Genomic DNA, 141,780 nt, shown 5'->3' on the forward strand with positions numbered 1-141,780 from the left:
AGGTCCATACATTAAGGGTCCAATAGTTTCTAATGAACGAAAAAAAAATAGATCTCCATATTTTGCAAAGTTTCCTGGCGCCTCCCAAGGGCTCATTCTACAGCTGCAATAAAATCTTTGATTCCTTCACCTGCAAAGGCATACAATGGCATATGTGATGTTAACATAGAGTTCCAAATTAATAACTGCTGATCCAATTATTTTTGCAAAATAAACAGGGCCTTTTATTCCCTGGCTTCTTAACGTTTTCAGTTCAAAGGTAATCAGTAAAAGAAGGAACACAGAGCAACAAAGCCAATGATATTATCCAAATGTACGAGTATAAACAATGACATCAACATCTGCTCAATCATCAACTAAATGGTAGAAAAATAAATAGCCATTGCAAATCCAATAACTAACCGTATCGAGTAACTAACCATTTCCGTAAATGGTAGCAAAATGACTGCACTAACACAACCAGGAAGAATAACATTGAATAGGCTAAACAAAACATACATTGGAAGCACCACCAAACAACGGGCGCACAACAACCGCAAATCCTCCATACTACTGACACTATTATTGGCCAATCATCAGCTCTACAAAACTAGTTTTAAAGACTTCAATGATAAAACGTCTCATCACTAGCTTTCACCTCAACATAATTATGTCGCATGCATCTCAGATAGACCATAAAGCTCATGAGGCAAAAGAGCGACAGTGTCGCGGGTGAATTTGATTTCGGTATAAGTTGATTTTTTACATGTCTATTCACCACCCTCTAGGTGTACTAAAGATCCTACAGGAGGAGCCTATGCCCTCGGGGTTGGACATGACAGTGCTCTCGCTCGAGGGGTCGGGCGTGATGGGGCTTTCGTCCTTGGGGTCGGGTGACCCGGATCTCATATTCTTGAGGTCGGGCGAGACGGAGCCCATGCCCACGGGGCCAGACGAGTCCAAGATACGCTCTTGACCATCCGAGGGTGTTAGCGTTCGCGGCCATTAGCTTCCTTCTTCCGGATATCCCTGATACTGATACCCGATAGTAGCCCCCAAGCCCGTGGAGGAGTAGGGTACTCCTTCGAAGTCTTTTTCAGACAGAAGGATTGTAACACCCTGGTGTTACATTGTAATGCTTTGCTAAAACATTTCACGAGCATCATAAGTATGTGCATGTGTGTATAGCATGAATTATAAATCAAAGTTCGGTTCTTGAAACAGTCATGCGAAACATGAGTCCGTGGTTACGTTTCATATAATACTATTTAGTATTCTGATCGAATGGTTGTCGAAATCAAAGTGCTATACAACGTTTGGCTAACGACGATGAAATGTGTGCGGTCACGGACCAGGATAGCTGGTTAGAACATCGAGTAGGCCGGATTTGGGGTTCGACGCGAAACCGTTCGGAACGACGTCCATTCGCATAGACTTGAAAGAAGGTCGACGAAGCTAACTTTGGCCAGTTTTGTAGACCGATCGGCTTAGGAGATCGCGCAATGTCACTCCTTCGATTGATAGCTGGATGTACCCTCTTGCGCATCGAGCGATTAGTTTGGCGTTTGGAGCACGGCGTACACGTTTTCTACGTGCTTCAGAAAGCGTGCACAGCATGTAGCTGTGCCTGGGCGCGGTCACCACCCACTGGCTTGCTGGCGCCCACAGCCACGCAAGCCGCGCCCACGGCCGCGCAGGCCACGCTCACCGTCGCGCCGGCTGCGTCCCGCCGCAGTGCCGATGCTTGCGCACGGTCCGGCGCTGCGCGCCAGGTTTGCCTGCCACCGCTGCTGCTCGTCGGCCATCACTGCTGACCCGCACTACGCGCCGAGGCACAGTCCTCGTCCTCATGCCATCGTGACGCTGACGCGCGCTGACCCTGTGTTTTCGCCTTGGACGTTGCTGCCCTGCTGGCATGCGCCACCTTGCCAGCTGTTGCGCTGCGCCTAGGCCGCCGACCAACCTTGCCGCGCCATACCCTGCTCTGCACTACCTTGGCTGGGAGCACACCGGGCCCGCGCTACATGCCGCCCGTCACCCCGCCGGTCCTGTGTCCATTGACATCTTGTTGGCTGCTCGTGTGCTGGGCGACAGCCTGCCCTGCCGTCACCTTGGCATCGATTTCGCGCTGCCTCTTTTGTCTGGCGCTGCCCGACGCGATGGCGCCATACCGCGCTCGTCGCCTTGCCGCAGTGGCCATGTAGACGACCGTCTGGGGTACGTCCCGCCTGTCCCGCTGTCCCGTAGTGGTGATGTTGGCCCGTGTGTTGATGCCGCAGATGAACCAAGCCAAGCCATGACCTCCCCTGCCCCGCTGTCTCCATGGCCACCGAGATGATTCTTCTCAATTTGCCGTGACCGTAGTATTAGACTCCAATTCGGCTTAGGCTCAGCTTCGTTAGGTATCTGGCCGTGTCCCGTCCCCACCTTGCTGTGTATGCCATTGCATAGGGCCGCAATTTCGTAATCCCGCGCCACCGGGTCCATAAGACCGCACGGACGCTTCCCGACGGCAAGCCAGCCACTCCGTGCACCTTGTAGCGATTCAGTGCACCCACAACTTCGCCGTACCCTCCTGAGCACCCCGCGCACCTCAGCCGTAGCTTCGCAGCAGGCTAGCCCCCACCGCCGTGGACGTGCCACCGTCGGGCACCACCGCACCGCCGCGAGTGCACGTGGCCAGCTCTGCTCAGACCACCTCCGACTAAACCATAAACACGAAGGTATCCGTGAGCACTCCCTAGTGCTCGCTTGCTCGTGTGCTGGCCTTGCCTTCGTTGTTGCTTACGGAAACGCGCCCGCCTTTGCAGGTCAAGGGCCACCACCGGGGAGGGAGTTCAGAACGCCGTCCCTGTCCACTGTAGCACTTTCGACCACCATGTGTTGTCTCCGAGGTAATCATCGGCCTCTTAGTTAAGTAGTGGGAGGTCGGGTGGCGCCAGCGTGGCTGTCCTGTGCCCACGCCGTCACGCCTGTGCGCGCCTTGGGGCCAAGGACTCCGCCGTGGTAAAGAAGGAGGAAGGGGAGGACGTAACCGTAAAATCGTAGACTGGGTAAATAGTGTCATAGCGCTCTCAGTAAATGTCAAGTAGTTCGGGGGTGCCCGTGCATAATTGCCGTTGCGCGCAGGCCTCCCCTGTCGTGGGCTGTTGGCCGGCTGGGCCGCGCCTCCGCGTGGGCCGCACGGTGACCTGCTGACGCGCGCGGGCGGGATGGCGCGCTGTGCCGAGCCGCGCGATGTGGGCCGAAGTAGAGAATTCGGTTTTCTTATTTTTCCGGAGGATAGAAATGCTTATTTATTTTTGTTATGAATCCAACTTCGATAAATCGTAGTAAATTGCGTGGTTGTCCAAAAATAGTGAAACTAATTTTGTTAGGTTTACAAAAATACCATCTATCTGTTAGTGTAGTTAGTTCATAGTTAGCTATTATGATTATAGGCTCATAAATTCTAATTAGAAAACTTAACATTATATAGATTAATGTTTGTAGGAATTCTTGTGGCAAATCGGTAATAGTTTTAGCTTTAGAAATTTTACAGTATGTTCACTAGGATATTATGTGCTTGCTGTAAATTTTGTAGCCTTAGAACGAGTTGTTAGATAGAGTGGCTATTACCTTTGCTTTATCGCATATAGTGTAAATTAGCGTTCGGAGTAGGAACATTGGTAATTGCTATAAGAATGGATGCCATGCTTAATACTTGTTGGTGGTGACAATACGTAGCTTAGCCTTTAGTGGGTAGATCTTATTTAGTAGTTTAATAGTTGTACTTTTGAATTTAGAGTTGCTGTTGCCGTAGTGTTAATCATTGCATCATCATTTTATGTAGATCACGAGCAGGTAGACTTCGTACCCGTCTGCGAGCCGGAGTACGATGAGGTGATCGAGGAGTACAAGGAGGAGCTCTTCACACAGGAGGGAGCCCAGGAGCATATTAGTACTGACCTTGCTGACCCGGCACCTGCCCAAGGCAAGCCCCGGTGCATAACCCTTATTTTTTTAAAGGATCACTGAATATATTTATATGATATGCATTTACGTTATAGGCATTTTATGGAAACTACGTGCATAAATATATCTACCCATGAGTCCTACTAGTTCAGGTCGAGTAGTTGCTATGCTCAGGATGTCGGTAGCCTGAGTAACCTGCCGTTATTCGTAAATAGGTGATTAAACTATGATATCATGATGAAATAATGGAAAGGAAAATGGTGACCGGGTAGGGATGTGGATTTGGTACTGGTGGGTGTGAGGGGTTGTGTCCTGCAGCCAACAGGGCATAGCCCGGTTACACTTTTCCCCGTCTGTGTCGATTAAGGACCGGTCGTTGCATATGACTCTAGGCAAGTCACATATTATTGTCCCGAGCACATACTTGGGTATGGGCGTAGGGAAGACTTGATGCTCTCTTGTTGCGGATTCGGCTCTTTTCGGACCGACTGATGGGAAGAGGAGGTGGAGGAGGTTCTTGCACCGCACTGAGTCTGGGACTTAGGGGCGGGGGCTTGGAGTCCAAGTTTGGACGGGGACCTAGACACCCGAGACAGGAGAGTGGTGGGTTAGTCCTGCTTGTGCCTAGGGTACAAGTGGGGTGTGTGTCTTTAGGGCACCTAGCTGGGCACATTGATTCATGAATCGCTGGGCTATCCGGTACGGCTTGTCTGCGGTTTAGCACCGTAGTAAGAACTGGAAGTGGAAAAGGAGAAGGAACAACATCGATTGCTCAACTCTTGCTTGAAAGTAGAACAGGTGCTTATATAGATTGACTAAATAAAAACTTAATACGGCTGATAATAATAAAGCATCAATAAGGACTCGCTATTAGTATTGCTTTCTGCTAAAGAAAACCAGCAACCATAAAGCCTAGCATATTCTTTGGAGTCGAAAAAGTATTCCCACTGGTCGGATAAGTTTTGCGAGTACATTGTGTACTCAGGGTTTATTTACCCCTGTTGCAGGTGATGCTTGATGAGTACCTTGTGTGGAGGATCCTTCTGGTGGGCTCAGACAGAATCCTCATTATCTTATCGCTAGATGTTATCTTTTAATATTCCGCTGTTTATCATTCCGCACTCTGTATCTGGTATTGTAATAATGTACTTTTTAAGAAACTCTAATGTATGAAATGGACTTGTGTTATAACTTGTTCTCATTATTGGATCCTTGGAAAAAATGTGGATCTTTTGGGTTCTCCCTCGGGGTGTGCCCGACGGACACCGCTCGCTGTAGTTGCTTTCAGGGTGCTTAGTGTCTGGTGGAAGACGAGCGCCTCCGTAAGTACGCTATTTCGGGTGGTTCTGCCACAAGGATTCTAAGATCTTGATCTCCCTTTGCGGGCCACGGGATGTCTCGGTATGGTCGAGATTCCTTTACGTCATGTTCGGACTCCTCAGAAGCATGTAGCTACGCGATTCGGGGGATTAGAGAAGATCTCTCTTTATTCAGATTCCTCCCTAGGATCTGACCGATCCGCCATTGTTATGCGACCATGTATTTAGTCTCCTTGCAAGTCCAACTCTCAAGCCCCCACGCGCAGCAAGGGTTCGATTGAGGGGTCGGCTCGTCTTAAGGTTGTCCTCCCTCAAGCATTTTTTCAATAAAATGGAGGGGCTAAGTTGTGCCATGTTTTTTCTCAATGGATGAACCATGGTGCTTGGTGAGCTATTAACGAGCAAGTTTGAGGGGGGCCGACTTCCCATTCATGGGGGTCTAGCATGGGTCAGCTAGTGACTGACTCTAGGTTCCTGATGGCTAGTCCATATAGTTCTCGGGTCCGTTCGATCGGTCCTGAGGGCTTGTTGCCTTTCTTCGAGGAAAAACCATGGACCACGCTCTGTCAAGACTCAAACATGGGATAGGATGCCTGCGGCGCTCATGCACCTGGGTACTATTCACTAGCGGGCCCATCATGTTCCACCCCTCACTCTAAAGGTGCCCTAGAGCGGTTGTGAACCCATCGGTGGGCCAACCTTCGAACTCCTAGGCCATGGGAGCGTCTTCAGCTCCATATCCCTACTTACCTACGGCGGTCTTTAGCCCATCGAGGGGGCGAACTGATATCCAGCATGCCCTTTGAGGAGCGTCCGAGGGTGGCGTGTGCATGATTCCTGGAGAGGCGAAGTGACGGGGCGTGGCGGGCGCGTCGATCTAGGCGGACGGTTCGGCTCTCGTCTTACCCCGCCTTATAAATAGTGAGCTCCGCCTTTATGTTTTGGCATGCCAAACTGTAATCTTGCCTTCTCCTACTTTCTGCCTCCATCGTTCGGATCTGCTGTCTCTGCTAGTTTGTCGCTAGCGCCCTAGATCTGTAGCTTTTGCTTCTCCACCATCGCCAAAAAGTCCTCTGATGAGGACATGACACCCATGCATATGACCATGTTTGGCATATGGTATAGAGGGGTAGGAGGCCAGCAAGGGTGTCCAAGTCAAGAAGGAGGCCCGAGGCTAATTTGGTTCGAGTCCCCGAGGTGGAGGCCCAAAGCCACTCAAGTTCGAGTCTGCCTCGGCCTCCAGGACCAGTCTACCTTAAACTGGTCACCTAGGATGCATCCGGACTCCGTTTTCAACGATCCACATATGGATGGAAAGCTAAATTGATAAAGAAGCCAATCCAAGTGGTTTCACATCAAAAGCTCTTCAGAATCAACGGTAATCATTAAAACAAGTCAGCATCCAAAATCTACCAGGGTGCTGCGACACCATCTTTTGGTCCATTGGACCATGTATCATGTTTGGGCCCATTAGGGGGCACGTCTAGGGTAGGTGATGACCCTAAGACCTTTATAATCATACGCCACCGCCATCATTAGGTTTTGAGTTTTGCTTAGATTATTCTATCAAGAACAGTTTCGCTGTTTATCGGTTTGTGAGACCCCAACTTCGTGAGATTAATCATTCATCTGCAATTTGGTTGTGTTTTTTCTTGTTCTTGCTTGTGTTCTTCGTTGCGTAGGCAGGGATTAGCCTTCTTGGTGAGGTCAACTTGCTCCATGACTTGGTTGATAACCAGAGGAGCTGTGGTGCTAAGATTGCAGGGTTTGATCTTTCGATCTGAAGCCGAATCGGTGTGTCATTGTCCACCACAACGATAATTACCTCTACCTGACGAAAGATTGGGATCCCCGTTCCCATTATCCTCGCTCCTCCATCTTCGCTTTCCATGGAGTCGTGGTACCGCTTCGACGTCACCCACGCACGCATGGAGGGCCTCGTCAAGCGTGGTCTTCTTTGTGGGAGGACTGACGTGATGGAGTGGCTGGTTCCCGACCACGAGGAGGTGCCAATGCTGCCCGATGGTTACATCATCTCCTTCGCACCCTTCCATGAGTGTGGGCTCATGATCCCCCCTCATCTGTTCTTCCGAGGGTTGCTGCACCACTACCAGGTTGAGCAACAACACCTCAATCCCAATGAGATCCAGCACATCATGGCCTTCATCGTGATGTGCAAGGGGTACCTAGGGATAGAGCCACACTTCGAGTTATGGATGTACTTCTTCGCCATCTCCTTGTACAGGAAGGACAGAGGCGGGGAGATCTTGGTGTCGATGGGATGTGTGGGCATCCATCTCTAGGGGCAGTGGTCGGCCGAGTACATGCCCTGCCAGTTGTCTAGATCCAATAAGGGGTGGCACGCGTAGTGGTTCTACTTAAAGAATGACCCCGCCGCCCCCACCGGGCACTTGATCAAAGAGGCACCACCGATGTGGTCGTGGGGGCCACCTGACAAGGAGAAGAGGAGGATGCACAACATCCTTGAGGCCATCGTGTTGCTGAGGAGCCACGGCCTTTGCGGGGCTAGCGTCATTGGAGCATATCACTTGAGGAGTGTGGTGCCACTGATGGCGCGTGCCCTCCAGTTGATTAGGGTGGTGCCCATCGTGGAACTTAGCGGGACGGTGATCGCTCAGGGGCCGCTTTGCAACAGCGAGATTGCACAGTGCATCAAGAAGGCAATGGACAAGTCCAACGCTGTGTTCCTAATCCCGGGACATCCCATGATGTGGCTAGAGCCGGGCTCCATCAAGCTACCAGCGAATTCTGGCTTTTGGGCCTCTGTCGTGCCGCAGCCGGAGCATATGGCTGTGAGGGCGGTGAACCATGCCGCAGATGAGTAGAGGAAGAAGGAGAAGCATGGCAAGGATAAGAAACGGCGGGCGAGGGAGTAGATGAAGCTGCAGCGGGGGGAAGCGGTGCCAAGGCTCATTGGAGGAGGAAGATGAGGAAGAAGAGGAGGAGGGGGCAATGGCTCTGGGTCACCCATCCCGTGGGACGATCTGGCCGATGGGGACGAGGACCTGCCTTTGCTGCAGATAGGGCCCCTCTTGTGGCATCTCCTAGAGCAAGAGGGGGAGGACTCACCTCAGAGATGGCAGGAGCGAGTTGACCCGCTACACCCGGGCCTTCTACGTCGCCCCTGGAGCCGAGGAGAGCTAGTGGCTCCGCCTCGTCTAGGCCTCCCGAACAAAGGGATGGCTCAAAATGGCAGTGTGATGAGGAGTTGCAGCCGGGGATGGGTGGGCCAGCCCTGAAATGTTAGCGCCCGACGATGTCAAGATAAGCCGAGAGTTTTTTTGTTCTTTTGTTTTTTTGATAAATTTTTTGCCGTGGACTAACTATCGTACCTTCCGTAGCATTAGGGGTGCAGAACCCTACTGAAGCTGGCACCGAAGAAGATTCTCGCCCTTCAGCGGGTGCGCCAGGACCCATTTGGCGTCGCACCGGAGGCTGATGGGAGAGTGGCCGGGGTGACCACGGGGTCGACCAGGACGACGTAGCCATTGGCCGTGTCTATGGGATGGCAGCCAATGAAAAGCGTGTCTGAGGCTCCCGTGGTAGGCACGATGTGGCCGGGCATGGCCACGACACCGCAGGCGAAGATGGCATGGCCAAAGTCGTCGTCCACACTGGTGGGCGCATCGGTGACGGAGCAACCAGGGCTGTTGTCCGGGTAGACGGCGACACCCGTGGTGGGATGGACAAAGGAGGCCGCGCCGGGTGCACCCTCGGTAGGCATGACATTAGGGTAGGCTTCCTCGCCCACGTCACCTGCCCCTCTACTGTTGGGGGCCTGGTCTAAAGGAGTTGCAGTGTAAGAGGGGTCGGCGTTGCCTGGGGTCAGCACTAAGGCATCTTGGCCTCTGGTCTAGGTCAGCAACGACCCTCACACCTAGGGAGGACCCCAGATCAGGTGGGCTGACTATCAGGACCTAGGGGCAACACTCTTCACCCTCGACAACACTGTAGAGAAGAGGGAGTGGGGGAGCGTCCATGCAGAGGTGCGGATCACGGTCCGTGCCCTAACCACCACGTTGAGTTCGTTGCAAGATGTCATCGCTTCGGTTGGCCAGGTATAGTGCATCAGCGTTTTTTACCTTCATCTTCCTTTTTCTTGCCTTTTAACTCATACCCTTTTCATAGGTTCTCATGGACCGTAGCCAAAAGAAGTCTATGTTCCTTCACCGCAAGAAGGGCATTTGGGATCACCTCTTGGTGGAGGAGCAGCTACGAGCTATGGGGGAGCAGCTACGTGACGAACTGGCTGCCTAGCTCGCCGACGCTCGTTAAGAAGTGGCCGAACTTGCCCCCGTTCACTAGGAGTTGGCCGACCTCCAAATCAAGTACGTGGAGGCTCGTGACGACGCCCGTGAAGCTGGGGATAAGCTTTTGGACCTGGTCGAGAGTATGTGCATGGATGCTGTGGAGATAGAGGGTGAGCTCTGGGGCAGAAGGATCTAAAGGCCATGACAGAGGCGGTGACCACCAGACTCGTCGTGGAGGTTAGTAGGCCTAGAACTTGGAGGCCAAGGTGGCCTGGTGGTGTGACGAGGCGCGCAAGCTTCAGGCGGACGTGGACAGTAAGCCCCTGGTCTTCCTTTGCTGTCCTTCTCTCTAGGATCCACGACAGTCTTTTTGACATGGTTGGTACATGTTTTGGGTAGGTCTTGATCACAAGCTTGGGGTAGAGGTGATGAAGAGCCGCAGCCTAAAGAAGGGGCTCAGCGAGGTGAAGATCACCCTCCAAAAGGAGAGCGATGAGCACGACGCCCTACGCGTCACTGTCCAGCTGGTCTACAATTGCCTTGAGCTGGCCCCGGCGTAGGAGATGAGCTTGCTCATGATCCGCGCCATCTGGATCATGGATCAGGCGCGTGAGATGGCAAGGGACGCACTCCGCTTCAGCATTCATCGGTCGTTCGCAATCGCTCGTTCTCATTATGAGAACATCGATCTAGAGACGATGAGCTAGGGCTTCGTGCCCGGTTACTCCAATACCGAGCTAGAGGACATCGAGAAGGAGGTGGCCCATCTGGTGCAGGACTTATCTACCAAGATAGAGGGTGAGATCATCCTCCCAAAAAATTAGTTAGTTAGGCCAAATAGTGACCTTGTAATAATTGGATAGATTTTAAATTTCTACTATGGTTGAACAATTTTTTTGGTTCGTCGTCCTTTTTTTATAAAAAGGTTAATATGTTCTGACCCTTTTCATGGTTAAGGTTGTAAATCTTGGGATGCGGGTGAAACAACTCCGATCATGCTAGTGAGCAAAAATGTCATAGCCGTTGGGGCGTAGGTTTCTTGTAGTCCGATTAGTTTTACTCAGGGTTTGTTTCCGCAGCTCTTACTTTGAGATCTTAATGTAAGGGAGGGTCGAGCAAAGAGAATATCTCTGAGTAGATATACTCTTATCAGCCCTCGAGTGATGCTCGACTCCCTGTCGTTGCCGAGGTCGGGTGTCACTAAAGATAGGGAACGATAGCGAAATTGATAAGAGAAAAAGTTTTCGTATTTCAGAAATATCATTCCTAAGTACATGCATAGGCTAGGGGTAAGAGCAACGTAGCTGCTCGATGTTTCATGCATTGGTGAAGACCTTGTCTTCGATGGTCTTGAGCTTGTAGGTGCCTGATCGGAGCACCTCCACGACGGCGTACGGTCCCTCCCACGGCGAGGAGAGCTTGTGATGGTTTTTGTTGCTCTGGACGAGGCGGAGTAATAGGTTCCCAACATTGAAGACATGACCCCGCACCTGACGGCTATGGTATCGACGCAGCGCCGCCTGGTACTTGGCCGAGCAGAGGAGGGCAACATCGCGCGTCTCATCTAGCTAATCCATGGCGTCCTCGAGGGACGCCTTGGCTCCTTGCTCGTTGTACGCCCTAACCCTCGGTGCCCCATAGTCGATGTCGGTCGAGAGGATAGCCTTGGAACCATTGACCATGGAGAAAGGTGTGTAGCTAGTGGCCCGGCTAGGTGTCATCCTCAAGCTCTAGAGCACCACGGGAAGCTCCGTGACCCAACGCCCACCAAACTTGTTCAACCGGTTGAAAATCCTAGACTGGAGACCTTGTAGGACCATGCCTTTCACATGCTCAACATGCCCATTCATGCGGGGGTGCACCATGGTGGCCCAATCAACGCGGATGTGGTATTCATCCTAGAATTGAAGGAACTTCTTCCCAATGAACTATGTGTCATTGTCCGTGATAATGGAGTTTGAGACTCTAAAGTGATGGACGATGTCGAGGAAGAATAACACGGCCTGCTTGGACTTGATCACGGAGATCGGTCGAGCCTGTATCCACTTTGTAAACTTGTCTATGGCGACAAGCAAGTGCATGTAGCCCTCGGGCGCTCTTTTGAGTGGTCCGGCCATATCGAGCCCCAGACCATGAATGGCTACTTGATGGAGATTGTTTGGAGTGCTTGGGCTAGCAGGTGGGTCTATCAGGCGTAGTATTGACACCCTTTGTAGGTGCGCACAATTTGCTCAACATCGGCCACCGCGGTCGGCCAGTAGAAGCCCTATCAAAATGTGTTTCTGACTAGGGTTCTGGGTATGGCATGATGTCCACAGACCCCATCGTGAATGTCCTTCAGTAGTTGCCTCCCTTGTTTTCGACGGGAATGCAACGTTGTAGGATCCCGGTATGGCTTCGCTTGTAGAGCTCCTCCTCGACAATGATGAAAGACTTGGCTCGACATGCGATCCGCTGAGCCTCTGTCTTGTCGGTCAGGAGCACTTCACAGAGAAGCCAATCGAGGTGCGGGATCCTCCTATTAGCTAGAGGGTTGGGCTCTGCCACTAGATCTTCATCAAGCTCCATGACTTCAGGGTCAGAGGGGGTAGGCGATCGATTAGCCCCCGAGCCTAGAGCAAGCAGCTTGTCCTTGGTCTACCCCCGTTCCTCATAGCGGACCGAAAGTTTGTGTTGATCGCTGGTGAAGATGCCCGTCGGCACCGGCTCTTGGCTGGACACCATCTTCGCTAGTGTGTCGGTCACCTCATTGAGCCACCTCGAGATGTGATTGAGTTCAAGGCCATCGAACTTGTCCTCCAGCTGGCGGACTTCTCGGTAGTAAGTAGCCATCTTGGTGTCATGGTAGCTTGACTCCTTCAGGATTTGACCGATGACTAGCAGTGAGTCGCCTCAAACGTCAAACCGTCGGATGCCCAACTCAATGGCAATGTGTAGGCCATTGATGAGCGCCTTGTATTCGTCCACATTGTTGGAGGTGGGGAAATGGAGGCGGACCGCGTACTTCATGTGTATCCCGAGGAGCAAAACAAAGACCAGCCCCACGCCGGCGCCTCTCTTCATCAGCGACCCATCGAAGTACATCATCCAGTATTCTTGGTCGATGGTTGCTGGCGACATCTGGACCTCGGTCCATTCTGTAACAAAATTGGCCAGTGCTTGGGACTTGATGGTCATTTGAGGGGCATATGAAATGCTCTGACCCATCAGCTCGAGTGCCCACTTGGCGATTCTTCCTCCTGCTCTACCACCAGGGCAGCGCTGACCACTTGTGTGGTGGCCACGATGTAGAGTAGGAGCAGCTCTCCATCGGTCGGGGGGACCAAGATCAGGGCTTTCATCAGGATTTCCTTGACTTGGTCAAGTGCCTCCTGAGCCTCTGGAGTCCACGCAAACCAATCGAGCTTCTTTAGAAATTGATACAACGGGAGGCCTCGTTCGTCGAGGCATGAGATGAAATGGCTAAGTGTGGTGAGGCACCCCGTGACTCACTGCACTCCCTTTAGATTCTGGATTGGACCCATCCTCATGATGGCCGAGATCTTTTTTGGGTTGGCTTTGATGCCACGCTCAGAGATGATGAACCCAAGCAGCATGCCCCTCGAGACCCTGAAAATGTATTTTTTAGGGTTGAGTTTGATGCCGTTTGCTCATAGTTTTGTGAAGGTCTGCTCTAGGTCATCCATGAGCTGGTCGGTCTGTTTGAACTTGACTATGATGTCATCTACGTAGGCCTTAATGGTCCACCCGATGATGTCTCCAAAACACTTGAGCATACATCGCTGGTATGTAGCTCCCGCATTTTTTAGATCAAAAGGCATCATGACATAGCAGAACGATCCAAACGGGGTGATGAAAGAAGTCACGAGTTGGTCGGACTCTTTCACGGTGATCTGATGGTGCCCGGAGTATGCATCAAAGAAGCAGAGGGTTTTGCACCCCGAGGTCGAGTCGACTACTTGATCTATATGTGGGAAAGGAAATAGATCCTTTGGACACACCTTATTGAGACTCGTGTAGTCAACACACATTCTCCATTTTTCATTCTTTTTTTCGTACAAAGATGGGATTGGCTAACCACTTGAGATGATACACTTCCTTGATGAATCCAGCTACCAAAAGCTTTGTGATCTCTTCGTCGAAGGCCCTGTGCTTCTCCTCATCGAAGCGGCATAGGCACTGCTTCACTAGTTTGGAGCCTGGCCTGATCTTCGAGGTGTGCTCGGTGACTTCCCTCAGGATGTTCGGCATGTTCGAGGGTTTCCACGCGAAGATATCTCTGTTGGTGTAGAGAAAGTCAATGAGCGCGCTTTCCTATTTGGAGGAAAGCATGGTGCCAATGTGCACTACTTTGCCCTTGGAGCTACTGGGGTCTATGAGGACCTCCTTGATGCCCTCCATGGGCTCAAAAGATCCGACCAACAGCTTGGAGCTGGGTGCCTCCTTGGTAGTCCCTTCCTTGATGACCGTGAGCTCCTCGAAGGCGATGATTGCCGAGGCATGCTCGCAGCACTCAACCTCGCACTCATAAGCACGCTGGAAGGTGGTGCCGACAGTGATGACCCCACGCGGTCCTAACATCTTGAGCTTTAGGTAGGTGTAGTTGGGGACGGCCATGAACTTCATGTAGCATGGTCGTCCCAGGATGGCATGGTAGGTCCTGTGGAATCCAACCACCTCAAAGGTGAGGGTCTCTATCCTGTAGTTAGTCGGATCCCCAAAGGTGATGGGCAAGTTGATCTGCCCGAGCGATACGGCTTGCTTCCCTAGCACGATGCCATGGAAAGGCGCCCTGATCGGTTGAACGCGCAACCGGTCGATGCCCATGGCATTAAGTGTCTCAGCGTACATGATGTTGAGGCCACTGCCTCCATCCATCAGCACCTTGGTGAGGTGCTTCATGTCGACGATTGAGTCAACCATGAGTGGATACCTCCCTGGCTATGGGATGCTATTCGAGTGGTCGGATCGGTCGAAGGTGATGGCAGACTCTGACCACCGAAAGAAAGACGGCGTGGCTAGTTTGGCTATGTAGACCTCACGATGTGTGATCTTTTGGCGGTGCTAGGAGTCATAGGCTACCGTCCCATCGAAGATCATGAGGCAGCCATCTGGGGTCGAAAAGCCGCCATCCTTCCCCTTGGTGTTGTCTATCACCGACTCAGGCTTCTTTCTCTGGTTCCCCTTGTCAGAGCTACCAGATAGTAACCACTTGATAAGGGCATAGTCCTTGTACAGATGCTTGGTGGGGAAGGCGTGGTTTAGGCACGCGCCCTTGAGCAGCTTCTTGAAGTGGTTAGGAGCATTCTTGGTGGGCGCCCGGCCTCCTTTCCGCTCGGCAGCGACCACGAGCAAGCCCCCATGCTGCTGCTTGTTCTTCTTCTTGTTTGGATGATTAGAGGGGCCCTTGTCAGCATCCTCGTCCCGCCTTGCATTGCCTTTGGAGCGATCAAAAATCGCTTTGACTGCCTCCTCACCTGAGGCATGGCTAGTCATGATGTCGAGGAACTCCTTGGTGGTCCGAGGGCCCTTACATCCTAGCTTGTGGACCAAGGACTCACAGGTGGTCCTGGATAGGAAGGCTCCGATGACGTCAGTGTCGGCGACATCAAGCAACTCATTGCATTGCCTGGAGAAGCGTCGGATGTACTCATGGAGAGTCTCTTCGAACTTCTGTTGGTAATTTTTCAGATCCCAGGGGTTCCCAGGGCGTGTGTAGGTGCTCTAAAAGTTTCCCACAAAGATCTTCTTCAAGTCCGCCCAACTTTGAATCCGGTTGGGCGGAAGGTGCTCCAGCCATATTCGCACCGAATCAGCCAGGAACAAGGGGAGGTTGCGGTTAATGAAGTAATCACTATCCGCGCCATCAGCTTAACAAGCAAGCTGGTAGTCTTTGAGCCACAAGCTAGGGTTCGTCTCCCCAGAGTACTTCAAGACATTGGTCAGCGGTCAATACCGTGGCGAGAAAGCCGCATTGAGGATGTGCCGGCCAAAAGCCTGGGGCCCCAGCAAGTTGGGGCTTGGGCTCTAGTTTTCGCCATTGTCGTAGTGTCCGCCACGATGAGGATGGTAGCCACAGCCGGCCTCCTCTCTCGTCACCCCTTCCATGCCTATGGGTGTCTAGGGTGTTGCGTGCATCACGGTTGGGGCCAAGACACTCATGCACCGGTGAAAGCTCCAGTTTGGTTTTGGTAAATTGATGAAACCCTAAGTGCTAACCTAGTTTGTCAAGTGATCATGAGATAGGTAGCACATTCTAAGTGGTGAAGCAAATGAAGATCATGATATGATGATGGTGATGCCATGGTGATGATCAAGTGCTTGGACTTGAAAAGAAGAAAGAGAAAAACAAAAGGCTCAAGGCAAAGGTATAAATGGTAGGAGCTATTTTTGTTTTGGTGATCAAGACACTTAGAGAGTGTGATCACATTTAGGTTCGATAGCCGTACTATTAAGAGGGGTGAAACTCGTATCGAAATGTGGTTATCAAAGTACCACTAGATGCTCTAACTCATTGCATATGCATTTAGGATCTAGTGGAGTGCTAACACCCTTGAAAATGTTTGTGAAAATATGCTAACACATGTGCACAAAGTGATACACTTGGTGGTTGGCACATTTGAGCAAGGGTTAGGAACTTCACCGGCAGAGTGTCCGCCTATAGAGTGCGGACAGTCTGACGATGCCACCGGTGCCCTAGACAGAAAAGACGGAGGTCACTGTAAGTGATCAGACGTTGGTCTCGGTTGGACCAGCGTGTTTGGTCAGTGGCAGCAGAGGGCGTGCAGCGTCGGTCTCTGACCAGACGCTGGGTCACTTAGTGACCGGATGTTGACAGGGTGCGTCCGGTCCTACTAACATGGTAGCACACAGGGGAGTCGCCGTGTGACTGGACACTGGGTGTGTCCGGTATGAGAAATCATTTCTGGATGCTTACTGGAAACGACCGGACGCTGAGGTCCAGCGTCCGGTCACTTCGCAGCAGCGCGTCTGGTCATCAATTAACCGTTGGGATCAGGCGCTCAGTATTTAAAGAGAAGGGACACGTGGCGTGCATCACACGACCGAACGCTGGGGTCCTGCGTCCGGTCAATATGACTAGAGCGTCCGGTCACCCCGTGTTTAGTACAGTGAGTAGCCCAACGGCTCTATTTCATGGGGACTTCTATTTAAGCCCTATGGCTGGCTCAAGCTCACTTCTTGGCCATTTGCATTGACATAGCAACCTTGTGAGCTTAGCCAAAGTTCTCCCACTCATCTCCATCATTGATTCGTCATCTTTGTGAGATTGGGAGAGAATCCAAGTGTATTGCTTGAGTGATTGCATCTAGAGGCACTTGGTGTTCGTGTTTTCACTGCGGGATTCACTTGTTGCTCTTGGTGGTTGCCACCACCTAGACAGCTTAGAGCAGTGGAGGAGGATTGGCATGAGTTGGTGATTGTTCGTGTCCATCTCCGGTGATTGTGAGGGGATTTGTACCTTCCCTGGTAGAGCTCCGAAAGGTAACTCTAGTGGATTGCTCGTGTCATTGAGTTACCTCACTTGTGGGTAGGTTCTTGCGGTGTCCAATTATGTGGATGAGGTTCGTGCAACACCTCTTAGCCGCCAAACCACTAGGTGTTGGACAACACAACGGGGACGTAGCGTGTTGGCAAGCACGTGAACCTTGGGAGAAAATTAGTTGTCTCTTACCCTTTGGTATTCTTCCAGTGGTTGATAAAGTATTCATCTCGTGATTGGTTCACTCCTCTACACGGCGGTATTATCACCTCACTTACTCATTTACATTCCCGCAAACTAGCTATATCAAGCTCTTTAGTGTAGCTAGATTTGAGAGCTTACTTTGTGAATTAAGTTCATCTAGTGGAGCTCTTTAGTGTAGCTATTGTAAGAGCTCTTAGTGAGTAGTGACCTAGTGGATTGTGTGCCTAGTGATCATAACAACTAAAATTATTGGATAGGTGGCTTGCAACCCTTGTAGAGCTAGAGCAAGTTTACATTTCGCTATTTGTTATACTAATCAAATTGCTCTAGTTGATTTATAGATTTTAAATAGGCTATTCACCCCCCTCTAGCCATATTAAGACCTTTCAACCGGGACCATGGCAAGTCCCCCGCTGTCGCATGGCGCCTGGTGGACGGACACGTCTTGGCCATGTTGTCCCGAAGACATGCGTTGACTGGCATCGAGCTCGCATCGCCAAGACAGCGAGCTTTCCGCCTGTTGCATTGCTGCTCGCTCGAGCAGCGTGTGAATCTCACGGTTGGCCTGACAGTCTTCGGGTGGCGCGGGCTCTAGGAGCCTTCGGAGTAGGGCTGCCATGGCAGCTATGTTTTGACTTGCTCGAACGAAGTGTGGGAGGCCTTCGTCGTCCTCGACAATCCTCTAGTTTACGTCGCGGGCGATGGTGCGGGCGCGGCCACCATCCCCGCGACGCTTGATCTCGTGTTCGAGCTCCGCGCGCTCCTGCTCCAACTAGAGGCGTGCATCCTCGAGCTCCTAATGTCGCACCCTTAGCTGCTCCACCTGCATGAGGGGAAGGGCCCCCATATCTTCTTCGACTTCGTCGTCGAAGTCGTTCGGTGGGGTAGCCCCTCCCTCATGGACGCTTTCGACACGTCCTTCTGGGGGACTTTCCATAAAACATTCTCACGAGGGGTGATGGCTCCCCCTACTAGAGTCAGAGTTGGAGATTGACTCTGAATCTCCCACGAGAAGGTCGTGGAAAGACTCCACGACGTAATTGTCCATTCCCACGAATTCATCATCCGTGGGAGGCGGGCACATGCGCTGTACCACAACGTGACCAACGGTCCTCACGGCATTGCGCAGACCGAACAGGAACGCTGTTAGGGCGTCCTAGGTGAGATATTCCGAGGAGAGCGGCTCTCCTCTGGCAAGCTGCGTCATGACGTTGGCGAAGGAGAAGGTGAGGCATCGCACATCCTTCTGGAACGGTCGGGGTCCTAGGAAGGCGTTGAGCTGACGCTCCAGCCTCCCATAATCGAAGCCGAGGAGTTGATCGCTTCTAGGGACACGGGCCTCCAGTGTGCGTAGCTGTAGCTCCTCGAAGGCTTCGACAGTTGCGTCGAGGTCGGTGGACCAAGGAAGTTGGACGGGGGCAGGAGCCCGCGGCAGCTCTCCCTCTGTGGTGACGATGAAGTCTAGGTTCCTGAAGCGCACATGCGCGCTCGGGACCCAGCTAACGCCGTGGCTAGCCTTCTATGGCCTGTTGTGGATGGCGAGACACGCAAAAGGCCCCTACCTGACATGCCAACTGTCGATGTTTCGAATCACCGGCCAGTAAATTTCTAGTTTGCATGTCTGACCCGGATGGCTGTGCTCAGAGGACACAAGGATTTATACTGGTTTGGGCAGACGGAACGTCCCTACGTCCAGTGTGCTGCTGCTCGTGTTACCAGCACTTGGTTTGTAGTATGGGTTACAAACAGGAGAGAAAGAGAGAAGGTCCCAAGTCTCTGAAGAAAAGAGTGAGTCTGGTTGAGCTCTCTATCTAGTGTTGGGTGCCTAAGCCTTCAGCCACTCAGACGTGTTAGATGTCTCTAAAGCCCCCCCCCCCACCCGTGGGATGCCCTGCTTCCCCTTTTATAGATGAAGGGGAAGATGCAGGTTACATCGGAGAGAGAGAGAGACGAGGAGAGGAAGGTTTCCGGGATTGCAACGTCTTCCATCTCCTTTATACGGGTCCCACCGGCCCTGTAGATGACGACAGGGACGGCTCCACGTCGCGGCCTTGTTTGTCACTGGCACCATACGCGGGCGTCGTTAGTCGGTCGTGGCGCTCCATGCGTCCCAACGAACGGTATGGCTCGCTGACGCCTCCGCTGGAGGCCGTACGGGGAGTAGGTAGCACAGCACCAGCACGCCCGATGCTGCTGGCGACGTGCGTCCTTAGACGAGGTCCATCGTGGCCGCGGGTCCCATCAAGACGCGCCTTCTCCCCTTCTAGCGTCATAAGTTTGCCCCTGGACTCGTACTTTTAGTCCCGTAGTGGTTGAGGGCGGTACGGACATCCATTGGGTGAGGGGGAGCCCGCGCCCTCGGGGTCGTGTGAGGCGGAGCCCGTGCCCTCAGGGTCGGGCGAGGCGAAATCTGCGCCCTCGGGGTCGGACGAGGTGGAGCCCAAGCCCTCGGGGTCGGACGTGACGGGGCTCTTGCCCGAGCGGTCGTTCGTGATGGGGCTCTCGCCCGAGGGGCCGGGCGAGACGGAGCCCGTGCCCTCGGGGCCGGGCGAGTCCAAGATACGCTCTTGACCATCCGATGGTGTTAGCGTTCGCGGCCATTAGCTTACTTCTTCCGGGTATCCCTGATACTGATACCCGACACAAGTATTTTTTTTTGTCTAATGATCTATTTTCGACTATATGTCCTCCTAATTGTAGGATATTCAGCCTCCTCACTATAGCCAACAAAGCACCTCTGTCATGCACAAATTTCTGAGCGGGGTATGAAAATAGGCCAGCCTTGCCACGAACTTTTCCTTACCTAATAAATTTGGCAATTTAATGCTTTTTTGTCAGGCTGCCAGTAGCCAACAAGATCGAGCTGGACGACCATCTCCAGAATTGCCAGAATGTGTTTTCATTGCTACACTTAGGAGAGATGGTTTGCAGCCTCCTTTGACTACAGCAACAAGGGAGGGAAGAGCAACAATGAGGACGAAGAAGGCAGCACCAAAAAAGAAAAATGTCAAGAAGTATCACCATGCAGATTCCCAGTTCTTGCAATATATATAGCTGGACAAGTATCACCTGCAGACATCATCATTCTCACCCAGGTACAAACTAGCCCCTCTCCCCTCCCCTTGTTCACAACCCCCATAGACCATGGAAGATGCATGGCTTGAGCATCTACATGGTTCTTGAGAGTTAAAGCTGCATGAGGATGGATAGTGGAAACTGAGCTCCTCAAGAAGCATTCAGCTTCATGGTGCCTTTCCTGACCTCCCTGGTGGTCAGCTGAGGTACGCACATACCGGCAAGTCACAATACGGCAATGGCGGATTCCATTAGGAGTCCTCCCTTTTTTTCTCTTTTACCGCCTAGTTGTGTCAGGCGGAAGACAAATAACCTAAGTATTCATGTGTGATGATCTGTGTATACATTGATGAGACAATGTTTGTCTCATGTGTACTCCAGAAACATTCTACTATAAATGAATTGATGCTTGTTATATCATTTGCTTGCCTTTGCCCCCGCGACTGTCTACAGATTATTTTCTCATGCTAGGGGCTGAAAATGAGCATGTATTGTTGATGGTGTATTTGTATTGCTGTTATTATGTTGTTTCAAATTATTTTAACACTTGCTGTTGTTGCTTGTAAATTGTAAGTCATAGTTGAGCTGTACATCACTACAAGGGAGAATATTTTTGGTTGATTGTATATCAGTACAAGGGAGAATATTTTTGGTTGATATAAAGAAAACTGTTATCTGAAATATGATGCTGATGAGAAGAAATGGAAAGAGGAGTGAGAAAAGGAGACACTTCCCTTTGGCCTGTCTTAGAGAGTAGGACATATCTTGTGCATGTTGGCAAGCAACAAAGTATTTCTGGACTGGTAGAAATGACCTATCATACCTGTATTTTAATTTTTTATTGCCTTCTGAAAGTAGGAACCTTAGACCTTGCCCTTAGGGCTTTGTTATACTGTTTTTTTTTTGGCACTCAGGTTACAAAAGGTATGTCAATAATTCTTCTTTGACGTATTGATCTTCTAAAAATTTGAAACGATCCTTATCAAAAAAAAAATGAAACGATGTACTGCTCTGCTATGTTTCGGTTTTATCTGAATTGACAATGTTCTTCATCCCTTCTGAAACCAGCTGCTCTAATCAAATAACTGGAAGAGCTTGACGTAAAAAAATAGCTGGAAAACCTTATATTCTGCTAATTAAATTCATGCAAAGAATCTATTTGAAGATAATCCTGCGGTATGAGTTCCCAACGTCCAGTATCCATTTGACATGTTACATCTGTTATTGAGTCCCTAAAAAAATATCTGCTATTGAGGTCTCATATGTACATCAGTACATGAACTACAGGGGAACAAAATCTAAAAGGTTATCCTTGTGCTAATTATTTTGTGCTAGGAATGGGCCTACAGGAAACACTGGATTTGCAATTATATCCAATTATAACTACAGACCAGAGCTTCATGAATCATCTGTAATAGATGTCTCTGCTTTGGCATATGAATAGACGATCCGTAATGTTTTGTTTGTAACCATCCTCCAACAATTTCCAGGAGCCTTTGCCTGCCTGAAGCAGCGAAGCATACAGCAGTTCATTCCACGTATCTGGCACGCCAGGCAAGCACCAGTGACTACAGTCCTGCCTTTTCACCATTGCCATCCGTTCCTCCTCTGTATCATAACGTATCCGGTAGACTGATGGATGGCCATCTTTTCGGTAATCGGTGAGTGTGCTGATGTTGAGGTATATGACGGGAGTTTTCATCTGCCTCAATACCTGCTCCAGGATTACCATCTTCTCAGGGTACTCAGTAAGATATGTCTGGTTGAATATCGGCTCCGTCTCCCTGTGGAATCTCCCTCCTGAATTCCACTGCCCTCCTCTGTTGCAAAATTTATCATTGTCAGGTGAAGAAAATATGGTACCAACAATCACCCAGCGTAGTGGCCATGTCTTACCTGAAATGTGAGAGTGAATATCCTCTGAATACAACCTGAGTCCTTCTCGGATCTATGTTCTTGTCCACCCATCTAGCCCAGGTGACTAGAGCTCTCGTATGCATCCAAAACCTCAAGGCTGGGATACACATGGTTGCCCTCTTGGTAATAGTTCAGCCTGTGGACTAGCAAGTACTTCAGCAATGTTTGAATTATGGAAAGCAATTGATGATACTCGGTCCAGAAAGTACAATGTACCCTCTTGATGTTTTGTAGTGAGTCCACCAGTGACCGGTGTTGAAGACGACGATGTCTGCGGTCCGGTATGCTGGAGTCGTTGCATCTAGCTCATCCAGTTTCAGATTTGCATCTTCAGTACCGTTTCTGCCTTCGCGGATCATCTGCTTGACGAGGAATATTGATCTGATGAAATCAACCGAGCAATTGTACTCCTGCAATGAAGTAACAACACTGAGAAGAACAAAGTTGATGAAATTCAAGAGTTCTCATCTCATGTAGTGGGCAAACGTCTGTACCCTGAATTTGAAGGAGTAGTATCCTCTGGTCTTGAACTGGTTCTTCCCCGATGCCTCTTACACGTTCCTCTTGTCCCTGACGCCGTGGTAAGATTGTGAGGATATCGCATCAAGTTCAGTTTCAGAAATGTCACAGGAGAGTACCTGGGAATGTCACAGCCGTGCGGCTGCCACCGCCACCTGAGGAAGTCACTGTCCGGCCGGCCGTTCTTGTGGCAGTTGAAGTCGTCGTCGATGAGTGCGCACGACTTGGGCGGGTAGAACCCGTAGTTCTCGTCCCTCACCCACCTCCCGCTGAACACGTCGCACTTGGCGAAGGAAACCAGGTCCTGCACGCCGGACGTCCATACGACACGGTTGTTGCCGGCCCCGACCACGCCCTTGCTGGCGTTCACGCCTGCGGCCAGGTCGTTCCCTGGCCCGACGGCCATGCCGCCATGCTGATGTTCACGCCAACCACGTCATTGCCTGGCCCGACGGCGAAGCTGGTTTTGACGCCAGCCATCTCCTCGTGGCTCCGCTCGGCAGCGACAGCGAGATCTTGCGCCGAGAGTATGATCTCCTTCCGTCGCCTCGGGTGCCTGCGCCTCACGGCTCTCCTGCGCCTTTCCACCTTCCGCTCCGGTCGTGATGGCAGAGCCGCTCGCTGTGCCAGGCTCCGGACGTAGCCATCGGCGGCGTTCTTGGCTGTTTCTTCTCTGCTCGATGTCCCTGTGTATCTGGAGTTGCCGCCGATGGCGACGTCGTCAGTGCTCGTCGCTTGCTGACCGGCAGCAGCACCGACGACGACGGCGTCGTGGGAAGGACGACTGGCTCCGTCTGTCCTTCGCCACTGCAGCATCGCCGTCGCGGTTTCCACTTGCGGTTCATCTTCTCTGGTGTGGTTACTGTTACTGCTGGGTTCGGCGTCGGAACCCACGGTGGTGTTCCCGGCGTCCGACAGGGGCGACACCACGGTGGCGTTGCGGTTGCGCGCGTCGGTCGCGGCAGGAGGAACGGGAGGAGGGTGGGTAGGAAGCGATTTCTTCGGCGACGTCGACGATGAGTTCGACGACAGCCACGGCAAGAGAAGCAGCGAGGAGGAGGAAGCGGCGGCCGGGGAAGGGAAGGAGCCGTCGTCGGCGGGCCTGCTGGTGACCGAGGCGTAGAAGAAGGCGAGCGCGAGCGCGACGGCGAAGCAGGCCGCCACCGCCTTGCCGCTCACGTGGCCGTTCCCGTACTTACCGCCCCGCTTGTAGTTGGCGAGGAAGGACGGGAAGTGGAGGAGGAAGCCCTGAAGGTGCGCCTGCAGTGAGCCGGCGCCGCCGCCGGCGGCGGCAGCCCGGTCCAGCACCGACAGCCACGCCTTTCTCCACCCGGCCATTTGCTTACTACAAGGCGCGCAGCAGTGCAGCCGCTCACAGCACTGAAGAAGAGATGGATTGCGGCGGTACGAACGAGACGAGCAGTCTGTCCAAGTCCAAGCAACCACTTGTAACTAACAGAAGAAGCGATCAACTGATCTGAGCCCGGATGGATCGGGTGTCCACTCCAGAGCATGGCGGTGTCCAGTCCAGGTGTCGAATAGGACCAGGACGCCGGCGGGAGCTTGAAGGGACATGTATAAATGTTCATATAGCCCGAGGCCCAACGGCCCGGCAAGAAGCACACAATTTTGGTCCGGACCAAGCACGGCATGGCCTGATGGTCAGCGGGCCAGGGCTGACCCGGCTCAAGGGAGTAGGCCGTGCCTGGGCCGCTGCTCAGGGCCGTGGGCTGGCACGGCATGACCCGGCCTTCAACGGTCGGCCCGGCAGCGGCCCGGCCTCCCCCCTCCCCCTCCTCACTCCTCCTCCCCTCCCCAAGGCCGGCCTGCTCCCTTAGCCGGCCCGCCCCCACCCCCTGATCCCTACCTCCCTTCCCATCCCCCCCCCCCTTCCGTAGGCTCCCGCAGGTGCGACGCCGTAGCTCCCTCTGCATCCCTTCCGCAGGCGCGACGCCACAGCCTCTCCCCCTCTGCATCCCTCCCGGCTCCCGTAGGCGCGACGCCGCAGCCTCTCCCCCTCAGGCATCACTCGCGCAGCGCCGCAGGCCGTAGCTTCTCCCCACCACATCCCTCGCGCACGGTCCTGGATCTAGGCCCCGGACGCGCTGCCGGTGCCGCGCGGGAGGGACGCCCCTCCCTCCCTCCCTCAGCCCTCGCGCACGGGCGCCGATGCCGCGCCCCCACGCGGACGCCCCCTCCCCACCTCCACTCCGGCGATCGTGACAGCGGGGGGTTTCGCGGGCTACAGAGACCCGGCGGGCGTGTTCGGGCGGAGATCCGGAGCACCGCGCTCCTAACTCCCTTCCCCTCCCACCTCTGCGCCACGGACGCCGACGCCCCTCTATTTCCTCGCCGGTGTCAAGGGCCCCAAGGGCAAGGTCGCCGGCGGCCACTGCATCTCCGGTTGCTCGCGCTTCCTCCCCTTCCCCCCTCTCTCTGGCCGCTCGCGCTTCATCGTGGGCCCAGGCTGGCCCGGCACGTTGGACTGGTCGTGCTTCTCGAGCCGGCTCGGCCCGATAAACGGCCTAGCAGGCCGTGCCTGGGCCGTAGGTCAGGCACGGTGCCCGCCTCAGCACGGCCCGATAGGCACGACGCGAACCCCATCGGGCTATGCCTGGCACGGGCTCGTGCCATGCCGGGCCGGGCCGGCCCGTTGGACATCTATAGGGATATGCGAGGTGTAGTTGCGGTCAAGGACGCGCAGATCCGGATCCAGGTCTGTTCGGCGCATGCAGAGGGCGGTTTGCGATTGCAAGTACGAAATGCCTTGCAAAGTACTCCCTTGTCCAACAAAACATGCAACTACGGGTCGCGTGTCAGCAAAAATAATTTATGTTTGACCAAATTTCTAGTGAATATTATTCATATTTATGACTCTAAATTAATTTATTAAGAAAATACATTTTGTAATTAATCGAATAGTATCTATTTGATATCATAAATATTGATATTTTTATTTGTAATTAATCAAACTTGAGATACTAAACCATGACACTGTGCTAGAATTGTATGTTTTTCTAAACGGATGGAGTACTAGCATGTGTCAAGTCACGTGTGCCAAAAACAAGTACTGTTGCTCCACCTCGTCTATAGGTCCCGTTCGGTTTACCTTATAATCTGACTTATTTGGCTTCTTTTTTTTAGCCGGAACAATATTTTTCTCTCACAACAATTCAGCCGGAACAGTGTTTTTAGCCAATTTCAGCCAAGCAAACGGGGCCCACCACGTAATGTTTGCATAGCTTTTCATGTGAATTTGGTGTTTTCAACTCAATCCGGAAATTTGACGACTGCTCGAAGAAAACTTCACGAGTCAGTTTGATGATCTAGAATTCCGAGCCAACATTTTTTGAACTGATAAAAAGAGCATGCCCAACTTATCTCGGCACTTCGAACTTAAGAACATAGGGTAACCTCAACTTTGATTCAGACTATTTAAATGCAAGCTGAAAAAACTCATAGCTTTAAAATGTTCGTTTTTTGAAAACCCAATTCTAATAGACCACTAGAGATGCGCCTACAACTCAATGGCAACGAGAGCACCAGCACTGTCAAATATCTTTGCTCCAGCAGACTTCCACATGAGAGGTTCATCATGTATTTGAGAGAGGATGTATTCTGTCGCCTTCTCTCTTTTCTGAAAAATTCTCTAATTCTGTTGCTTCCAAACGGTCCAGATGGTTAGGATAGCGGAGAATGTGCTCTCTCTTTTTACAGATTTGATGTTTCAGTCCAGTTATCAGGGTGCAGATTGGGACAGTCGCTCCAGATACTGATCCTTCTCCAAAAACTTCTTGAGTAGGGGCACTCAGCTACAAGATGCAAATTGGTTTCTAGATTTCTGTAGTACAAGGGGCGGAAGTAGTTATTTGGCCATTCTCAGCCGTGCATGAGTAGCCTGAGATACAAGAATTTGCATTTTGCTGGATCCCAACTGCTCCACACGAGGTCTGACTTCTGAGAGAGCAGAGTGATGCTGGGCACGGCAAAAACAAGTGTTGCTCCCCTCGCCTATATGACCGTAATGTTGCATAGCTTTTCACGTGAATTTGATATTTTCAACTCGAATAACACAGTCTGGAAATATGCGAGTGACGGAGTGAGTTTGATGATCTAGAATTCCAAGCCATCTTTTTTAACTGATAAAAGAGCACGTCCAACTTATTTCGCCACTTCGAAATTAAAAATAGAGGGTGGTAACCTCAACTTTGATTCAGACTATTTAAATGCAAGCTGAAGAAAAACTCATAGCTTTAAAATGTTGTTTTTTAAACTAAATGTTTAAAAATTGTTTTCAGTGAAAGATCATTATTTTGAAAGCCATCTACGCGATCTCGGCCATTGGTAAAGGCCCACTCATGAAACTGATGTAAATTTTCGGCCCTTAAGCCCAATCTCGCATCAAGCTGCCGCATCTCCTCATCAGAAGGCAGAAGCCCAAATCTATCTCTAGGGTTCTCCTCAAAAAAACAAAAAACCCAGAAAAAGCCCACATTACCTCCTCAATTTTCGCGAAACTCCGCTTTTCCTCTTGAACTCCAAAACCGGGCAAAACACCTCCCTCAACTTTTTAAACCGTTCATCTTATCTCTCTGGCCCGGTTATAAGCGGTTTTGAAGGCGGTTTTATCTTTTTATCTTTTTATTTATTTCGCCTGAATCTTTGAAAAATCATAGTAAATCACAGAAAAATCATAAAATAGAAAATCCAATTTTGTTGGACTCCACATGAGTAGATCTATACAGTGAACATATAATATGGTATGCTTTAGCACAAAGTTTTAGTTGTAGCTTTAGATCTATGCTTTTTTGTAATTAAATAGAATAATTCATAGTTGCAGTTTCTATGGTCTAATTGTGGTAAAATTTTTATGGTGGACTAATTGTTATATGCTTAAACATTAATAAAAATTTCATACTCATTGAATCATGTATAACTTAGTTATAGATTTTATTTAGGTTTATCCTTGTTAAATTAAATATAAATAAATCTATAACTAAGCTATACATGATCCAATGAGGAAGAAATTTTTACTACAGTTCAATCATACAATAATTAGCCCACCATAAAAATTTCATCACAATTAGATCATAGAAACTGCAGCTATGAATTATTTCATTTAATTACAGAAAAGCACAGATCTAAAGCTACAACAAAAACTTTGTGCTAAAGCATATCATATTATATATTCACTGTGTAGATCTACTCATATGGAGTCCAATAAAATTGAATTTTCTATTTTATGATTTTCTATGATTTATTATGATTTTTTAAAGATTCAGCCGAAATAAATAAAAATAAAGACAAAACTGCCTTCAAAACTGTTTATAATAGGGTCAGAGAGGTGAGATGAACGGTTTTAAAAGTTGAAGGAGTTGTTTTTCCTGATTTTAGAGTTGAGAGAAAAAGCGGACTTTTACGAAAATTAAGGCCCTGTTTAGTTCCACTTCGTTTTGCCAAATTTTTCAAGATTCTCCGTCACATCGAATCTTTGGACGCATGCATGAAGCATTAAATATAAATAAAAAATAAAACTAATTACACAGTTTAGACGAAATCCACGAGACGAATCTTTTAAGCCTAATTAGACTATGATTGGACACTAATTACCAAATAAGAACGAAAATACTACGGTGTTTATTTTGCAAAAAACTTTGCATCTAAACTGGGCCTAAGTAAGATAATAGGAACTTTAAAAAAAAATCTATCTCTAGGGTTCTGACCATTCTTCTATATAATGTGTTGGCCCATCTAACAGCTACCATTGACCCGCCGCCTCTAGCCGTCCACGCCCCTTCCCGTCTCCGGAAGCTTCCTCCTCCTCCCCTCCGACCTCCGTCATGGCCGGCGGCAACCTGTTCGGCCGGGCGCTAAGCTACGTTGTCAACGAGTTCCTCGTGGAGGGCCTCGCCAACAAGTAAGCACACCTCCTTTCAGCCCTCCCCTTTTCGTGCCCTATCCCTAGATCCGTTTACCCGCGCCTCGCGGCCTCGAGCTAGTACGACATCGATATTTGTTTGATTAGATTTGATGCGATTCGTTGCGCTTCGTCATCTGGTCGTTGGGAGGATTGGTTTTTCCGATCGGTTCCCAATGGACTCGTTCCCTTGAAGCTACAGAATCCCGTTGTATCTTGGGCCGGCTCTATCGTGTGCCTTCGGATATTCCCCATGAACAGAGGCACCGCACGGCTCTTACATTACATACATGGTTTTGTTAGAAAAGTTTTGTCTTTCATGGATTGCTTTCGAGTTGTGTCCACCACGGTGATGAGCCCTAACACATCTGTAGTGATTCTTGGGGTCATGATGGCTTGAGACGAAAAAACAACTAAGCGACTGAGTCGCAGTTTTGTTACTGAACAGCTTATTCATTCATTTGCCTTTAGTTTATCAACTGTAATAGAATGAAGTTTGGGCCCGATGCCACAGGTGGCCACAAGCATTGACTGATGATCTGGTTGAAACGTTTATCAACTGTAATAGAATGAAGTTTGGGCCTGATGCCACAGGTGGCCACAAGCATTGACTGATGATCTGGTTGAAACGTTGTTTTTTTCCAGCTTTTCACATGTTAGGAACTTGGGGACTGCTTCTCTATGTTCAGAGAGCTGTTTATATTTGAAATGATGTTTGTGATAACATTGATGAGTCCTTGCACAGTTACAGACCTATGATGATTGTTGCGGTAACGATCGCATCATTCAAAGAACATCTAAGGGTCTGAGTTGTCATGATTTCATCGTTCCAGATATTTTTTTCTGATAGGTTTACTGGCTTGTGACATTCTCTTGTTTCTAATGCTTAGGTTTGAAGTGATGTGTCTTTGGTAACAGTGATGAGTCCTTGCACAGTTACAGACCTGTGATGATTCTTGTGGAAATGATCGCATGATTCAAAGAACATCTAAGGGACTGAGTTGTCAATTGTCATGAACCTTATGCTCTAAATTTTTGTATGATAGGTTTATTTGCTGGTACCACTTTTGGTTCAGTTTCCATAGTATGGTTTTAGTTTGTGCCGCTTCTCTTGGTTCATGCCCATGAGCTGTTTTTGGTTCATGAGCTTTGGAAAGGTGAAGCAAAAGTCTCAGTGGTTCCTCTCGCTATCCAGCTCAGATTTTTGTTTGATGCTGCTGGACGTCGAGGAACTATATTCAATTAGCTTATATATCATGGTGCAAGCGGTAGAGTCTTACCGCCTGTGACTGGAAGGTCCCGGGTTCGAGTCGCGGTCTCCTCGCATTGCATAGGCGAGGGTAAGGCTTGCCACTGACACCCTTCCCCAGACCCCGCACAGAGCGGGAGCTCTCTGCACTGGGTACGCCCTTTTTTTTATCCTAGTAAATGACCTTGTTGTGCTAGTCTAGTTTTTGGGTTGGAGCTTGCTTTGGTGAAGTGATTGTTTGGTTACTGATTGTCGCATGATATTTTGCAGCCGTGCATTCCAGAGGTTTGCTGTGAAGACCAACAGGACTCTTGAGAACCTATCGTCTAAAGGTAGGGTTCTGATCAAATTGCTGCAAATTCTACCATTTGTGTTTTACTGAGACATAAGTACTGCTGAACATCAATAGAGTATTTGCGTACCTATTTTATTACTATGCTAGTGTTGGCTGCTTATGTCAGTTGTGTAATATATCTAATCTAATGACGATCGACTTTCATTTTCAGCTAAGGAAGTGAGGGAGGAGTTATCGGAGCAATTGAAGGAAGCTCGTGGTGAGAAAGATGTAAGTTCTAGAAATAATTTTGCATTGTTGCTTATTCTTTTGTAGCATACTTCCATTACTTTTTGGTTGGTTGGTAGTTTCCAGTGCTATATATGATATCTGATCAGAGATCTGTTTGCAGCACTTCAAGCAGTGAAGCTCGTTCACACATCGATTCAACAAGATGATACTGACAATCTTGCAACGAATTTTTCTAGTCCTCGTCTCGGTCCCTATTTATGAATATGACATTTGAAGGAATTTCTGGATGTCATTCAATTGATGGAACCGTTGTATAGTCTTCAGTTTCTCTGCACTTAGTAGACGCGGAGCACTTGATCTCCTGTCCCATGTATAATGTATTTTTTAATAATATGTAGCTATGTTCATTTTTTTTTGTTAAAGTGTGAAATGTAGAACTGAACAACAATTGGTAGAACTATCTTAATGCGTGCGTTGATCTCTTGAATACATGCAAGTGAAGTGCATCCAACATTGCGTGCGTTCTATTGATATATATGCAAGTGAAGTGCATTCAACAGGCATCCTTTCAGAAGGCAACTGTTGGTAATTAGTAATTACTCAATTGACATGTACCATCGGTGCCATAGGACATACTCAATCGGTCCTATTCGTTTCAACTTATCGGTTAGAATCTACAGTATTTTTCTCTCACGATAAAACAGCTTCAGCCGGCTTTAATACCAGTCGAACAGACCTGTTATTAGCATTAGGAGAAAATGATATATAGCATATATTGTTATTGTCTCATTATAAGTTCATATGAGCAAACTTGATGAGGAAAATTTCATAAATAAGTTTAGAGAGAAAAATAGTATGAACCAGAAATCGTAGTGACCTCTCCTAAAATCTAATGGAGAAAATATAGGCGGTTGGCACTCGATCCATCCATCACAGAATCCTCCAAAACTAATATACTCCCTCGAGACGTTTTAGGTTTTTTAATATATAATTTTAATTATATATCTAGATATTATGCTATGTCTAGAATCCAGATACGTACATAACAAAAATGACTAGAAAAGCTAAAACTACTCATAATTTGAAATGGGGGATCTTTCCCCAACTGCTCGTCGAGCCGTCGGAACTCAGAAGAAGGTGACCTCGAGCCGAACTGCAGTCGCTCCCGCACCAGGTTTTAGCAGGCAACGGTCGGTAACGCGACGCTCGACGCCTGCCTGAACTGTAGGGTCGGGCACGTTTTCTCCCTTCCGGTTCCGGCTCAAGCAGCGCTGCCAATCGCCACGCCCACGCTCCTCTCGCCCGCGCCGGCCCCCGCCTGGCCTCCTCGCCCCCTCCCCTTCACCGGCGCGCATACGCGCGTGTGCTCCTTCACGCGCTCGGCACGTGGGATGCGCAATCTGCTGTTGCCCCGCCGCCTCCTCTCCGCTCCCACCATGGCTCGCGCTTCCATCTCCGGTTCCGCGGCGGCGGCCAAAGCACTGGTGCCCTTAAACCCCACCCACGGCGGCCGCCTCCCTTCCCTGCTTCCAGCGCGCCTCCCTGTCCCCCAGAGCGGCCGCGTGCTGTGCGGCGCCTCGCTCCGCCGCCGCCGCCGCCGTGACTGAGCAGAGCCGCATCAGGGTGCAGAACCCAATCGTCGAGATGGACGGTACGTCGGCCTCCCGCCCCTCTTCCCTTTCGTTTGCGTAGGCGTGTAGATGAGCTTATGGGTTGTTTTGTTTCCAGGGGATGAGATGACGCGGGTGATCTGGAAGATGATTAAGAACAAGGTATGTGGAACTCCTATATTGTTTTGTGCTGTTCTCGATCGATAGTAACCTATAATTTGATCAATTGATGGTTCGCTGATGTGTAGCTCATCTTCCCGTACCTGGAGCTGGATGTGAAGTACTATGATCTTGGAATTCTCAATCGCGATGCCACCAATGATGAGGTCACTGTCGAGAGTGCCGAGGCTACATTGAAGTAAGTGTTAATTCTGTTTTATCCCCTCGGGGTCCCGATTAGGCTGATGTTAAGCCAATTATTGTTCTTGTCGGTAACTTTGTCACCAAAGCATCTAGGAACAAGGTTCGAGGGCTTTTCATGGGGCATAATCATCTAACTGACTTGACAATCGTTATTACTTATTTCTTCATTCATATTGCTTAATCATGAATAATTGTTCAGAGCATGTAAATACTGTGCACGCATGGCAATTACCCTCACTTATTAGAAGGTTATAAGCACTAGCACTAAGGTGTTGGGTTTAAAGTTCCTGGATTCCTTTTTCCTGAAAGGTTTCCATGAAGAGTCTATCAAATATCTACAGTGGTGTGCATTTTCTCAATCGCAGGATAAGTCCTTGCTTTTTGGCAATACTAAAGAGACTTAAATGTTTGCAGTTCCCAGTTTATTCTGTAATAACATAGGATTTCTGTAGCTGTACTCGTTTCTAGTAATACATTCTGATGTAATGGTGCTATCCAGCACCCAATCACTAGAAATTTTGGTTGGCTCTCTAAATATTAAACTATCCGCTCTTCTACTATTGTTCTGGTGATCATGATTTACAATCTTAGTGTCCTGAGGTTAATTATTAATTATAGTTCGTCTCAGAATCATGCTGCACCTTCTGTGAACTTCATTTGCTTTGAAGCAACAATTACGCCTGGTAAGTCCCTTCAACTTTGGTTTCCCATATTTGATTATGTTATATATTTGGGAATTAAGGTGCATTTATTTATATGAAGATGAGACTAGAGTAAAAGAGTTTAAACTCAAGTCTATGTGGCAGAGTCCAAATGGCACAATAAGGAATATTCTAAATGGTTCACTCTCTGCTCTTTCTTATTTCTTGAAATATAAGGTTTAACATACTGGAAAATTATATGAATTGTCCTAGATCTTTGATAGCTAAATTTTAGCATCCATCCCTTGGCAGGGACTGTTTTTCGTGAGCCCATCTTGTGTAAAAACATCCCAAGAATTCTTTCTGGTAAGTAAATTGTACAGTATAGTATGCTCAATGCAACAAATAATAAAGTTGCCAGATTAATGAAATTTCATTTTTTAGGTTGGAAGAAACCTATTTGCATAGGAAGGCACGCTTTTGGTGACCAGTATCGAGCTACTGATATGATTATTAATGGTCCAGGAAAGCTCAAGATGGTATTTGGTGAGCTCCAGTTGACAACTATGTCTTGTCCTGTTAAAGGTCTGCTATGGTAATTTTCTAATATGTTCTTTGTTGCTACTGAAAAAAATCAGTGCCTGATGGAGCTGACCCCATGGAGCTGGATGTTTATGATTTTAAAGGACCTGGTGTGGCATTATCAATGTACAATGTCGATGAGGTATGGTAGAACATCAATAGGACTTGTTGCTAACTGCTATCTTCTCTTGACGGGTATTCTAACTTCCTATCTCTATTTAGTCTATTAGGGCTTTCGCTGAGTCCTCCATGGCTATGGCTCTTTCAAAAAAGTGGCACTCTATCTCAGCACCAAGAATACAATCCTCAAAAAGTATGACGGCAGGTAGGAATCATCATCCTTTGATCTTTAAACATTCTTTTGTCGGCTCAAAGACTACAAAGGACCCTTCTCTATGATGGTTCTGTGATACATACTTACATAGTTTCATCTTGCTCCCTGAAATCTGAAGCATTTTGTCTGACATAACTGACAAGTAACTGTGTGTCTTCACTGTTATGATACCACGAAGGATTATTTGTAGGAAAACCTATACCTTTGTGAATTTTCTTCAGTTTACAGTTACTATTGCATTTTTATCATTATGATCGTCCCCTTAAATTGTTCTTTAGTAGATTCTTTGCAATCTAAAAAACTACCAAGTCTCAGTGGGGAGGGTTCAGATGGGGGCTAGGGTGTCTTTCCATGATCCCCGTTCGATGGCACTTTCCAAAAATGGTGATGTGCACATGTTGCTGCTGAAAGTTTAATGTCAATGACACTTTATAAATAGTTCCCCTTTAACCCTTTATCTCAGTACGAAGAATACATATTAGAAAAATATGATGCAAGGTTCTGCTCATTGTAGTATGTTTTTCCCCTCATATTGCTGTTATAGTGTTATATCATGCTTTGTTACTGCCTCAAGGACCCTTCCCTCTATTGTTTGTGGAAATGTATACAGAGTTTGATCTTATTCTCTGAAGTCTGGACTGTAAATGAGCTTACTGTCTGACGTAGCTGACCAGCTATTTCCCTCAGTGTCAAGTTACTACTGAATATTTATCATTACAAATCTATCAGTGAACTTGGTCTTTCTCTGTTTTTATACTAAACCAGTCCAATCTTGACATATGCAAATTTGAAATGAATTATATAGGTTCAAAGACATCTTCCAGGAGGTATATGAAGAGCAATGGAAGGACAAGTTTGAAGAAAACTCAATATGGTCTGTGCTAATTTATCCAGATTTTGATTATGATAGCTTTTCTCAAAGTACAAACAATCTTTACATGTCATATGCAGGTATGAGCACAGGTTGATTGATGACATGGTGGCCTATGCTGTGAAAAGTGATGGCGGGTATGTTTGGGCTTGCAAAAACGATTTTCTTGCCCAAGGTTTGCTCAAGTTCCCTTCCTGTTATTGCAAATTTGAATGCAAAACAATTTTTGTGCCTCCTATCTGGACCGTCGTTCTGTCGTCTAGATCAACCTCAGATGGAGACAAACGGCAACTGACGATCCAATTGTTCAGTAAAAAGTTCCACCCAGGGGAGACCCTCACGGGCTCCTGCGCTGCCTGTGTCTGACCCTCTGTGAGCGTCTCGCTAGGCTTGAGGCCAGCGTTGCTGTGGCCGCCGCTCCAGGCCACAAGTCCACCTCCACTAGCTGCTTGCTCTTCTCCCAGCCGTTCGCTGCTGACGCTGGTGGGGGCCACTCAAGTTCCGGCGCCACCACGCTGCCGGACCTCTGCTGCTGCAAATCCTTCTCCTGCAGTGCAGGCACGGGGTGACACACTGGCCGCCATCGTTGTGGGCGCTGCCGGGGTGTATGAGCCACACCGGCGGTCCTGTGACGTGCGCAGAGCACTCTATCTACTCATCATCAAAAGCAAAATAAGTGGAGAGAGGGACATCACAGGTGTGGTGTGGTGTGGAAGAAGTGAGGAGAGAGAAGTGACGGCCTCCGTGATTCCCTGCAACTTTCGCATTCCCCTCTTCTCTCTCTGGGTACTGTTCCACTAGCACTCTGTGCGGTAGAAAATTTTCACCATACCGGCATGAAAATAACTTCCGTTAAAACAAATCATAGCAATCACAGGCAACTGGATAAGGAGGATGCCATACAATTATTGGTTTGAATATACTTCCCTTTATTGAGATAACACGATTTACCTTTCATGAAACTGCATGGTGATAATAGGCAGCATCCTTGGTTACAATATGGTTATTTTTCCATTTTTCCTTTTTCCTAATAATTTGCTTTTCTTAATGAATGCTTGTTTCAGGTTTTGGTTCTCTGGGTTTGATGACGTCTGTGCTGGTACGTTGTGTTATGTTTTGCACCAATGCAGAGCCCATAGCATAAAAAACAAAGGCACACACTAGGATAAGATGTGCATTTTTTATTAAAGAAATGGGAATTTGGACTCGAACTCATGGCCTCAAATGGCACATCCTTGTTATCTAGACCACTAGGCTGCATAGACGTTATCTAGACCACTAGGCTGCATAGATGGTTTGGACATGTGCAACGGAGACCTCCAGATGCACCGGTGCGTAGTGGAATCCTAAGTCAGGATAGTAACGTGAAGAGAGGCAGAGGAAGACCGAAGTTGACTTGGGTAGAGGCAATAAAAGGAGACTTGAAAGGATGTAATATACCCAAAGACTTAGCCTTAGATAGGAGTGCTTGGAAGATAGCTATTCACGTGCCTGAACCTTGATTGCTTCTGTTGGGTTTCAACTCTAGCCTACCCCAACTTGTTTGGGACTTAAAGGCTTTGTTGTTGTTGTTGTATTAGATTGTTCACTACCAGTTTCTTTCTATAGTTGTCTTCTGATGGGAAAACATTAGAGGCTGAGGCTGCTCATGGGACTGTCACTAGACACTTCAGGCTACATCAGAAAGGACAGGAGACAAGTACCAACAGTATTGCTTCCATATTCGCTTGGACCCGTGGACTTGAGCACAGGTGATTACTCTTGTTGGAGTAAACGATGAGCTTTCCACACGACCTGTGAAACCGTGGACATGAACAAACAGAATCATGCTATGTTTGTGTTTGTTCATCTACTTGTGTACCTGCTAATGCAATAATGCTATCTTTGTCTGTTTAGGGCAAAGCTGGACAAAAATGATAGTCTGCTGGATTTCACACACAAACTTGAATCTGCATGTGTTGAAACGGTGGAATCTGGGAAAATGACTAAGGACCTTGCACTTCTTATCCATGGCCCCAAGTAAGCTGATTTATGTATATGTCTTCAGTATTTTTCTTGTTATTCAGAAACTTAATGTTCAATTGCTGATGCCATTTTGAATGGAAGCTTATTGATATGGCAGCAAAACGATAGTATCACATTAAGGAACATACATCACCTTCGATGCTGAAAAGCAAGACAGATAGAATATAGCTTTGCATGGATTTTAATAATATTAGTGTTAACATAAGGCAAACATCAAGTTTGTGTTATTGCAATTGCATTAAGGACCAAACAGTTACATTAGAAAGGATCCGTATTTTTACTGTTCCTCAGCGTGATTATAGACCAACAAAATCTTCTGCATAATTGCGTTTTTTACTAGCTTGTGATATTTCTTAACATGGTAATTTCCGTGCTTACGGATACCTCTTTCTGAATTTGTAAGCAATGGACACAAGCTTAATGAATTTTAAGCTATTATGTAAATAGCCAATAGCTAACCATGTGGTGATTAAGTCACTGGATTAAGATCCTACTATTTTCCCTGGCTTGAGACACAAGAATCTTATTTGTTTAAAGCAGTGTGTTATGTGGCTTGTTTCCTCTGCGGTGCTATTTTTTACATCACCAGCTATTTACATGAACCTGAATTTTTTGCTGTTGCTAGGGTAACAAGGGAGTTCTACCTGAGCACCGAGGAGTTCATCGATGCAGTGGCACTGCAACTGCGAGGAAAGTTCAACTACCAGCTACTGTGTAATCTTGAACCTGAATCTTGAAACAGAATGAACTGGTTCATTGTGCATTCGGCACACTTTTTGATAGGGATGGTGAGATGGATCAGATCTCAAAACATTTGTTTTTTTTTGTTTCAGCCAAGCATTTCATGGTTGGGTATATAATGGCCCGTTGATCAACGGATTCAGAGCGATATTGAGTTAATACATTACTAGTCAGACTAACGTCGCGTTATTTTTCATTTTCCATAACTTTATCTGAAGACTGATATACATATAATCATATATAACATGCCTGAGCTTGGTGAGTCTGTGTCCATGTCGCTCTTCGGGAATTTTCCTACTTGCCTGTGTGGGGCCGACATTACCAGCACAGCTCCGGGGCTCGAGATGCTGCCAGGGGCACGCCCTAGGAGGTGCATGGCTGCATGCTGAGACAACTGTAATCAATGACAGTTAAGCTGTTGGTTAGGAGTTAAAACCTAGGGAGGTGCATGCGCAGCCAGCTACAATCAATAGGAATTAGTGTGCTAGTTGAGGGATTAGAGTTAATGAGAGTGAGAGAAACGAGGAGTCTAGGAGCTAAGAAATATCCCGTAACCAGTTATGAATAAGTGAATAAGTGAACCAAGAAATATCAAACCTATTCCTAATCTCCCTATGCTTCTCTCAATCTCAACCCCTTCACAATTGGGCGTACAGGGATCAACCCCACGCTGTTATCTCTTCAGGCTACGAACTACGTAGCCGAGGTCCCCCTGTCCTGGGCACCAACGCCCTTGACAACCTGGTATCAGGTTTCCGGCGATCCTTATCCACTCCTGCGTCGCCTCCTCCAGCAGCCACCTCCGCGCCAGCCATTGCGCCACCATCTTCACCCTCCTCCTCCTCTGCCTTTGTCTCCTTGCCCATGGATGAACCCACCATGACCGATTTGGCCAAGCTCATCCAAACCCTCATGGCCTCCGTCAGTGCCTTTCAAGGGCAGGTTGCCGCCCTACAGTAGGAGCGGCCTGCGACAGCCTCCTTCTCTGGTTCCAGGGGATCGGGCAAGGGCGAACAACATGACGATCCCCCTCCCCGCTTCCAGAAGCTTGAATTCCCCAAGTTCGATGGCAAATCGGATCCGCTCGCGTTCCTCAATTGCTACGATTCCTATTTTCATCAGCAGCGCATCGCCGCGGAGGAACAAGTGTGGATGGCCTCCTACAATCTGGAAGGTGACGCCCAGATGTGGTTCATCCAAGTCCAGCAGGACGAAGGCACACCTTCATGGCGCCGCTTCTCCGAGCTCTTGAACCTCATGTTCGGGCCGTCAATCCGCTCCAATCCGCTCGGGGAACTGATGGCCTGCAAGCCAACTGGCACTTTGCTGAATACCAGGACTGGTTCGAGGCTCCGCTCCCATGCGCGGGCCACTCTCGGAGGCGCAGTGCGTCCAAGCCTTCACGGCCGGGCTGCAGCCGCCTCTTAGTCTCGACATCGAGCTCCACAATCCCCAGTCCCTCATCATCGCCATGAGCCTTGCTCGCAAGTTGGAGCTCCGCGAGCAGTATGCAGCTGTGGCTGTTCCACCTCCCGCACCACCAAGCGACCAGCAGCAGGGCATCCTTCCGGCACCTCCACCACGTCTCGCTCTTCCGGCTCTGCCACCTGCCGCGACTGCCGCAGCCGCCACCGTCACGGCGGAGGGTCGCCCCGTCAAGCGCCTGTATACCTGAGCAAAATGAGCCCGACCCGACCCAGCCCGCGGGCTCGGCCCGAGCCCGATGGGCTTTAGCCCGCCCACGAAGCTTACTGGACAGGTCTGGACAGAGATCCCGTTGCCCAGAAAAATATTTCTTAGCCCGAGCCCGAGGCCGAAATACTGTTTTTGCTATTTTAAACTATGAAATGTGCGGGCGGCCCACCCTGGCCAGGGTCCAGCCCAAAAAATTAGGCCTGACCTGCCTAGTGGGACGGTCATGGGCATGACTTTTTTGGCCCGAAGTAATAGGGCTTTTTTTCGACCCGACCACAAAATGCTCAGGTCTAAGTGACTGTCAATGTCCGAGATGGAAGAACACCGCCGGCTCGGCCTTTGATTCAATTGCAACGAAAAGTTCAAACATGGTCACAACCAAGTGTGCCAGCGCCTGTTCTTGTTGGACCTCGCGGCGACGGATGATGACAATGACACTGCCCCCGACGACTCCGACACTATAGCACCGCAGCTATTGCTCCACGTGATCAACGACGTCCACACCAGCAACACCATGCAGGTGTGCCTCTGGCTGGTGTCCACGCCCTTATCAACTTGGGCTCGACGCACAACCTCATCGGCGAGGAGGTGGCTAGCCGCACCGGACTCCCCATGGTCTGCTGCAGCTTTGCGTACATCACGATGGCCAATGGCGAGCACGTGCTCAGGCATGTATCGGCGGGTGTTGTTCTCCATCGATGGCGACGTCTTCACTATCAACTTTTTCATGCTGCCGCTAGCTCGGCTACGACGTCGTCCTTGGCACCCAGTTGGCTTCCCTAGGACCGGTTCTCTGGGACTTCGCGACCTTCACCATGCCCTTTTAGCACAAGGACCATCCAGACTGCTGGCTCTTGAAGAAGTTGGTTGGCACCCCTCCGGCTGCACCACCGGCGCTGGCGCCTACCCACCGTGATGATATGATGTTCAAACCATGCTGCCCCCACGCGTCTCCGGAAAGACAAACCAGTTGCACTGACCACCTGGGAAGATGTCGACGACTTCCTCGACCGCTATCCATCCTTCTAGCTCGAGGACGAGCTGCTCGTCGAGGGAGGGAGAGATGTTATGTGGGGTCGACATTACCAGCACAGCTCCAGGGCTCGAGATGCTGCTAGGGGCACGCCCAAGGAGGTGCATGGCTATATTCTAAGACAGCTGTAATCAATGGCAGTTAAGCTGCCGGTTAGGGGTTAAAACCTAGGGAGGTGCATGCGCAGCCAGCTGCAATCAATGAGAATTAGTGTGTTGGTTGAGGGATTAGAGTTAACGAGAGGGAGAGAAACGAGGAGTCGATGAGCTAAGAGGCTGGGCGCCTCTACTTATACCATGTAACCAGTTATGAATAAGTGAAGTATTCCTAATCTCCCTCTGCTTCTCTCAATCTCACCCCCTTCACAATTGGACGTCCAGGGGATCAACCCCACGTCGTTATCTCCTAAGTCTACGAACTACGCAGTCGAGGTCCCCTTGTCCTGGGCACCAATGCCCTTGACAACATTAATTTAAAATTATAAGACATTTTGACTTTTCTAGCATATATCTTTTGCTCCGTATTATACATTTAGGTATATAGTATGTCTAGATACATAGTTAAAATGTTTTATAATTTGGAGTAGGAGTAATTGTGAACACTTTGTAATTTAAGCTCAAATCGATACTTTATGTTCTGTTAATGAGATATTAGGATACGATTCGGAAGTGGTTTGGTGCTCTAGGGGGTGATTATTACTAGTAGCCGGTATCGACTCGTAAGATGATTTGGACGTTTGGTGCTCTGGACGAGTATCTCTGTTTTGACAACAGTTAGCTGTTAAAAAATAGCTATGATCATATTTGAATTCTTAACTAATAAACTAGTTAATGTTTTAACTACTATTCAACTACAATTAGTTACCAACCAGCTAATGGACGTGTTTGATAGATACGAGTAGTTACTATTTGGGGCTAAAAATTAGCTTAAATTAGTTATGGTTGGCTAGCTAGCTAGTTAGCTCTCATGTTTGGACACACTAGGATTTGAGCTAAAAATTAGCTAGCTAACGATTAATCCATGATATCCAACTTGTCCAATAATTAGTTACCAACCAACTAATCATTGGTTAACAACTAGCTAGCTAACAAGAATTCTTTGCTAACATAGCTAATAGTCATTTCAATTTTTTTGGAGATTCAAAACATCTCAAGTTTAATCAAGATTATAAAAAAAATTATAAAGATTTATGATATTAAATAAATATACTATGAAAATATAATTAACGAAGAATCTAATGATACTTATTTAGTATCATAAATATTATTATTTTATTATATAAATTTAGCTAAACTTAAAATATTTTGACTCTATAAGAAAATTAGAATACCTTAAAATTTAGGATGAAAGGAGTATCTATTAGTCAGTTTCTTCCATCTAACATAGGACGTGTTTGCTTCCTGCCACCGAATGCCACGCCTCAGCTGCGGCAGCGCTGGCGCTCCGCTGCAACTACAGCACGTTTTGGTATCGAAAATAAACTAGCGTGCGATGGCGTGACCGTGGCACGCCGCAATTGCAGGAGCGAACCAAACGCATGCTCAAACTAGGGCGTGTGTGCGGCGCGGTTTGGTAACCAAGCAAACGCGCCTTCTTCCCTTCTTCCATCTAACACTGTTAGCTAAGTGGACCTAAACGATGACTGGTGCACACCGTGGGGATGCGTGCCAAGGCGGTCATCGGATGCGGACTCGGCGACTCGCATCGTCGGCTGTCGCATACGGATACGGGCATACGGCACACTTCGGCCTCGCCCGCGTAGTTGACTCCCTACTCCCTGCTTCCTAGTCGGCTAGTCCCTACCCAGCGACCACCACCGCCCTTCTTCGCCCCCTACCTACCTTATAAATACGAGACGGGCGGAAAGCGGCAGAGATGGGAATCGCCGCCTCCTCCTCCTCCTCCAACACGGAATCGAGAGCTATGGCGCTCGCCAAGGCCAAGGAGATCGTCGCCTCCGCTCCCGTCGTCGTCTTCAGGTCTTTCTCTCCCTTCCTACCTCTCCCTCTCACGCGCACCATGAACCAGTGCTACTAGACAAGGTAGGCTTCGAGAATATAATAATCCTAAACAAATGAAAAGGGGAGAGGTGAAGCTGGGGGAATTTTTTCAGTCGTCCTTTCCCCTCCATATGAGTTAAAGCGCATTCTTCTGTTCCCCTTCCGCGAGAATATTCTTTGTTCATCTCTTAGATTAATTCGACTATTCGAGTCTTAGAGACTTAGTGATGCGAGAAAGTTACACGAAGGAATTTATAATGATTTTTTAGAGATGTCAATTTCATTACAGATGTTCTAACCCGCGATTCCTGGTGGATTTGCTCCAACCAATGTGGAAAATGCAGAATTAGGGTCGCACCCGTCTTATTTGGATAGATAGAATAATTCACGTTTGTAACTCTGAAATATTCTTCTGCTAAGGGATTAGAAAAAATGATACAGGAGGATCCTTTTCTAGGTTAACTGGCACTAAGGCACTAAGGGCTTGTTTGGATATGAACCCATTCCCCACGTGGATTGTAGTGGATTGGGAGGGGATTTAGAGGGAAATTAGTTCATTCCCTCTTCAGTCCACATGTATTGGGAGGGAATGGGTTTATCCAAAGCCCTAATGGTGTCCAAATCTCAATGGGCTGCAGATTTGCTTGATGAAGTCGTCTAGCTATGCTGTTTCTTTTTATAGTTTGTTTGTAGCCAGAGTAACTTTCTGGTGGAACCCTTTATGGTTGTATTGCTAGCATGGCTACCTTGTCACTCCTTATCTCCTTCCTATCAATGATAAATCTCAGGCAGATCTATCACTATGGGAGTATGGGTTGTAAAAGATATCAGAGGCGCAGATGGTGGAAGCACCGAGCCCGATCTTGGGTCCTTGGTGAATGCGTGTTTCTCATTAGATGGAAAAGTCCCATCCGTGGCACTTTACATAAATAGCCAGCTAACAACCTTTTCGTGATCACGCAGTATTCTTTACATGGACAATAATCAATCGTACTCCTATAATGCGTGATCGCTTCTAACACATGATCTAGTCTACCGCATGATCTGGTCATAACACACATGCACACACACATGATCTAGTCTACCGCATGATCTGGTCATAACACACATGCACACGCATGATCTAGTCTACCATGGTGGTTGCCGAATGTTAAGGTTATCCTTTAACACTCCCCCTCAATCACAACTTTACCAGGTTGAGATTGTATTTAAAGTTCTCCAGGAGTCGACTTGACAGTGGCTTTGTAAAGCCATCTGCTACTTGATCACCTGAAGAGATAAATTCAATATCCAATAATTTTCGTGATACTCTTTCTCTGACGAAGTGATAATCAACTTCTATATGTTTAGTTCTAGCATGAAACACTAGATTAGCTGACAAATACTTCGCTCCAATATTATCACACCATAACTTAGCTGGCCTCGGGCTGTTGATATGCAATTCTTGAAGAAGAGTTTGAATCCACATCACCTCAGCAGTTGCATCAGCTACAGATTTGTACTCAGACTCAGTGCTGGATCTTGACACTGTGTGTTGCTTGCGAGCACTCCAGGATACAAGATTAGAACCCAGAAAAACTGCAAAGCCTCCTGTAGACCTCCTGTCATCTGTGCTACCTGCCCAGTGTGCATCTGAAAAAGCAGTCACCAGCGTGGAAGAAGACTTGTGAATCTTGAGACCCAGCTTGGTACATTGTTTCAGGTATCTCAAAATTCTTTTCACAGCTGCCCAATGCACAGTAGTTGGAGCATGAAGAAACTGACACACCTTATTTACTGAATAGGCTATGTCAGGTCTAGTGAGTGATAGATATTGTAATGCTCCAACAATACTTCTATAATGAGTAGCATCATTCAGGCCTAACAAGGACCCTTCATGCAGCGACAATTTTTCACTTGTGCTTAGTGGAGCAGCTACAGGTTTGCAATCAGACATGCCTACTTTCTTAAGGAGATCAGAGCCATACTTATCTTGCATTAGGACAATACCATCATGTACCTTATACACCTCAATGCCTAAGAAATAGTGAAGCTGTCCAAGATCTTTCAGTGCAAACTCTTTTTGAAGATCTTGAAGCAGGGCATCAGTAGCCTTTCCTATGGAACTAGCTACTATGATGTCATCAACATACACAAGAACAAACATGGTTACAACTCCTTTGTTGTAAAAGAACTGTGAAGTATCTGCTTTTGATGCATGAAAACCAAGTGAAAGGAGTTTTCTACTTAGCCGAGAGTACCAAGCTCTAGGTGCCTGCTTTAGTCCATATAATGCTTTATCGAGTTTGCAAACATAGCCCAGTTTGGAGGTGTCTTCAAAACCTGGTGATTGTTACATGTAAACTTCTTGAAGATGACCATGAAGAAATGCATTTTGTACATCAAGTTGGCGAAGGCGATGCGAATGTTCACGGTGTGTGCACGCGTCTGAGACGCATACATCTGCTCGATGGCCTTCCAGACCGCCGCCGCAGTCTCACATGTGGAGACTTGGATCTTCACCTCCTTGGTGAGCGATGACAGAAGAAACCTGTTGGTCCTTGGCTTCCCATTCCTCAAAGGCCGGGTTCGGCCTCTTCCCTTGTTTTCCATCAACGGTGGCGACGAGCTCCTCTTCTGGTGCCTTGGTGTCGCCGGTAATGTGCGCTTGGAGACGAGCGCCGCGTATGGCTGAATGAACTTCGGCTTTCCATAGCGCATGATTCAGCTTTCCCAATTTCTCCGAGACAGCTTGGCCAGAGAGAAAATTGGTTGATGAGTTGGAGCTAGACATGGCGCTAGATTTGGTGGATTGAATTTTGTGGAGATTTGGCTCTAATTACCATGTAAAAGACATCAGAGGCGCAGATGGTGGAAGCACCAGGCCCGATCTTTGGTCCTTGGTGAATGCGTGTTTCTCATTAGATGGAAAAGCCCCATCTGTGGCACTTCACATAAATAGCCAGCTAACAACCTTTTGGAGATCACGCAGTATTCTTTACATGGACAATAATCAATCGTACTCCTATTCATGCATGATCTCTTCTAACACATGATCTAGTCTACCGCATGATCTGGTCATAACACACATGCACACACACATGATCTAGTCTACCGCATGATCTGGTCATAACACACATGCACACACATGATCCAGTCTACCATGGTTTTTGCCAAATGTTAAAGTTATCCTTTAACATGGGTATCACTATGGGGAAGGGATATGGAGATCTATCACTATGGGGGAAGGGATAGGGAGTTCCTGGATTCTTGTCTCCGTCTCTGTTAAACTTGGTACCTGTTGTATTTATGTTACATGTTAATGGAAATGGGGATGGCCTCGACTCGAAAAAATCACAATAGGCAATTTGAAAAGGGGGAGATGTGACCCAAATCATCCTTAGGATTTGATTCAGTTTGGATTCTACCATAAAAGTTCCTGAGGTGTACCACTTGGTGGACTGGTGGCCCATAAGCAGAATGTGCATCCGGGGTGATCTGCGCAAGGGCTTTGACTCCATGGGCTCCTGATTACCTGGATGATTTGGAAGGAACGCAACCATCGTGTCTTCGACAACAGTTGCACGCTCCCACCAGGTTTGGTCACTGTGGTGGTAGAGAAACAGTTGGATTGAGGCAGGTTTTGTCGACCTGGTGAGCTGATAGCGCTGGTGGTTGGATAGGCGCTTAGTGTCATTTTAAAACGTTCCAATGTAATAGAACTTCTTGTGCCTTTGCTGGGTTAGCTGCAGCCTATACATGTCTCTCGCATGCTTGTCTGACTCACTAACTCGTTGTAATCTGCTCACCCCTCTTAACGAAATGCATGCTAAGCATGTTCGAGGGAAAAAGGTGATTACCACTTCCAAATTTGCCTAAGTTGGTGGCCCTGCTATCCTAAAAGTTTGCTATCTGTGTACTGTTCTAGCGTTCGACATCCTGCCATCAATTGATTTTTGTTTTACCGCTTCTCAAGTTAATGTAGTACTATGTTTGGTGCTTGACTCTCATTATTTAATCAGTTATTCTACCATTTCTTTTTGGTTTTGATCCATTTTCCCATTCTGTGTCTGATTTGTATTTTGGGTAACCTGCAGCAAAACTTCCTGCCCTTTCTGCGTCCGTGTGAAGCAGTTGTTCGAGAAGCTGGCAGCTAGCTACAAGGCCATTGAGTTGGATGTGGAAAGTGAGTGCACTTAAATTTGTTTATTCTTTTCAGTTGTGCAATTCATAGTTTTGACTGTACACATCATAGGTATTACCATTATAGCTGAAAACTTGGGATGTTTCTGTTGTACTGTTTTGCTGAAATATGGTTATATTTGCTTATAGGTGACGTATTTAGTACAGCAGTACCGTTATGGACTGTGGCACGATTGAATTTCTATGCAAGTTCATGATTTGGTTGCTCTTTATGACATGAGATTAAATCACTTGGTTAGGTGCTGGAGAAACACTTATTGTGGCACAAGTAACAAGAACAAATCATTGGTTTCTTTCTTGCTTCTTCTTTTGCAAATATTTTTGTACAGCTTTGCTCTTTATATAAATAAATTTCCACTCCTGTTTTGTCCATAGAAAAAAAAAACTAAGAACAAATGACCTGACAAATAAAGTGCCAAATGCTAAGGTGTATGTTGCTAACCTGCAGTGTCTTATATGTTTCATATTGTTTCAGTTACTGGATCATATCATATTCTTTTAAGCTGAAATATTGTGGTTCCAATCACAATTTACTACGCCTGCTGAGTGCTGAGTGTACACTCATGGCAAACATTTAGCGGGTGTCTCTGTGCTTCCTATCTTAGGACTTCGCATAGTGATTAGCATCATGGGATTTCAGGGAAACTCTTATTGAACCAACCTGTTCTGTTTAGGTGATGGGCCTGAGCTCCAGAATGCCCTCAAGGAGTGGACTGGACAGAGGACTGTCCCAAATGTCTTCATCAATGGGAAGCATATTGGTGGCTGCGATGGTGAGCCTCCTTCTACAATTGTACACCAATGCATATAATCTACGCTTTTGTGAATCCTTGTCTACGATTACCAAATTACTGACAATGCATAAATTGATATGTGCAAGACTTTGCAACATGTAAACTTGCTAGGTCATCTCTCTGAAGTTACCTTGACATGTTAATCTGTTCTATGGCAGATACTATGGCACTGAACAATGATGGGAAGCTGGTGCCTCTGCTGACTGAGGCTGGAGCCATCGCCGGTTCTACCTCAAAGGCAACCATCACTGCTTGACATGTGTGTTGCCGTTCCCGTGCTTAAAATAAAGATGCTTTGCAAGTGCTGAACTTGCAGCTGTCAGATGCTATCTGGGAGTGTGACTGTTCGATCCCTGTATACTGCCTAGACATCAGTCGAGTCGTATTCCCGTGCTAAGTTGTGAACTATATTGTCGTTGCTCTGTTTGTCTTTCTTCTAGAAATACTCCGTTCGTGCATTTCTGTCTCAGGCTCGTAGCACCCACATGACACGACGCTCGCTGGTGCGCGCCAGCCCGAATGGAGTGTGTCCTACCGCCGGTCCATTCTGAGGTACACCTTGCACACCACCAGCTCCTCGTCGTTGCTGTTCTCGTCATACGGGAAGTCCGGCCTGAAGCCGTATTCTTCCATCCACCACTCCGCCCGCGCCAATCTCCGCGACGCCTCGTCGTCCTCCCGATACTGGAACACGCGCCGGTATCCCACGTCCCGGCCTTCTCCGTCCCTGACGCCCCAGTAGCGCCCCGCCGGCACGTACTGCCCCGGCCCTGCTCTTCGCGGGCGCGCAATAATGCCATCGTCGCCGCCGCCGTGCTCCGTTGTTCGCGGGCGCCGCACGGCGAAGAACCACTCGAACCTGTCGTTCGCCGCCGGGAGCACGCCCGTGAGCACCGCGGGGTGCGCCGCGCAGACGTAGGTGGCGTGGTGCATGCGGCACCGCAGCGGGTCCCCGACGCTGCGGCTGGCGAGGTACAGTTGCACGAGCACCTGCGGCTTCACGTCCGCGCCCGCGAGTTTCGCCGCGGGCGTCGTCGTGCTGCATGGGCGGATACAGAGGGTATTCCCCGTATTCTCAGGAATACCCAACTATTTTAGCACACTTCTATGTATATACTTGTATATGTATATGTATATGTATAATACCATATTTTATAGTATTTTTACTCATTGAAGTTCAAAACAGTAAAAAACTGCCTCTCAAATTGGCTCATATTTTGTAGTATTTCACTCATTGCAGTTAAAAACAATTGATTTTTTTTATTGACGTGGAAGTAGGAATACCCAAATTCAGAATCTGGGCTCCGCCACTGTCGTGCTGTGCTGCTGCTGGACGAGTCTCTTGTGGAGCACCCCTCCGCGAGCCGGGTACACCTTGCATACGACCATGTCGAACGCCCCGCCGGCGCCGGAGTCGTCGCCGCCGCGGTCGCCGTACTCGTCCATGCGCCACTCGGTCTCCCTGGACGCGCTGGCCCCCGCCGCGTCCTCGTGGTAGCGGAAGGAGTGGCAGTACCACGCGCCGCCGCCGCGGGAGTTGGCCTCGCCCCGCCCTCCGCTTGCCGCCGAGGCCCCGCCCGCGGCAGACGAAGAAGAGCCACTCGACCCGGTCGCCTTCGCCGCCGCCGCCGTTGGCGCTGGCGAGCGGGTGGACCTTGGCGAGGAACGCCGGGTGCGCGCCGTAGACGTCGGCGTCGTGGATCTGCGGCGGCAGCTCGCCGCACCGCAGGGCGCGGCGCGCCGGCAGGTACCGCCCGACGAGATCGTCCGGGGCGGGGTCGAACGGCGGCTGACCCTGGCCGCCCGCCGAAGGCCTGGTGGTGCCGCGCCGCGGCGGTGGCCTCGGCGTCCTGCCCCCGCCGCCGCCGCCGCCGAGGAGGACCCAGCCGTCGTCGGTCTCCTCCTCGCGGAGGCTGGCGGACGCGGTCGGATCAGTGGCTCCCGGCGCCGGTTTCTTCGGTGGCATTGGGGGCTTAACGGTGGTATCCTTCTACGCCTTCCAACGGTCCAAAGGATGTGATCGGTCGCCTCGGTTTTATTGAGCGCGCAAGTACGTACGAGGCTGGTATCCGAGGCAATGTTAGTTAGGGCACGTACAGCAGGGCGATTCAACCCGTCTCTGTCTTACTTTTTTTTTTTTTTTTTTTTTTTTTTTTTTGCAGAAAACAGCCTCGGGACCGAGAAGACAGGCGAGTCCGCCTCGCGAGACGACGACGCCGGCTCGTGCTCCCTGACTAAGTCGCCAGACGAGGACGCGCTGTACAACATCGTCGCTTCCGAGCGACGACGCGCGGATCAGGCCGTGCTCATGGGAGAATCCCCCACCCGCGCGGGTGGCCGTTGTGCTTGGCGCGAGGTGAGGCTGCGCCCATGCTCGACGGCCTCGTTGCCACGGTGGCCGTGCGGGAGCGGTGTCAAGTGGCTCTGGTGGAGGCGGAGACGATGGACAGGGGCAAGAAGTGGCGGATCGAGGGGCGCGCGTGGAAATCGGAGTCGGAGGGGGAGACGGTTGTGGTGCTCGTCTTCGTCCACACAGTCCTCTGACGGGAGGCTGCCCTCGCCGGCGCCGTCAGGTGGTGGCGGCCCAGGGTCTCCAGCTGCGCTTCACCAGCCCCACGTCCACTAGTTCAAATGCTCCTGTTCCTGTATAGATTAAGGCTAGCATGCAATCCAGAGGTAGCTACTAATCCACAATCTAGAGGCAAGCCCGCTATTCAGGGTATTGGCCGCCACCAGGTCATGGCGAGCTGCTCGTCCCCTCTGTTTATGCATCTATGCTTGTTATTTTTCTTGCTTTGAATTTGTGCATGGAGGAGCAGATTAGGCAATGTGTCAATATAAGGAACCGAGAGGCAATGGATTGTTCAAAGAATCTCTGTTTGAAGAATTTGTCCTCAGTTTCATAGTCTTATTTATTCTTGATACATTTTCTATGAAATAACCACACTAATGGTATACAAAAAATTATTTATAGTTGATCCTAGCTACATACAAAGCATTAAATAGCTTAGAGAGAGAACCCTGTCTATGGGTTGTATGACCTGTCTTTATACTTATCTGTGTGATAGATTCAAGGTGCTTAGAGACGGATCCCCGTCTGTGAGTTGTACATGCCCTTATTCGATTGGACTTCAGGGCAGCGGAGCCATGATTCGGAGTAGGCAAGCCAACAGAGACCGAGTAGACAGGCAATTATCATGCAGACCTTTCGTTGTCACTTTGAATTGGGCCAGATTCTATCTAGTATTGGGCTTTATTAAAGGCGGAAAAGTGCGGGTTTCCTCAGTCAAGGAACTGAGACCTTTGGGCTCTCTGAGGTGGGCTTCCGCAGCACAACCGGACAAAGTATATAAACCGAGCCCTAATGCTTACTTTGCTGCTGCCATCTCCTCTGAAATCAGAGTCTCAGATGCATTATATTCGTACTGCTGAAACAAAATGCAGATGTACTAGTTTCAAAAAAATAAAATGCAGATGTACTAGTTTCAAAAAAAAAATGCAGATGTACTGACTGATTAGTGATGACTGGACTGAAATTTGTTCATACAAGTAAATACACTTCAGTACTTTACACTCGGTGTAAGCATGCATGCATATGCATATGCATATGATGCGTGGTTGCAAATAATCAATATCGAATTGGGTAATTGTATGCCACCCTCATATCCCCTTAGTTTTTTCAGGTACGGATTGCTAGCTATCGGAAAAAACTTGTTTGTTTTCCATGCATAAAGAAGTTCCCCGGCCGGAGCTTTAACGTGTCACCGCTGAGGCGGCGGTAGCGCTGCTGCTGATGCTCCTGCAAAGTGGACGTACGGTAGCAGTTGTTCCGTTCCGTCCTTATCCACAACCACACCACGGCTACACGACGACGATCAGCTGTCTCTCCCCTCAGGTAGAAAGGCATATGCTGCTGCAGGCGGCAGGTTAGCGAATCGATCGATCTCGATCTCTCTACCACAGCGTGCACACCTCCCCGGCGCCGTCGAGGTTCCACAGGCTGCCCCACGTGGCGCCGTCCTCCTCGCTGGACCCGTACTCGTCGCTGGCCGTGGAGCCGCAGCAGCTGCCGGCGGTGCCGCCGCCCTGCCCGCCGCCGGCGCCGTGGAGGAGGAGGAGGTCGTCGCAGGACATGGGGCACATGATGAAGCAGTCCATGGCGTCGACGTGCATGATCAGGTCCCCGGCCGCATCGGTGGCTACCGCCGTCGTCGGCGCCGCGCACGCGTCACCGGCGGTTGCGCTGCCACGGTCGTCGTCGTCGGCCGTGGCGCCGGTGCAGCACGTGCCGCGGCGCTGGTCCCCGTCCTCGTCAAGCTGACCAATTAGAGACTGCTGCTGCTGGCGCTGCTTGAGAAACCGGGCTCTCGCGCGCTCGATGCTCTTGGACGGCTTGCCCTTCTTGAAGTGCGTCCTCCAGTAGTTCTTGATCTCGTTGTCCGTCCTGCCAGGGAGGCTGCGAGCGATCGTCGACCACCTGCTTACAGTATAATACAGATGCCAAAGAGTTTTAGTGCATCAGGTACAGCTTTGTTTATTTCATGTTCAGTACAGAATAACACAATAAAAAGTTCACATGATGGGTGCGCTAATTAATTAATCTACAGTACCTGTTTCCCCACAAAGCATGGAGCTGGACTATGATGCTCTCCTCTTGGGGTGTGATCTTACCCCGTTTCAGATCTGGTCTCAGGTAGTTGACCCACCGCAGCCTGCAGCTCTTGCCACTTCTCTTGAGCCCTGAGTCAAGCATAAAAGGCCAAAATGAGAATGGAGGGATCTTATTAGATGAATAGCTCAATCTATATATCACGCATGTGCGCCAACAAGTGATGGTAAATCACTAACTTTATTAAGTGGTAAGTAAGGGATGGCTGTCATGATATAACCAACTAACTAAAAGGAACAAAAAGGTTTTGATAAAAAAGACTGGCAACTCTAGCTCTATTTTTTCTTGAAAATTGATTGATAGGTACACCTGTACTCATCAGCATATGGAGATGTATAGGCATCCAATGATAGTATTAACGAGGAGCTTGGGCTGTGAACCGGTTAAACTAAGTCGCATATCAGTGCTGGAGATATACTCACTCTCACATCATGATTCACTCTGGACCTGTTTGTGCGAGTGCATGGCCTTCCGCGGCTTCTGCTCAGCTAGTGAACTCCATAGTACAAGCACGCATCAATAGAAGGGAACTGTGGGAGAAGTTTGCTTTTGAGAAGTTCATTTAAAAAACCGTCTGTTTGTGATTTGTAAAAGTGATGGTTTTTGAAACGGTCTCAGTCTTATCATCAAAAGTAGGCTTCTCCATTTGCCTCAGGTTGCATGCTTGCATTAGAATTTGAGGAACGAATGGGATCTAGCTAGTACACCCACGAGACGATACTAGCTAATCCTGAAGATGGATATCCTGTTTTACTCTCTGTATCCACCAGTCTACAGTCATGTCTATGGCACTCGCGGCAACGGTGGCAGCAGCAAGTTGGCAAGCAAAGGGAAGGGAGTCGATCGTGCATGGTAGAATCCTGGGACACATGAAGATCCTCTGCAAGTTGCTCCACCTGAAGATATCTTGGAAAATCACAAGCCTCAAGTAGGTGCATACCGCACACCACCGTCAGGTTTTTTTTACGGCCGTGCAACTTGCAGAGACTGAATAATTTACAAGTTGTGCAGCAAACCTGCTGTTTGGTGAAAAGAGCTCGGTCGTAATTGGCGAGGTATTATTAAGAGCAGGCAGTATTGGACAGATACAGTACCTGCAAGCTTGGAGACGTTGTTCCACCTCCCTTCGCCGTGCTGCGTGACATGGTCGACGAGCAGCTTGTCCTCCTGGCTGGTCCAGGGGCCCTTCCTCCACCCGTCCACCTCCTCCTGCCGTCCCCAGCCGAGCGGGCACTCCATTGCCTTGCCTCCAACGGCCGGCTGCTGGTTTCCTGGAGATTTTTGTGCTGCTGCCCTTTAATTTGGCAGCTAGTAGCTAGCTCGTATCTACACTAGAGCTGGCCGGCCGGCGCGGGGGAGCACAGCACAGGAGAGCAAGCAGCTAGCCTTTCTTTGCCGTGATATGATGCTGCCTGTCCCGCAATGAGTGAGGCGAGGTCGGGCACGGAGGAGCGAGTGAGCCGCTACCGCGTATATATCGGCACCGGTGCGGCCCGGCGGGTTCTCGAGCTATTCCCTCTGTCGCTCGCCTCGCCCATCGGCCATCGCGAAAGGCCGCGTCGCTGTCGGTGGAATTCCATACTCCACTAGCTACCTCTACTGTCGAGTTGGATTTCCCGAAATGCCCCTGCCTTCACGCACGGTAATGTAAATCTTCGATCGCTGTGGTGCGCCGAAGTTACCGCGTGTTTGTCGCCGCGAAAGCGCCATGGAGCCGGCCGGACGCCGAAACAAGTTTTTGCCCGGTGGTGCAACAACGTAACATGAGCTTCAATTTTGCCCGTAAATCTCTCACATACATGCTGCAACGATAGTATAACGACTTTATTTTTAAGAACAACGCGACGATCGAGTATTTTGCTTCTAGTTTTGTAAGTAGTGAAGAATATTAAGAAAAAATGTTTATTCCATTTAGACATGAAATAAAAAAAACTGCTAACTTTGCTACTTAAGCGATGAACACGACATCACGCGTGCCCCGTACCTAGCTGCTGATGATCTCTCGGCCGGTTCATCAGCATGTTGTGAGCTGGCACGCGGTAACAAATTAATGGTTAATTATATAGCTAGCTAGATGCATGTATGTGTGATCATGGCCCCTTACTTTGGAACAAAGAAAAAGGAAATGTTACTCTGATCAGATCACCTGATCGATCTCTGTCACCATCAGGTAAATAAAGGACAGTGTACACATGAGCCTAGAGTAGCTTTGTCCAGATATGTGCGAGATAGTATACCTTTCCCCTTCGTTTGTAGGAGTACTCCGTATACTTAGGGCACGTACAACGCTTGTGTTTGCAGCCGTCTGTACGCAGCTACCGAGGCAAAAACATCAGAGTTAACGCGGAGAGAGAGTGCTGCCGCCGCCTCAAGAGACGACGGCCACTACGTAAAAAATGATTTTTAGTAATGATTTTTTTTAGGAGCGGCTGGTGATGGAGCCGTCCCTACAGTGACGTGCTCGGATGCCCAAACACCAGCTGCCTTTACAAATAGAATAGCATGGGCGACTGGTGATACGAGCCGCCTCTATAAATAGGGTTTGATCTGTAGAGGCGGCTCAATCACCAGCTACCTCTGGAGTTGTTATTTGTAGGGGCAGCCGTTGATTGAGCCGCCCCTACAAATGCCCCGTATATATAGCTCCGATTTGTAGGGTCGGCTCAATCACCAGCCGTCTCTACAAATGACCCACATATAATACCGATGTAGCACCTTCTTTCTCCTCGGGTCACTCACTCCAACCCGTGAAAGAAAGGTGGGGAGGCCTTGGACACCTCACAAAAATTGCTCTACTAAGGGGGAAAGGTTTTGGTCTCAAATCCTTTGGTGGAGAGGTTGCAGAAGGTAAGAAAATGTTATTCCATATTTTTTTTGAAGTTTTAATGGTTGGTTAGTGAGTAATTAGAGTTTTATTTTTCTCTCTCTTCTATGGTGCTTGAGCTACTTATGAAGCAAATTAGACCCAGGTTTTAAATGTACTAGGATAAATTAGGGAGGGGAACAAGATCATACCTTTATTTGGTCCATGTTTCTTGATTTTAGTGAATAATTAGTTAGTTTTATGGATGTTTCATGTGCATGTGGATCTAGATCTAGGGTTTGATTTTCTTATTAATTTTGTTTTTATAAATTTATGTTTGATGAAATTGGACTAGGGTTTGTATGAAAGATATTGGGTAAAGTATAATTATTGCTAATTATTGTCTTTGAAATTGTTTATTATAATCAATAAATATGTATTTTAATTATTTATGGATAAATGGGTCATTAATTAATTTTCCTCTACCATGGTGTGTTTGTATGCTTCATGTAATTATATTAGATTTATATTTATATATATCTGAAGTATATACAATTATTCTCAAGTAATTATTAATTTGATTCATTTATATATATATCTGAATAAGTAGGCCTTTAATGTTTGTTTTGTTGTTGTTGTAAAAGATGGAGTACAGGAATTCTTGGATGTATGGTTCGTTAAGGTTCAAGGCAGGTTTCCATGAAGAGGTGGATAAATTTATTGAAGCCGCAAAGAAGCATGCAACGATATTGGAAGAGAATAAGGATACAATTATTTGCCCCTGTAAAGATCGCAAGAACCGTATGCCATGGACAGATGTGACTATCATCAGATCACATTTGATTATGCAAGGATTTGTTTAGGACTACACAGTGTGGATTCATCATGGTGAAACGGTTATTGTTAACGACGAGGATGAGGAGGAATACGACGACGAAACCATAGAATCCTTGTCCCAATATTCAACAGAGCTTGATGCACGAATGGATTTCGAGTTTGGCAATGAACAAGGTGGTGATGCTAGTGGTTGGGACGGTAACGACGGAGGTGGTGCTAATAATGATGGTAGAGCACGTGTCGGGGATGAAGACGATTTGGAGGATATGATTCGAGCCCTTGGACCAGAGATTTTACTAAATAGCCTGAAAGATCTAGAAAATTTGGAAAGGGTGACAAAAGCATTGAAGGAGACTGTGTATGGTGTTGAAAAGGGTTGTCCGACACATTGGACATTGCTACGTTTTGTGCTTGAGCTGCTCATCCTGAAGGCTAAGTACGGCTGATCACACTGTAGTTTCAATGATCTATTGCATCTCCTGCCATGGGTGCTGCCATAACCAAACTCAGTTCCCACCAACACATACCAAGCGAAGAAGGTCATAAGTCCATTGACAATGGGGGTTGAAAAAATACATGCATGCCCCAACCACTGTATACTTTTTCGTGGCGAAACGTTCAAGTCACTGGATAAATGTCCCCGGTGTGGAGCCAGCCGATACAAGAACAATGACCTTGGAATTAGTATAAGTTCTAAGCTTATACATAACAGTTCTAAGCCTTACAAATAGTATAAATTTTAACTTACCACATAATATACAAACACATGATAGTAAATTCAAAGCTAGTCACAATATATAGTTGGAGCCTTGGAATTAGTTAACCACGGCTAATTGTCTCATGTGGTGCAAGCAAAAGAAGCATTGAATTCCCTATTTCACTGTCCTGGGAACCTTGCAAGCAAAAGAACCATTGAAGCCCCTATTTCACTGTCCTGGGAACCTCTCAGAGACAAACATAGCCACCCACATCAACTTGTGGTCAAAAGGAAGGTTGTAGAATGCGCGTCCCATGTCTTTGTTGGCCACCAAATACTGGTAGTACAGATTTAACTGGGCGGCATTGAAACCTAGAAGGTTAATCAACATGTTGAATAGATCATCTGGTAAATCATTGGTGGGCTGTGGTGGGGTGTAGCACAGGCCTTCTCTATAGCTTCAACAAGTCTGTCACCAACACGACTGATTACAGCAATCAGTCCATCCTCTTCATCCCCACCAATCCTAGCTTTCTTTGGCTTGCTTGCTGATGAGGTAGCCCCTTATATTAGGAGAGGGAGTGGCCTCACTCTCACCATTTGCATTCAACTCACTCACAATATTTGCATCCAGGTCTTCATTTCCAGTGTTAGCTTCTTCAGTACCTAATGCAGAATTTAAGTCCTTGGTAAACTTTTCTGTTGCCATACTATTTCCAAAGATTGTCCGCATCTCACCATAGTTTGGGCGGCGCCTGTTCAAGAATTCAGCATCAACCTTGTGATCCTACAATGGATAAATGGAAGTTTAGTTAGAAGCAAACAAATAGAACTTAACATACTGGTTAAGTTTTTTGCAATTATACCTTAACATAGTCATTGTAGTGCTCCTCATCAAGAGTGATAATGAAGTTGTCCTCATCCCAACCAGTAGCACTCACTTTCCTAAGCTTGGTCATCTTTGCAAACTTCCTTTGTTGTGTCTTCAAATGATTTTTAACTTGCTCTCCAGTCTTCATGGTCCTAAACTTTTCATTGACAGCTTTAGCACAAGTGTTCAAATGGACTTTCTTAAAGCCAGAACATGTCTTTGTGCCACTAGCCACCAGATTGGCTAGGTGAGTCAGCATAAAAGCGGTCTCTGGTGCTGTCCATACAACATATCCATTTGTTCCCCTAACTTACTCGTTCAGGTCTATCATAACCTATCATATACAAAACCAGGAAACACAAATGCATGGATCAAAAACGAATATGCCCATCAATTTCAGCAAGACATATGTCCCTAAATTTCAGCAAGGCATATGCCATACAAATTCCAGCGAGCTGTACATACATTTCAGCAAGCCATATGTCCATACAAATTAAATTCAGCACAGCTGATCCACAATTGTTTGTCTAAATACATAAAAATACATAGAGATACTATATATTAATTTGCATAATGGTTTTGACGGTCTACCCACATCTGATCCGCAATTGTTTGTCTAAATTGAACGGTTGCAGCATGCTCACTTGCTTGTCCAGTATACGATGTAGCATGGGTTTGCATTGGCCAATTCGAATCTTGAATGATGAACTCATCAATCCCATCTGCTATGACAAAATCATGGACTATGCAGAAAGCTACAACAATATCTACTTGAGTTTGGAAAGGGAAGAATGGAGTTGCATCATCAAGAATTTTGAATCTCCTCTTAAGTGAATCAAATGCACGCTCTACAGTCACATGAAGAGACGAGTGCCTAAGGTTGAATAAGTCCTTCTCATTTTGGACCAAATTATTCCCCCACTCATTCAAATGGTACCTAACTCCACGGAAAGGAGGCAAGAATCCCGGTTTGGCTCCATAACCGGCATCAACAAGATAAAATTTGCCTAGCATATTGTAGAAAAGGAGATCACATTTCAAGTTATCAAAAATTGGCATAACGAAATTAAATTAGTGATTTTTTTGTTACCTTGTGGAACACGAAGGCCATTAGGGCGTTCTAAAGCATCTCGCAAAACTAAAGCATCATGTGTTGTGCCTTCCCAACCAGCCAAGATATAAGTAAAATGTAGATCAAAATCTATGGCTGCCATTACATTTTGAGTTGCAAAGGACTTTCTACCACGAAATGAATGCTCCAAATCTTTAGGAACATATGCTCTTACATGTGTACCATCAATAGCTCCAATACAATCCTAGTTTATGTTCATCAAAGTAAAAATTAATTAGGGGCCAACACAAGGTTACATAATTTAAATGTGAAACAAAGGTAGGGATAAACCTCACACCTTAAAATAAGGATCCCACCGATAGTTTTCGGCAATTTTGGACAGAGTTTGCAATGATGGGGGCCTAATAAATTCTGTTCGTAGCTCTCCAATGGCATGAAGGACATTGTTGAAATAGCGGCTTACTGTTTCTCCTGACCTTTGATAATTAGTGCCAACTAACCTATTTCTAAGGTTGTGCCCTGCTGTATTTAGAAATATAGCCACCTATTGCTCAACACACATATGAGTGGTATCTTGAAGCAACCCTCGATCTCTAAAAAGGTTACAAAATCGATAGAAACATGCTCTATTAAGTCTAAGTATGTTTACACAAGTTGTATCATCCTTCCAAATGCAAGTGTCTAGGTATTCTTGTCTAATTCTATCCCTTTCCTCAATTGGTGCATAAGTAATACCAACTCTACTGGCACGTCTTTTTCTTTTTCTAGACTGAATAACCGTGGCCACCATGAACAAGAACATATATGCAGCAGCTGAACAAATTAGAACCTTGGTTCTCTGATCCATCTACAATGCAACAATCAAAGAAAGAAAAACAATATTGTCATGTCATGCTCAAACACAGATCAGAAACATGAGGCAACCTACTAGCGCTACAGCGTAGGGATTTTTTTCCCATTGGACTTTGTTGATTTTTTACCATATGCAGAAGCAAACATGTCTCAAGCATAAATCACATCATACTTGTTGAGCTACTGGAGGCACATTTAACAAAAAAATTAAATCCATTGTGTTAGGGTTTGTATACCTTGGGCAAATCACAAATCTGCTAATGGAGAAGGAGGACGAAGCTGCTGGCCGCCGCCGCCGCTGACCACAGGCAGCGCCGCCGCTGCCGACCATAGCCCATGCCGCCGCTACGAGGGCCCGTGCCGTGCCACCGCCATGGGGGCCGATGCCACGCCGCCGCCAAACACTATGGCCCCATGTCCCGTGCATGGTGATGGATGCGTCCTTTTATCCGAGAAAGAACCGAGTGAGGCTATCGGTGAGAGGTGAGAACAAATGAGAAGAAAGCAGAGACCGCCCCCGTCCGTGTAAAAAAATGGGATGGGGAGTCAAGGAATCTGAGGGGAATATGCTAGGTGGGATGTCTCTGTCTTTGGGATGACTCCCATCCAAACAGCCCAAATCCTAGGTCCATCCCATCCCGCCCCTACAAATCCCTCCAACCAAACACACGGTCAATCTCAACCCCTTCACAATTGGGCATACAGGGGATCAACCCCATGTCGTTATCTCTTCAGGCTATGAACTACGTAGCTAAGGCCCCCTATCCTGGGCACCAACGCCCTTGACAACCTGGAATTGGGTTTTCGATGATCCTCATCCACTCCTGTGCCACCGCCTCCTGCAACCACCTCCGCACCAGCCATCACGCCACCATATTCACCCTCCTCCTCTCCCTCTGTCTCCTTGCCCATGGCTGAACCCACCGCGACCGATTTGGCCAAGCTCATCCAAACCCTCATGGCCTCCGTTAGTGCCTTTCAAGGGCAGGTTGCCACCCTATAGTAGGAGCGGCCTGCGATAGCCTCCTTCTCCTGTTCCAGGGGATCGGGCAAGGGCGAACAACATGACGATCACCGTCCTTGCTTCTAGAAGCTTGACTCCCCCAAGTTCGATGGCAAATCAGATCCACTGGCATTCCTCAATCGCTACGAATCCTATTTTCATCAGCAGCGCATCGCCACGGAGGAAAAAGTGTGGATGGCCTCCTACAATCTATAAGGTGGCGCCCAGATGTGGTTCATCCAAGTCTAGCAGGACGAAGGCACACCTTCATGGCGCTGCTTCTCTAAGCTCTTGAACCTCAGGTTTGGGCCGCCAATCCGCTCCAATCCGCTCGGGGAACTGATGGCCTACAAGTGAACCGGCACTTTGCTGAATACCATGACCGGTTCGAGGCTCTACTCCCATGCGCGGGCACACTCTCGGAGGTGCAGCGCGTCCAAGCCTTCATGGTCGGACTGCAGCCGCCTCTTAGTCTCAACGTCGATCCCCACAATCCCCAGTCCCTCATCGTCGCCATGAGCCTTGCTTGCAAGTTGGAGCTACGGGAGCAGTATGCAGTTGTGGCTGTTCGGCCTCCCGTACCACCAAGTGACTAGCAGCAGGGCATCCTTCCGGCACCTCCACCACATCTCGCTCTTCTGGCTCCGCCACCTGCCGTGACTGCCACAGCCACCACTGTCACGGCGAAGGGTCGCCTCGTCAGGAGTCTGTATACCTAAGCAAAATGAGCCCGACCTGACCCAGCCCGTGGGCTTGGCTTGAGCCCGATGGCATTTAGCTCACCCACAAACCTTACTAGACAGGCCTGGACAGAGATCCCGCTGCCTAGAAAAAAATTTCTTGGCCCGAGCCTAGGTCGAAATACTATTTTTTCTATTTTACACTATGAAATGTGCGGGCGGCCCGCCCTGGCCCGGGTCCAGCCCAAAAAAATGAGGCCCAACCTGCCCAGTGGGATGGTCATGGGTGGGACCTTTTTGGCCCAAACTAACCGGGTTTTTTTTACCCGGCCCGCAAAATGCTTAGGTCTAAGTGTCTGTCAATGTCTGAGATGGAAGAACGTTGCAGGCTCAGCCTTTGCTTCAATTGCAATGAAAAGTTCAAACGTGGTCACAACTAAGTGTGCCAACGCCTGTTCTTGTTGGACCTCACGGCGGCGGATGATGACAATGACACCACCCCCGATGACTTCGACACTATAGCACCGTAGCTATTGCTTAACGCGATCAACGACGTCCACACTAGCAACACCATGCAGGTGTGCCTCTGGCTGGGCGACGTCAATGTCCACGCCCTTATCGACTTGGGCTCGACGCACAACCTCATCGCCGAGGAGGTGGCTAGCCGCACCGGACTCCCCATGGTCTACTACAGCTCTGCGTACGTACGATGGCCAATGGCAAGCATGTGTCATGCTCAGGCATGTATCGGCGGGCGTTGTTCTCCATCGATGACGTCGTCTTCACTACCAACTTTTTTGCACTGCCGCTAGCCGGCTACGACGTCGTCCTCGGCACCCAGTGGCTGGCTTCCCTAGGACCAGTTCTCTAGGACTTTGTGGCCTTCACCATGTGTCGACAGAATATGCTCGGCAGTCCACCGAGGGGTATCCCACGATGGTAGATTTGTCAGTGGGGATGTGCGTAATCAGGAACCAGATGGTGACACAAGGCACAGAGAACGATTTAGACAGGTTCGGGTCGTCTGATCGACGTAATACCCTACATCCTATGTCTTTGGTGTATTGTATTAAATACATGATGTCGAGTAGAGGACCCCTGCCTCTCCTTATATACTCTGGAGGGGCAGGGTTACACGTAAAGTATCCTATTTGGTACTATACAATGTCTTGCGGTGCACGCCGAGCAGCGCCGTGCACGCCTTGATCTTGTGGGCCGGGCCACCTCCGACGGTGCGGCCCACATCTTGGGGGCCATACCCCCATAGTAGTCCTCGAGCCTGACAGTAGGTGACGCAGTCACATGGTGCTAGGGTCATAAAGTAGAAGACCAGCTGAGCAGGCAGCCAGTCCCCGGGCGTAGCCTCGAGATGAGAATAAGCACATTCACCGCAAGGTAAAGTGTGCCCACTTAGTCCCCAAGTCTGCCGGAAGATGAAGAATGAATCTTGTAGCAGGGTCAAAGAAGTTCGAAAGCTTGTCGACGTCGTCTGACATACGCGTATCAAGACCCCAGATGTGCTGCCCAAGATCAGCACCCTGATTTGAACAGCATGGAGCAGCTTGATAGCATACCGATGAGACGTAGCAAGATCCGAGCAGCAAGGGAGTCCCCGGCGCCACTGGCGATGACCGAGCACCGAGGAGCGAGGAGTCCCCGGCGTCGCTGTCGATGACCGAGCACCGAGGAGCGAGGAGTCTCCGACGTAGGCGGCGATGTCCGAGCACCAAGGAGCGTGGAGTCCCCGACGTCGCTGGCGATGTCCGAGCACCGAGGAGCGAGGAGTCCCTGGCGTCGCTGGCGATGACCGAGCACCGAGGAGCGAGGAGTCCCCGGCATCGCTGGCGATGACTGAGCACCGAGGAGCGAGGAGTCCCTGGCGTCGCTGTCGATGACCGAGCACTGAGGAGCGAGGAGTCCCCAGCGTAGCTGGCGATGACCGAGCACCGAGGAGCAAGGAGTCCCCGGTGTCGCTGGCGATGACCGAGCACCGAGGAGCGAGGAGTCTCCGACGCCGCTGTCGATGACCGAGCACCGAGGAGTCCCCGGCGTCGCTGGCGATGACGAGCACCAAGAAGCGAGGAGTCCCCGGCGTTGCTGTCGATGACCGAGCACCGAGGAGCGAGGAGTCCCCGGCATAGGCGGCGAGGTCCAAGCACCGAGGAGTCCCCGGTGTAGGCGGCGATGTCCGAGCACTGAGGAGTCCTTGGCGTATGCGGCGAGGTCCGAGCACCGAGGAGTGCCCGGCGTAGGCGGCGAGGTCTGAGCACCGACGTAGCTGACGACGTCCGTGCGGTGAAGTGTGCCCACTTAGTCCTCAAGCATGAATAATCCGAGGGCCGAGGAGTAACCGGCGTAGCTAGCGATGAAGCACGAGCGGCGAACAGTCCGATCAACTGGTCGGTGATGGAGTCCATGAACCAAGCGGTCCGACCAGTTGATCGGTGGAGAAGTCCGACCACCAGGTGGTCTGATCACCTGGACAATGATCCTGCAATACAAACATGTAGAACGGGTAGTACATGATGTAAAAATAAATAAACTCCGGAGAAAAATCAGTCCACCGAGGGGTATCCCTCCGGCTCTTGAAGAAGTTGGTTGGCACCCCTCCGGCTGCACCACCGGTGCTGCCACCTACCCACCATGATGATACGATGTTCAAACCGTGCTGCCCCCACGCGCCTCCGGAAAGACAAACCAGCTGCACCGACCACCTGGGAAGATGTCGACGACTTCCTCGACCGCTATCCATCCTTCCAGCTCGAGGACGAGCTGCTCATCGAGGGAGGGAGAGATGTTATGTGGGGCTGACATTACCGGCACAACTCCCGGGCTCGAGATGCCTCCAGAGGCATGCCCAAGGAGGTGCATGGCTGCATTCTGAGACAACTGTAATCAATGGCAGTTAAGCTGCCAGTTAGGGGTTAAAACCTAGGGAGGTGCATTCGCAGCCAGCTGCAATCAATGAGAATTAGTGTGTTGGTTGAGGGATTAGAGTTAACGAGGAGAGAAGGCTAGGCGCCTCTACTTATACCCTGTAACCAGTTATGAATAAGTGAAGTATTTCTAATCTCCCTCTGCTTCTCTCAATCTCACTCCCTTTATAATTGGGCGTCCATGGGATCAACCCCACGCCGTTATCTCCTCAGGCTAGGAACTACGCAGTCAAGGTCCCCTTGTCCTAGGCACCAACACCCTTGACAACATCAATTTAAAATTATAAGACATTTTGACTTTTCTAGCATATATATATTACTCCGTATTATACATTTAGGTATATAGTATGTCTAGATACATAGTCAAAATGTTTTATAATTTGGAGTAGGAGTAATTGCGAACACTTTGTAATTTTAGCTCAAATCGATACTTTATATTCTGTTAATGAGAGATTAGGATACGATTCGAAAGTGGTTTGGTGCTCTAGGGGGTGATTATTACTAGTAGCCGGTATCGACTCGTAAGATGATTTGGACGTTTGGTGCTCTGGACGAGTATCTCTGTTTTGACAACAGTTAGCTGTTAAAACATAGCTATGATCATATTTGAATTCTTAACTAATAAACTAGTTAATGTTTTAACTACTATTCAACTACAATTAGTTACCAACCAGCTAATGGGCATGTTTGATACATATGCGTAGTTACTATTTGGGGCAAAAAATTAGCTTAAATTAGTTATGGTTGGCTAGCTAGCTAGTTAGCTCTCATGTTTGGATACACTAGGATTTGAGCTAAAAATTAGCTAGCTAATGATTAACCCATGATATCCAACATGTCCAATAATTAGTTACCAACCAATTAATAATTGGTTACCAACTAGCTAACAAGAATTCTTTGCTAACATAGCTAATAGTCATTTCAACTTTTTGGGAAATTCAAAACATCTCAAGTTTAATCAAGATTATAAAAAAGAATTATAAAGATTTATGACATTAAATAAATATACTATGAAAATATAATTAACGAAGAATCTAATGATACTTATTTAGTATCATAAATATTATTATTTTATTATATAAATTTAGCTAAACTTAAGATGTTTTGACTCTATAAGAAAGTTGGAATGCCTTAAAATTTAGGATGAAAGGAGTACCTATTAGTCAGTTTCTTCCATCTAACATAGGAGGTGTTTGGTTCCTGCGGCCGAATGCCACGCCTCAGCTGCGGCAGCGCTGGCGCCGAATTCGTCCGCTGCAACTACAGCATGTTTTGGTATCGAAAACGAACTAGCGTGCGATGGCGTGACCATGGCATGCCGCAATTGTAGGAGCGAACCAAACACATGCTCAAACTACGGCGTGTGCGGCACGGTTTGGTAACCAACCAAACGCGCCTTCTTCCCTTCTTGCATCTAACACTGTTAGCTAAGTGGACCTAAACGATGACCGGTGCACACCGTGGGGATGCGTGCCAATGCGGTCATCGGATGCGACTCGCATCGTCGGCTGTCGCATACGGATACGACACACTTCGGCCTCGCCCGCGTAGTTGACTCCCTACTCCCCGCTACCTAGTCGGCTAGTCCCTACCCAGCGACCATGGGATTTTTAACTTTTTGTCATCCTTACCGATGGCACTCCTCCGTTTGCCATCTTTATACGCGCCCCTACATATTTGCCATCGCAAACAGTAACCCTATGTTTTTGTTATTTTTGCTGAGGTGGCACGCCAGATGAGCACGTCAGCGTGGCAGGGAGCCTGAGAAGGCCTACAAAGCATGTGAAATGACCTATGTACCCCTGCTGCTTCTCTCCCTTCAATCGCTAACGCGTGGGCCCCATATGTCAGCTTCGTCTTCAACCTCCCGCCATCACCCGCTCAGCATCGGCGGCGGCACGTACAACGCCATCCCGTCCTCAACGGTGGCCCCGTCGGGCACCGCGTAGCTGGCCACGTCCGTCTCCATCATCAGGCGGCGGCCCGCGATGCCGGGGGGCATGCTAGCAGGGATGCCCGCCGGCGACCTTGCCCAGAGCATGTACGTGAACCGCGGGCCGGCCTCAGCGGCGACGCTTGTCCTAACGCATGACACCGAGACGACGGCGCAACTGGCCGCGCCGGCGCCGCACGGGCACACGGACAGCGCGAACAGGCTGTGCTCGTCGCCCTCCTTGACCAGGAGGCGGTGGTGGTGCTGCTGCGGTTGCGGCTGCGACGACGCCGACGCCAAGACCGGGACGCGGAGCGGGAGCGCCTTCCTGTAGGCCGGGAGCGTGTCCAGGGGCCAGGCGTGGTCGACGGCGAGGTGGTCGCGGAGCCTCGGCGGGGTAGCGGTGAAGGGGCACCCGGGCACCGCACAGTGGTAGGGCGCGCAGGCGCATGCGTCCTGGTGCGCGGCGGCCGTGTGGTACGCCAAGGAGGCACCACAGCCGTAGGACTTGAACGGGCACGACACCTTGGCGTCGCCGACGAACAGGTCGAGCTCTGGCCCGCAGTGCGCGAAGGCGGTGGCGCGGTCGCACTTGCGGGGCGCCGCACAATAGGTGCCCGACCTCGCACTGCAGCCAGAAGTACGAAGACAAATCCATCAATCCATGGTGCAAAGGAATAAAAAAAGCGTGACCTAGACTGCATGAGTTCCCCCTTCCCTCTCTACATGGTGATGGTGGGAGGTTTAAGACGAAGCTGACACGTGGGACCCATGCGTCAGCGATTGGAGGGAGAGAAGCAGCAATGGTACATAGGTCATTTCGCATGCTCTTTAGCTCTTCTTAAGCTTTCTGCCACGCTGGCGTGCCCATCTAACGTGTCACCTCAGAAAAAAAAAAAAACATAGAAGTAATGACAAAGGTAGGACACGTATAAAGATGATGCTAAACGGACGAGTAGGGTGGCAACGAGTTAAAATTCCCAGCGACCACCACCGCCCCGCCGCCGTCCTTATTCGCCCCCTACCTACCTTATAAATACGAGACAGGGGCGGAAAGCACCGAGATGGGAATCGCCGCCTCCTCCTCCTCCAACCCGGAATCGAGAGCTATGGCGCTCGCCAAGGCCAAGGAGATCGTCGCCTCCGCTCCCGTCGTCGTCTTCAGGTCTTTCTCTCCCTTCCTACCTCTCCCTCTCACGCGCACCATGAACCAGTGCTACTAGACAAGGTAGGCTTCGAGAATATAATAATCCTAAACAAATGAAAAGGGGAGATGTGAAGCTGGGGGGAATTTTTTCAGTCGTCCTTTCCCCTCCATATGAGTTAAAGCGCATTCTTCTGTTCCCCTTCCGCGAGAATGTTCTTTGTTCATCTCTTAGATTAATTCGACTATTCGAGTCTTAGAGATTTGGAGTGATGCGAGAAAGTTACACGAAGGAAATAATGATTTTTTAGAGATGTCAATTTCATTACAGATGTTCTAACCCGCGATTCCTGGTAGATTTGCTCCAACCAATGTGGAAAATGCAGAATTAGGGTCGCACCCGTCTTATTTGGATAGATAGAATAATTCACGTTTGTAACTCTGAAATATTCTTCTGCTAAGGGATTAGAAAAAATGATACAGGAGGATCCTTTTCTAGGTTAACTGGCACTAAGGCACTAAGGGCTTGTTTGGATATGAACCCATTCCCCACGTGGATTGTAGTGGATTGGGAGGGGATTTAGAGGGAAATTAGTTCATTCCCTCTTCAGTCCACATGTATTGGGAGGGAATGGGTTTATCCAAAGCCCTAATGGTGTCCAAATCTCAATGGGCTGCAGATTTACTTGATGAAGTCGTCTAGCTATGCTGTTTCTTTTTATAGTTTGTTTGTAGCCAGAGTACCTTTCTGGTGGAACCCTTTATGGTTGTATTGCTAGCATGGCTACCTTGTCACTCCTTATCTCCTTCCTATCAATGATAAATCTCAGGCAGATCTATCACTATGGGAGTATGGGTTGTAAAAGATATCAGAGGCGCAGATGGTGGAAGCACCAAGCCCGATCTTGGGTCCTTGGTGAATGCGTGTTTCTCATTAGATGTAAAAGTCCCATCCGTGGCACTTTACATAAATAGCCAGCTAACAACCTTTTGGAGATCACGCAGTATTCTTTACATGGACAATAATCAATCGTACTCCTATAATGCGTGATCTCTTCTAACACATGATCTAGTCTACCGCATGATCTGGTCATAACACACATGCACACACACATGATCTAGTCTACCGCATGATCTGGTCATAACACACATGCACACGCATGATCTAGTCTACCATGGTGGTTGCCGAATGTTAAGGTTATCCTTTAACACTCCCCCTCAATCACAACTTTACCAGGTTGAGATTGTATTTAAAGTTCTCCAGGAGTCGACTTGACAGTGGCTTTGTAAATCCATCTGCTACTTGATCACCTGAGGAGATAAATTCAATATCCAATAATTTTCGTGATACTCTTTCTCTGACGAAGTGATGATCAACTTCTATATGTTTAGTTCTAGCATGAAACACTGGATTAGCTGACAAATACTCCACTCCAATATTATCACACCATAACTTAGCTGCCCTCGGGCTGTTGATATGCAATTCTTGAAGAAGAGTTTGAATCCACACCACCTCAGCAGTTGCATTAGCTACAGCTTTGTACTCAGACTCAGTGCTGGATCTTGACACTGTGTGTTGCTTGCGAGCACTCCAGGATACAAGATTAGAACCCAGAAAAACTGCAAAGCCACCTGTAGACCTCCTGTCATTGTGCTACCTGCCCAGTCTGCATCTGAAAAAGCAGTCACCAGCGTGGAAGAAGACTTGTGAATCTTGAGACCCAGCTTGGTACATTGTTTCAGGTATCTCAAAATTCTTTTCACAGCTGCCCAATGCACAGTAGTTGGAGCATGAAGAAACTGACACACCTTATTTACTGAATAGGCTATGTCAGGTCTAGTGAGTGATAGATATTGTAATGCTCCAACAATACTTCTATAATGAGTAGCATCATTCAGGCCTAACAAGGACCCTTCATGCAGCGACAATTTTTCACTTGTGCTTAGTGGAGCAGCTACAGGTTTACAATCAGACATGCCTACTTTCTTAAGGAGATCAGAGCCATACTTATCTTGCATTAGGACAATACCATCATGTACCTTAGACACCTCAATGCCTAAGAAATAGTGAAGCTGTCCAAGATCTTTCAGTGCAAACTCTTTTTGAAGATCTTGAAGCAGGGCATCAGTAGCCTTTCCTATGGAGCTAGCTACTATGATGTCATCAACATACACAAGAACAAACATGGTTACATCTCCTTTGTTGTAAAAGAACAGTGAAGTATCTGCTTTTGATGCATGAAAACCAAGTGAAAGGAGTTTTCTACTTAGCCGAGAGTACCAAGCTCTAGGTGCCTGCTTTAGTCCATATAATGCTTTATCGAGTTTGCAAACATAGCCCAGTTTGGAGGTGTCTTCAAAACCTGGTGGTTGTTACATGTAAACTTCTTCAAGATGACCATGAAGAAATGCATTTTGTACATCAAGTTGGCGAAGGCGGTGCGAATGTTCACGGTGCGTGCACGCGTCTGAGACGCATACATCTGCTCGATGGTCTTCCAGACCGCCGCCGCAGTCTCACATGTGGAGACTTGGATCTTCACCTTCTTAGTGAGCGATGACAGAAGAAACCTGTTGGCCCTTGGCTTCCCATTCCTCAAAGGCCGGGTTCAGCCTCTTCTCTTGTTTTCCATCAACGGTGGCGACGAGCTCCTCTTCGGGTGCCTTGGTGTCGCCGGTAATGTGCGCTTGGAGACGAGCGCCGCGTATGGCTGAACGAACTTCGGCTTTCCATAGCGCATGATTCAGCTTTCCTAATTTCTCCGAGACAGCTTGGCCAAAGAGAAAATTGGTTGATGAGTTGTAGCTAGACATGGCGCTGGATTTGGTGGATTGGATTTTGTGGAGATTTGGCTCTGATTACCATGTAAAAGATATCAGAGGCACAGATAGTGGAAGCACCAGGCCCGATCTTTGGTCCTTGGTGAATGCGTGTTTCTCATTAGATGGAAAAGCCCCATCTGTGGCACTTTACATAAATAGCCAGCTAACAACCTTTTGGAGATCACGCAGTATTCTTTACATGGACAATAATCAATCGTACTCCTATTCATGCGTGATCTCTTCTAACACATGATCTAGTCTACCGCATGATCTGGTCATAACACACATGCACACACACATGATCTAGTCTACCACATGATCTGGTCATAACACACATGCACACGCATGATCCAGTCTACCATGGTGGTTGTCGAATGTTAAAGTTATCCTTTAACATGGGTATCACTATGGGGAAGGGATATGGAGATCTATCACTATGGGGGAAGGGATAGGGAGTTCCTGGATTCTTGTCTCCGTCTCTGTTAAACTTGGTACCTGTTGTATTTATGTTACATGTTAATGGAAATGGGGATGGCCTCGACTCGAAAAAATCACAATAGGCAATTTGAAAAGGGGGAGATGTGACCCAAATCATCCTTAGGATTTGATTCAGTTTGGATTCTACCATAAAAGTTCCTGAGGTGTACCACTTGGTGGACTGGTGGCCCATAAGCAGAATGTGCATCCGGGGTGATCTGCGCAAGGGCTTTGACTCCATGGGCTCCTGATTACCTGGATGATTTGGAAGGAACGCAACCATCGTGTCTTCGACAACAGTTGCACGCTCCCACCAGGTTTGGTCACTGTGGTGGTAGAGAAACAGTTGGATTGAGGCAGGTTTTGTCGACCTGGTGAGCTGATAGCGCTGGTGGTTGGATAGGCGCTTAGTGTCATTTTAAAACGTTCCAATGTAATAGAACTTCTTGTGCCTTTGCTGGGTTAGCTGCAGCCTATACATGTCTCTCGCATGCTTGTCTGACTCACTAACTCGTTGTAATCTGCTCACCCCTCTTAACGAAATGCATGCTAAGCATGTTCGAGGGAAAAAGGTGATTACCACTTCCAAATTTGCCTAAGTTGGTGGCCCTGCTATCCTAAAAGTTTGCTATCTGTGTACTGTTCTAGCGTTCGACATCCTGCCATCAATTGATTTTTGTTTTACCGCTTCTCAAGTTAATGTAGTACTATGTTTGGTGCTTGACTCTCATTATTTAATCAGTTATTCTACCATTTCTTTTTGGTTTTGATCCATTTTCCCATTCTGTGTCTGATTTGTATTTTGGGTAACCTGCAGCAAAACTTCCTGCCCTTTCTGCGTCCGTGTGAAGCAGTTGTTCGAGAAGCTGGCAGCTAGCTACAAGGCCATTGAGTTGGATGTGGAAAGTGAGTGCACTTAAATTTGTTTATTCTTTTCAGTTGTGCAATTCATAGTTTTGACTGTACACATCATAGGTATTACCATTATAGCTGAAAACTTGGGATGTTTCTGTTGTACTGTTTTGCTGAAATATGGTTATATTTGCTTATAGGTGACGTATTTAGTACAGCAGTACCGTTATGGACTGTGGCACGATTGAATTTCTATGCAAGTTCATGATTTGGTTGCTCTTTATGACATGAGATTAAATCACTTGGTTAGGTGCTGGAGAAACACTTATTGTGGCACAAGTAACAAGAACAAATCATTGGTTTCTTTCTTGCTTCTTCTTTTGCAAATATTTTTGTACAGCTTTGCTCTTTATATAAATAAATTTCCACTCCTGTTTTGTCCATAGAAAAAAAAAACTAAGAACAAATGACCTGACAAATAAAGTGCCAAATGCTAAGGTGTATGTTGCTAACCTGCAGTGTCTTATATGTTTCATATTGTTTCAGTTACTGGATCATATCATATTCTTTTAAGCTGAAATATTGTGGTTCCAATCACAATTTACTACGCCTGCTGAGTGCTGAGTGTACACTCATGGCAAACATTTAGCGGGTGTCTCTGTGCTTCCTATCTTAGGACTTCGCATAGTGATTAGCATCATGGGATTTCAGGGAAACTCTTATTGAACCAACCTGTTCTGTTTAGGTGATGGGCCTGAGCTCCAGAATGCCCTCAAGGAGTGGACTGGACAGAGGACTGTCCCAAATGTCTTCATCAATGGGAAGCATATTGGTGGCTGCGATGGTGAGCCTCCTTCTACAATTGTACACCAATGCATATAATCTACGCTTTTGTGAATCCTTGTCTACGATTACCAAATTACTGACAATGCATAAATTGATATGTGCAAGACTTTGCAACATGTAAACTTGCTAGGTCATCTCTCTGAAGTTACCTTGACATGTTAATCTGTTCTATGGCAGATACTATGGCACTGAACAATGATGGGAAGCTGGTGCCTCTGCTGACTGAGGCTGGAGCCATCGCCGGTTCTACCTCAAAGGCAACCATCACTGCTTGACATGTGTGTTGCCGTTCCCGTGCTTAAAATAAAGATGCTTTGCAAGTGCTGAACTTGCAGCTGTCAGATGCTATCTGGGAGTGTGACTGTTCGATCCCTGTATACTGCCTAGACATCAGTCGAGTCGTATTCCCGTGCTAAGTTGTGAACTATATTGTCGTTGCTCTGTTTGTCTTTCTTCTAGAAATACTCCGTTCGTGCATTTCTGTCTCAGGCTCGTAGCACCCACATGACACGACGCTCGCTGGTGCGCGCCAGCCCGAATGGAGTGTGTCCTACCGCCGGTCCATTCTGAGGTACACCTTGCACACCACCAGCTCCTCGTCGTTGCTGTTCTCGTCATACGGGAAGTCCGGCCTGAAGCCGTATTCTTCCATCCACCACTCCGCCCGCGCCAATCTCCGCGACGCCTCGTCGTCCTCCCGATACTGGAACACGCGCCGGTATCCCACGTCCCGGCCTTCTCCGTCCCTGACGCCCCAGTAGCGCCCCGCCGGCACGTACTGCCCCGGCCCTGCTCTTCGCGGGCGCGCAATAATGCCATCGTCGCCGCCGCCGTGCTCCGTTGTTCGCGGGCGCCGCACGGCGAAGAACCACTCGAACCTGTCGTTCGCCGCCGGGAGCACGCCCGTGAGCACCGCGGGGTGCGCCGCGCAGACGTAGGTGGCGTGGTGCATGCGGCACCGCAGCGGGTCCCCGACGCTGCGGCTGGCGAGGTACAGTTGCACGAGCACCTGCGGCTTCACGTCCGCGCCCGCGAGTTTCGCCGCGGGCGTCGTCGTGCTGTGCTGCTGCTGGACGAGTCTCTTGTGGAGCGCTCCTCCGCGAGCCGGGTACACCTTGCATACGACCATGTCGAACGCCCCGCCGGCGCCGGAGTCGTCGCCGCCGCGGTCGCCGTACTCGTCCATGCGCCACTCGGTCTCCCTGGACGCGCTGGCCCCCGCCGCGTCCTCGTGGTAGCGGAAGGAGTGGCAGTACCACGCGCCGCCGCCGCGGGAGTTGGCCTCGCCCCGCCCTCCGCTTGCCGCCGAGGCCCCGCCCGCGGCAGACGAAGAAGAGCCACTCGACCCGGTCGCCTTCGCCGCCGCCGCCGTTGGCGCTGGCGGGCGGGTGGACCTTGGCGAGGAACGCCGGGTGCGCGCCGTAGACGTCGGCGTCGTGGATCTGCGGCGGCAGCTCGCCGCACCGCAGGGCGCGGCGCGCCGGCAGGTACCGCCCGACGAGATCGTCCGGGGCGGGGTCGAACGGCGGCTGACCCTGGCCGCCCGCCGAAGGCCTGGTGGTGCCGCGCCGCGGCGGTGGCCTCGGCGTCCTGCCCCCGCCGCCGCCGCCGCCGAGGAGGACCCAGCCGTCGTCGGTCTCCTCCTCGCGGAGGCTGGCAGACGCGGTCGGATCAGTGGCTCCCGGCGCCGGTTTCTTCGGTGGCATAACGGTGGTATCCTTCTACGCCTTCCAACGGTCCGAAGGATGTGATCGGTCGCCTCGGTTTTATTGAGCGCGCAAGTACGTACGAGGCTGGTATCCGAGGCAATGTTAGTTAGGGCACGTACAGCAGGGCGATTCAACCCGTCTCTGTCTTACTTTTTTTTTTTGCAGAAAACACCTCGGGACCGAGAAGACGGGCGAGTCCGTCGTCTTGCGAGGCGACGACGCCGGCTCGTGCTCCCAGACTGAGTCGCCAGACGAGGACGCGCTGTACAACATCGTCGCTTCCGAGCGACGACGCGCGGATCAGGCCGTGCTCACGGGAGAATCCCCCACCCGCGCGGGTGGCCGTTGTGCTTGGCGCGAGGTGAGGCTGCGCCCATGCTCGACGGCCTCGTTGCCACGGTGGCCATACGGGAGCGGTGTCAAGTGGCGCTGGTGGAGACGGAGACGATGGACAGGGGCAAGAAGTGGCGGATCGAGGGGCGCGCGTGGAAATCAGAGTCGGAGGGGAGACGGTTGTGGTGCTCGTCTTCGTCCACACAGTCCTCTGACAGGAGGCTGCCCTCGCCGGCGCCGTCAGGTGGTGGCGGCCCAGGGTCTCCAGCTGCGCTCCACCAGCCCCCACGTCCACTAGTTCAAATGCTCCTGTTCCTGTATGGATTCAAGGCTAGCCTGCAATCCAGAGGTAGCTACTAATCCACAATCTAGAGGCAAGCCCGCTATTCAGGGTATTGGCCGCCACCAGGTCATGGCGAGCTGCTCGTCCCCTCTGTTTATGCATCTATGCTTGTTATTTTTCTAGCTTTGAATTTGTGCTTGGAGGAGTAGATTAGGCAATGTGTCAATATAAGGAACCGAGAGGCAATGGATTGTTCAAAGAATCTCTGTTTGAAGAATTTGTCCTCAGTTTCATAGTCTTATTTATCCTTGATACATTTTCTATGAAATAACCACACAAATGGTATACAAAAAATTATTTATAGTTGATCCTAGCTACATGCAAAGCATTAAATAGCTTAGAGAGAGAACTCTGTCTATGGGTTGTATGACCTGTCTTTATACTTATCTGTGTGATAGATTCGAGGTGCTTGAGTTGTACATGCCCTTATTCGATTGGACTTCAGGGCAGCGGAGCCATGATTCGGAGTAGGCAAGCCAACAGAGACCGAGTAGACAGGCAATTATCATGCAGACCTTTCGTTGTCACTTTGAATTGGGCCAGATTCTATCTAGTATTGGGCTTTATTAAAGGCGGAAAAGTGCGGGTTTCCTCAGTCAAGGAACTGAGGCCTTTGGGCTCTCTGAGGTGGGCTTCCGCAGCACAACCGGACAAAGTATATAAACCGAGCCCTAATGCTTGCTTTGCTGCTGCCATCTCCTCTGAAATCAGAGTCTCAGATGCATTATATTCGTACTGCTGAAACAGAATGCAGATGTACTAGTTTCAAAAAAAAAAATGCAGATGTACTAGTTTCAAAAAAAAAAAAAAAATGCAGATGTACTGACTGATTAGTGATGACTGGACTGAAAGTTGTTCATACAAGTAAATACACTTCAGTATTTTACACTCGGTGTAAGCATGCATGCATATGCATATGATGCGTGGTTGCAAATAATCAATATCGAATTGGGTAATTGTATGTCACCCTCATATCCCCTTAGTTTTTTCAGGTACGGATTGCTAGCTATCGGAAAAAAACTTGTTTGTTTTCCATGCATAAAGAAGTTCCCCGGAGCTTTTAACGTGTCACCGGCTGAGGCGGCGGCAGCGCTGCTGCTGCTGCTCCTGCAAAGTGGACGTACGGTAGCAGTTGTTCCGTTCCGTCCTTATCCACCAGCACCACACCACACCACGGCTACACGACGACGATCAGCTGTCTCTCCCCTCAGGTAGAAAGGCATGCTGCTGCAGGCGGCAGGTTAGCGAATCGATCGATCTCGATCTCTCTACCACAGCGTGCACACCTCCCCGGCGCCATCGAGGTTCCACAGGCTGCCCCACGTGGCGCCGTCCTCCTCGCTGGACCCGTACTCGTCGCTGGCCGTGGAGCCGCAGCAGCTGCCGGCGGTGCCGCCGCCCTGCCCGCCGCCGGCGCCGTGGAGGAGGAGGAGGTCGTCGCAGGACATGGGGCACATGATGAAGCAGTCCATGGCGTCGACGTGCATGATCAGGTCCCCGGCCGCATCGGTGGCTACCGCCGTCGTCGGCGCCGCGCACGCGTCACCGGCGGTTGCGCTGCCACGGTCGTCGTCGTCGGCCGTGGCGCCGGTGCAGCACGTGCCGCGGCGCTGGTCCCCGTCCTCTTCAAGCTGACCAATTAGAGACTGCTGCTGCTGCTGCTGCATCATTTCTTGGCGCTGCTTGAGAAACCGGGCTCTCGCGCGCTCGATGCTCTTGGACGGCTTGCCCTTCTTGAAGTGCGTCCTCCAGTAGTTCTTGATCTCGTTGTCCGTCCTGCCAGGGAGGCTGTGAGCGATCGTCGACCACCTGCTTACAGTATAATACAGATGCCAAAGAGTTTTAGCGCATCAGGTACAGCTTTGTTTATTTCATGTTCAGTACAGAATAACACAATAAAAAGTTCACATGATGGGTGCGCTAATTAATTAATCTACAGTACCTGTTTCCCCACAAAGCATGGAGCTGGACTATGATGCTCTCCTCTTGGGGTGTGATCTTACCCCGTTTCAGATCTGGTCTCAGGTAGTTGACCCACCGCAGCCTGCAGCTCTTGCCACTTCTCTTGAGCCCTGAGTCAAGCATAAAAGGCCAAAATGAGAATGGGAGGGATCTTATTAGATGAATAGCTCAATCTATATATCACGCATGTGCGCCAACAAGTGATGGTAAATCACTAACTTTATTAAGTGGTAAGTAAGGGATGGCTGTCATGATATAACCAACTAACTAAAAGGAACAAAAAGGTTTTGATAAAAAAGACTGGCAACTCTAGCTCTATTTTTTCTTGAAAATTGACTGATAGGTACACCTGTACTCATCAGCATATGGAGATGTATAGGCATCCAATGATAGTATTAACGAGGAGCTTGGGCTGTGAACCGGTTAAACTAAGTCGCACATCACTGCTGGAGATATACTCACTCTCACATCATGATTCACTCTGGACCTGTTTGTGCGAGTGCATGGCCTTCCGCGGCTTCTGCTCAGCTAGTCAACTCCATATATAGTACAAGCACGCATCAATAGAAGGGAACTGTGGGAGAAGTTTGCTTTTGAGAAGTTCATTTCAAAAGCCGTCTGTTTGTGATTTGTAAAAGTGAGGGTTTTTGAAACGGTCTCAGTCTTATCATCAAAAGTAGGCTTCTCCATTTGCCTCAGGTTGCATGCTTGCATTAGAATTTGAGGAACGAATGGGATCTAGTACACCCACGAGACGATACTAGCTAGCTAATCCTGAAGATGGATATCCTGTTTTACTCTCTGTATCCACCAGTGTACAATCATGTGTATGGCACTCGCGGCAACGGTGGCAGCAGCAAGTTGGCAAGCAAAGGGAAGGGAGTCGATCGTGCATGGTAGAATCCTGGGACACATGAAGATCCTCTGCAAGTTGCTCCACCTGAAGATATCTTGGAAAATCACAAGCCTCAAGTAGGTGCATACCGCACACCACCGTCAGGTTTTTTTTTACGGCCGTGCAACTTGCAGAGACTGAATAATTTACAAGTTGTGCAGCAAACCTGCTGTTTGGTGAAAAGAGCTCGGTCGTAATTGGCGAGGTATTATTAAGAGCAGGCAGTATTGTACAGATACAGTACCTGCAAGCTTGGAGACGGAGTTCCACCTCCCTTCGCCGTGCTGCGTGACATGGTCGACGAGCAGCTTGTCCTCCTGGCTGGTCCAGGGGCCCTTCCTCCACCCGTCCACCTCCTCCTGCCTTCCCCAGCCGAACGGGCCCTCCATTGCCTTGCCTCCAACGGCCGGCTGCTGGTTTCCTGGAGAATTTTGTGCTGCTGCCCTTTAATTTGGCAGCTAGTAGCTAGCTCGTATCTACACTAGAGCCGGCCGGCCGGCGCGGGGGAGCACAGCACAGGAGAGCAAGCAGCTAGCCTTTCTTTGCCGTGATATGATGCTGCCTGTCCCGCAATGAGTGAGGCGAGGCCGGGCACGGAGGAGCGAGTGAGCCGCTGCCGCGTATATATATCGGCACCGGCGCGGCCCGGCGGGCTCTCGAGCTATTCCCTCTGTCGCTCGCCTCGCCCATCGGCCATCGCCAAAGGCCGCGTCGCTGTCGGTGGAATTCCATACTGTCGAGTTGGATTTCCCGAAATGCCCCTGCCTTAACGCACGGTAATGTAAATCTTCGATCGCTGTGGTGCGCCAAAGTTACCGCGTGTTTGTCGCCGCGAAACACGTGTTTGTCGCTGCCTTAACGCCGAGACAAGTTTTTGCCCCGCGGTGGTGCAACAACGTAACATGAGCTTCAATTTTGCCCGTAAATCTCTCACATACATGCTGCAACGATAGTATAACGACTTTATTTTTAAGAACAACGCGACGATCGAGTGTTTTTCTTCTAGTTTTGTAAGTAGTGAAGAATATTAAGAAAAATGTTTATCCCATTTAGACATGAAATAAAAAAAACTGCTAACTTTGCTACTCCTACATATTAATTAACATCTAGCTCCTTAATTAACAATTTGAGCTACTATACCTTCTTGCAGGAGTGCTGCAGATCTGAAACAGAACAACATTATTAGTGCCGTAGGAGTGGTATATATCTTCTAGCATTTGTTGGTCGCTTCTCGGTTGGTCTGGTTTTGTGTTTTTTTTTTACTTCAGGGTGTTTTTCTAGACTTTAAGTTATCGTCCAGGTGGACATCCAGTTGGGTTGTTGGCCGGTGTGCCGTGATGACGGTGAGCTTGGTCTCCTGTTGTTTGTTGTAATTCTTTTTTCTTGTCTTTTTTTGCTCGTCTAATAAAAATCCAACAAATCTCTTGCTGCCTTTCTAAAAAAAGTGCTATATATCAACACCTCGCATTGGTCGGTAAACAACTCCAGCAAGCGACGAGTGTTTACCCGGCCGGAATGGCTAGCAGGTATAATTATTAATCCTTGTGTCTCCAATACACTGCATGGAGGACATACTTTTTGTGGATCGGATTCTAGAAAGCCGACGCGTGGGCACACACATTTGCAACAGGTGGTGACGTAACGTACAACGCTTAAAGATCGACGGCAATTGTACTTGTAGCGATATATCGCGATCACTTTCCGACGCACAAACGAACTAAACTAATCCAGCCCCTACTTAAGCGATGAACACGACATCACGCGTGCCCCGTACCTAGCTGCTGCTGATCTCTCGGCCGGTTCATCAGCATGTTGTGAGCTGGCACGCGGTAACAAATTAATGGTTAATTATATTTATATAGCTAGCTAGATGCATGTATGTGTGATCATGGCCCCTTACTTTGGAACAAAGAAAAAGGAAATGTTACTCTGATCAGATCACCTGATCGATCTCTGTCACCATCAGGTAAATAAAGGACAGTGTACACACGAGCCTAGAGTAGCTTTGTCCATATATGTGCGAGATAGTATACCTTTCCCCTTCGTTTGTAGGAGTACTCCGTATACTTAGGGCACGTACAACGCTTGTGTTTGCAGCCGTCTGTACGCATCTACCGAGGCAAAAACATCAGAGTTAACGCGGAGAGAGAGTGCTGCCGCCGCCTCAGGAGACGACGGCCGTGGCTCGTGCTCCCAGAGCAGCCTATATATGGCTCCTTCTACCGTTGTACGTCTCGCTGCGAGCAGACGCTGGCGTGGTCCGATCGCGTGCGGCAAGCGAGTAATAGCGGCAAAATCCCATCGCTGCTACGGCGTGCGCTCCTCTGCATCCGTTGCTGGAAGATGATATGCAAAGGTGCTGAGTATTTTCGCATGGAACATGAAACTTCCGTCAGATAGTCTGAAAATTGAGTGGCTCTTTCATCCATTGCCGTTCTATCAGATAGTAGTAATTTCAGCAGCTTTGGATATTAGTAATCATTGAAGATCCTTTTGCTTTCTTGTGGATGTGAACGGCAGTGAAGCTTCCTTGTGTAGTCGTATTATGTTTTATTAATTATGGAAATTTTGTTTTATTATATTATATATAAATATGTTCATGTTTGATCTTTATTTATTAAAAGGCATGACAACAGTATACATGAGTATATTTACGGTTGATCATGGCTACATACAAGCGTTAGGGAATTAACAGAAAGTCAAACAGACAACCTATTGTACGCTCTCTATCTATTTAGCGTGTCCATATTTTCCGTACCGGTTGATAGCTCTTTTCTTCTGTTGTAATAATAAGATGACGATTGTATGATACTCGGATTATCACCCAAAGGGCAAGTTCGGAAGACCGCACCTAACAAGAGGAATCATGTAAACAAAGTCCTTTTGGACCCTTACCCCTTCGAGAGATCTCCTCGTCGTGACATCCAACAAAGAATGAATGATGCGCTTATATATGCTAATTTAGTAGATCATCACTAGATCTCCAACCAGGGATTAAGTATTGGTATTTGGTACGGTACCTAATGGTCGCCCCTCCACGTACCCCTCACATTGCGTAGAGCCGTAGGCCCCCCCCTGCCTCCTTGGCGTGCTCTCCTCCGGTCCCCTCACGATCTCGCCTCGTCACCTAATCATCTCTTTGGAAGCCACACCAACTATAGGGATACAAATGGCTTGCGGCGCTTGCCTACGAATACATAAATATATTTAATTTTTACAAATTATTAGGGAATTCTATTAAGGTTTTTTTTTTTGCGAGCAGGCATTCTATTAAGTTAAAGTTAAACTATAAACCTATTCGCAAGTTTGTGGATACCTTAAGACCCAACACCAACAAATACTCTGTCCGCATAAAAAAGTATAAGCATAGTATCAGGTTAAGTCATCTCAAATTTAACTAAATTTGTATAATATTTGAAAATTTAAATATTTAATAAGTGTCATTAAATTGATCGTTGAATATAATCATAATTCAATATTTATATAATAATATATATGTGTATATATACCATCTAAACCTAATATTAACAGTGGTAAATTTCTTTTTTCCTCATCTCACTCCCTCCCTATCTGTGTGTCCCTCACTCAACTTGCATCTCTCTCGGTCTTTCGCTCCTCCTCACTCTCACCCTTCTTGCTTAGAGTTTGGTACTACAAAACCATTCATGTTATGGTCAAGCTGTCCGAGCCCGTTCGTGTCGCGGTGCACATGCAAATTTGTGGCTCGTCTTTTTTACTTAAGAGGTGCACACAAAGCAATATCGATTTATTTAAGTTGAGTCTTTTATTGCACTAACATTTATTATAGGTCTTGAATTTTTTATTGAAGGTTGGGCCAAGCCTAATTAAATCCAACAAAATAGCTAGTTCATTATCATTGGCACAAGCACTGCACAAACAAATTGTACGTCCCGTTGCAACATGAGTATGTTTGCTAGTACTATATTAAAAGCAGTAAATTTCTTTGTCTGTCCCTTACTCTCATGTATATCTTAGTCTGTCACTAGCTCCCCTGTCCATTTGTCCCTCAGTCCCACAACTCTTCTTTTGTCTCTCAATTAGCCGTTCCTCACTTTCACTCTTCTCGTTTTCACGAGTGGCAAACATAGATCCATGTCAGGAGTCTAAGGCCTGAGTGGCAAATGTAGACCCACGATAGGAGTCCATGGCACAATTTGTGGGTGTGTGGCTTGACTGTCTGTGCCTGAGTTGGTGACGCGAGAAAAGCGTGGGTGTGTGACTTACCTTTCTTAACTTTACAATTGGTGCATACAAATACATATCCATCTTTTTAAGCTTACTAATACTATTTTTATAAATTAAAAACTTAAATAATTTATTAGAGATGGAACTAGAAGTCTAGAATTGTTTTTTTTTTCAGACGGTGGTAGAGACCGAATGCATCACCGCGCGCATCAGCACCACATGGCGCTAGCTAGCTAAGCCAGCTCCATCTATTCCGGTTAAAACAAGTCGTAGACGTCCTTGTTGCTGCCCGCGCGTGCCACACATCAGGCTAGCAGCATCCATGGTGCGCTTCGCTGTTGCGCCGATGGGTACCACCCGGCCAACCGCGCCGCGCCACCCGCCCGCGCCATCGCCGCGGGGGGCAGGGGCAGCGCTAGCTAGCGCAGCACAGCGCCACAGCGACGTCGCCCGTAAAATAAACTTGGCTGCTATTTCGGGCAACTGGGCAAGCGAGCACGTACGTACGGCGCGGGCAGGGGCCGGGCGCACGGGGTGGTTCGCGCATCGCCGTCTCCGCTCGTGGGTGCGGTGACTTTGGCGCCTCACGCCGGCCGGCGACAGGTGTCGCCTGCTCCGCCAGCCGCCTTGTTTAATCGCGTCTCGCCAACTCCGGTGAGCATAAAGCACGGCCTCGGACCACAGAGACAAGGCCAGATCGATCGCCCCCGGCATATATATAATCATCATCTAGAGGTTAGCTCGCTAGGGCTTTGTAGTACATGTTACGGCCGGGTCTTCATTATTCGATCGCTCTAGCTTTCTCTGTCTGGTTGCATGTCGTTTGCTTTCGGCCATTGCACGTAGGCCGCATCGCATATATTCGAGCTGGTTTTGATTAGTGGTTTCCATTGCGTGATGTGGCTCAGGCAAAGGGTTATGTTAATGCTTGTGCGGTGAAATGAAGCATCCTCCATTTATATAAAACTACTAGTACCATATATATCTATGTACTGATGGTGTGACGAGGCATTGGGGCTACAATGCATGTCTCGCTTTCCTCATTTTCTACTTTGAGATCCAGAAGGCTCCCGAAAAGCCTGCTGTTCATATATTAAAAAACCCCCAAAAGCTGGGCGTAGCTACGCATATACATTTATTTGGATTGGAGTGGTATGTTTATACTCCAAGCAAGCTCATCATCTGGGTCATATCACAGAACTTGGGAGCTAAAAGTAGAAAGCAAGATACGGTCCCGACACAAAGCTAGCTAGTTAGTTGCGCTAGCTAGCTAGCAACAGTAACGTCCGCCAAATGGTGTGTGAGATCGAGTTTGAGATAATGCTAAAGTGAGGCACTAAATGGTCGCTCTCGACCGTGACCTGCTTTATTACACCTCAAGGGCAAAGGTAAATTGCACCAGCGCAGCAGGCACCAGGAGTAACTTAATTTGGTTGCTTGCACGTTCGTTCTCTCGAGATTGCACACATAGACGTTTCCTCGTCTCCACCATCTCGGTTAGCTTAATTTTAGTTTACGCTCAGTTACTATCTTTGAACAAACTTTCTTTTCTTGCGAATTAAGTTATTAGCAATTCTATGAATAGACGATTCAAACAAAACAAATAATACGAGTCTATCTACAGGGCACTCGAATGCTTTGGAGGCCGAAAACACTCGATTTTTTCTTCACAACTTCTTTTTTCTTAAGCCCGAGGCGCCATTATCGTCGCCCACCGCCCTGCTGCGGCGTGATAGGGCCTCACAGGAGCTCCAACGTCGCAGCCGCGCCCGAGGCAGCCTCCTTGTCCCCCCTCTCCCCGCCGCCGTCATGGCCATTATGGGTGCTCCCATCCTAACTTGGCCTGGCTGCCTCCACCGTCGTCAGAACCCTAACGCCGTCCTACCGCGCTGCCCCACCGCCTGGCTGGCCTGCCTCCCCTGAGTTCCTTCTAAGCCTACCAGAGTTAGGGAAAAAAGGGAGGATAGGCCGGAGATGGAGAAGAATGTAAGTGTTGAGAGAAAGAGGAACACTCAATTAAGTGCCATTTAGCATTACTCAATAATATATCTGTCATTCTTGATCTACAACTCGAGCTCCCACTAGTACTAGTCCGCAGATCACTGCCGGCCGCGGAAGGTACATCCGTTTCCTGGTTTTATCGTGTTATTGGGCAGGTATGTGATTGGTATGCTCGATCTTGTCTAGACATGCCAACGATCGAGCCGGTCATTAATCAACTCGGACGGGATACTACAGTTACAACATTTGCTGCCCGGTCTCAAGTTTAACATTTATCAATGTTCCGGCAGTAACAAAGCGGTAAGAAAATACTCCTTTGATAGGAATCTAGGCCTTGCAAAGGGGAGCTAAATAAGCACTCAAATGGTTGACATTCGCCGTGGAGGCACCAAGTCCTTGGGGGAAATTCTTGCTAGCTAGGCGACGTGAAAATAAAAAACAAACTAGTGGTATCTGTTCCATCTTGTACGCAGCAGCCTGATCCATCCACGAGTACATGGCATCCTTGCAGAACCTTAGGCGTGAAGTGAAGCAAGAATCATGGTGTCGCCTGTCGCGAGATGTCTAAACAGTGAAACATGCTCGGTTGCACGAACCTCACAGTTCACTAATCTAGATCAGGACAATACTGCCGGTTCAAAACACTTCATCACCGTTGGATTTTGATCCGGCACAATCAAACCGGCAGTGATGAGGGTTAGCTATTATTGTCGGTTCCTACAAACCGGCAGTGTTCTGCAACTTCACTGTCGGTCCTTTACACAACACGACAAAGTTCAGTTCCACCAACACTGTCGGTTCATGAGATCACCCGGCAGTGTAACCTCGAACATCACTGTCGGTTTGTGTCTTTAGCCGGCAGTGTTGTGGTAACCAGCGCTGCCGGTTTGGGACAAGTCCCGGCAGGGATGTCTAAGTCAATGCTACCGGTTTGTGGCTTAAGCCGGCAGTGCCATCTTGTCCATCACTGTCAGTTTGTTGCTAACCGCAGTAATGGTCCGTTCGCATTTTATTGTTTTATAATTTATTTTAATTTATATTTTTTCGGGGAATCGGGTTTCGCTTTATATACGCTACGTAGACGATAGGTCCATCAATATTAAACATTACAAATGTTACGGTTATAGTTCAAATGTTCTTATCAAGATCTCGATCCCTCAAAATAAAAAGAAATTATTCGATAAGATGAAGCATGCTTCTCAGACTTCTTACAATAATCTAGCGAGTCGCTCTGAGCCATACTGGTCCTTGAACTTCACGAATTGTGCAATGGAAAATACTCCATCTTTTTCCAATACCTTGGCTAAGATGAGTTTTGCTAGCTCCGATTGCAGTGCGACGATCTCCATGTCTAATAGCCTTTCGTGGTTATATTTCTTGCACTGTCATTCAAAAAAAGATGATATCCAAAGATGAATCAGAAAATCATTTTGTTAAATTATTAACAAACATAAATGAAATGGGATTATACACACCAACTTATCCGCTTCTCCTGATTTCCCGCCGATGTAGCGAAGTATTGCCCACATTACATAAAACCCGCATTCATTGTTTCTCACCGGCTATTTTAGGTACTTTCCCTCTATTTCGACAACCTTGAATGAGACCTGCGTCCCACCGATATGTCTTCTTCGGATACTGTGCAACATTAAAAGGAGAAACATTAGAAAGCGATATGTGTGATTAATTAGAAAATAATATGTTATTAGGATCGCTTACTAATTCAGCACTGTCACCGGTGCATCAGATGATGAAATGTTTTTTTCTTCGAGTCCCACACCTCGATCAGATTTTTAGCAAGATTGATATAAATAAAGATGAAATAGTTGCTGCAATCACAGAATCCTAATTATCGAATAATCTTAACAAAAAAGAAGCATAAAAATAAAAGCCGAGAACACATACTCGCAGTTGTAGGCTAGAAGTATGTGGGTTTTGTTCTTCATCTTGAGTTCATCGAAAACAACAATCAATCTCTCTTTCAGGTCTTCCACGTCACATCCATGGATGCCTAAACATGTCTTCTTAATGACTCGCCCGGGGTCCAAGAAGCCTATGTTATCCCATTTACTTTTTAGTATGCAAAATTTTGCTATACACCTACATAAAATCATGGGAAGTGCTCAAAAGTTAACAATTTGTGTCTCGAGAGAGTAGTTAATTGCAATATCGTACGTGTAGGGTACTTACATAGTCTATAGCGTCAATATTTGTGAATCGAGAGAGTGTTTCTGGTATAGTTGGAACAAGCATTCTCACTTAACATCGAACTTCTCTTTTTCAGGATAATAAAAAATATGTTGCGAACGGATAATAACCTCAAAACCAAAGTCCTCTGTCTCTGTTGCTTGAGCCATGTAATATTCATACAAATGGTGTATATATATTGTCAAATTTTTATACTCGTCATCGAGAACCAAAAGATTGCCCCTTTCATACTTCATTGCCGCTGTTCCCGTCCCTTATACATCATAATAGATGTTCGTGGCCTCTTTCATGGTTAATTTGGGGTTGTCTTCTATGTACTTCCGTATCTTCCTTAAATCTTAATTGTGTATTTCTTCGGCTCTTATTGTAGTGTACTGATTCTGTGTTTGCCTTTCGAATTCGAACTTCAACAAACACTGAGGTAGTGAGACACATAGATTGAAGAAACTAACACAATCTTCCTTCGAGATGTGTGCTGTAAATTTTTCTTTCATTAAGTTTGTAACGCTGACACTGAACGACCTTTTGTTTTTTGTTGGTCAACTTTGGGAGCATTAGCGACCGAATCCAACGACCTTTTTCTGCGACTGCGAGGATGCCTTTGATCTTATTTTGGGATGAGGTGGAGGAGGAGGAGGATGATGACGACGAGAATTCTGTTTTTCCGAGACTGATGAAGATGGAGGAGGAGGAGGAGTCTTATCTTTTCTCAGGGTTGATGAAGATGGAGTTAGACAAGGAGAAATAGAAGGAGACCTCTGTCTTTTCGGGGGTGATGGCAAGGGATGAGGAGGGGAGTGATCTCTATTGGGAGAAGGTGAGTGATCATCGCGGGTGGGTGGAGACTCGCAGTCGTCCTCATCATCAGAGGACAATTGGTGGTCAAGCTTAATGAAGCGCTTGCGCTAGGCCAGTAGAGAGCCCTTGTTATGACCAAGTTTCGGCCTATGTTCTGTTGCGGGGTACTCAATGTGTATCTAGTTATACTTTTTATCAAGTATTCTATCAATGGTGACATGAGCATATCCCTATGGAATTGGGTGGCCATTAATGGTCTCATCTCCTGCAGGCCAGGCCTGGCCGAGCGCCACCTTGTCCTTTGTCTATTTTCTGATGGATGTACAACTTGACATTGATGGGGTCAGTGATGCCATCCACCGGATGAGGCACATTCGCATCTTCTTCGTTGAGTGGGGTCGATCCGCTCTCCTGTCCTAGCGATATCAGCCGTTTCTTGTTGCCGATCTGTTCTTCGGCGATGGGGTAATAGGCGACGACAAGTCATGGCTATGACATGATCGTGGTTAGTTTTGGCTGTGGACAACTACTAATAGCATATGCAAACATAAAGAGAACATAAACTTAACATCAAACACAAACACCAAAATGAAGCAGCAATTCCAAAAATAAGATGGAACCTAGTTGGGGAAGCTACATAGAAAACTAACTCATTGCAAGTGGCCACCCAAGTCATAAAAAGGTACACAACCAATTCCAATCTAGTCTTCTGATGACACCAACTAGGATACACCATCAACAAAACCATCACGAGATAACATACGCTGCTGCAAATTAATACATGTACTGCAATTTTACACCTTCTATATTATACCAAGTGGCTTTGATTTAACTATCGTACCTAAATTCTGGTGCATGTTGTAACACCTCTGGTGTTTTAAACCCTAAAATATGCCATGTCATCATATGCTTTGCACATCATTTGTGTGTTAGTGAAAACTTTGATATACATTCACTAAAACAAGTTTATTTTATGATTATATGTGTTGACTTGTATGAGACGAATCAAGTTCATAACCTTAGTGTTAAATTGGAATTCCGAAAACCCTAAATTCCAGCATTAAATTCTACCATGAAAAACTTAATTCAAAATCTAAGCACATTTTAGGGTTAAGCCTAAACAAAAAAGTGTAGAGTTTGTCAATATGTACAAAGTTGGTTTTTGGAGTTTTCAAAGTTGTTATATAAAATTTGAAGTAATTTGAAAAGGCGATAAGTTCTTAAAATGTCCCCTTTTGATTTTAAAGTTACATTTTAAAATGTAGACATAATTTGAGTATGGTTATTAAAGCAAAGTTGTAGAACTTTGAATTTGGAACAACTTTTATTTTTGGAGATTTTTGAGTTACCATACAAATTTGAGAGTAATTTGAGAAATGATGCGAGTGGCAATTCGGTAAATAGTTGGAAAAGTGCAAGCAGACAGACACCTCACCGTCGGCGAGCTTCCACTGGTTTCTATGCGCGCCCGCAGGTGACACCTCCAGCTTCGACATGTCCGTGCCGTCGCGGCGTGTCAAGCGCACCTTTCACTGTCGCTTTTCGCTCGCCGATATGACTGGAAGTGCTCTCCCGTCGTTCTTTCCTCTTCCTCTATTTTCCCACCATCGCCGCCCTGCTCCGTTGAGCTCCCGCCTAAGCCATAGACCTCTCCCTGCCTCAATTGAGTAGGTCACTGCTCCGCCTATACATTATGAACCTAGCCGACCAGTCCTAGGCGCCTGATTTCGCCGAGATACGCTGCGCACCGTCTTTCTTCTTCACGACCGGCAGCAACACTGCCGACCTCACCTCTCCATGGCCAGCACTCTACGGTGCATCTTTGTCCTTGCTTAGCATAGTTCCATCTTCTCTGTGTTGCCATGGTGCTCTGCGGCCTTTTAGTTGATCCATTCATCCACTACAGACGCCGGGACACCCCCGTCGACGTCGAAACGCCGTCGTGTCTGACTTGATTGCCGTCAAGCTTCTCTGTTGCTCCTCTGGTTCATCCTTCATCTCGAGCAAGTTTGGGGTGAGCTACTGAGTCCTCCCGAGCCTTTAGTTTAGTCGCTGACGGTCTTACTTCGCCGGCATAACGCAGCCGCGCCATCGTGGACGCCATGGCCGGCGTCGAGCTTGGTTTGAGCCTTTACGGATTCAATTAATGCCACCATTGGATGTGCCTTGCCGTGGAGATCACGCTGGTACCTCGGTCATGGCCGGAGACCTCGCCGACGGTGAGAAATCGTCGATCAGAGGGCCTTGCCGCCGTGGTCAGCGCGGGCTGACCGGTGGGGTCACCCTGACAATGGCCGTTCAAATGAAAATGATTTTTTCTATTTTTCAGAATTGATTAAATAGTGATGTGATTTGTTTATTTTGTGTAGAATTAAATAGAGCTCCCAAAATTATGAAAAGTTTTGTGTGACCTCACTGAGATGTAAAATTTTTAGTAAAAATATTAAATGTTACTTTTCAATACATTTTGAATGTGATAAAAATTGCTCAATTTAATTAAGAAATGGGCTTTCATGATTTTTCTAGGCTTGTTTTATTATCCAAAAATTATGAAAATTGTTTTTACACTTAGTTATCATGTGATGAGCCTTCACAAAAATTTTGAGCTCAATTAGAAGAAGTTGATTTATTTCATAATTTTTAATTAATTGTTAATTAATAAAAACAAATATTAACTTTTAATGACTTAGGTTTTGTTTGAATTTGGGATTGAGTGATGACCTTGGGTCATAAGCATAAGATGATCCGTAGCATTTAAAGTAAGTGTTTGAGTCTATAAAAAGGGTTTAGTTAGTTTTTGGCTTGTAACTATACCGCGAAGGAAAGTTGTATTCAAGTTATTAACTTTTGCATCCATCGTCAAGCATCATGTTTATATCTCGCCTCATTTTAAACATGGCATTATTACTACGTGTACTGAACAAAAGTGAGAACGTGGTAGTCAACCAAGTTGTCGAGGAAGTTAATCCACCTGTTGAGGTCGTGTTTGATATCTGTGGAACATCTCCGGGACCGGACTTTTCTGACAATCAAGGCAAGCCCCGGATGCATTTAAACCTACCTTGTGTTTTACAAATTTATATCGCTTTTGCTTTTAAATACTACATTAAGTGATTAGGAGTTGAGTGGAAACCTAATTGGTGCATTACCAACCTTGCTTTTTCATATCAACCTTGTTATCAGTTTCAATTCGGGAATGCCTACTTATGCTTAGCCATGCTTAGACCAATAGAAGTCGGGTGATTACCTATCACCTGCAAGATATAAATGGATTTTTGGGTACGATTGGGTATTTATGTTATCATGAGGTATAATCTTGTGGAGTAATAATTCTAGACCGGGCGGACTTGGTGTATGAGAGCCACAAGACATGGATGTCTTGTGAGCGGGTTCTTTCCGCCTATGTCGGTTAAAAACCGTCCGTTGTTGAATTGCATGAGGTGAGACTTTGTAGTACAGACCACATACTGCGGTAAGCCTAGACTCAGCTATTCTATTACGAGAATGGCTACTCGCGCACTGGGAGTGGAGAGATGGCGAGAGTAGCATGTACCCACGTAGCAATGGGCTGGATTAGTGGAGTACTGTATTCTCGGGTGGCACGGACCCGTTCTTGTTTTAGAAGATCTGAGGGTAGGTTGGTATATGTAGGTCAGGGAGCGGCATATGTCGTGTGGTTGGGAATCCCCAGCTGGGTTATAATCGGTTTGAATCGTCGTTGCTCCTCGGTTATGGAGACTCAACTCACTGTTCATCATCGTAGTTAATAAATGAAACTTGAAGAAGATTTGAGAAAGGGTTTGATATGAAGTTCATGATCTCAATATGGATCATGGTAGATTCATATATGATCTTGATAAGGGTTATATGTTGAAAGAAAGAATATTATGATAGAACTTTTACACAAAAGAACTTTGATTCTTGCTAAAGCCTTACCTTGAATCCCCAAGCCTGCATTCCTAAGTTTTCTCTATTTATACGTCGATTTAGTCTTGTTGAGTACTTTTATACTCAGGGTTCTTAAACCCTTGTTGCAGGTGAGCCTCATGGGCAGGTCTGCCTTGGACCATGCTGCATGACAGTTGTTCAAATCAAAGATGTCAAGTAAATGTGTGGCCCTTGGGTAGGGCACCTTATTTGCGTGTTTTGTTTTATGTTACTAAGCTACTCCACTACTATGTTTGTAATAATAATCATGCTTAGTTTGTGAAATAACTGTTTTGTAACTAAGTTATTGTAAGACTTCCGCTATTTTACTCTGATGTATATTAATGAATAAACTATTGTAATACTGCAATGACTCTATGATGGATCCTGCTCGGAAGAAATTGTGGATGATTCGGGTTTCCTGAGGACACCCGACATACTTCTTAAGTTATCGGGAACATATGCATAGTCGTCAGAAGTCATTGGACAATGACAAGTGCATGTAGGCCCTATAATTTAGGAGGTTCTGCCACAGAATGGTATCAGAGCGACCATTACAAAGTTTTTGTAGTTTTGTTTTACAAAAACTTCAAAACGATTTGGGGCAAATAAATTTAATCTGTTAATTTGGTCCAAATTGCTTCTGACTTATCTTAATTCATTCTCGCCATTCATTATTTGATTAAAAAGGTTTTGTATGGTGGAGTAGTAATCTTATTATGCCCTATATAATAAGAACTATTGTTTATATACTTTAGGAGCTTTGATGTTGAAGTTTCGTAAGGACGACTCATGCATCTTGATTAATCCACTTGTTACTTACTTTCCCTCTTAGTTTGGGTTGAGTAGTATAAGTCCCATTCTTACTACTCTTTAGACTTTTCTCAGATTGTCTTACTGTTATTAAATCTTACTTTCTACAGTATGGCTTGTACCAAGGTAACACCCCGTAAGGCTATTGGACCCAAAGGAGTTCCTCATCACCAGCTTGCCCCTAGATGTGATGGTGCTACCAGTAGCAGCTTTAGGCCTGATCCCTAGGCTAAGGTATAAAGGCTTTCAATAGAGTTAGCATAGGCTACTAGAGATAGGGCCTTGGATGCCAGCTAGGTGGGCAAGTTACAGGATCAATTGAGACGTCGCACCACCGCTCATAAGAACTATGAGCGTATGTTAGTTCGTATGGTGGAAGGAAGAATTGAAGCTTGGCATAGAGAAGATGTAGCTAGAGCCTGAGTTCATGAGTTAGAGTTTTATGTAGAAGACTTAGAAGAATATTATACCAATCTGCATGAAGAAGTCAATCTGCATGAAGAAGTCCATAGGCTGAACAACCTTCTGAATCCAAATCATGAGCCTCAAGCTGATGCAATGGACCCAGGTGTCATCATAGCAAATGATGATGAGCCTAAAGAGGAAGAAGAAGAGGATCCAGAAGAAGTAGTGGTGGTCAATGAAAGTGATGATGAAGGCGGAAATGTTTCTAGAATGGATACCGATCCTGAGGTTTGATGTGATCGAGGAGAAGAGTAGAGTTGTAATATAGCGAGTTCTAGTCTAGCTGGGTAGTCTTGCTTAAGTGCAGACTTGTGTATAAATAAGTAAATCCAATGTAATGTGTTTGTAATAAGCTCTTTTAATATTTCAAGAAATGCTTGTGAGTAAAGTTTGGTTTGTGATGAACAGATGCCTCATACTCGGGCTTCGGATATTCCTGGTTCTTCGCAAGACGAGGGTGGTGTTCCTGATCCACTACTAGTTCCGCCAACTTTGGCTGATGCTATCATGGCATTAGTCCATGTGACCGTAGATAATGCTCGGTTGCTTCGGGAGTTAGCTCAAAGCAATCAGAATATGATGCAAGGGAATCATGGTCGTAATCATCAAAGGCAGGAAGCTACGTATGTTGACTTCATGGATACACGACCACCAGTATTTACCAAGGCTGATGAACCACTTGAAGCTGATGATTGGCTTCGTACCATAGAGCATAAGTTCGACCTCATTCCATGCACTGAGTTCTAGAAGCCTGTTTTTGCTACCCAACAACTTAGAGGTGCAGCAGGTGCTTGGTGGGCGAACATTGTGTCCATGCAACTAGCCGGTACTCGGTTAACTTGGGCCGAGTTCTGCACTGCTTTCCATGCCCATTATATTCTAGAGGGAGTTATGGCCATGAAGCTGGATGAGTTTCTTGCTTTGAAGCAAGGTGATCAAACAGTCATGTAGTATGTGGGCAAGTTCAATCACCTTTCACAGTATGCACATGAGCATGTTAACACGGATGCCCAGAAGAAGTGGTTCATGCGTGGTCTTAGTACCAAACTTCATACCATGATGACTACCTACACAAATGTCACATATCATGAGGCAGTTAACATTGCTATTGCTTCAGAGGAGAAATATCGGCAGCATAAGGAAATTAAGAAGAAAAAGAGCGTGCCATCTGGGTCTTACGGTGGCAATCAAAAGAGACAGAAGATAATTTATCATCCAGTGAATCACAACTGTCCTCCTTATCGTCCGCCGTAGTTCCAAGCCAGACAACGACCAAATGTCCTTCCTGCTATAACTTACCCGAACTCACAACAGACAAATGTTCCTGGTGTTCATGCTCCAACACCCCAAGGCCACAATTACCCATGTTTCAATTGTGGGGAGTCATGTCATTTCTCTAGGGAATGTCCATATCCTAAGCAGTACAATCTAAATTTTTAGAAAGCTCCTGGAAATCAACAACAGGGTTAAGCTCAGGACAAGGACAACAACCAAAATGCTCAGAAGGGCAAAAATGAAAAGAAGACGAGGCGGGTTTTCTATACTGGAGCTGGGGAGATTCTAGAAGGGGAACCCATGATGCTGGGTATGTTTCCTGTCGCCGATCATCCTACAGTTATGCTTTTTTATTCTAGTGCATCTCATACATTCATCAATAGAACCTTTGTCATAAAGCATGAAATTCCAATTGGGGAAACAAAGGAGAATTTTTATATACAGTCGCCCGAGGGACGTCTGTGTACTAAGGAAATGGTGTACCAAGTACCCATAAACCTGGGTGGGCACATTTTTCCCACTACCATGATTATTTTAAAAGATCAGGATATAGATGTGATCCTATGTATGAACTAGATGTATCAGCATAAGGCTATTGCAGATACTTTGAATAGGACAATAAGGTTGAGTTTGCCAGATAGTAATTCTCAGCTTCTTATCCAACTTCCAATCTTAAAGAGATCAGTGGAAAAAGTTTGTGCAACTTCCGTCAAAGAGATTAGAGATATCCCTGTAGTCTATGAATTTCTAGATATTTTTCCTGAAGATTTACCTGGTCTACCACCTAATAGAGATGTTCAGTTTGGAATAGATCTTAAGCCTGAAACAGCTCCAATCTCTAGGAGAGCTTATAAGATGTCTCCCAAGGAATTAGCTGAGTTGAAGACTCAATTGCAAGAGTTGATTGATAAAGGTTTTATCCAACCTAGTTTATCACCTTGGGAATGTCCTGCAATTTTTGTGAAAAAGAAAGATGAGACCCTGAGATTGTGTGTTGACTATCGACCATTGAATGAAGTGACAATTAAAAATAAATATCCCTTACCTCGGATAGATTTGCTTTTCAATCAACTAGCTAGAGCCAAGGTTTTCTCCAAGATTGATTTGAGGTCAGGATATCGTCAAATCAAAATTAAGCCTAAAGATATTCCCAAAACAGCATTTACTACCAGATATGGATTATATGAGTACCTAGTAATGTCTTTTGGTTTGATGAATGCCCCAGCTCACTTCATGTATCTGATGAATTCAGTGTTCATGCCTGAGCTAGACAAGTTTGTAGTAGTCTTTATTGATGACATCTTAATATATTCCAAGAACAAGAAAGAACATGCTGACCATCTCAGAGTTGTTCTGACACGCCTAAGAGAACATCAGTTATATGCCAAGTTCAGTAAGTGTGACTTCTGGTTAAAGGAAGTATAGTTCTTAGGGCATGTCTTGTCAACTGAAGGAGTTGCAGTAGATCCAAGCAAAGTTAAGGATATACTAGATTGGAAACCACCAACCACTGTTCATCAGGTTTGAAGTTTTCTAGGAATGGCGGGTTATTACCGTCGTTTCATTCTAGATTTCTCTAGAATATCCAAGTCCATCACTGGATTGTTGAAAAACCAAGCCAAGTTTGTCTGGTCACCTAACTGTGAAGAAGCTTTCTAGACCTTGAAGAGATTATTAACCACTACACCAGTGTTAGCACAACCAGATATCGAGAAGCCGTTCGACGTTTATTGTGATGCTTCTGGTATTGGTATTGGATGTGTATTAATGCAAGAAGGTCGAGTCATCGCCTATGCTTCTAGACAACTTAAGCGACATGAAGAACATTATCTAACCCATGATCTAGAGCTACCAGCAGTTGTCCATGCTTTGAAGATTTGGTGGCATTACTTGCTTGGTAATATTTGTCATATCTATACAGATCACAAGAGTCTAAAGTATATCTTTACTTAATCAGAATTGAACATACGACAAAGAAGATGGTTAGAATTGATTAAAGATTATGACTTGGAGGTGCATTACCACCCTGGTAAGGCAAATGTGGTTGTAGATGCACTCAGTCGTAAGAGTCATTGTAATTGCATGTTCGTGAAGACAATGGATCCAACTTTATGTCATGAGATGGAAAAGTTGAATATAGAGATAATTCAACAAGGTAGTTTGACCAATATAACTGTTGAATCAACTATTTGAGACCAAATTATTGCCGCTCAGAAAGAAAACAAGGGTATAGCCCATATCAAAGAAAGAGTAAGGAATGGAAAAGCGGCATGCTTCAGAATAGATGATGTAGGTGTACTATGGTTCAAGAATCACCTTGTGGTACCAAAGGTTCCTGAGTTGCGATAGTTGATTCTTGAAGAGGCATATACCACCAGGTTCTCTATTCATCCAGGAAGTAATAAGATGTACCATGACTTGAAACAGAGATTTTGGTGGACCAAAATGAAGATAGAGATTGCTCGATATAGCCAAGTGTGATACTTGTCAAAAAGTAAAAGCTATACATTTGAAGTTCGTTGGAGAGTTACAACCATTGCCTATTCTAGCTTGGAAGTGGGAGGATATTAGTATGGACTTTATCGTCGGTCTACCCAAGACATCAAAAGGTTTTGACTCAATATGGGTTATTGTAGATCGACTGACTAAGTTAGCACATTTTCTTCCAGTCAAGAGTATATATCCCACTATCCAATATGCCAAGATGTATTTAGCATGAATCATGAGCTTACATGGGGTACCAAAGACCATTGTGTCGGATAGAGGTACACAGTTTGTTTCCAACTTTTGGAAACAATTGCATGCTTCAATGAGTACCAAACTTTTATATAGTACCGCTTATCATTCACGGATTGATGGTCAGACTAAAAGAGTAAATCAAATACTTAAAGATATGTTAAGGTGTTTTGTCCTTAACTATTCCAATAAGTGGGATGAATGTTTGCCTTTGGCTGAGTTCTCATACAACAATAGTTATCAAGAGAGCATTAAGATGGCTCCATTTGAAGCACTCTATGGTCGTAGATGCCGGGCATCGCTAAATTGGTCTAAACCCGGGGAAAGACGGTTCTTTGGAGTTAACCTTGTGAAAGTAACAGAAGAGAAGGTTAGTCAGATACAAAATAATTTGAAGATAACTCAGTCCCGACAAAAGAGTTATGCAGATAAACGATGTCGACCATTGGTGTTTAACAAGGGAGATTATATATATCTGAAGGTATCACCAATGAAGGGAGTCAACTGTTTTGGTGTTAAAGGCAAGTTGGCACCTCATTATATTGGACCATTTCAAATATTGGAGAGGTGTGGAATGGTGGCATATCGCTTGAAGTTACTAGAACATCTCTTAGCTATACACGATGTGTTCCATGTCTCCCAGTTAAAGAAATGTCTTCAAGTGCCTGATCAAAATATTGATATTGAAGGAGTGGAACTTGAACCTGATTTGACCTATTCAGAATATCCTATCCGAGTTCTGGATTAGAAAGACCGTGTCACACAAAGGAGGACAATCAAGTTCTACAAGATACAATGGAATCAACAATCAGAAGAAGCCACTTGGGAATCAAAAGATTTCTTGCTAGAACAGTTTTCAGAGTTTCTTGCGTCGATATAGAATAATGTTAGTTGTGTTTTATCTTTACGAACCATGTTTTGTAAAGGGGCCTTAGCTGTTTTATGGTCAGGTTTTGAATGTATTTGCTTGACACATTTCCTTTTCCATTACTTTATCCTAGGACTTTAAATCTCAGGACGAGATTTCTTTTAGAGGAAAAGATTATAACACCTCTAGTGTTTGAAACCCTAAAATATGCCATGTCATCACATGCATTGCACATCATTTGTGTGTTAATGAAAACTTTGATATGCATTCACTAAAACAAGTTTATTTTATGATTATATGTGTTGACTTGTATGAGATGAATCAAGTTCATAACCTTAGTGTTAAATTGGAATTCGGAAACCCTAAATTCCAGCATTAAATTCTACCCTGTAAAACCTAATTCAAAATCTAAGCACATTTTGGGGTTAAGCCTAGAAGAAAAAGTGTAGAGTTTGTCAATATGTACAAAGTTGGTTTTTGGAGTTTTCAAAGTTGTTATATAAAATTTGAAGTAATTTGAAAAGGCGATAAGTTCTTAAAGTGTCCCCTTTTGATTTTAAAGTTACATTTTAAAATGTAGAAATAATTTGAGTATTGTTATTAAAGCAAAGTTGTAGAACTTTGAATTTGGAACATCTTTTATTTTTGGAGATTTTTGAGTTACCATACAAATTTGAGAGTAATTTGAGAAATGATGCGAGTGGCAATTCGGTAAATAGTTGGAAAAGTGCAAGCAGACAGACACCTCACCGTCGGCGAGCTTCCACTGGTTTCTATGCGCGCCCGCAGGTGACACCTCCATCTTTGACATGTCCGTGCCGTCGCGGCGTGTCATTCAAAAAATATGATATCCAAAGATGAATCAGAAAATCATTTTGTTAAATTATTAACAAACATAAATGAAATGGGATTATACACACCAACTTATCCGCTTCTCCTAATTTCCCGCCGATGTAGCGAAGTATTGCCCACATTACATAAAACCCGTATTCATTGTTTCTCACTAGCTATTTCAGGTACTTCCCCTCTATTTCGACAACCTTGAATGAGACCTGCGTCCCACCGATATGTCTTCTTCGGATACTGTGCAACATTAAAAGGAGAAACATTAGAAAGCGATATGTGTGATTAATTAGAAAATAATATGTTATTAGGATCGCTTACTAATTCAGCACTGTCACCGGTGCATCAGATGATGAAATGTTTTTTTCTTCGAGTCCCACACCTCGATAAGATTTTTAGCAAGATTGATATAAATGAAGACAAAATGGTTGCTGCAATCATAGAATCCTAATTATCAAATAATCTTAACAAAAAAAGAAGCATAAAAATAAAAGCCGAGAACACATACTCGTAGTTGTAGGCTAGAAGTATGTGGGTTTTGTTCTTCATCTTGAGTTCATCGAAAACAACAATTAATCTCTCTTTCAGGTCTTCCACGTCACATCCATGGATGCCTAAACATGTCTTCTCAATGACTCGCCTGGGGTCCAAGAAGCCTATGTTATCCCATTTGCTTTTTAGTATGCAAAATTTTGCTATACACCTACATAAAATCATGGGAAGTGCTCAAAAGTTAATAATTTGTGTCTCGAGAGAGTAGTTAATTGCAATATCATACGTGTAGGGTACTTACATAATCTATAGCGTCAATATTTGTGAATCAAGAGAGTGTTTCTGGTATAGTTGGAACAAGCATTCCCACTTAACATCGAACTTCTCTTTTTTAGGATAATGAAAAATATGTTGCGAACGGATAATAACCTCAAAACCAAAGTCCTCTGTCTCTGTTGCTTGAGCATTGTAATATTCGTGCAAATGGCGTATATATATTGTCAAATTTTTATACTCATCATTGAGAACTAAAAGATTGCCCCTTTCATACTTCATTGCCGGTGTTCCCATCCCTTATACATCATAATAGATGTTCGTGGCCTCTTTCATGGTTAATTTGGGGTTGTCTTCTATGTACTTCCGTATCTTTCTTAAATCTTAATTGTGTATTTCTTTGGCTCTTATTGTAGTGTACTGATTCTGTGTTTGCCTTTCAAATTCGAACTTCAACAAACACTAAGGTAGTGAGACACATAGATTGAAGAAACTAACACAATCTTCCTTCGAGATGTGTGCTATAAATTTTTCTTTCATTAAGTTTGTAACGCTGACACTGAACGACCTTTTGTTTTTTGTTGTTCAACTTTGGGAGCATTAGCGACCGAATGCAACGACCTTTTTCTGTGACTGCGAGGATGCCTTTGATCTTATTTTGGGATGAGGTGGAGGAGGAGGAGGATGATGACGACGAGAATTCTGTTTTTCCGAGACTGATGAAGATGGAGGAGGAGGAGGAGTCTTCTCTTTTCTCAGGGTTGATGAAGATGGAGTCGGACAAGGAGAAATAGAAGGAGACCTCTGTCTTTTCAGGGGTGATGGCAAGGGATGAGGAGGGGAGTGATCTATGTTGGGAGAAGATGAGTGATCATCGCGGGTGGGCGAACACTCACAGTCATCCTCATCATCAGAGGACAATTGGTGGTCAAGCATAATGAAGCGCTTGCGCTAGACCACTAGAGAGCCCTTGTTATGACCAAGTTTTGGCCTATCTTCTGTTGTGGGGTACTTAATGTGTATCTTGTTATACTTCTTATCAAGTATTCTATCAATGGTGACATGAGCATACCCCTGTGGAATTGGGTGGCCATTAATGGTCTCATCTCCTATAGGCCAGGCTTGGTCGAGCGCCACCTTGTCCTTTGTCTATTTTCTGATGGATGTACAACTTGACATTGATGGGTTCAGTGATGCCATCCACCGGATGAGGCACATTCGCATCTTCTTCATCGAGCGGGGTCGATCCACTCTCCCATCCTAGCGATATCAGCCGCTTCTTGTTGCCGATCTGTTCTTCGGCGACGGGGTAACAGGCGACGACGAGTCATGGCTATGACACGATTGTGGTTAGTTTTGGCTGTGGACAACTACTAATAGCATATGCAAACATAAAGAGAATAGAAACTTAACATCAAACACAAACACCAAAACGAAGCAGCAATTCCAAAAATAAGATGGAACCTAGTTGGGGAAGCTACATAGAAAACTAACTCATTGCAAGTGGTCACCCAAGTCATAAAAAAGGTACACAACCAATTCCAATCTAGTCTTCTGATGACACCAACTAGGATACACCATCAACAAAACCATCACGAGATAACATACGCTGCTGCAAATTAATACATGTACTGCAATTTTACACCTTCTATATTATACCAAGCGGCTTTGATTTAACTATCGTACCTGAATTCTGGTGCATGTTGTAACACCTCTGGTGTTTTAAACCCTAAAATATGCCATGTCATCATATGCTTTGCACATCATTTGTGTGTTAGTGAAAACTTTGATATATATTCACTAAAACAAGTTTATTTTATGATTATATGTGTTGACTTGTATGGGAGGAATCAAGTTCATAACCTTAGTGTTAAATTGGAATTCCGAAAACCCTAAATTCCAGCATTAAATTCTACCCTGAAAAACCTAATTCAAAATCTAAGCACATTTTGGGGTTAAGCCTAAACAAAAAAGTGTAGAGTTTGTCAATATGTACAAAGTTGGTTTTTGGAGTTTTCAAAGTTGTTATATAAAATTTGAAGTAATTTGAAAAGGTGATAAGTTCTTAAAATGTCCCCTTTTGATTTTAAAATTACATTTTAAAATGTAGACATAATTTGTGTATGGTTATTAAAGCAAAGTTGTATAACTTTGAATTTGGAACAACTTTTATTTTTGGAGATTTTTGAGTTACCATACAAATTTGAGAGTAATTTGAGAAATGATGCGAGTGGCAATTCGGTAAATAGTTGGAAAAGTGCAAGCAGACAGACACCTCACTGTCGGCGAGCTTCCACTGGTTTCTATGCGCGCCCACAGCTGACACCTCCAGCTTCGACATGTCCGTGCCATCGCGGCGTGTCAAGCGCACCTTTCACCGCCGCTTTTCGCTCGCCAATATGACTGGAAGTGCTCTCCCGTCGTTCTTTCCTCTTCCACTATTTTTCCCGCCATCGCCGCCCTGCTCCGTTGAGCTCCTACCTAAGTCGTAGACCTTTCCTTGACTCAATTGAGTAGGTCACCACTCTGCCTATACATTGTGAACCTAGCCGGCCAGTCCTAGGTGCCTGATTTCGCCGAGATACGTTGCGCACCGTCTTTCTTCTTCACGACCGGCGCAACACCACCGACCTCACCTCTCCGTGGCCAGCACTCTATGGTGCGTCTTTGTCCTTGCTTAGCATAGTTCCATCTTCTCCGTGTTACCATGGTGCTCTGCGGCCTTTTAGTTGATCCGTTCATCCACTACAGACGCCGAGACGCCCCCGTCGATGTCGGAACACCGTCGTGTCTGACTTGATTGCCGTCAAGCTTCTCTGTTGCTCCTCCGGTTCATCCTTCAGCTCGAGCAAGTTTGGGGTGAGCTACTAAGTCCTCCTCAGCCTTTAGTTTAGTCGCTGACGGTCTTACTTCACCGGCATAACACAGTCGCGCCATCGTGGCCACCATGGCCGGCGTCGAGCTTGGTTTGAGCCTTTACGGATTCAATTAATGCCACCAATGGATGCGCCTTGCCGTGGAGATCACGCCGGTACCTTGGTCATGGTCGGAGACCTCGCCGATGGCGAGAAATCGTCGGTCAGAGGGCCTCGCCGCCGTGGTCAGCGCGGGCTGACTGGTGGGGTCACCCTGACAATGGCCGTTCAAATGAAAATGATTTTTTCTATTTTTTAGAATTGATTAAATAGTGATGTGATTTGTTTATTTTGTGTAGAATTAAATAGAGCTCCCAAAATTATGAAAAGTTTTGTGTGACCTCACTGAGATGTAAATTTTTAGTAAAAATGTTAAATGTTACTTTTCAATACATTTTGAATGTGATAAAAATTGCTCAATTTAATTAAGAAATGGGTTTTCATGATTTTTCTAGGCTTGTTTTATCATCCAAAAATTATGAAAATTGTTTTTACACTTAGTTATCATGTGATGAGCCTTCACAAAAATTTTGAGCTCAATTGGAAGAAGTTGATTTATTTCATAATTTTTAATTAATTGTTAATTAATAAAAACAAATATTAACTTTTAATGACTTAGGTTTTGTTTGAATTTGGGATTGAGTGATGACCTTGGGTCATAAGCATAAGATGATCCTTGGCATTTAAAGTAAGTGTTTGAGTCTATAAAAAGGGTTTAGTTAGTTTTTGGCTTGTAACTATACCGCGAAGGAAAGTTGTATTCAAGTTATTAACTTTTGCATCCATCGTCAAGCATCATGTTTATATCTCACCTCATTTTAAACATGGCATTATTACTACGTGTAGTGAACGAAAGTGAGAACATGGTAGTCAACCAAGTTGTCGAGGAAGTTAATCCACCTATTGAGGTCGGGTTTGATATCTGTGGAACATCTCCGGGACCGGACTTTTCGACAATCAAGGCAAGCCCCGGATGCATTTAAACCTACCTTGTGTTTTACAAATTTATATCGCTTTTGCTTTTAAATACTGCATTAAGTGATTAGGAGTTGAGTGGAAACCTAATTGGTGCATTACCAACCTTGCTTTTTCATATCAACCTTGTTATCAGTTTCAATTCAGGAATGCCTACTTATGCTTAGCCATGCTTAGACCAATAGAAGTTGGGTGATTACCTGTCACCTGCGAGATATAAATGGATTTTTGGGTATGATTGGGTATTTATGTTATCATGAGGTATAATCTTGTGGAGTAATAATTCTAGACCGGGCGGACTTGGTGTATGAGAGTCACAATACATGGATGTCTTGTGAGCGGGTTCTTTCCGCCTATGTCGGTTAAAAACCGTCCGTTGTTGAATTGCATGAGGTGAGACTTTGTAGTATAGACCACATACTACGGTAAGCCTAGACTCGGCTATTCTATTACGAGAATGGCTACTCGTGCACTGGGAGTGGAGAGATGGCGAGAGTAGCGTGTACCCACGTAGCAATGGGCTAGATTGGTGGAGTACTGTATTCTCGGGTGGCGCAGACCCGTTCTTGTTTTAGAAGATCTGAGGGTAGGTTGGTATATGTAGGTTAGGGACCGGCATATGTCGTGTGGTTGGGAATCCCCAGCTGGGTTATAATCGGTTCGAATCGTCGTTGCTCCTTGGTTATGGAGACTCAACTCACTGTTCATCATCGTAGTTAATAAATGAAACTTGAGGAAGATTTGAGAAAGGGTTTGATATGAAGTTCATGATCTCAATATGGATCATGGTAGATTCATATATGATCTTGATAAGGGTTATATGTTGAAAGAAAGAATATTATGGTAGAGCTTTTATGCAAAAGAACTTTGATTCTTGCTAAAGCCTTACCTTGAATCCCCAAGCCTGCATTCCTGAGTTTTCTCTATTTATACGTCGGTTTAGTCTTGTTGAGTACTTTTATACTCAGGGTTCTTTAACCCTTGTTGCAGGTGAGCCTCATGGGTAGGTCTGCCTTGGACCAGGCTGCATGACGGTTGTTCAAATCAAAGATGTCAAGTAAATGTGTGGCCCTTGGGTAGGGCACCTTATTTGCGTGTTTTGTTTTATGTTACTAAGCTACTCCACTACTATGTTTGTAATAATAATCATACTTAGTTTATGAAACAACTGTTTTGTAACTAAGTTATTGTAAGACTTCCGCTATTTTACTCTGATGTATATTAATGAATAAACTGTTGTAATACTGCAATGACTCTATGATGGATCCTGCTCGGAAGAAATTGTGGATGATTCAGGTTTCCTGAGGACACCCGACATGCTTGTTAAGTTATCGGGAACATATGCATAGTCGTCAGAAGTCATTGGACAATGACAAGTGCATGTAGGCCCTATAATTTAGGAGGTTCTGCCACACATGTTAACCGGGCAACAAATTTTAACAAACTATTACTTCCAATTCACACCACGGTATGAAAACACGCACAATTCATTCCACCACAATCTACTCTCGTATGCAATTGAAGCTCGTATGCAATTGAAGCCCGTATGCAAGAAGGAAGGGGGCAGAGCCTAGGTTGGCCTCGGCTAACCTAACGGGCATTTCATCAAACACATAGCGGGCAATGAGCGATGCACTCACCATGGGGGTGGAGAAGCTGCTATCCGTGCGCTCCTGAAGGCCTCGGTGGTGGGAGTGCAGGCGTGGAGGAGGAGGGGCATGGCCAGTGTCATGGACAAGGAACGAGGGCATGGACAGCGTGGTGCTTCGGTGTGGCGCGGTGGACAGCGTCGTGGGTGTAGGGGCGAGAATAATGGGGAGGCATCGAGGGGACGCACGGGCGTCGGCGTCGAAGAAGAGGAGCGCGGGGCTAGGAACGATGGTGCAGGGGGCGGTGGTGCCCGTTAGCGTGGGTTGTGCTCTATCGGCGCGTGGGGAGGGGTTGGCGGGGTTGAAATGACATTGGAAAATTTCACCCCGCACCTTGTTTTTATCCCAATGGCTCATCACTGCCGGTTGCAAGGTCTAAACCGATAGTGATGAGGCAACATCACTGTCGGGCCATTCCTGGACCCGATAGTGATGGGGGTGTAGCAGTTACGGGTTAAGTAGCATATCTTTTCCCTTTCTTTCAAAATCCTCCGACTGGCGCAACGGTTAAGCCGCGCAGTATAGCCCCCGAGACCCATGTTCGAGTCCCAGACGGCCCAAATTTTTGTGTTTAATTTTATAAATTATTAACCACTCTAAAAGGTCAAAAAGAAAAAATAAAATATGCCTTGACACATCTCCTATACTAGTGCAATGGTTAAGACCTAGAACTCTGGTCCTCGAGACCCGAGCTCGAACCCGAGGGCTAGCACAAATTTTTTAATTTTTTTATAAATCACTGCTGGTTTTCAAAATGAATCGACAGTGATAACCAACATCACTGTCGATTTCGTCTCATCACTACCGGTTTTTTGAAATCGACAGTGATGTTTATATATATAAAAAAAATCCTTTTATATAGAATCATGTATATTTCTATGTCAAAATGGTTTAAATTTTTTTTGGCAAGCATGTACACCCAAAGTAAGACCCAACACATGATCTTAGGTTTTTTTGATTAATTTTTTTATTTATTACATTTTTTCTGTGTGCTGAATGAGACAAAAGAGGGTGAATTTCATCTTGGACCCAATAGATTTTTTCATCGACCTCCATAAAAATCTTATTCCTAGGGCACATGAGAGCCTATGTAAAAGTTTAGCACTATTCTAGATCTTTTCGTGGGTAGACTCCGTCCAACCTATAATTAATCGGTGACATCGCGCGTAAATTCAATTAAACCTCAGAAAGTAGCAAACCATCTGTAGAAAACCCCAAACTTGGTGTTTCCTTCACCCGTGACATGTGCAAGCCTAAGAAAAAGTTTGAGATAAATACGACACCAGAATGCATATGAACCATAAAAACCTTGATAACCTATGTGTATAGTCATGGTTCGATGAAAGGGCTCATGTACCTCTGTGAAGCATGTATTGTCCGCCTATGTCAAAATGGCTTGATTTTTTTTGACAAGCATGTATACCTAAATTAAGGCCCCACACAAAATCTTAGGTTTTTTGGTTCATTTTTTTATTATTATATTTTTCTCTATGCTGAATGATACAAAAGAGGGTGAATTGCATCTTCGACCCACTAGATTTTTTTATTGACCTAAACAAAATTCTGATCCCTAGGCACATGAGACCCTATGTAAAAGTTTGGCACCATTTTGGATTTTTTCGTGGGTAGACTCAGTTTAACCTATAATTAATCGGTGTCGTCGCCTAGAAATTCAATTAAACCTCAGAAAGTAGCAAACCATCTCCAGAAAATTCCAAACTTGGTGTTTCCTTCACCGGAATGTAGATTTCTAGTTGCCCAACTAATGTGAGAGTTCATGGGTGGGTGGGATCGATGTATGTGGCCGGCAGTTTGTTTTATATACGGGGGCATGGACATCACTAACGGTTTTCAGTTACAACCGATAGTAAAAGTGAATATCACTATCGGATTTTAAATAGAACCGATAGTGAAGGTGCATATATGTAAAGGACCGTGGAAAAGTTTTAACAACAACGATATATTTATTTAGATTGATTATAGAAATACATCAAAAAATAACAAAAATATTAGAAATAAATTACATATACGATAACAAAGACCTTACACTAAAATTACATATACGAAAACAAAGACCTATTTACATACAGGTCAATGTTACGATCAATGTGTATCAACACATTATAATTTAACCACCTCGGTAGCATTCTTCTAGCACCAACTAGGGTCAAATAGCAGCGCCGAGGTGGTCTACGAGCTATACCGGTTGGAGATGACAAGGTGGCATCGATGAATCCATGCCTTTGCTGTATATGGCATTTTTCTCGGTACAGTCCACAGCACACCGGATTCAGCTCGACACCGCACTGATGAACCAATGCCGCTCCAGGATGGGAAATTGCCCAGAGCACACCAGGTCTCTCTGGACATACAGTCCAGAGTGCACCATAGTGGATGGCTCTGTGGACCTCATGGCGTCTCCAATCTTCATCGTTGCTCTATCGTCAGTAGCGTTCTTCTAGTACTAGTTTTTTCTTCCAAATGCTCCCATCAGATGATGCTAATGCATTATCCCCCTTCCTAAGGATAACCTTTAGTTTGTTGAGTTCTCGAAGTATCATAGGTCCATCTCGATATTTTGGAGCTAAGCATTTCTCAATAGTACCATTGAAATCTTTTCTGTTCCTACGGTAAGAGTGTTCCTTAGGTAGGAACCTATGGTGTTCCATATAAACAATCTTTGAGTTATTTGGTAGATTTACCGCATCGGTGTCGTCCAAGCACTCAACACATTTAGTATAGCCTTTTGTCTTCTCTTCGGACAATGAACCTTGACCTAGCAGGTCGGTGATTGTAGCGATAAGTACTCCTTTGATCGTGACATGTTCCTTTTTATACTCGTCCCAAACATCTGGCACACCCTTTTAAAACATCTCTACTAGTTCATCGATCACTAGTTCCAGAAACACATCGATGTCATTCCCAGGTTGTATTGGCCCTTGGATCAGTAGTGGCATCTGGATGTACGACCGCTTCATATAGACCCAAGATAGAAGGTTGTATATACAGAGCGTCATTGGCCAGGTGCTATGATTGCTTCTAACCTGGTCAAAAGCATTTATCCCATCTGTGCTCAAAGCAAACCAAATATGCCTTACCTCTCCACTGATGTCCTTATAGAACATAGTATTGATAGTCCTCCAATCATGCCCATCGATGGGGTGCCTCATCATTGTATCTTTCTTACGCTTCGCCATGCCAGCACATCAGTTTGGCTATCTTTGCACATGCAAACAGTCTATGCACTTGGAGAACTATAAGAAAATACCAAACGACCTTTACGGGACCTCCTCTAGTCTTGGTACCCTCATCTGACGGCTCTTCCTTATACCATAGAGCTTCACACTTGGGGCACTTATCCAAGTCTTTGTATTTTTCTTCATAGAACATAATGCAATCATTAGAACACGCATGGATTTTTTCAACCTCGAGGCCGATGGGGCAGATCATTTGCTTTGCCAAGTATATCTTTTCTGGCAACTCGTTTTTTTCTGGGAGGATTTTCCTTATTATGTCCAACAACTGATCAAAGCCTTTATCACTCAATCCGTTTGTCAATTTGAATTCTAACAGCATGATGTCGGTTTTCAGTTTGTTCATTAGATAATTCTTATACAATGGTGTGTTGTCATCTTGTCTTATTTTCTCTAGTTTTCTCAGCTGTCTTTCACTAAAACATTTGGTCTCTACATTACGTAGCAGCTGAGAAATGCCATCGTTATCCTCGGTGTCGTCAACTAGCGTGTTCCTAAACACATTATTAACTGTGGCCATAGGTTCCGTGTTGACACCGGGTTCCTCGTTAGCATCATGGATGGCTACGTCAAGCATGTCCACATCATCATCATTTTCCTGTGGAACATTTACACCAACCTCGCTATGCATAGTCCATATCGTATAGTTTGGCATGAACCCTCTGGTAATCAAGTGCGATCGTATAGACTCAATTTGACGAAAGTTCCTTTGATTATTGCAATTTTTGCATGGGTAGAAGACAAGGTTTCCATTCCCAGCATGGGCTTTGGCATCGGTGATAAACTGGCTGACGCCATGCATGTACCGTATGTCCATTCGGGGTAGATGCATCCACTCTCGATCCATCTCTGTACAAAAAAATATTGAGATAGTAATTACAAAGAATTAATAAGAAATCAAGCTTCATAAACAACAATTGTAGCTCAAAAGTACCATTTTTTAAAAATATTATTGTACACTAATTATTAAAAAATTAAAATTGGTAGCCCTGGCCCTGTAAATTGAAAATCGTTGTAAAAACAATTATTGCACAATAATAAAGAACAACTATTCTACTCCATGCCACATAAAAATGAAGACACTTATTTTAAAAAAGACTAAAATTAGAGACATGATCATGAACAACAATGTAGCTCCAAACAATGTCCATATAAATTGAAAAACGCAGCCCCATAAAAAAAATTGCACAATAATGAAGGATAATTATTCTACTCTACGCCACATAAAAATGGAGACACTAATTTAAAAAAAAAATCTAAAATTAGAGACATGATCATGAACAACAATGTAGCTCCAAACAATACGTTGTTATGTGACACATAGATTAATTTTCTCAATAAATTATAAAAAAATCTACTCTACTTCTAAGAACTAATTATAGCATCACATATTAACAATGATGATCTTGACCACCATAGAATAATTAGTTAGTAATTTAAATATGTTCATAGACACCAACATTTTGGATGATGAATTCACCATAATTTGAGCCTTGCACAAATATCCAATTAGAAAAGTGCTCTCTAGAATGAAGAACTAGAATGAGAATCAAGCAATGTAGCCATCAAAACGAAGCTAATTAAGCAATAAAATCAAAGGAGTGGATGTTTGCTACTAACCTTAAAGCAAAAAGATCAAGCCATTCTTCAAAATTCAAGCGCTAGCTTCATGGTGAAGAGCAGCCGCAACAATAGAGGGAAGGGCCCAAATGCGCACCTCTGTTCTCGGGATGGAAGAGAGGAGGAAGGAGAGGACGGCTGCAGCCTTTTTTGCTGTAAGCTTATCACCGTCGGTTCTTGGCTAGAACCGACAATGATAGAGCCCAATCACTGTCGGCTCTTGGCTTGAACCGGCAGTGATATATGGCTGTCAAGCCACTGCCGATTAGAGACACAGACCGACAGTGATAGTTGTCATCACTGCCGGTTTGATCACATCCCAAATCAATTTCTGGTTTTCAGAGCTAAGAACAAACAGTGAATGGTCAACACTCTTGGTTCTCCTAATTCCGACAGTGATGAAGCCGACAATGAAGTGCTATTCTATAGTAGTTGTTCATGCACAAGCACAAATGACTTTTTTTAGAATAGCATAAAGAACAAGTTGCCGCAAGCGTCAATTGGCTTTCAGCGAGGAAATGCTGTACTTGTACGTACAACCATGCTAAGCACACGCCCACAAGAGAATATGTACCTCGAGGCCCAAAAGGAGAATAATAATTGATCCACACCAAATGCAGGCCCAAAAAAATGTCGGCCGCCTCATATAAAAAGGATAGTCAATTCTCAAAGAAAAAAAATCTAAAAAAGATAGTACGGCCCCCCTAAAACAAAGCCCACTAGTAAACCGTCACCGAAATTCTTAATGCAGCATAGGTTAGATAGAGCATCTCAAGAATCTCTTTAAATCTAATTCCCATATATATTCTTACATAATGTCATCTTAAAAAAAATCCACCCTAAATGTTTCTCTCTCCCAGCAGTTTTCCCATCACCCCAAATTTTAAATTGATTCAAAAAATATTGCTTCTTTCAATTATATCTAACATGCATAAAAACAAAACAAAATATATAGGACCCGTGCATTTATAATTGAGAAAAAAACTTATAAGATTGATGCAGAGGTTCTGAAAGAGGACGTGCTTGGTACCTAGGAAAGCTACCTGGCCGGCCCACATAACAATCACATGCATCCAAATTTTGTTGTCTATCATCAGATCTTACTGCCTCTGGTCTAGATAACTTTCTGAAGACTTCAATCAAACAGGCCCTAATAAGTGCACAAAAATATGGATGTGGAAGACGACACCAACCCAATATACGCCATGCTCCACTATATGTATAGATCCTATTTTGCATTGCATGTGTCTAGCGCTTTAATTTATGTTGATTGCCTCATTAGGCTATAGGTTTCAAACGAGCCGGTGTCTCAAACGTCATGGAATCAACTAGTCATGCGTTCAACACAAAATAGAGCACAAAATAATAATTTAAACAAGTAATTGCACAATTACGAGCAATAAAACACCAGAAACAGGAACACAGAAAATGTAACCTCTAAATAGAGCATCAATAGATAGATAATATTATTAGAAAAATAAATTGGTACTCTCTCCGTCCAAAAAAAAAACCTTATCAAACTATCTAAAGTTTGACTAAATTTTAATAATAATAATAATAATAATAATAATAATAATAATAATAATAATAATAATAATAATAATAATAATAATAATAATATCAAATTATTATTATTAGATTTTTCATGGAGCATATTTTTATAGCATACCTATTTTGTATAAAAAATGCTAATAAATTTCTCTATAAATTTAGCCAACCTCTAGAAAGTTTGACTTAAGATAAAACTAAAATATTAAGTTTTTTGGGACAAAGGGAGTACTATTTTCACCTTTTTTATTTACAACAAGTTAATATGATTTTTTTTAAATAAAAAAATCATTATTTTTTTAGAAAATAAAAAAGGCGTCACGTTGCTGAAGATGGAGGACATGACAATGATGCTTGTGATTGACGCGAATCGAGATGTATACCACACCGGATTTTGTACCATCTCCCAACTTCACTGCAGTCCAAAACACATATGGAAGGAGGAATGTGCTCAAATGGAAACATGGGCTGCCAATTAAGTCTACTAAGTACAGTCCAATGTATAGCCCAATGCAAGATAGGTCCAGGCCGTGTTTGGATCTCATTTTGGATTCTAGATAAGAAATGAGGGGTATTGGATCTCATTATTATAGTAATTATTGACTTTGCGTAATGAAAATCTCCAAATAGTAGGTTTATGGTACATAGTTGCATTCTAGAATATAAGCCCCCTGTTCGGGGGAGCGTTTGCTCAGCTCCTAAGAAAGATAAGCAAATAATCCCGCCCAAACGCCCAACGATAGGGGCTGGTCGCGAAGGCGTGTCCGTAACTCCCGGTCGCCCGCAACGTTGCCCGAATCGCGAGCCCGGCTTCGCGATTTGGAAAACGCAGACGCGTTTCCTCTCCCTGCCCCTCCCTCCTGACCCGAGCACTTGGCTTTCCTCTCGTGCGCTCCCGTCCTCGACGCCGACTCCCCTCCCCACTGGCGCCTGCCTCTCCGCCGTCGTCTTCCATCTTCCCCTTCGGCCTAGCCATCACCTCCTCTAGCCAGATCTGCCAGCGATTCGCCTCCCCTCCCCTGCCCTTCGTTGGATATCAAGGAAGGGCGCCGGTGCCCCTCCCCTTCCCTCCATCGAATCTCCAGCAAGGGCGCTGACTCCCCTCTCCTCCCCTCCACCGGAGCTCCAGCAATGGCGTCGGCTTCCCTCCCCTCCCCTCTTTCGGATCTCTCGCGGAAGGGCTCCGGATCTTCGACCTCGACGTCCTTGATGGCCTCCACCAAGCTACCCACTGCCTGCTACCCTCCACCAAGCTACCCACTGCCTGCTACCCTCCCATGCATCCCCACCACCGACTGCCCTCTGGCAAGGTGAGCACGCAAGCTCTTCTGGTAGATGTAGAGCACCTGCATGTCCATTTGATGTCTTTTTTATACCTCATAGCACAAGTAGACAGTAGTGTTGGTGGAAATTCAGATTTGATGCACTTTATAGATGGAAAAACCAGGAAAGCCTCATGCAAAATGGGATCCTTTTGTCGCCAAAGTTTTCAATGAAATATGCGTAGAAGAAGTGCTTGCCCATAATAGGCCACACAATTGCTTGAATAGTGTGGGTTATGCTAATTTGGTGAAGAAGTTCTTTGAGCGAACAAAGAGGCCATATGACAAAGAACAAATGAAGAACAGATGGGATGTACTGAAGAAGAAATATATAAAGTGGAAGACCTTGAACATCAGAGCCACCGGTTTGGGAAGGGATCATGTGACCGGATGTATTTATGCTAGTGATGCATGGTGGGCAGAGCAAAATGCGGTGAGTAGTCATCATTTTGAATTTCAGTACTTGAGATGTCATCCTCTAATTGTCCTCATTTAATGTTTTAGGCTATGCCAGGTTGTATAACTTTCAAAAGTGCAGTTCTTGAGCAGGAGGACATGATGCGGATAATGTTTGATGCTATTAGTGTGACTAATGACACCTCATATGTTCCTGGAAGTGGTCATGATGATGGAGAGGGTGAGGAGCATGAGGCCGATCATGGTGATGATGACAGTGGGAGAGTCAAAGGGAGTGGTTCACCACAGGTCACACCAAATGCTAATAAGAGGCCTACACAAGGTTCCCCTCTGGAAAGAAAAAGAAGACATATAGAGGTCAACTTATGAAGAGGTTGGTCGACACATATGAGAAGAAGGCCTAAAGCAGTGAAAATTCAGCAACTTCTCATGGGGTTGATCATGTTAGAGATGAGATTGGGGCTATGTTGGAGCAAGTCATTAGTGATGGAGCTAAAGAAGGGAGTAATGAACACTACTATGCCACCCAACTTCTTAAGAAAAAGGAAAACCATGATGTGTTCATTACTTTGAAGACACCTAATGGAAGGCTTAATTGGCTGAGGAGGGCATGGGAGGACCGGAACAATTAGTGTTGTTATGTAGTCAAATAAATTGTTGAGTTCTAGACATTATTATTTGATGTTTTATGTAATGGACACATTATTTGATGTTTTATGTTATGACTTTGCTTGTGCAAATAATTATTTGGTGCATATGTTGCCTTTGTTTCTTTGCTCATGCTTCATAATGTGTACTTATTTAGGTATTGAAATCAAGATGAGTACCTCCAATGATGGAAATCAGGATGAGTCGGGTAGCGATGAGGATTTAATGGTTGCATATATTGCATTGGAATTGATGGGCTCAAGTACTAGTGCTGCAAAGAAGGAGATGGTTCCAACTGTACCAAGGATGATAGGCATCCAGGGGGTTGAAACCCAACTAAATGACAGAGTCGAGTGCTACAACATGCACAGAATGTCATGGTGGTTTGTGACTTCGATATGCGGTTCACATTTGTTGTCACGGATTGGGTTGGATCTGCTCATGACACTCAGGTATTTTTGGATACTTTAGTCACCTAGAAGGATAAATTTCCACATCCACCTAAGGCAAGTACTACCTCATTGATTCTAGGTATCCTAATAGAAAAGGATATCTAGCACCTTACAAGGGACAAAGGTATGTATCATGCGCCCAAAATGGCAATATGGGCGACATCTAGTGGGATCGAAGGAGGTGTTCAACTAAGCTCATGCATCCCTCCAAAATGTGATTGAGTGGTCATTTGGAGTTCTCAAGATGAAGTGGGCCTCTTGCAGTTACCTAGCTATCCAATTGAGAAGCAATCAATGATTATCGTTGCTTGCATGGCTCTCCATAATTTCATTAGAGACAATGCCATAAATGATGAACATTTTGAAACCTATGTGGAAGATAGTAGTGGTGTTGGGTCCCAAGTTCCTACAACTGATGGTACTATTTCGGCGGATGATATGGATATGCGTGCTTTCCATGATGCTATTGCTTTTGCTTTGGTTGGGTGATTCATTGTTAGGAACTTGAGTATTTTGTAGCAATAACATTAATCAAATGGGCATTATTTTGGACTAATGGAACCATATTTCTATCTCAAATTTTACAAATATTGCCATCATTGCCTTCAGATCACTATAACAAACCAAAAGAGGTAACTGTCGGTGTGGGACCCACGGGATACCCTGCAAGGAAGGGAGAAGATCTAGTCTAACTAGGATTCTTTCTCTGTAATCTTAGTAGTAGTATTATTCTATAATCCTACTAGGAACTCTCATTGTAAACCAACTAGGATTCTGACCTCCTGGCTATATAAAGGAGGGCAGGGTCCCTAGAGACACGATTTTGACAACACAACACTTGACAATCAATCCAACGCAAAGGCTAAACGCCAACTAGATTACTCGATCACGGTCAAGGCCCGAACCAGGATAAATCGACTGTCTCTTACATTTACCGTCGAGTTCTGCATAGGCTGAAGCCCGAACATACTGCCCCAGGTACCCCTATGGTAGGCTATCGGTGGTGAAACATCGACAGCTGGCACGCCAGGTAGGGGATTTCGGCGACTTTGCATCCAAGAGCTCGATGGACCTGACAACATGATCTTCTCGAAAGGATCAACCTTCATCTTTGGCTCATGGATCTGCGAGGCGGACGACAATGGCAAGCTCCAAAGCCATCTCCTCGAAGATTCAAATCACCACGAAGACCATTCTATTTCAGTGACTATGATAGATCAACTTGCTGGAAGATTCGCGCAGCTCACGATGTTCGATCCAACTCAGATTTCACGACTTTGCTCATCCGACTCAAACTCAGGTTCCGCATCCGAAATGGAGTCTTACCTGAGTTCTTTTGAGAAACCTAGTTCTTTTTCGATGGGGCTTAAGAATGTGGCCTTGGCCTATCAAGAATACAACTCGGAGTACACTCAGAGTCTTTTTAAGAAGTCGGTTCCTTTTCCGATCGGTCTCCACAACATGGCAATGTCTTATCAAACATGGCCTGAAGGATTCCTCGATCCGGTGCTTAGAATGCCACTGAAAGGAGCCCAGGAAGGTCTTATGTTAACTATAATATCTCAAGACTGCATCGTCCACTGGCCAGGTTCTGTTCCTGAGGATAGCAGCACCCAACTAGTCGACAATACGACAACAGCAATTCTACCCTACCAAGAAGGAGACTCAATATGTGACCTTGAAGCCTCTACTAAAGTTATCAACTACTTCGACAGTGTGGAAACCGACGCTGATAGCGGAGCAATTCACACATGAGAAGTATTCATGATTCGCTGCCCTCGATCACCATTGGTCCACCTAGAAGTGCCTGATGTCAGGTCATTGGATGAATCTGAGTCCAACATATCACCCTTTACCTAGGGGCACGATGGTGAGACCGAGAGTTAGAGGCAAGCCAGAGAGAGAAAGAACAAATTGAAACAAGGATGTCAACGCCGTGCTAGGCAGCGCAAGGAAGCTTAGATCAGATATGAGTCAGATCTAGCCGAGTACAATAGAAGAAAATTAGTGCGAGAGGTCAAAGAAGGACGAGCGGCGAATACACCCTATGATAAGATCCGAGAAGCACTAGAAGAACTCAGAGCGACTTCACATCCCAATGAAAAATAAGAACAGCTCTGGGATTTTCTTCGATCAACAGTCCTAAGGACGCACAATGGAAGGACCTGCTCAAGACTACCTACCAGGTCCACATCTCATGAGCAGGAAGATTAAAATCAAAGGAAGTCCGCTTTCGAGAGACTTGGACCAAGTGGAAGTCACAATAGAGAAAGTAGAAGAAACCATAGTCAAAACGACCAAGTCGAACAACCAAGAAAGGACAGAAGCGAAGCACCTACTCGGACGGCCACGTGAAACTACTCTCACCAAGACAATAGTTGGCAAGAAGGGGGCGCTGAATCAGAATACACAGAAGCCAGAACGCATGATAGATTCCCCTATTTTGCAAACAGACTTGCTTCAATACGACTACCTCACAAGTTCAAGCCGTCCAACCACTCCAAGTATGATGGCAAGACCGAACCAAGGCAGTGGCTCAAGATTTCCTCGCAATCGATTGAATTGGCCAGAGGAGACGATGATATCAAGACCTTGTTCTTTCCCATGGCCCTAGAAACCATGCCCCTTCAATGGTTTGACAAATTGAATCCAGGATCAATCAGAAATTGGGAGGACTTGCAAAGAGTTTTCTGTGAAAATTTTGCGGGTATCATTACACACCTAATCACCCATGCAGAGTTAAAAGGACTTAAGCAGAAAGGAGGTGAAAGTCTAAAAAATTACTATCGACGATTTGGCAAACTAAGAGCTCAAGTACATGACATCACCCAACAAGAAGTAATTGAAGCTTTCTCTCATGGAATCATGGCTAGGTGGCAATTTCAAGACTTCTACAAAGAAAACCCAAGAAACAATGAAGAATTCAGACGAATAGTGGAAAAGATGATTACTACAGAGGAAAAAACATGAGAAAGGTTCCTGGATAGAAACAACCGAGACAACCTGGACAAGCAAAATCATCGAAACAACAGACATCAGGAAAGAAAACGTGGACCAGACAACACCGTAGCAGTGACTGACAAATCAAGGAAGTTTTCCAAGCCCAGAAGGTATGACGACATTGAAAACATGCATTGCATCTTGCACCCTAAAGGAAATCACACCATCGGAGATTGCTACACCTTCAAAGATCCATACACAAGAAAAGATAGTAAGGAGAATACCAAAGAAGGCAATCAGACAAAAGAAGAAGACAACCATAAAGACAAGGGATTCCAAAAATCTAGGGGGACAATAGCAGTAATCTTTGTTGGGGTTCTAGATTCCAGAAGCAAACATCAAGAAAAGCTAGCACTACAAACCATCATGGCAACAGAACCGGCTACTCCAAGATATCTCAACTAGACACATTACCCAATCCAATTTTCAAGAGAAGACCAATGGACTAGCATAGGAAATGCAGGCCATTACCCACTGGTTCTAGATCCAACTATTGCCGGTATGACTGTCACAAAAGTACTAATCGATGGGGAGCCAGACTCAACATCATTTTTTTAAAACTCTAAAGAAGATGGGACTACAACTCACTGGGATGATTATACCAACGAGCACCCCTTTTTATGGCATAGTACCCCACAAGGCAACGATGCCACTTGGACAAATCACTCTACCGGTTACTTTTGGGACTCCCTCAAACTACCGTAGAGAGTTCATTAAGTTTGAAGTTGCAGACTTTGATTCATCATATCACGCAATCCTCAGGCGCCCAGCACTAGCAAAATTCATGGTGATACCACATTATCCATACCTGTTGCTTAAGATGCCAGGGCCTAACGATGTCCTATCTCTGCGGAGTGATTTGAAGCGCGCTTTTGATTGCGATGTTCAGGCAATCCAAATTGCAGCAAAAGCACAAACCGCCGATGGTAGAAATGAAATAGCCACTATCGCAGCAGAAATAAGCCTAGAAGAGCTAGAGATACCGGCTAAAAAACCCAGCATCATCGCACCACCAAAAGAAGCCGACATCAAGCAAATCGACCTGGGCACCGATGATCCCTCCAAAACAGCAACCATCAGTGCCCACCTTTCGGCAAAATAGGAACTCGCGCTCACCAACTTTCTTTGGGACAACAAAGATATCTTCGCTTGCAAGTCGGCCAACATGCCAGGTGTCCCAAGAGAGTTGGCTGAGCACAGAATTGATATCAATGAAGGCTCCAAGCCTGTGAAGCAACGGCTACGACGATTCTCACCTGATAAGAAGGTAGCAATTAAAAAAGAAATCACAAAGCTAATGGTAGCCGGATTTATCAGAGAAATCCTCCATCCAGATTGGCTAGCAAACCTAGTTCTAGTACAAAAAAAGAATACGGACGAGTGGCGCATGTGTGTCAACTACACAGATCTCAACAAACACTGCTCGAAAGATCCGTTCGGACTACCACGCATTGATCAGATAGTTGATTCAACAACAGGATCTGCCCTATTATCCTTCCTTGATTGCTATTCAGGATATCACCAGATCGCATTAAAGGAACAAGACCAGAGCAAGACATCTTTCATCACTCCATTCGGTGCCTACTGCTACAAAACCATATCATTTGGACTCAAGAATGCTAGTGCCACTTACCAAAGAGCTATCCAAACGTGCCTTGGTGATCAGATCGGTGAAAACGTAGAGGCATACGTGGAGGACGTAGTAGTAAAGACAAAGAACTCGGATACACTAATTAAAGACTTAAAGCAAACCTTTGAAAACCTAAAAAGATGGAGGTGGAAATTGAACCCAAACAAGTGTGTATTTGGAGTTCCTTCAGGACAACTACTCGGATTCTTGGTCAGTCATTGCAAAATCGAAGCAAGCGTCAAGCAAATTCGAGCCATAATAGAGATGGGCCCTCCTCGAAGTGTCAAAGATGTGCAGAAACTAACAGGCTGCATGGCGGCCCTAAATTGTTTTATATCAAGACTCGACGAAAAAGGGTTACCTTTCTTTAAACTGCTAAAGAAGACAGACAAGTTTGAGTGGACAGAAGAAGCCAACGAAACTTTCAAGAAGCTCAAGGCATACCTCACTTCCTCGCCTGTTCTCACACCTCTAAAGAAAATACGAAGACATGATGCTGTATATTGCGGCAACTTCAACTATGATCGGTACAGTGATTGTTGTAGAAAGAGAAGAAGAAGGGCGTGCATATAAAGTACAACGCCACGTATACTACATCAGTGAAGTACTGTCAGAATCAAAAATCCGGTACCCGCATGTGCAAAAACTACTCTACGCCCTCCTGATCACTTCACGCAAGCTTCGCCACTATTTTGAAAGCCTCAAGATTACCGTGGTGATAGATTTCCCACTTGAAGACATCCTACACAATAGAGACGCAACAGGGTGCATATCTAAGTGGGAAGTTGAACTTGGTGCCCTCAATATCGATTTCACCCCACGGAAGGCAATTAAATCTCAAGCCCTGGCCGATTTTATTATCGAGTGGATAGAAATTCAACAACCTATGTCAAATACCATCCTTGATCATTGGAAGATGTACAATGATGGATCACTCAAGCTAGGCAGAGCCGGTGCACGCGTTCTCCTCATTTCTCCAGACAGAAAACAACTCAAGTACGTCCTTCAGATGTTATGGCAATCTACAAACAATGAAGCAAAATACGAAGCCCTCATCCATGGGCTACGAGTGACAATTACCCTCGAAATCAAGCGTTTACTCATATACGACGATTCGATAGTAGTCATTAATCAAGTCAACAAAGATTGGGACTGCACCAAAGAAAACATGGGCGCTTACTGTGCAGAAATACGAAAGCTCAAAAAACATTTTCAAGGATTAGAAATTCTACATGTCCTGCACGATTCTAATATTGCGGCAGACATCCTCACCAAGCTTAGATCAGACAGGGCGAAGGTCCCACCCGGTGTATTCATAGAGGAGTTATCAGCTCCCTCTATCAAACAACCCGGTAAGATAACCCTTAAAATCTCAGCTAAAGGTACCCAGATTTTGGTAATCACCACTTCATGGACCCAGGTTTTTATTGATTACATCAAAGAGAATAAGTTGCCAGCGGAAAAAGAGGAAGCTACCCGAGTTGTTCGCAGAAGCAAGAACTACGTCCTAGTAGGGGACAAACTCTACAGAAGAGCCGCGTCATCAGGAGTACTCCTAAAATGTGTTTCATTTGAAGAGGGCAAAGAGACCCTAGATGAAATACACTCAGGTTGCTGTGGAAATCATGCCGCCTCAAGAACACTAGTCGGCAAGGCATTCCACACCGGGTTCTACTGACCAACCGCTTTGAAAGACGCAGAAGAACTTGTTAGAAAATGCAAAGGTTGTCAAATGTTCGCAAGACAAGCTCATGTGCCAGCACACAATCTCATCTGCATCCCACCCGCTTGGCCTTTCTCCTGCTAGGGGCTGGATCAAGTAGGACCTCTCAAGAAAGCAAAAGGCGGTTTTGAGTACATCTTCATAGCAATTGACAAGTTCACCAAGTGGATTGAATACAAACCACTCACAAAATACAGCGCAGCCAAAGGAGTCGAGTTCATACAAGATATTATGCACCACTTCAGTATACCCAATCGAATCATCACAGATTTAGGTTCTCCCTTCACAGCCATAGAATTCCAAAGTTGGGCATAGGACTACGGCTTTAGCATAGATTACGTATCAGTCGCACATCCAGAGGCCAATGGATAGGTAGAAAGGGCTAATGGACTCATACTAGCTGGATTAAAACCAAGATTGTATGAAGAACTAGTGGACTATGGATCAAAATGGATTGAAGAATTACCCAAGGTCGTATGGGGGCTATGAACTCAAATAAGCAGAGCCACCGGATACTCACCTTTCTTCCTAGTTTATGGATCAAAAGTCGTACTACCTGCCGACTTGATCTGGACGTCACCAAGGATACAACAATATGACGAAGGAGAAGCAGAACATACCCGAAGATTAGAACTCGATAGTACAGAAGAAGTCATAGTGAATGCTACCCTTCAATCAGCAAGATACCTAAAAGGATTAAGACGCCACTACAACAAGAATACCTAGCCTCGATCACTACAAGTCAGAGACCTAGTACTAAGAAGAATACAAAAAACTAACGGATGCCATAAACTACTCAGTCCATGGGAAGGTCCTTTTATCGTCATAAAAGTCATCGGACCAGGCACATACAAGTTGATAACTGAAGACGGAAGAGAAGTCAACAATACATAGCACATCAGCCAGCTAAGAAGATTCTACACATGAAAACAACTCAAGGAAGAATATATATACAAGCCACGAGAGATCAATGTTCATGATCAATAAAGATGGTGCTCCTCGACAGCATATGTACTATTATGACTTATCAATGTTCATGATCAATAAAGATGGTTCTTTCTCGACAACATATGTCTTATTATGGCTTTCCCCGAGTTGTTTCCAATGAGCGTACCGGCCAAGAGCAAAAGAGCTGAAAAGATGCTTGAGCCCGCCGATGAGGGTAGCTAATAAGCTAACACTCGAACCAAAAAGCAAAATGGCTAAAAATACTGCCTGAGCATACTGGCCGAGAGCAAAAGAGCTTAAAAATGCTTGAGCCCGCCGATGAGGGTAGCTAATAAGATAACACCCGAAACAAAAAGCAAAATGGCTAAAAATATGCCTAAGCATACCGGCCAAGAGCAAAAGAGCTGAAAAGATGCTTGAGCCCGCCGATGAGGGTAGCTAATAAGCTAACACCCGAACCAAAAAGCAAAATGGCTGAAAATACGCCTGAGCATACCGGCCAAGAGCAAAAGAGCTGAAAAGATGCTTGAGCCCACCGATGAGGGTAGCTAATAAGCTAACACCCGAGACAAAAAGCAAAATGGCTAAAAACACGCCTGAGCATACTGGCCAAGAGCAAAAGAGCTGAAAAGATGCTTGAGCCCGCCAATGAGGGTAGCTAATAAGCTAACACCCGAACCAAAAAGTAAAATGACTGAAACTAAGCCTGAGCACAAATCAGAGCAATTTTAAGACAAGACCCTCTAGCTCCTTGTTCCAAAAAGCAAGAGGCTCGGGGGCTACACTACCTACTTGGTAGGACCTGAAGGAACAAGACGAGGCTTCTAGAACTCAACCATGAAGTGCTCAGGGGCTTGTCAATCCTAGGATGTTTTTGCAACTAGGGAAAGGACCAGATGCTGACCACATCCCGAGTTAAGCCGAAAAGAAGAAGCTGAAGATACTCGAGATCGTCGGTCCTAAGTCTTTTCAGCACTAACAAGAACACAAAGTTTGACAAGACAACGATCTATACCGAGTTGCTTACAAGTCACAAACGAAAGCCAAACAAGCACTCATCAAGTCAAGAAAGTCTGTCAAGACAACGATCTACATATACCGAGTTGTTTACACGGCACAAACAAAAGCCAGAAAAGCACTCGACAGATTAAGAAAGTTTGTCAAGACAACGATCTACCTAAACTAGGTTGTTTACAAGATGAAGAAGTACAGGCATAGAAGACATCAACAAAAAAATAAAGAATATTCATTCAATCTTCATTCAAAAAGAAGTTTAGTGTTCTATTATAGAAGCTAGAGTACAAAGGTCGATTACATCAAGCATTGTCATCAGGAGAAGAAATATCAATGTTAAGATTATCAACGATCCTCCTGGCCAAATCTTCGACCTCAGGCTCCACCTTCTCAATAGCATCCAGATATTCTTGACTCTCGGCTTCATCAGCAACCTTGGACAAAGGAAACTCCGGAGAAAGAACCCGGACCTGGGCAAGAACATTTCTGGTACATAGTTGGGCGCACCTCTTCACGAACTCCTGGAAACGGGTCGGCACTTGGGGAATAAACTGAGCCCAAGATTGACCATCATCCGCTGAAGTCTGGAGAAGACCGGCTACTAACCAAAAGGATTTCGACAAAGCATTCTAGTTCTCAGTAGTCGTCGCCAACTTGCCAGTCAAGGCTTCGATGGTTTTTTGGGCCTGCACAAGATCCCTATCAGCTCCACGCCTAACCAATTTAGCAAGCACAAGTTCTTCTTCAGCTCGAATAATTACCTCCTCGGCCCTATTGTGGTTAGTACGAACAAGTGTCTTCATCTCCTCGATAGCCTTCGAGAGCTTCTGCTTTTCAACTCGGAGAGCTAGACCAGGCAACAAAAAACAAGTCAGCAGAAAGGCAAATTCGAATACAAAAGGAAACGAAAAAGAACTCGCAATACCAGTGCACTCTTTCTTCATGGCCTCCACATTTTTCAAGACCTCCTGGGCAGCTAAATCCCTCTGCTTTTCTGCCTCGACCAACTGAGCATGGAGAGCCTTCTCCTCCTTCTGATGCGTCTGACGCTCGGTCTCCAACTCAGCCCGACAGAGGTCAAGCTCTGCCTTTAGGGTACTCACCTCAGAAGACAACTTTTTCTCGGTTTCAGACGAGAAAAAGAAGCCAGTATGATCATGAGAAAAAGACTAAGCAAAAAGAGAGAGAGAAAAACAAGACATAAGGAAAGAAGGAAGACGAACATCCAAAGAAAGAACTTTAGAAAAAATTACCTAGAGCTTTTCCCCAAAAGAAGTCGCAAAGGTCGACAAGTTTCCCCACGCGACGGTCAGCTCTGACAACCGATGAGTAGCATCAAATTGATGCAACACATCATCGTCCAAACGCGGAGCACCGGTACCAAGAGAGACAGAAGGAGAAGCCGACGCAGGCAAAGAAGGCAAGACCAGGGCCATATCCTGGGAAGCCCCGACTACCTCCTCAGATGGATCCACCCCCATGGCCACAGTCACCCCCAGAGTTAATAGATCCGAAGTAGCATGATCACCAGGGGGCCCCGTCTCCCTCACAGCCACCTCACTGACCGTACTTTCCGAGTCCTTTGACTCAGTACGCGGGGGCGCACCAGAGGACTGACAAGAGGGCAACTGAGGAGCAAGAGAAGACAAGGGTCTACAAGATGATAAGAAAACTCAACGATAAGAATATGAGTCAGGAAAAAGAAAACAGAAGCAAAGAAGCAAAACAAGGAATCACTCACTCAGCTACCCTCTTCTTCAGAAAACCAACAGAGGACCTAAGAGGGGGAACTATAGTGGCAAAAACATCACCGCTACCCTGTGACAGGAGCGACGCGGCCGGTACTGGAGCCCTAGAAGAACTCGAACCCGATGACCGCTTACTACAAGAGAACAATACTAAAGCAAAACAAAAGGAGGGGTTCAACAATAGGAAAATAAGAAAACAACTCACCGACAAGTAACAAGGGCGACATCATCATCCTCTTCTTCCTCACTCTCGACCAAGGCCACCATGGCACCAGCTGAAAAAGGACAAAAGTACTCGGCCAAAGATAAAAACAAACAACAAAAGGACAGATCGCATTAATATGCTCACCTAAGAGCATGCTAGCTACAACTAGAGTACCTGGACGAGTACTCGACTGGCGAGACTTCTTGGCAGCAGATGGAGTAGAAGAAGAACGATCCGCTCGCCCCCTCTTTTTGAAAGTATGAGGAGCTTGAGGAACTAGGCGAGGAACATACTCTACATATACATCAAGGTTTGCGGAAGAAACGCTAGGAAATATTGTGGTGGTCTGAAACTTACTGGTCAAGGATGCCCCAACAAGACTACCCCCAGCCTCCACATTTGTAGGGAAATCATCAAGGGGAATTAGATCAGCGAAATTACGCCCCAATTCCTATAAAAGAGTAAAACAACAAGACAAGGAAGATTAAGCAAAAATTAGATACAACAAAAGACACACAAAAATACCCACATAAGAAAAGAACAACTCACAGCAGGGGGCGGGTTGTTAGCACTGTACTCAAGGACAGCAAGCGGGACGACGCTTACTCCTTTCAGCATCTTCTGAAGACGCTCAAGCACCTCCTCTTCAGTCAACTCAAGGGCAGGGACCATACGAGAAGGGTCCTCTGCCCTAGAGTACTCAAAGCCATAATTTTCTCGCTCCTTCAGAGGTTGAACTCAGCGGCGAAGAAAACTAGAAATAATCCCAAAGCCGGTCAAGCCTTGCTGTTTTAGAGTACAAATCCTCTCAAGAAACGGCTTGATCGCCTAGACTTCAGCCATCATCACAGGATTCTTTTCTCATCAGTCATTAACCAAGGGACCAGATCAAGAATGAACGGAAAGAGGAGGAATCAAATTGGTGGCATAAAACCAGTCGGCACGTCAATCCCTCATAGAATCAACCAGGTCATAGTCAAAGAATTTGCTCTTAAGACCCTAGCGAAACTGAATCCCGTAGCCACCAAGAACATTGGTGTCATCGCGGTAGGGTTGTGGCTTCAGACGAAAGAAGTAACGAAAGAGAGAAAGAGAAGGAGGAATTCCAAGGAAAGTTTCACAAAGATGAACGAAAATAAAAAGATGAAGGACATCATTGGGAGCAAGATGGTTAAGGCTAATCCCAAAATAGCTGAGAAATCGGTGAAGAAAAGCAGAAGTAGGAAGGCAGAGTTCGACACGGATAAAGGAGACGAAAAGAATACTCTCACCAGGACCTAGAGTAGGGACCCGATGCTCGCCTGGAGCTCTCCAATCAACAATATCCTTGCTCTGAATCAGACCATCGCTAACAAGCTCGCGAAGCTGATCTTCAGTCGTTGTTGGAGCCGGCCAAATCTTCTGAGCAGCCCTCATGGCCATAAACTCTTGATTCTCAATCATGGAAAGTGATGCCTCCTCGTCTACAAAGGCCGCTTGGGACTTGCTCACTGATTTCTTCCTACCCATATACTAGTGGGAGCAATAAGGAACTAGGAGGCAAAGATGATTTGGACGGCGGCACTCAGATGACAGCAACAATGGCGGCGGCGGAAGTTTGAAGACTAGGGTTTCAAGGGAAATTAAAGCACTAAAGAAAAAGAAGAGGAAAGACCCTTAAATAGATTTTACACCAGTAAAAACGCGGCCCACCAGGCCCGTTTTAACACGGCATGAGGACACAACGGTCCATTTACTGACACAGCTAAAATGATGGACGACACAAATCCACACAACGGTATAGTTTAACGGGCAGATTTCAAACTTATCCATTAAGCACCACGGCGGAGTTATCATATTACTACAAAAATAACTCATCAACAATGAAGCAAAGAAGAGTTACCTCACAAGGAACGCAACAACCCGGTCCTTACAGAAAGAACTCAGGAATCTCATCAACAACCGGGACATCAGGAGAATAAAGAATGACAACTCAGAAGACAAGATTCTTTCCATTATAAATGGTTTCAAAAAATAGAAGATTAGACATCTTACAAGACCCAACGAACTCGGTACTATGACAAGCAAGGTAGCAAAGAGGAACTCGGACATGGCTAGGCTCTGAAATGACTACGTGTTCCAAATTGCTACTCGATAGAACAAACCGCCCTTGGCTACATTGTTTTCTTCAAAGGACGAACGCAGTGCATCCAAGGCAGAAATCAGCAGCACGGTGGGACAACATGGAGCAGAGAAGGCTGGTAGGCATCTGTCTACCCAAGTCCGATGTGATGTTGGATATGGTGTTGATCTGCACTGGACAGTCTCAGGGCAGGCAACGAGGATCAACCCATAACTGTCAGATGAAGGAACGCATCCCACATCACAAGACTCCCTCCGACTACCGCCACGTACTTTCAAGTACAATGCTACTACGGGATTAGCCTACCTCTAACCCTATCACAAGACTCCCTCCAGCTACAGCAACATACACAAGAAATGCAAAATATGTCCGGAGGCTGTTCTACTTCATAAACTATCATATTCATGACTACGGAGACTTCAGACCACGCAACAAAATACTCGATGAATCAAAACAACACACAAGGAGGATATTTATAGGCCAAAGAAGCGGTGCACCCGTACCAGGAGCACCAACGGAACAAACCTAACAAAGGACACAGTGAAAAAATAGAATTCAATGAAAGAGGACTCAGGCGTGAAGGAGCAGTACTCAAGAACGAGCATATTTGGAAGAATATATCAACACTGTACAACTTGTGAACAAACATCATTTACTATCACCCACCACCGTACAACTACATCTGACAACAGCAGACTACCAGAGAACATGCCAAGAACCTATATCCAAGTTCTTTTTGGATAAAAGAACCCAGCAAGAGGCTCGGGGGCTACACTCAGAGAGTGCATTTTTTCCTTCAAAAAAGCGCACATCACACAGAAGACTTCCTCAAGACAGTAGTTTTTTAAACAACATAAGATTTAAGATCCTCCAACTTTTTGTTCCAAATAGCAAGAGGCTCGGGGGCTACACTCAATGAGTGCACTTTTTCCTTCAAAAAAGCGCACATCACTCAGAAGACTTCTTCAAGACAGACCACTTCAAAGCCACATGACAAAAAAAACCTGGACATAGCTATATCCGAGCTCTTTTTGACAAAGAACCCAGACATATCTATATCCGAACCCGGGTATATGCTCAGGAGCCCTTCGACGAAGAATCAGAGCGATTTCAAGAGAAGACCCTCCAGCTCCTTATGCCAAACAGCAAGAGGCTCGGGGGCTACACCTAAATGGGAGTACTTTTTTCTTCAAAAAGGTACACACCACGCGAAGATCTCACGAAGCGCTACACGGTTTCGCTCAAGAAAGCACTCGGACGACGCTTGTTCCTGCTCGACAAGACCTGAAGGAACAAGACGAGGCTTCGAGAGCTCAACCATGAAGTGCTCGGGGGCTTGTCGATGCTGGACCCACGGGATACCCCGCAAGGAAGGGAGAAGATCTAGTCTAACTAGGATTCTTCCCCTTTAATCTTAGTAGTAGTATTATTCTGTAATCCTACTAGGAACTCTAATTGTAAACCGACTAGGATTCTGACCTCCTGACTATATAAAGGAGGGCAGGGTCCCTAGAGACACGATTTTGACAACACAACACTTGACAATCAATCCAACGCAAAGGCTAAACGCCGACTGGATTACTCGATCACGGTCGAGGGCCCGAACCAGGATAAATCGACTGTCTCTTACGTTTACCGTCGAGTTCTGCATACGCTGAAGCCCGAACATACTGCCCGGGTACCCCCGTGGCAGGCTATCGGTGGTGAAACATCGACAGTAACATCAGCCTCAGGGGCACATAGGTCATTTTACATTCAAGATAGACAATCTCCCGAAATAATCATGACAGTCAAATAACCATTTTATTCAGATAGCAGATTCTCCAGATCGTGACTTATCAGATAAGCCTCCTCAGCTTATAAGTGAGACTCGGAAAAGCTAAACCGCAAGCAGGGCCTAAGTGTTTGATATTATTCTCATTTTTCTATCTTGTTCTTATTTTGTTTAGAAAAATCCAAACAGGGCCTAAAATTGTTGATTTCAATATAGTTGGATATAGTGGAGCACTGAAAATGAGAAGTGCTACAAGTGGAGGTCGATCGGTTCTACTAGAGTTCTGGATGCTGATGCATGCGATCTTCTCCAGGCTCTCATGGCCATCCCTAAAACACGCCATGCTCGTCGACAGGCCCCTCCCTCTCCGTTCGTGTGGCTTCGTGCACAGCTCATGCATGCCACAATTCTATCTATGCCAAGAGCAGGCAAGGGCATTCTTCCTCACCCACGGCCGCGGGCGAATTGAATGGCGTGACGCGAACCCAACTCATTACGTACGTGACGACCAACAATGCAGCTCGGTAGATTCATTGCCGCCTCCATGGTCCTCGCCGTCGTTGTTTCCCTCGCCGCCGTCCTCCCTATCGCTCGCGCTGAGATCAAGACGACGCCCATTGTCTCCGACTCGCGCTCCGTCATCCTGTTCGAGGAGTTCGGCTTCAGGCGCGGCGGCCACGCCACTGTCTCAGCCACCGGCATCTCATGGAGGGTCCCCGAGGGTTCCCAGCTGCAGGCCGTGGACACGACGCTCATGGGCTTCTTCCTCATCTCCAACTCCCTCTTCTACAAGATCAACAACGAGTCCGACTACGCCGAGGCCACCGGCGGCGCCTTCTGCCCGCTCACGAGCAAGTACGTGCAGCGGCTCTTCCTGTTCAAGGAGGTGGCGCCCGACGGCACGGGGCGGGGCTCCCTGACCATCGACTCCGACGACCAGTACACGGTGCTGTTCAGCAGCTGCCAGGAGGGCGTGGAGGTCACCATGGAGGTGCGCACCGAGATGTACAACCTGCGGCGCTCCGGCGCCCGGGAGTACCTCCCCGTGGGCCTGCTGCCGCTGCCGTGGATCTTCGCGGCCGCGGCCGCGGTGCACTTCACGTTCCTGGGCACGTGGATGCTGGTCTGCGTCAAGCACCGCAGGACCGCGGAGCGTATCCACGCCGTGATGGGCGCGCTGCTGCTGTTCAAGGCGCTCAAGCTCGCGTGCGCCGCCGAGGACCAGTGGTACGTGGAGCGCACCGGCACGCCGCACGGGTGGGACGTCGCCTTCTACGTGTTCGGCTTCTTCAAGGGCATCCTGCTCTTCACCGTCATCGTGCTCATCGGCACCGGCTGGTCCTTCTTGAAACCTTACCTCCAGGTGCATGAGCATGCATGCGTCGTCGTCGTCATCGTTTGATCCTCCGATCGATCCGTGCTGCATCTGCATGCAACGATCACCAACGATATATCATACGTGCGTGCGTGCGTGCGTGCAGGAGCGCGAGAAGAACGTGCTGATGATCATCATACCCCTGCAAGTGATCGAGAACATCGCGTCGGCGGTGATCGGGGAGACGGGGCCGGCGGGGAGGGACTGGCTGGCGTGGAACCAGATCTTCCTCCTGGTGGACGTCATCTGCTGCTGCGCGGTCTTCTTCCCCATCATCTGGTCCATCCGCAACCTGCGGGAGGCGTCCAAGACCGACGGCAAGGCGGCGCGGAACCTCCAGAAGCTGACCCTCTTTAAGCAGTTCTACCTGGTGGTGGTGTGCTACCTCTACTTCACGCGGATCGCCGCGTCGGCCGTCGCCGCCGTGCTCAGCTACAAGTACCAGTGGGCCGTCAATGTCTCCATCGAGACGGCCAGCCTTGCCTTCTATGTGTTCGTGTTCTACAACTTCCAGCCCGTGGAGAAGAATCCCTACCTGTACGTCGGTGACGATGAAGAAGAAGCCGCGGGTGGGCAGCTTGAGATGGAGAGCACCTTTGAGATCTGATGAGAGACATGCATCATGTACGTGATCAATGTCCTGTTCTCTCTCTCCAAGTTTTGTATAGTTAATATACAGTACTACGAACAACCTGATATGATTTTGATATTTTTCCGGTCGCCTAAAATGTCCTAATCTTTTCAGTCATAATATATAAGATTAATTAATTAGGAATCAATAAGTTCTGGTGCCTGGTCTTTTTATGCATGGGTCTTTGGCGTTCTTTTCTAAGAATGATCCAATATATACTACAGTACTTCACCCCTAATTTCGATACCGCACAACATATTACCAAGAGCCAATTCTACCTCCAACACATCTGCACAACAACGGCCACCGAGAATTTTTTTTAATTTTAACACTTTTTTGATAACTAATTTTAAATCTAATACTGCAAGTTTTTTTTTAAAACTAACACTTTTGGCCGTGCCTATTGCCCTGGCGCGGCCAAATGCCTGTGCCGCGCCATGCATGGTGGCGCGGCAGAGGTCTGACGTGGCGACGACCGGTTTCGGTGACCGTTGACGTGGCAGCTCTTGCTGCGCCACCTACCTTGGCGCGGCAGTGCCACACCCTGATCCATGGCGCGGCAGAGCCGAATAAATATCGCGCCCAGTCCCGCCTGCCCGAGCAGCAAGCCCGCGTGGCCACCGCGCTCGCCGCCCGGCCGGCGGTACCTGAACGGTTTAATCCGAACGCGTCGCGCCGATAGTGGGAGTTATTCTAAGTATTGCTTAACGTAAAATCAATAGTAGATTTGTTTCTGTCTTTTGTTGAATTTTTTTCACGGCCGAATAGAGAATTTGATAAGTCAATGATTTGTTTTTCCGTCTTTCATAATACGGTTAACCACCAATTTAACTAATCGATTATGAAAAATTGCCACCGGCGTCGAGATACGCCGGGACTGCCGGTTCCCGAACTAGTTGGTACTTAATCTCGCCGGCAGTGCTGCCGCGACGCAAAGAAACAAATATGAAACAGATAAATAAAGTCCGTGCGCAAGTTGACAAGCTGGCACATAATATTTTCATTGTTTTGACATAAGTTTGACATAACATAACCAAATAACCCCGCAAGTTTCGGACGTCAATATTCGTTTGACCTAACAAACTAAGACCCAGGAGTGTAAGGATCCCTCAGACGCCTCTGTCTCTTCGGATTTGTTGACAACACATTAGGAGTATAGCCAACGTCGGTATGGTCGCGTCGACGGTGCGTACGGCTCGTACCCTACAAGTATATGATACGCACGATTACTTATAATTATTTATGATCGTTAGTTCATGGAGCCTACGTATTTAAATAAACAATCTTTGATAGTACCTGTGAGGCTCCTTGGGTACCAAGCGGGGCACTACCTAGCTGAGACATGCCGATCTCGTCCTGCAGCCAACCGTCCCACTAGTCGTGCTGTCTGCGGAAGCCCGGGGGGCGTCGTCATCGTTGTCCTCGGTTGCAGGGTCCTTCCCAGCGCTATGATGTGGTGGTGTACGCACCGCGGAAGTGGCACCTGTCATCTGCTGAGAAGAGCCGGCTGATGTCCTCAAAGAGGCTGAAGACGTGGCACCCGACCGCGCCGGGAGTGGCGGTTCCTCATAAGGAGTGTCCATGCAGCTCAGCTTCTGAGCTAGCTTCCTGCAGCTCTTCTTCACCTTCTGTATAAATAGACGTTAAAGTTAGTGTATTTCGCAAACGCATATACACTGAACAAACATTTTCTGAACGGACAAGTTTATGTTTACCTCCACAAAAGCCGCGAGAACGCCTGGCCTCAGCCCTCTAGACTCGTGAAGCCAGTATGCTACTTCGTTGGACAGCCTCGATAATTGTGTCGCCTGGGTACAGAAACGCGGTTGAATAATTTTAGTATACATACTTAATACCAAATGGATAACAAATTGTACCATTCAAGTATCTTACCACGTATCTTTGTAGCGGGGCTCTCTGTAGCTGTGTGTCATCCCTAGTGGTAACGTCGTACACATCTTCGATGACATCTTCCTCCGAGTCCTCGTCAACCGCCACGTTAGTGTACGGGGCTTGATATGTGTCCTCGTAGACCTATGAAGCCAGCGCAGGTACTCGTCGAAGGTGTGCTGGTCGTGTGGAGGACCCACATGGACCTGATGTCGTACCCTGTTCTGCCACAAATGGATGCGCGAGCTGTGTGTCACGCGCCAATCCTTGGTCTTGTACCTCTTCCTGCGGTCATACCTATAACAAAACGATGTTAGTTGTACCACACACCTCTGGATTGTAGCATTGTTATTAATCGATAATGCACCCGTGCAATTCTTGGTTGGTGGAGTAAAGCGGTGGTGGGCAGCCTGTCATTCTCCCAAACTGTCTACAGACCCGAATGGGCAAGTGAATCTCGATCACATGGAAGAAAATAAGAGGGATGTCGCAGCGATACTCGTTTGACTTGTCTCTAGTGACAGGACTAAGATAGTCCTAGAGCTCCGGAGCATCCCAAGGACACCAATACACCTAAAATTTCGTAATAGAGTTAGGTTGTGATATAGTGTAGATTGAACAAGACACAGTTATGATAGTAAAAAGAGCGTAACCTGGTAATGTGTCAGGATGTCGAGACCGTTCGTGTACTCCCTGTACTTGCGCCACGCATTCCCTCTAACTAACGCTGATTCCATCCAGATATACAGAGCTGTAGGGAGTGTATCCTGCCCGTTCCATCGCTGTATTGAACACGATAATAAATTAGCCATTAATAATGAATTCATATGTAACTGCCTCCAAGAATATAGTGAACCGAAGTACTTACTGGTAAACCATTATTAAGGGGCCTCCCAACGGGCCATCGTTCCAAACATCACACCTGAAGTAGGTACGAGCAACCCCCAAGGTTCACATATCCTGAGGTGCGACAGCAGGCAACGCATAGCTGTCGATACGTCCATGCTAGGACTGTGCTGCTCCAGCTGTACGTCGCTATGTTCTCCCACGACTGTCGTAGTATGTCAAGGAACATCCAGCTGATCGTGTTGCTCGAGGCGTCTGGGAAGAGGAAAGCATCAAGAAAGTGCCAGAGCCACACACGAGTGAACCTGTCGATCAGAGCCTCCTCAGCCTGTGGGTCCAAGTAATCAAAGCGCTCCGTGATCCAGGACAACGAAACCCCAAAACTTTTCCTAAAATTGACCAAAGAAAATGAGACCCCATGGCTGCAGGAAAGCAATGCAAGTATTAAATAGGCTTGAATTACTCACTTATTTTTCTTGGAAGCATCGTCTTCCGGTGGAAGAAAGCCAGTAAACTAAGCCACCAGCTCCCTCCAGTGATCGTTGTCAACTATCCCTATCACTGGAAGTCCCCCCAACCGAAGGCCTAAAATAGCCTTCACGTCCTGCAACGTCAAGGTCATCTCGCCACAAGGTAGGTGTAACATGTGGGTCTCAGGCCTCCACCTGTTATAAGAATAGAACGACTGTTAGTTGCCTCAAATTTGTTAGAAGAAAGTTTACGTACAAAGAATGCACTCGCACCTGTCTACAGCTGTAGTAAGTAGTGCTGGGTCAAGGGACGGAAGACCGTGGTTGACAACACGGACAAGCTCGAGGAAGCCGGCACGCCGTATATACGGCGCATAACGTTCGTCCCACTGGTGCGCCCTGGTGTGCGTGCAGGGCCTCAAAGGAGGCAAGGCCACCTCTGCGTCACTGTCACTCAAGATGTGTGCTCGGTGCTGGTCGTCGTACTCCACCTCAAGAATGGGGTACAACGGGTGCTGCGTGGGAGGAGCCACCATGTTACGAATTGATAAACAAAGCGTTAGAGTATTCAAATTAACAAAATTTAAATTAATATTAGTAAGTTCACAAACAAATCACTAACCTCACTATCCTAAATCCCTAAACCCAAAATCCTAACTATACTAGATAATAAATACATAATCAATCCCTAAAATACCTAAAGCCTTTTGGGTTTAGAGTAAACTAGTATATATACCCAAAATCCCTAACTAAATAACTAACTATAAACTAAATAATAAATACATAAACAATCCCTAAACCCAAAATCCTAACTATACTAGAACACACAACCTCAAACCTACGTAAATCACAAACAAATTCACTAACCTAACTATCCTAAATCACTAACTATCATAAATCAATACCAATCATAAAACCCTATCTATCCTAAATTACTAACTATCCTAAATCACTAATTATCCTAAATCAATAATAATCAAAAAAATATGAAATCAACCCTAACTATCATAAATTACTAACTATCCTAAATCACTAATTATCCTAAATCAATAATAAGCAAAAAAAAATATGAAATCGAGAGGAGGTATCTTAGGAGCGGGCGGCCTTGACGCGCCGGCATTCGTGGCGTGGCCGGCGCGGGCGCTGCGTGGCGGGAGTGGCCGGGCGCAGTGTGGTCGGGCGGGCGAGGCCGGGCGGGCGCTGGCGGCAGGTGGGCGGGCGGCCGGCCACGCGGTATTTATTCAGCTCTGTCGCGCCATGGATCAAGGCACGGCACTGTCGCGCCAAGGTAGGTGGCGCGGCAAGAGCTGCCACGTCAATGATCACCGAAAGCGGTCGTCGCCACATTAGACCTCTGCCGCGCCACCATGCATGGCGCGGCATAGGCATTTGGCCGCACCAGGGCAATAGGCGCGGCCAAAAGTGTTAGTTTGAAGAAAACTTACAGTGTTAGATTTAAAATTAGTTATCAAAAAGTGTTAAAATTAAAAAAAAATGACCACCGAGTGGTCAGTGTAGGCTCAATATCTCTCCTTGGGGTGGTTAGAGTTTGAGTCTCAAGGGACTCACTCTTTATTTGTGATTTCGGCCGCAATGACAAAAGGAGAAAAAAACTCCCTCGTCTGCCTCACATCTATAGCACAGGTCTCTGGCCAGTTCATCTCATGGAGCTACGGTATGACTGTGTATAGGTGGGGTAGGGGTTTAGGGGTTTTCTCGATTTGCATGAGAAGATCTTCTTCTTAAGCCGAAATACCCGGGTGTCGATGTTTGACCACCGATAGCCTACCACGGGGGTCCCCGAGGCAGTATGTTCGGGCTTCAGCGTATGCAGAACTCGACGGTTAACGCAAGAGACAGTCGATTTATCTTGGTTCGGGCCCTCAATCTTCGATCGAGTAATAGCCCTACGTCCAGTCGGCGTTAGCCTTTGCATTGGATTGATTGTTAAGTGTTGTGTCGTACAATTGTACTCTAAAAAAACCCCGATCCAAGGAGCCCTGCCCTCCTTTATATAGTCAGGAGGGTAGAATTTTAGTCGGTTTATAATTAGAGTTCCTAGTAGGATTATAGAATAATACTGCTACTAAGATTACAGAGGAAGAATCCTAATTAGACTAGGTCTTCTCCCTTCCTTGTGGGGTATCCTGTGGGTCCCACATCGACAAGCCCCCGAGCACTTCATGGTTGAGTTCTAGAAGCCTCGTCTTGTTCCTTCAAGTCTCGTCGAGCAGGAACAAGCGTCGTCTGAGTGCTTTCTTGAGCGAAACCATGTAGCGATTCATGAGATCTTTACGTGGTGTGTACCTTTTTTGAAGAAAAAAGTACTCCGATTTGGATGTAGCCCTCGAGCCTCCTGCTGTTTGGCACAAGAAGCTTGAGGGTCTTTTCTTGAAATCGCCCTGATTCTTTGTCGAAAGGCTCCCGAGCATATACCTGGGTTCTTATTGTCGAGTGGTCTTGATGTCGTCTGTTTTGAAGAAGTCTTCTAAGTGATGTGCGCTTTTTAAAGGAAAAAGTGCACTCACTGAGTGTAGCCGCCGAGCCTCTTGCTATTTGGAACAAAAAGTTGGAGGGTCTTGAATCTTATGTCATTTAAAAAACTGTTGTCTTGAAGTAGTTTTCTTGGTGACGTGCGCTTTTTGAAGGAAAAAGTGCACTCACAGAGTGTAGCCCCCGAGCCTCTTGCTATTTGAAACAAAAAAGTTGGAGGTTCTTGAATCTAGGTTGTTCAAAAGAACTGAGAACTTCTCCTGTTGCAGCCCCCGAGCATATATCCGGGTTGTTTTGTTCAGGGAGAACTTGGATATAGGGTTTTGGCATATTCTCTGGTAGTCTGTTGTTGTTAGATGTAGTTGTAAAGTGTGAATGTTGTTTGTTCACGAGTTGTACAGTGTTGGTATATTCTTTCGAATATACTTGTCCTTGAGTATTGTTCCTTCACGCCCGAGTTCTTTTTCATTGAACTATGTCTTTTCACTGTGTCCTTTGTTAGGATTGTTTCATTTGTGCTCCTGGTCCATGTGCGCCGCTCCTTTGGTCTATAAATACCCTCCTGGAGTGCTGTTTTGATTCATTGAGCGTTTTGTTGCTTGTTCTGAAGTCTCTGTAGTCATGAATATGGTAGTTTGTGAAGTAGAGCAGCTCCCAAACGTATTTTGCGGTTCCTGTGTGTCTTACCATAGCTGGAGGGAGTTTTGTGATAGGGATTAGAGGTAGGCTAATCCCACAGCATCATTGTACTTGGAAGTATGTGGCGGTAGTTGGAGGGAGTCTTGTGATATGGGATGCGATCCTTCATCTGGCAGTTCTGGGTTGATCCTCGTCGCCTGCCCTGAGGCTGTCCGGTGCAGATTAGCATCATATCCATCATCACATTGGACTTGGGTAAACAGATGCCTGCCGGCCTTCTCTGCTCCATGTTGTCCCATCATGCTATTGATTTCCGCCTTGGATGCACAACGCCCATCCTTTGAAGAAAACAGTGTAGTCGAGGGCAGGTTCTCCTGCCGAGTAGCAATTTGGAACGCGTAGTCATTCCAGAGCCTAGCCGTGTCTGGGTTCCTCTTTGCTACTTTGCTTTTCATGGTACCGAGTTCGTTGGGTCTTGTAAGATGTGTAATATTCTATTTTTGAAACTATTTATAATGGAAAGAATCTTGTCTTCTGAGTTGCAATTCTTTATTTTCCTGTTGTCCTGGTTGTTGATGAGATTTCCGAGTTCTTTCTATAAGGACCAGGTTGTTGCGCTCCTTGTGAGATAACCCTTCTTTGCTTTATTGTTGGTGAGTTCTTTTTGTGGTGATATGATAATTCTACCGTGGTGCTGGATGGATAAGTCTGAAATCTACCTGTTGAACTGTACCATTTTGTGGATTTGAGCCGTCCATCGCTTTAGCTACGTCGGTAAATGGACCATTGCGTCCTCATGCTGTGTTAAAATGGGCCTGGTGGGCCGCGTTTTTACCGGTGTAAAATCTATTTAAAGGCCTTTCTCCTCCTTTTCTTTGGTACCCTGCCTTTGTCTTGAAAACCCTAGCCTTCGCAATTCCGCCATTGCCATTGCTGCCACCATCTGAGCGCCATCGTCCGAGCCTTCTCTTTCCCCAGTGCCTTTTTGTTTCCGTTAGTTCATGGCTGTGAGGGCTGCCCAGAAGGTTTGGCCGGCTCCGACAACGACTGAAGACCAGCTTCGTGAGCTTGTTGGCGATGGCCTGATCTAGAGCAAGGACATTGTTGAATGGAGGGCTCCGAGTGAGCATCGAGTCCCTGCTCCAGGTCCTGGTGAGATCATTCTCTTCGTTTCCTTTGTCTGTGCTGGGCTTTGCCTCCTAGCTTCTGCTTTTCTTCATCGGTTTCTCAGCTATTTTGGGATTAGCTTGAATCATCTTGCTCCCAATGCTGTTCTCTATCTTTCTGTCTTTGTTCATCTCTGTGAAACCTTCCTTGGAATTCCTCCTTGTCTTTCCCTCTTTCGTTACTTCTTTCGTTCGAAGCCCCAACCTCGCCGTGATGACACCAGCGTTCTTGGTGGCTGCGAGATTCAGTTTCGCCAGGGTTTTAGAAGTAAATTCTTTGACTATGACCTGGTTGATTCTGTAAGAGATTGGTGTGCTGACTGGTTTTATGCTGCCAACTTGATTCCTCCTCTTTCTGTTCACTCCCGGTCTGGTCTCTTGGTTAATGACCGATGGGAAAAGAACCCGTTGATGACTGCTGAGCTCCAGATGATCAAGCCCTTTCTCAAGAAGATTTACACTCTGAAGCAGCAAGGCTTGACCGGCTTCGGTATTATTTCAAGTTTTCTTCGCCGCCGAGTTCAACCTTTGAAGGAGCGTGGACATTACGGTTTTGAGTACTCTGGAGTGAAGGACCCTTCTCGTATGGTCCCTGCCCTTGAGTTCACCGATGAGGAAGTGCTCAAGCGTCTCCAAAAGATGCTGAAAGGAGTAAGCGTTGTTCTGCTTGTTGTCCTCGAGTATAGCACAAAGAACCCGCCCCCTGTTGTGAGTTGTTCTTTTCTTTATTTGAGTACTTTTGATTCTCTTTCATTGTATCCACTTTTGCTTAATCTTATTTGCCTTGTCATTTTACTCTTTTATAGGAATTGCGGTGCAATTTCGCTGATCCAAGCCCCCTTGATGATCTCCCTGCAAATGTGGAGGCTAGGGGTAGTCTTGCTGGGGCGTCCTTGACCAGTAAGTTTCAAACTACCATTATGCTTCCTGGTGTTTCTTCCGCATTTTCTGACGTATATGAAGAGTATGTTCCTTGTCTAGTTCCTCGAGCACCTCGTACTTTTGGAAACAGGGAGCGAGCAGATAGTTCTTCTTCTGCTCCATCTACTGCCAAAAAGTCTCGCCAGTCGAGTACTCGTCCAGGTACTCCAGTTGTAGCTAGCATGCTCTTAGGTGAGCATATTAATACGCTCTGTCCTTTTGTTGTTTCTTTTTATCTTTGACCGAGTACTTTTGTACTTTTTAGCTAGAGCTATGGTGGCCTTGGTCGAGAGTGAGGAGGAAGAGGATGATGATGATGCCCTCGTCACTCATCGGTGAGTTCTTTTCTTGTTTCCTTGTTGTTGAAACCCTCTTCTTGTTTTGACTTTGGGCTTGTTCTCTTGTAGTAGGCGGCCATCTGGTTCGAGTTCTCCTAGGGCTCCAGCACATGTCATGCCGCTCCCGTCGCATGGTGGTTTGAGTTCTTTTGGGGCTCCAGTATAGGCCGCGTCGCTCCTGTCGTAGGGTGGCAGTGATGTTTTTGCTGCTGTGGTTCCCCCTGTGAGGTCTTCTTTTGGTTTCATGAAGAAGAAGATAGCTAAGTGAGTGCATTCTGGTTTTATTTCTTTGCTTCTGTTCCCCTTTTTTCTTATTCTTTTTTAGGAGTTTCCATGTCAACTTTTAGGTCTTCGTCTTCCCCGAGCCTCTAGTCAACTTCTTGTCAAACCTCTAGTGCGCCCTTGCGTACCGAGTCTCAGGACTCAGAATGCACGGTCGCCGAGGTGGCTGTGAGGGGGATGGAGTCTACAGCTGCCGATTTGTCGGCTCCTGAGGTGACCATGGCCATTGCTATGGGTTCATCTGAGGGATTGGCCGTGGCTTCCCAGGAGACTGCCCTGGTCGTGACTTCCTCGCCTTGGCCGGCTTCTCCCTCTCCTCTTCTTGCTCCCAGTGGTCCACCTTTAGCTGATGATATGGTGCAGCAGTTTGATGCCACTCATTGATTGTCGGAGCTAACCGTCGCCTAGGGAAGCTTATCGACCCTTGTGACTTCTTTTGGGGAAAGGCTCTAGGTAAATTTTTCAGTAGTTCTTTCTTTGGGTGTTTGTTTTTCTCCTATCCTCATTTCTTGTTTTTCTCTCTTTCTTTTTGCTCAGTCTTTTTCTCATGATCATACCGACTTCTTTTTCTTATCTGAGAATGAGAAAAAGTTGTCTTCTGAGGTGAGTACTCTGAAGACTAAGCTTGACCTCTGTCGGGCCGAGTTGGAGTCTAAGCGTCAGATGCATCAGAATGAGGAGAAGGCCCTCCGTGCCCGGGTAGTTGAGGTGGAAAAACAGCAGGATGCGGCTGCCCAGGAGGCCCTAAAAATATGGAGGCCATGAAGAAAGAGTGCCATGGTATCATGAGTTCTTTTTCGCTTCCCTTTGTATTCAAATTTTCTTTTCTGCTGACTTGTCTTTTCTTGTTTGGTCTAGCTCTCCGAGTTGAAAAGCAGAAGCTCTCGGAGGGTATTGAGGAGATGAAGATGCTCGCTCGAACTAGCCACAATAAGGCTAAGGAGGTAATTACTCAAGCTGAAGAAGAACTCACGCTTGCTAAATTGATTAGGCATGGAGCTGACAGAGATCTTGTGCAGGCCCAAAAGACCGTCGAGGACTTGACTGGCAAGTTGGCAACGGCTACTAAAAACTAGAAAGCTTTGTGGAAGCCGTTTCGGTCAGTAGCCGACCTTCTTCGGACTTCAGTAGACGATGGTCATTCTTGGGCTCAATTCATTCTCCAAGTGCCGAGCCGTTTCCAGGAGTTTGTGAAGCGGTGTGCCCATCTTTGCACCAGGAACGTTCTTGCCCAAGTCCGGGTTCTTTCTCTAGATTTTCCTTTGTCCAAGGTTGTCGATGAAGCCAAGAGCCAAGAGTACCTGGATGCTGTTGAGAGGTTGGAGCCTAAGGTCGATGACTTAGCCAGGAAGATTGTAGATAATATTAACATTGATGTTTCTTCCCCTTATGACAATGCCTGATGTAATCGACCTTTGTATTCTAGCTTCTGTAACAAAACACTATACTTGAAAACTGAATGGAGAATCTTTATTTTTCATTGATGCCTTGTTTGTCTGTATTTCTTTGTCTCATAAACAACTTGGCTTTGGTAAATCATTGTCTTGACAAACTTTCTTGATCTGTCGAGTGCTTTTCTGGCTTTTGTCTGTGACTTGTAAACAACTCGGTATAGACCATTGTCTCAACAAACTTTGTGTCTTGTTAGTACTGAAAAGACTTAGGATATCTCCAGCTTCTTCTTCTTGGCTTAGCTCGTAGTGTGGTCAGCATCTGGTCCTATCTCTGGTTGCAAAAATATCCTAGGACCGGCAAGCCCCCGAGCACTTCATGGTAGAGCTCTGGAAGCCTCGTCTTGTTTTCTTCAAGTCTTGTTAAGCAGGAACAAGCATTGTCCGAGTGCTTTCTTGAGTGAAACCGTGTAGCGCTTCTTGGGATCTTCTGAGTGTAGCCCCCATGCCTCTTGCTATTTGGAACAAGGAGCTGGAGGGTCTTGTCTTGAAGTTGCTCTAATTTATGTTCAGGCTTAGTTTCTGTTGTTTTGCTTTTTGGTTTGGGTGTTAGCTTATTAGCTACCCTCATCGGTGGGCTCAAGCATCTTTTCAGCTCTTTTGCTCTCGGTCGGTATGCTCAGGCGTCTTTTCAGCCATTTTGCTTTTTGGTTCGGGTGTTAGCTTATTAGCTACCCTCATCGGCGGGCTCAAGCATGTTTTTAGCTCTTTTGCTCTTGGCCGGTATGCTCAGGCGTCTTTTCAGCCATTTTGCTTTTTGGTTCGGGTGTTAGCTTATTAGCTACCCTCATCGGTGGGCTCAAGCATGTTTTCATCTCTTTTGCTCTCAGTCGGTATGCTCAGGCATCTTTTCAGCCATTTTGCTTTTTGGTTCGGGTGTTAGCTTATTAGCTACCCTCATTGGCGGGCTCAAGCAAGTTTTTAGCTCTTTTGCTCTCGGCCGGTATGCTTAGGCATCTTTTCAGCCATTTTGCTTTTTGGTTCGGGTGTTAGCTTATTAGCTACCCTCATCGGTGGGCTCAAGCATGTTTTCAGCTCTTGCTCTCGACCGGTATGCTCAGGTGTCTTTTCAGTCATTTTGCTTTTTTGTTTTCATTGGAAACAACTCGGGGAAAGCCATAATGAGACATATGTTTGTCGAGAAAGAACCATCTTTATTGATCATGAATATTGATAGGTCACAATAGTACATATGTTGTTGATGAGCGCTATCTTTATTGATCATGAACGTTGATCTCTTGTGTCTTGTATACATATTTTCCCTTGAGTTGTTTTCATGTGTAGAATCTTCGTAGCTGATTGATGTGCCATGTATTGTTGACTTCTTTTCCGTCTTCAGTTATCAACTTGTATGTGCCCGGTCCAGTGACTTTTGTGACGATAAAAGGACATTCCCATGGACTGAGTAGTTTATGACGTCCGTTAGTTTTTTGTATTCTTCTTAGTACTAAGTCTCCGACTTGTAATGATCAAGACTGGGTATTCTTGTTGTAGTGGCGTTTTAGTCCTTGGAGGTATCTTGCTGATTGAAGGGTAGCGTTTACTCTGACTTCTTCTGTACTGTTGAGTTCTAATCTTTGGGTGTGTTCTGCTTCTCCTTCGTCGTATTGTTCTATCCTTGGTGACGTCCAGATCAAGTCAGCAGGTAGTATGGCTTCTGATCCGTACACCAGGAAGAAAGGTGAGTATCTGGTGGCACTGCTTATTTGAGTTCATAGCCCCCATACAACCTTGGGTAATTCTTCAATCCATTTTGATCTATAGTCTATTAGTTCTTCATATAATCTTAGTTTTAATCCAGCTAGTATGAGTCCGTTTGCCCTTTCGACCCGTCTGTTGGCCTTTGGATGTGTGACTAATGCGTAATCTATTCTAAAGCCACAGTCCTGTGCCCAACTTTGGAATTCTATGGCTGTGAAGGGAGAACCCAAATCCATGATGATTCGATTGGGCATGCCAAAGCGGTGCATAATGTCTTGGATGAACTCGACTGCATTGGCTACGCTGTATTTTGCGAGTGGTTTGAATTCAATCCATTTGGTGAACTTGTCAATTGCTACGAAGATGTACTCGAAGCCGCCTTTTGCTTTCTTGAGAGGTCCTACTTGATCCAGCCCCTAGCAGGAGAAAGGCCAAGCAGGTGGTATAAAGATGAGGTTGTGAGCTGGCACATGAGCTTGTCTTGCGAACATTTGACAACTTTTGCATCTTCTGACGAGTTCTTCTACGTCTTTTAAAGCAGTTGGCCAGTAGAAACCGGTGCGGAATGCTTTGCCAACTAGTGTTCTTGAAACAGTGTGATTTCCACAGCAACCTGAGTGTATTTCATCTAGGATTTCTTTGCCTTCTTCAAATGAGACACATTTTAGG

The 141,780-nt window shown here is 46.5% G+C and overlaps 8 protein-coding genes, 3 non-coding genes and 6 pseudogenes across 12 annotated transcripts; 9 read left to right on the forward strand and 8 right to left on the reverse strand.

Annotated features, from left to right (window-relative positions):
• Positions 1–13,837: 13,837 nt before the first annotated feature.
• Positions 13,838–14,425, reverse strand: LOC136495934 (uncharacterized). Its single transcript, XM_066491711.1, has one exon. It carries the CDS (start codon positions 14,423–14,425, stop codon positions 13,838–13,840), a length of 588 nt encoding a protein of 195 aa, XP_066347808.1.
• Positions 14,426–21,708: 7,283 nt separating this feature from the next.
• Positions 21,709–24,077, reverse strand: LOC136495935 (protein trichome berefringence-like 7; annotated as a pseudogene).
• Positions 24,078–28,998: 4,921 nt separating this feature from the next.
• LOC136498733 (small nucleolar RNA SNORD25) lies at positions 28,999–29,087 on the forward strand (annotated as a pseudogene).
• A 288-nt stretch (positions 29,088–29,375) lies between these two features.
• On the forward strand, positions 29,376–29,471 carry LOC136498721 (small nucleolar RNA SNORD25). Its single transcript, XR_010769729.1, has one exon. It is a non-coding gene; the product is annotated as a small nucleolar RNA SNORD25 (small nucleolar RNA).
• Positions 29,472–29,566: 95 nt separating this feature from the next.
• On the forward strand, positions 29,567–29,662 carry LOC136498710 (small nucleolar RNA SNORD25). The gene has a single exon (XR_010769718.1). It is a non-coding gene; the product is annotated as a small nucleolar RNA SNORD25 (small nucleolar RNA).
• A 90-nt stretch (positions 29,663–29,752) lies between these two features.
• Positions 29,753–29,896, forward strand: LOC136498761 (small nucleolar RNA snoR136). The gene has a single exon (XR_010769762.1). It is a non-coding gene; the product is annotated as a small nucleolar RNA snoR136 (small nucleolar RNA).
• Positions 29,897–31,654: 1,758 nt separating this feature from the next.
• On the forward strand, positions 31,655–37,795 carry LOC136496529 (isocitrate dehydrogenase [NADP]-like; annotated as a pseudogene).
• Positions 37,796–42,147: 4,352 nt separating this feature from the next.
• LOC136498038 (glutaredoxin-C6-like) lies at positions 42,148–47,720 on the forward strand. The gene is made up of 4 exons (XM_066493974.1): positions 42,148–42,305; positions 46,403–46,491; positions 47,183–47,281; positions 47,461–47,720. Exons 1-4 carry the CDS (start codon positions 42,202–42,204, stop codon positions 47,556–47,558), a joined length of 390 nt encoding a protein of 129 aa, XP_066350071.1. The 5' UTR covers positions 42,148–42,201; the 3' UTR covers positions 47,559–47,720.
• A 95-nt stretch (positions 47,721–47,815) lies between these two features.
• On the reverse strand, positions 47,816–49,284 carry LOC136495936 (uncharacterized; annotated as a pseudogene).
• Positions 49,285–50,851: 1,567 nt separating this feature from the next.
• Positions 50,852–53,392, reverse strand: LOC136498037 (transcription repressor MYB6-like). Its single transcript, XM_066493972.1, has 3 exons — positions 53,066–53,392; positions 51,913–52,042; positions 50,852–51,779 (listed from the first exon to the last, which is right to left on the reverse strand). The coding sequence occupies exons 1-3, from the start codon at positions 53,208–53,210 to the stop codon at positions 51,257–51,259; spliced, it is 798 nt and encodes a 265-aa protein (XP_066350069.1). The 5' UTR covers positions 53,211–53,392; the 3' UTR covers positions 50,852–51,256.
• Positions 53,393–57,740: 4,348 nt separating this feature from the next.
• LOC136496332 (protein ALP1-like) lies at positions 57,741–59,098 on the reverse strand (annotated as a pseudogene).
• A 6,497-nt stretch (positions 59,099–65,595) lies between these two features.
• Positions 65,596–66,428, reverse strand: LOC136495937 (uncharacterized). Its single transcript, XM_066491712.1, has 2 exons — positions 66,382–66,428; positions 65,596–66,283 (listed from the first exon to the last, which is right to left on the reverse strand). Exons 1-2 carry the CDS (start codon positions 66,426–66,428, stop codon positions 65,596–65,598), a joined length of 735 nt encoding a protein of 244 aa, XP_066347809.1.
• A 217-nt stretch (positions 66,429–66,645) lies between these two features.
• On the forward strand, positions 66,646–72,234 carry LOC136497418 (glutaredoxin-C6-like). Its single transcript, XM_066493209.1, has 4 exons — positions 66,646–66,820; positions 70,917–71,005; positions 71,697–71,795; positions 71,975–72,234. The coding sequence occupies exons 1-4, from the start codon at positions 66,720–66,722 to the stop codon at positions 72,070–72,072; spliced, it is 387 nt and encodes a 128-aa protein (XP_066349306.1). The 5' UTR covers positions 66,646–66,719; the 3' UTR covers positions 72,073–72,234.
• Positions 72,235–72,347: 113 nt separating this feature from the next.
• LOC136495938 (uncharacterized) lies at positions 72,348–73,503 on the reverse strand (annotated as a pseudogene).
• Positions 73,504–74,504: 1,001 nt separating this feature from the next.
• On the reverse strand, positions 74,505–77,617 carry LOC136497417 (transcription factor MYB8-like). 2 transcript variants are annotated; one of them, XM_066493207.1, is made up of 3 exons: positions 77,284–77,617; positions 76,125–76,254; positions 74,505–75,994 (listed from the first exon to the last, which is right to left on the reverse strand). In XM_066493207.1, the coding sequence occupies exons 1-3, from the start codon at positions 77,426–77,428 to the stop codon at positions 75,451–75,453; spliced, it is 819 nt and encodes a 272-aa protein (XP_066349304.1). In that variant the 5' UTR covers positions 77,429–77,617; the 3' UTR covers positions 74,505–75,450. The 2 variants fall into 2 exon arrangements, with proteins under 2 accessions (XP_066349304.1, XP_066349305.1); XM_066493208.1 differs by having other exon boundaries at positions 74,507–75,991.
• A 33,722-nt stretch (positions 77,618–111,339) lies between these two features.
• LOC136495939 (L10-interacting MYB domain-containing protein-like) lies at positions 111,340–112,276 on the forward strand. Its single transcript, XM_066491713.1, has 3 exons — positions 111,340–111,660; positions 111,732–111,966; positions 112,065–112,276. Exons 1-3 carry the CDS (start codon positions 111,340–111,342, stop codon positions 112,274–112,276), a joined length of 768 nt encoding a protein of 255 aa, XP_066347810.1.
• A 15,018-nt stretch (positions 112,277–127,294) lies between these two features.
• Positions 127,295–129,043, forward strand: LOC136498210 (protein CANDIDATE G-PROTEIN COUPLED RECEPTOR 7-like). The gene is made up of 2 exons (XM_066494160.1): positions 127,295–128,271; positions 128,390–129,043. Exons 1-2 carry the CDS (start codon positions 127,423–127,425, stop codon positions 128,888–128,890), a joined length of 1,350 nt encoding a protein of 449 aa, XP_066350257.1. The 5' UTR covers positions 127,295–127,422; the 3' UTR covers positions 128,891–129,043.
• The last annotated feature ends 12,737 nt before the right edge of the window (positions 129,044–141,780 follow it).

The sequence above is a fragment of the Miscanthus floridulus genome, chromosome 12, assembly GCF_019320115.1.
Source record: "Miscanthus floridulus cultivar M001 chromosome 12, ASM1932011v1, whole genome shotgun sequence".
In the NCBI taxonomy this organism is placed as follows: domain Eukaryota; kingdom Viridiplantae; phylum Streptophyta; class Magnoliopsida; order Poales; family Poaceae; genus Miscanthus; species Miscanthus floridulus.

Bases quoted from the DNA above. Each gene is read 5' to 3' on its own strand.
- LOC136495934 (XM_066491711.1), bottom strand. From the start codon at position 14,425: ATGAAGCACCTCACCAAGGTGCTGATGGATGGAGGCAGTGGCCTCAAC.
- LOC136498038 (XM_066493974.1), top strand. From the start codon at position 42,202: ATGGGAATCGCCGCCTCCTCCTCCTCCTCCAACACGGAATCGAGAGCT. The intron at 42,306-46,402 runs GTCTTTCTCTCC...GGTAACCTGCAG, and splicing joins GCTCCCGTCGTCGTCTTCAG to CAAAACTTCCTGCCCTTTCT. The intron at 46,492-47,182 runs GTGAGTGCACTT...TGTTCTGTTTAG, and splicing joins CATTGAGTTGGATGTGGAAA to GTGATGGGCCTGAGCTCCAG.
- LOC136498037 (XM_066493972.1), bottom strand. From the start codon at position 53,210: ATGGAGTGCCCGCTCGGCTGGGGACGGCAGGAGGAGGTGGACGGGTGG. The intron at 52,043-53,065 runs GTACTGTATCTG...TGCTTGACTCAG, and splicing joins CAACGTCTCCAAGCTTGCAG to GGCTCAAGAGAAGTGGCAAG. The intron at 51,780-51,912 runs GTACTGTAGATT...TACTGTAAGCAG, and splicing joins CATGCTTTGTGGGGAAACAG to GTGGTCGACGATCGCTCGCA.
- LOC136495937 (XM_066491712.1), bottom strand. From the start codon at position 66,428: ATGGGTCCCACGTGTCAGCTTCGTCTTAAACCTCCCACCATCACCAT. The intron at 66,284-66,381 runs GTAGAGAGGGAA...TTCTGGCTGCAG, and splicing joins AAACCTCCCACCATCACCAT to TGCGAGGTCGGGCACCTATT.
- LOC136497418 (XM_066493209.1), top strand. From the start codon at position 66,720: ATGGGAATCGCCGCCTCCTCCTCCTCCAACCCGGAATCGAGAGCTATG. The intron at 66,821-70,916 runs GTCTTTCTCTCC...GGTAACCTGCAG, and splicing joins GCTCCCGTCGTCGTCTTCAG to CAAAACTTCCTGCCCTTTCT. The intron at 71,796-71,974 runs GTGAGCCTCCTT...GTTCTATGGCAG, and splicing joins GCATATTGGTGGCTGCGATG to ATACTATGGCACTGAACAAT.
- LOC136497417 (XM_066493207.1), bottom strand. From the start codon at position 77,428: ATGGAGGGCCCGTTCGGCTGGGGAAGGCAGGAGGAGGTGGACGGGTGG. The intron at 76,255-77,283 runs GTACTGTATCTG...TGCTTGACTCAG, and splicing joins CTCCGTCTCCAAGCTTGCAG to GGCTCAAGAGAAGTGGCAAG. The intron at 75,995-76,124 runs GTACTGTAGATT...TTATACTGTAAG, and splicing joins CATGCTTTGTGGGGAAACAG to CAGGTGGTCGACGATCGCTC.
- LOC136495939 (XM_066491713.1), top strand. From the start codon at position 111,340: ATGGAAAAACCAGGAAAGCCTCATGCAAAATGGGATCCTTTTGTCGCC. The intron at 111,661-111,731 runs GTGAGTAGTCAT...TTAATGTTTTAG, and splicing joins GGTGGGCAGAGCAAAATGCG to GCTATGCCAGGTTGTATAAC. The intron at 111,967-112,064 runs GTTCCCCTCTGG...GTGAAAATTCAG, and splicing joins TAATAAGAGGCCTACACAAG to CAACTTCTCATGGGGTTGAT.
- LOC136498210 (XM_066494160.1), top strand. From the start codon at position 127,423: ATGCAGCTCGGTAGATTCATTGCCGCCTCCATGGTCCTCGCCGTCGTT. The intron at 128,272-128,389 runs GTGCATGAGCAT...GCGTGCGTGCAG, and splicing joins TCTTGAAACCTTACCTCCAG to GAGCGCGAGAAGAACGTGCT.